At 27.2% G+C, this 144,179-nt stretch overlaps 10 protein-coding genes, 3 long non-coding RNA genes and 2 pseudogenes across 18 annotated transcripts; 9 read left to right on the forward strand and 6 right to left on the reverse strand.

Moving 5' to 3' along the window:
- Nucleotides 1-11,814: 11,814 nt before the first annotated feature.
- Nucleotides 11,815-12,889, forward strand: LOC149060263 (uncharacterized). The gene is made up of 3 exons (XM_089220403.1): nt 11,815-12,325; nt 12,393-12,641; nt 12,722-12,889. Exons 1-3 carry the CDS (start codon nt 12,125-12,127, stop codon nt 12,848-12,850), a joined length of 579 nt encoding a protein of 192 aa, XP_089076529.1. The 5' UTR covers nt 11,815-12,124; the 3' UTR covers nt 12,851-12,889.
- A 61-nt stretch (nt 12,890-12,950) lies between these two features.
- LOC149060264 (52 kDa repressor of the inhibitor of the protein kinase-like) lies at nt 12,951-14,940 on the forward strand. Its single transcript, XM_089220283.1, has 6 exons — nt 12,951-13,077; nt 13,142-13,684; nt 13,878-14,036; nt 14,174-14,363; nt 14,426-14,742; nt 14,803-14,940. Exons 1-6 carry the CDS (start codon nt 13,057-13,059, stop codon nt 14,914-14,916), a joined length of 1,344 nt encoding a protein of 447 aa, XP_089076409.1. The 5' UTR covers nt 12,951-13,056; the 3' UTR covers nt 14,917-14,940.
- A 2,940-nt stretch (nt 14,941-17,880) lies between these two features.
- Nucleotides 17,881-18,764, reverse strand: LOC149060265 (52 kDa repressor of the inhibitor of the protein kinase-like). Its single transcript, XM_089228564.1, has 2 exons — nt 17,968-18,764; nt 17,881-17,896 (listed from the first exon to the last, which is right to left on the reverse strand). The coding sequence occupies exons 1-2, from the start codon at nt 18,762-18,764 to the stop codon at nt 17,881-17,883; spliced, it is 813 nt and encodes a 270-aa protein (XP_089084690.1).
- Nucleotides 18,765-19,370: 606 nt separating this feature from the next.
- On the reverse strand, nt 19,371-20,423 carry LOC149060266 (uncharacterized; annotated as a pseudogene).
- Nucleotides 20,424-20,814: 391 nt separating this feature from the next.
- Nucleotides 20,815-21,927, forward strand: LOC149060267 (uncharacterized). The gene is made up of 4 exons (XM_089220421.1): nt 20,815-21,096; nt 21,165-21,242; nt 21,467-21,697; nt 21,797-21,927. The coding sequence occupies exons 1-3, from the start codon at nt 20,978-20,980 to the stop codon at nt 21,684-21,686; spliced, it is 417 nt and encodes a 138-aa protein (XP_089076547.1). The 5' UTR covers nt 20,815-20,977; the 3' UTR covers nt 21,687-21,697; nt 21,797-21,927.
- Nucleotides 21,928-27,971: 6,044 nt separating this feature from the next.
- On the reverse strand, nt 27,972-30,525 carry LOC149060268 (uncharacterized). Its single transcript, XM_089220235.1, has 2 exons — nt 30,292-30,525; nt 27,972-30,226 (listed from the first exon to the last, which is right to left on the reverse strand). The coding sequence occupies exons 1-2, from the start codon at nt 30,300-30,302 to the stop codon at nt 28,222-28,224; spliced, it is 2,016 nt and encodes a 671-aa protein (XP_089076361.1). The 5' UTR covers nt 30,303-30,525; the 3' UTR covers nt 27,972-28,221.
- Nucleotides 30,526-34,146: 3,621 nt separating this feature from the next.
- LOC149060269 (AT-rich interactive domain-containing protein 4B-like) lies at nt 34,147-37,212 on the forward strand. The gene is made up of 7 exons (XM_089220409.1): nt 34,147-34,306; nt 35,497-35,586; nt 36,118-36,231; nt 36,309-36,371; nt 36,463-36,556; nt 36,614-36,800; nt 36,909-37,212. Exons 2-7 carry the CDS (start codon nt 35,584-35,586, stop codon nt 37,006-37,008), a joined length of 561 nt encoding a protein of 186 aa, XP_089076535.1. The 5' UTR covers nt 34,147-34,306; nt 35,497-35,583; the 3' UTR covers nt 37,009-37,212.
- Nucleotides 37,213-37,271: 59 nt separating this feature from the next.
- On the forward strand, nt 37,272-44,170 carry LOC149060270 (uncharacterized). Of its 4 annotated transcripts, XR_016190431.1 has the most exons (10): nt 37,272-37,439; nt 37,599-37,736; nt 38,042-38,160; nt 40,232-40,391; nt 40,557-41,418; nt 41,638-42,011; nt 42,068-42,171; nt 42,250-42,346; nt 43,005-43,100; nt 43,724-44,170. It is a non-coding gene; the product is annotated as an uncharacterized LOC149060270 (long non-coding RNA). The 4 variants fall into 4 exon arrangements; XR_016190433.1 differs by lacking the exons at nt 37,272-37,439; nt 37,599-37,736; nt 38,042-38,160 and adding an exon at nt 39,860-40,158 and having other exon boundaries at nt 40,557-41,158; nt 41,232-41,418; XR_016190430.1 differs by lacking the exons at nt 37,272-37,439; nt 37,599-37,736; nt 38,042-38,160 and adding an exon at nt 39,860-40,158.
- A 3,548-nt stretch (nt 44,171-47,718) lies between these two features.
- Nucleotides 47,719-52,048, reverse strand: LOC149060271 (uncharacterized). The gene is made up of 2 exons (XR_016190420.1): nt 51,803-52,048; nt 47,719-48,343 (listed from the first exon to the last, which is right to left on the reverse strand). It is a non-coding gene; the product is annotated as an uncharacterized LOC149060271 (long non-coding RNA).
- A 4,585-nt stretch (nt 52,049-56,633) lies between these two features.
- LOC149060272 (uncharacterized) lies at nt 56,634-61,734 on the forward strand. 2 transcript variants are annotated; one of them, XM_089220352.1, is made up of 7 exons: nt 56,634-57,693; nt 58,305-58,464; nt 58,630-59,491; nt 60,068-60,190; nt 60,269-60,365; nt 60,576-60,671; nt 61,294-61,734. In XM_089220352.1, the coding sequence occupies exons 1-3, from the start codon at nt 57,547-57,549 to the stop codon at nt 59,070-59,072; spliced, it is 750 nt and encodes a 249-aa protein (XP_089076478.1). In that variant the 5' UTR covers nt 56,634-57,546; the 3' UTR covers nt 59,073-59,491; nt 60,068-60,190; nt 60,269-60,365; nt 60,576-60,671; nt 61,294-61,734. The 2 variants fall into 2 exon arrangements, with proteins under 2 accessions (XP_089076478.1, XP_089076483.1); XM_089220357.1 differs by lacking the exon at nt 60,269-60,365.
- A 12,363-nt stretch (nt 61,735-74,097) lies between these two features.
- LOC149060273 (uncharacterized) lies at nt 74,098-79,198 on the forward strand. Of its 2 annotated transcripts, XM_089220363.1 has the most exons (7): nt 74,098-75,157; nt 75,769-75,928; nt 76,094-76,955; nt 77,532-77,654; nt 77,733-77,829; nt 78,040-78,135; nt 78,758-79,198. In XM_089220363.1, the coding sequence occupies exons 1-3, from the start codon at nt 75,011-75,013 to the stop codon at nt 76,534-76,536; spliced, it is 750 nt and encodes a 249-aa protein (XP_089076489.1). In that variant the 5' UTR covers nt 74,098-75,010; the 3' UTR covers nt 76,537-76,955; nt 77,532-77,654; nt 77,733-77,829; nt 78,040-78,135; nt 78,758-79,198. The 2 variants fall into 2 exon arrangements, with proteins under 2 accessions (XP_089076489.1, XP_089076491.1); XM_089220365.1 differs by lacking the exon at nt 77,733-77,829.
- A 3,548-nt stretch (nt 79,199-82,746) lies between these two features.
- On the reverse strand, nt 82,747-86,898 carry LOC149060274 (uncharacterized). The gene is made up of 2 exons (XR_016190423.1): nt 86,611-86,898; nt 82,747-83,371 (listed from the first exon to the last, which is right to left on the reverse strand). It is a non-coding gene; the product is annotated as an uncharacterized LOC149060274 (long non-coding RNA).
- A 4,308-nt stretch (nt 86,899-91,206) lies between these two features.
- Nucleotides 91,207-93,312, forward strand: LOC149060275 (uncharacterized). The gene is made up of 3 exons (XM_089228571.1): nt 91,207-91,210; nt 91,859-92,684; nt 93,231-93,312. The coding sequence occupies exons 1-3, from the start codon at nt 91,207-91,209 to the stop codon at nt 93,310-93,312; spliced, it is 912 nt and encodes a 303-aa protein (XP_089084697.1).
- Nucleotides 93,313-97,624: 4,312 nt separating this feature from the next.
- Nucleotides 97,625-98,404, forward strand: LOC149060276 (uncharacterized; annotated as a pseudogene).
- A 37,265-nt stretch (nt 98,405-135,669) lies between these two features.
- Nucleotides 135,670-136,397, reverse strand: LOC107170688 (uncharacterized). The gene is made up of 2 exons (XM_089220392.1): nt 135,921-136,397; nt 135,670-135,834 (listed from the first exon to the last, which is right to left on the reverse strand). Exons 1-2 carry the CDS (start codon nt 136,395-136,397, stop codon nt 135,670-135,672), a joined length of 642 nt encoding a protein of 213 aa, XP_089076518.1.
- Nucleotides 136,398-144,179: the final 7,782 nt, after the last annotated feature.

The following is a 144,179-nucleotide window of genomic DNA, read 5'->3' on the forward strand; positions in this document are numbered from 1 at the left end:
GTCAAGTCAAAAATGCTAATTGTTCAGGAGAAAAATAAAACGTTTCTATTCTTTAATTTGTTAGAATAGTTATTTCTGTCTCATAAACGTATTTATTTTCAGATTTTCATTCAACTTTAAATCTTAAATAATTTTAAGACTTTTGAAAGTGACTTATTGACATTATTGACACAAACAATATCTGCTTGACATTAATAATACCACTGATTTGGTTTTATAGAAGTCAGTGGTATCATACTATGTAAAATTTTAAGTTGTTATAGGAATAACCTTTTACAGAAAATTTTTTTTTTATTATTCTCAATTTGGTGTAAAAGTTCTATAAAATGTATGAAAGATTGATGAACACATACTTTTTTTTAAACTAGGTACCTACTTAGTTTATTTGGTAACAACTTTGAAAAGAATAGTTTTACAGAATATTACCTATGTAAGAAAACCAATGAAAAAATCTATAAGTATTAGTACACAGTATATTAATATACGTCAGTAGGTAGAAGGTACATGGTTTATTATAAATATAATATAGGTACTATATAGGTACTTACAGAAAAAATAAAACTTAATATCATAATACGCCACATAGATTTTACAATGCCATATCTATTCATGTCTTTATATCTTGATAAAATATTAAAAATCTTATTAGGTACTTGAAATAGCACGAGGAAATGGGAAATTCTAATATGGAAAAATTTTATGGCTAAATAAAGTGAAATAACAATCATCAAAATAAAAATTCACTTTTAGTTTAAATAATTGTGTAAAAACAAATAATAGTTAATAGGAACTTAATATTTTACTTAATATAAATGTTTCATAACTTGAATATAGTTTAAAAAAAAAAAAAAACAACATAAACAATATAACTTTTTAGTAGGTATAAACCTAACATTGTATAAAATAATGGGTACTCGACAAATATTAAAATTAAATGTATTTTAACAATGGGTTCTTAAAAAAAAAAAACTAATTAGAATTTCACCTTCCGAGAATAAAATCAATATTTCTTACCGTTAAAAATGTTGTTAACTTAAATTGTTGTCTTGATGTTGATGCAAAAGAGAGCAGAAATAAAAATCTATATTATAATTTAATGTCGAACACTAAACGAACTGGGGTTTGACCATCACATTCTGTTTTTCAGGATGGTTTTTTATCAAGCATCTTAACGATGACAAATGAGTTGATGATATTATGGTAATGATTTAGTAATAGCTATTTGTTCACAAAAATGTCACCGATATGATTAATTTACTTTTAAATTTAAAAATAATTTTGATAAGGATTAATGGATATCGATGTACTCTTACTTATTATAGCTATTAAAATAATTTTAATAAACTAAATATCTATTATTATCATTATAACATTTAGTTTTATCAAAATAATTGTATTGAACTACTATAATTGTTCAGGACAACATAGAAATGTCACGGAAAAACATTTATGAAAAAATAAAATAAAATCACAGCAACAAAGTTTTAGACGCAGCCTGTAGCGCTTTGATAGAATATCAATTCCAACAAACAATCTATGGGTAACTCCAACCAGTCTAGTTTGCTCGCCACCTGACCATGTGACTCTTTTTGCCATTCATTCTGAGATGTGCGTTATTAGATATCCTGTTAGTTGTAGGTAATGTAACGATGGTCGCTTTCTGAATTCAAGTAAAATTTTTGATCGCCGTCACCGGTTCCAACCGAGCAAAGGTAACACCGACAATCAATAAAATAAAACCCCAAAAAATACATTTTAAAATGACATAGCGTGTATATAAAGTATAACAATATACTCTAAAAGCTTCATATACCAACAAATAATATTTTTAAATTATAACAAAAAAATTAAATCGTCATTGTTGGTGATACAAGTTGTTATAATTAGTTCTTAAAAATGCAGCTTACACATATTTTTTATCAGTTTTATTATATCATGTTATTTTTATAATTTATATGTCATAATTAATACACCGGGTTGCATGAATAATCACTCAAAAATTAATGAATCAATAGTGAGTTAATGATTTAGTTTCCCATGATTGGTCAATTAAATTGTAGGTATTAAGCCATTAATACATTTTTCATATAACCTGACAAATAATATGAATATTAGAAAATGTTACCCTAATTTAATATATGGCCCATGATTTCACTACCTAGCAACGATAATAACATAAGGATAGGACTTATAATATAATATTAAAAACGATTAAAAAGGTGCTTTAAACATGATTAAAACAAAAACTTAATTATTTACATTTATAATTTAAAGTACCTACTGGGTTTTGTTCAAGATTTCCTTTACCAAAAAAAAAAAAAATAATAAATATATTTGTAGATTGCAAAATTTGTTACAAAAACAGATTCAAAATATTAACTAAACATAATAAATTATTTACAATGTATAGGTACACGTTCTAGAATAAAATAGATTAAAAAAAAAATCATATAATCTGCAGGATTATTGTATAAAAACTAGGTAGGTATATAATAATGAGTATGTTAGTATGCAATATGTATATTAGATATAACAAGGTATATAGATTTTAGGTACAAATAGTTCTATTAAATACGAATAAAATACATTTTTCTATAAACAATAATAATTAATAAAGTATACAAACGCCATATTTATTATAAACTTAGATTCATTCAACCAGGTGAGGTCATGTGGATGGTAGATCCAACTATAATACCAAATGGCAAATACTAATCCAAGATTCTAAGTTTTCAACGTCTTATGTAGTTATGGCGATAAATATGACTAATATGGACTTATGGTTAGTACTAAGTACACGAGGTAATCGGAAAAAAAATCACCAGACTACAATATTACTCATAACCTCATTCACAGATATTTATTAAACATTAATATATTATATCTATAATTACCACATTATTAATATTGAATTATAAATACGTATTTTATATTATATCATTCAATAAATTAATATAGTTGTTAGAAAAACAAAGTTTTTATTAAAAAATTATATTTTTTAAGTTTTTTACTTTTTTGAATAACAACATTGAGTTTTAATTTTATATTCCAAAGCAGAATATTTTATAAACTAATTTTATGTTTGTATAAGTCTGTAAAAATTAAATCCCCGAAATAAAATATTAAATTTTTTGTAACATTTTGACGATAATTTATACTATATAAGATTTTTAAATGTTATTTAATATGATTGTTGTGTGCAGTATAGTTTGTACCTACCGGTTACCTTTTGATAATATATATTATAAGGTAAAAGGTTACAATTACCTATCTTATCTGTAATGGGCTCACTAAAAAAATTAAATATCTATTATTATCATTATAACATTTAGTTTTATCAAAATAATTGTATTGAACTACTATAATTGTTCAGGACAACATAGAAATGTCATAATCAAACAAAGTTTTTATTAAAAAATTATATTTTTTAAGTTTTTTACTTTTTTGAATAACAACATTGAGTTTTAATTTTATATTCCAAAGCAGATTAAAATAAAATATTATTATCTAATACTATTATTATTACTCGTAAATCGTTTCCCAAATTTTATATAGGTAGATAGTTGTACTTTACACGTTATTCATTAGAAATAAAGAAATAATGCAAAACACTCACATTCATATCGTTAAGTATTTGGTTATTCCCACAATTATTATTTTTATATATATAATATACACACACACACACATATATATAAATATATATATATATATATCTAATATCAATAAGTTATAAAAATCAAAATATAATTTTAAATATATGAAATTTATATTAGGACAAATTAATAAAGTAACTCGTTAATGCCCAGCCTTTAATATGTGTATTGTGTACCCTTATTGTATAATATACGAATTGATGTCCAGACAGCTCAAAGCGATTGGATTTTTCATGTCCAATAAACTAATATTTTTTAAGATCGTTTTCGTTGTCAAAACTACAATATTATTTGTATGTAATTAAATTAAATTAATAATACATAATAAATAATAATAATTAAATTAAATTAAATTATCTTTGGGACTTGTATACAAATTGAACTTAACTTGTATGACATTGACATGGCGCGCACCCGTTGGACAACCATTACAATATCTTTAATCGTGTTTATAAGTCGTAGTAAATACAAAATTATTTTCAGATTGATATTGAGATTGAGATGACTTTGCATGCGTCATACGCGTACGTTTAGGTACTATATAAAGTTAGGGTTGCCAGATTTTAAAATCATCAAACCAGAACATCATATTATAAAATAATAAATATCTGTTATTTTATTTAAAAATAATAAACCAATACGATTTTTTTTACTTAAACTACATTTATTTCATTTACATTTATTAGTTATAAGTTAATTTTGAGATTTTTCTGTTGAATGGATTTTTTCAATACAGCTTTATTATTCTTTATTTTTTCATAAGAATTGATTACAAGTTAGACCAAAATTCATTTTACATACCATTAGACCTCTTACAATATTTTATTCATCCATCAAGTCAATACACTGATAATAATTGTATTTATAAAATTATATTATATAGACGATTTACCTAATGGTCAATCGTAAAGAAATAGATTGACAAATAAACCTGGAACTGTGTCGATGAAATTTAAATAACATAATACGATATAATCATGTAATAATATTATGTACAATATTATTCCATGTTTCGTTATTAAATAATACTATATTAAAGTTATTTTCGCTCGGCTTCCATTAACCGACAGTGGCGTATTTAGGATTTTTTCTAGGGGGTGGATGACAAGAACTGTAGTAAACAGACCCGTGGGGGCAACGCCCCCCACACCCCCCAACAACACTACAATGACATAATTACTTTAAATTGCATATAAATATTTATTTTTATAATATATAATTTTCATATTATAATACATCTTAATATAATCAGTAACAATCTCAGTAGTCTCATTTAATACTTATAAAAGAAGGTCAATTTTTCTTGGGTTTAATGCCAGCTCATCTATGACTTCATCAACTTTTATTTCAATGTCTCGATGTATAGACATCAATGATAAACCGTTTAATCTCGTCTAAATGTACATTTATAACGTAAGTTTATTTTATTATAAAGGATCAAATAATTCAATTACCTCTTTCATAGAATTTCTCAAATACGTTTTTATACGTTTCATGCTTGAAAAACTTCTCTCTGGTTCAGCTGTTGAGACAGGACGTGTGCAAAATATTTTTATCAAAAAATGTACATTGGGGAAAACATCTTTGTCACATATTTTTATTGCTTCTAAGGCATTTTTGAACACAGCATCCTGAATTTTATTTTTCCAAATCTGTAATTCACTGATACAAATATCAAAAGTTTCAACATGGGGTGAATAAAATTCAACAAGTGTTTTGAATTCTTCCCTCTCTTCTTTATTCAAGCTTGTTTTGAAAAGACAATCAAATCCTAAAATAAAAAAAATATATTATACATGCAACATTTACTAGATTAAAAAAAATACTACTCACCATTAAATATTGATTTATGATTTAAAAATCTGGTTGACAATTGACTGATAAAATTATCTAAGTATGGCACAAACACCGTCACTCTGTAATAATCTTCAACTGAATTAGTATTGGGTGGATTTTCTCTGTTTGTTTGTTTTCCTACAACTCTTTTCTTTGTCAATTCCAAATCAAATTCACTAGCTATTTTCTGTTAACATAAATAATATATTAATTGTGTTATATTATTTTAAGAGAGTTCACCTCAGAACAATTTTTTTAATTTTTTTTATAATTAATTTTATTAAATATTTATATTTTAACAAATAAAATCCAATGCTAAATTACCTCTACATTTTCATATAAAATATGAAATTCATTTTTGGCATCTTCTCTAATTTTTTTTAGCGTTATTAATAAAACTTCAATCATATTAACAGTACATTTTAAATCGATACGTTCTTTCTGCAATAATTTACATAGTGGAAGTCCAAAAGAAAAAAGTAACTAGACAAATTAAAATATTATTAAAGATACACATAGTTTACACCACACAATAAGGATCATACTTTACTAATAAAGTGTCAAATAGCATAAACTGGTGGAGTTTAATCCATAAAATTCCACTGGTAAGCGCTAACTGACACTTTAAAGAAAATTGTAAGAACGGCCCTAAATGTATTAAAAAAATAGTAGGTACCTTTGTGACACTTAAGGCAATTAGGAACTCAGAATCAAGTATACATTTTTTAAGGATACTTGCATCTGTTGTATCACTCCATTCTGAACAAATTGTATCAAGTGCTTTAACTACAACAGGAAATAGTTCATAGAAATCATTCAGAGAATCATATTTTTGTACCCATCTGGTAACACAAAGTCTTTTAAGGGTTTTGACACGAAACTCTGTATCACTTTTCTCTATTTCACTTATCAGTACATTTTGCCTTTTAGGGGTATTGAAAAATACATAAAGTTTTTCAACTACTCCTAAGCAATTTCTTATTGATTTGATGTTGCATGAAGTAGATACAGCAAGATTCAAACTATGCGCAGCACAATGTACATATAACGCCTTTGGATATTTTTGTCTTATGACTTCACAGTGAAGTATCAGAAGAATTAGAAATACTATGTGGAAAAATAAAAAATAGAAAAACACAAAACTTTTTAACTTCCAGTGTAAATTCGATGCTTTTAGAACTAGAAACAAAAAATAAATTATTAATCGAGAGCATTTATTTTTACCATTTAATGCTACAAATTACAATGCAACATTATTATTTATTATGTACAATTTTAACATTTACCTTTATGTGACTGGAAAGGTATCCGCGTAACTTTTTAGTTTTTAAATTTATTTTTCTCTTAAATTTTTAGTATGCATGTTTTGTAATTCCGTGACATTTTTCAATAGTATATACAGTTAACGAAATTATATTTTTTAACTGAAAAATGTTTAATTATTTAATTTAAAAAAAATTCTTACTTTTCATACGTTTTAAGGACGTAGTAGGTACCCGGGTACCTCTATATATTTTATACAAATTAAGATTTAATTTACAGAAATAAAAAGTTTCATCTTGTTTGATTATAATTTTTTATTTTATTTAACTTTTACTTTTTGCTTTACTAACAAACAGAATAAAAATATTTACATAACTATTAGATATTATTACATTAATTTTGCCTATTTATTACATTTTTCGCAAATTACTTTGTTTATTGAGTGTTCATTGCAGACTGGCTTTGAGCAAGTAGAACAAGCTTTTCGAGTTTTCCGTTGTTTATGATTCAATTCTCGGCATACCTGGCAGCTTCCAACTATTTGAATACGTCCAGAAGCATCACGAGTTGGCAAATCATTAGGAATAGAAATAACTTGATGTATTGGCCGCCCAAGAACCATTTCCATTGCACTACGGGTAAAATGATTTCCTACTACTTTTGGTATGGAAGTACGGATTTCTATTGCAGGCATACATAACTGATTTGCAAGCTCTTTCAAAAATCTTCGGCGTCGGTCAGTTGAGTTAAATCTTTGATTGTGTTCTGTGTATATAATATATGCAGATAAAGCAGCAATATCAATCATGTTATAAAAAAAAGCTAGTGGCCATCGATTAGTTCTACGCTTCACTGTATACTCTGATAACATTTTATCCATTGTATCTACACCTCCTTTTGTTTGATTATAATATTTTATAATTTCTGGCTTGGAGGTAGCAGTTTGCTCTACGTCATCTGTCATATGCATTGTAGATAAAAGGATAACCGATTTGTTTTTTTTTGGAACATATGAACAAAGAGTTGCATCTTTTCTAAATGCAAAGTTTGTAGAATTTATGGCTCTCTCTTTCAACGGTTGCATGTTGGGAGGCAAAAATCTTTTATTTTTTCTGACAGTACCTACTAAAGTCATATTCCAAGAATTTAATGTGGTAGCCAGATGCATACTTGTAAAAAAATTGTCTGTTGTCACATTTCGTCCAGAACCATTATACGTAGCAACTAAATCTAGAACTGTTCTTTCACCTACATTTACTTGACGTTCACCATCTTGCGGTTTACCAGTGTATATTTTACCTTGCAGAGGATATGCGTTTGCTGCATCGCAAGCCCAGAATATTTTTATTCCATATTTTGCAGGTTTCGATGGAATGTACTGTGTAAATTTTGTATGTCCTCTATAAGGAAATAGTTGTTCATCTACTGTTATATTTTCTGTAGGTTTATAGTTTTTTTGTAAGTTGTAAATGAGCATTGTCCAAATATCACGAATTGGCGCAGCTTTATCTGTAGTTATACGTATATTACGTGTGTTTACATTATCAAAACGAATAAACCTTAGCAACATTTTAAATCGATCTCGAGGCATAGCAGCACGAATAAGAGGTAACGAATCGAATTTCCACATTTCTGATAAGTGTTCTTTATTAGATCGATGTACACCAGATACAAGAAGGATTCCTAAGAATGCATCAAATTCTTCTTCAGTAAATGGTTTGAATGTTTTTGTTGGTGGTCGATTAGTTCCTGGAAATTCGTCCGTTAGTTTTTTGTTGTAATCTTCTGTAACTTGTTGTCCTTTTCTTTTGGTTTCTCTCAAGATTATGTCACACATTTCTTTTGTCATGATAGATTTGAATATCTCTTTTGCTTTATATAATGCAGTGGAACTTGATGGTCCAGGTTTTTGGCGCAAAATATTACGAGAACTTGTTTGAGATTGAGGAAATGGTGTATAATACCATTGAGTACCATATTTACCAAATGTGGACATAATATCTAAAAATTCATCTTCGTTGCTTTCATCTGAATCAAATTCTTCATCGTGATTGATAACATGCTCTATATCTGCATCTGATTCTTCATTTTCAATAGCTGCTGGTTCGGGACAATATTCGTCTTCATCAGATGCGTGATAAATTTCAGCTTCAGAATCAGATTCCGACAATACTTCTCTTATTTCATCAGATGGTAATCTTAAAATAATATAAAACGTATATTGTGCATAATATTACATTATATAGCATTGTTATACTGTGTATATTATGATATTTTAGAATTATAATTATTCATATCAATATAATATATTATGTATTTATTTTATATTACCCAATGTATTTCTGTCAAACTAATTATAGGAATTTATTTACATTTCAAACAAAACAATAAAACAGAATTAGGTATAAAATAATATAAAATAATTATATCATATAATATTTTAAAGTTTCTAAAATGTATATTTGTACATTACATGTTTGAGAATGTTTCTAAATATTGTTATGACTTACCTAGATCTCCGTAGTCTTGCTGAACGACGTTGGTTATTATCCTGACAATCAGTCATATTATTTCGTAAAATTCACTAATAAATTATAAAAAAACACAAATACTTGTGTTGTAGACACGAGTTTGAGTAAAAATTAAATTAAAAGTTGTGATGTGTGCACGTCAATATACATCGATATACTAAAATGACGATCTTATAAAAACCATTATTATAAAGTGTTTGATAAAAATGGTATATCATAAAACAATTAAATTCAAACAATATATTGTACAATAATATAATATCGATAAGCTCACAACAACGAAATAATTTATCGTAAAAACACAGATAATAATATTATAAGTACCCGGGTACCTAGACCGTCATTAAAAGGTGTTTTTTGTCTCAGTCACATAAAGGTTTATTATTTAATTATGTTTAGTTATCTATAAAATTAAAAATGCATGCATCAAGCAAAATACATTTGAATTGCCTAACATAAATGACGTCCTATGAGTCAACTATAAAAGAAGGTTCTATAATGAGTAAAATGTCTTCAGTTCATCAATAACAAGTTGATAAAAATTGTCTTATCTTAAACTTATCATATTTAATTGATATTCTACTGTATTTAGCAAAACAAGGGCTGGCTTTTCGAGGTCACTCTGAAACTATTGAATCTCAAAATCAAGGTAATTAAAAGTTAATAGAAAAATATAATTTATAAAATGGCTAATTTATTTAAAGTTAAAGTACAATTTACTTATTAACTTTTTTCAGGTAATTTTAAAGAATTATGTGTTTTATTTTCAAAACACTCACAAGAATTTTCTGAAATATATAATCAAAATATTAATCTTACAAGTTGGAAAATTCAAGAAGAAATTATATCAATATGTGCTGAACAAGTAAAAAACCATATTATCAAAGAGATAGATAACATAGGATTTTTTGTTTTGATGTGTGACGAATCCCGGTATGTTTAAATTATACATTATATAATAATTAATAGGTATATATTGACTATTCATTTTAAAGGAAGTAATAGTAATAGTAAAGGAAGTAATAGTAATAATTTTTACAGGTGTTATAAAGAGGAGAAGAACAACTTTCAATTTGTGTTAGATACACTGTGAAATTACAAGCGTATGAAAGATTTTTAGGATTTGTGAATGTATCTTCAGGCCAGGATTTATGGTCTTAAAATGGTTTTAGAAACTCAAAAAGTTTCGTCGGCTAATATTACGTAAGGTAAATGATCATTCTCGTTATCTCTTGGTTGAGTTATAGATAATGTTTCATGTTCAAGTTGTTCAAAAAATTTTCCATTTTTGAAGACAGCCAAATCACTAAATTTTCCTATGCTCCAACATCAACAAATGTAAAACAATAATTTGCATCACAAATTTCCATCAACACTATAGAATAATAATGCTTTAGTTATAAAAAAGTGAACCGCTTTTGATAGGCTTAATAACGCGAATATGTTTCTCGTCTAATACTCTGATGTCTGATGCAGTTAGGGAAATTAGTATTGTTTTCAAAATCCAAAGGAATTTCTCTCCATTTTTCTTCCGTAGGTAGAGGTATGCATTCAGATTTTATTTTCCAAATTTTTTACATGCATCCTCAACGATACCACTTAATTAACCTTAATTAAAAAAAACATATATGTTTCAATTACCTATAAATTCAATATTATATTTTGAAATGTCTATTTAAAAAAAAATTTATTGGTCAAAAAGTTTTGAAAATTTAATACGTTTAAGTGTTCTCATATCGCCATTAAAAAAATCAAAAATCGTAGGTCACAATATTTTTTTATAAGCGGAGGAAATTCAAACTTTTACAAAATATGATAAAATCGCAAAAATTTGAAATTTTTTCTAGTTGAAAATTCATAAAGCTTTAACTATTTATACTTAAGGTTTGAAAATTTTGTGCAAGGTTTTCTATGAGTTTTTAATATATTTTATACACTATCTGTGTAATCGGGTGTTTGGATCTAATATGTGATCCGATTTAGACGAACGGGTCTTTTAACCGGTTCAATTTAATGAACCGATCCGTAAGAACCGAATCTTGAGAGTGATCCGAACATCCCACCTCTAGAACTAACTACTGTCTACTAACACAAACAATATAATAATTACATAGTATCATATTATCACATATATCTTATCATCAAACTATCATTACATTATTATTTATTACTACATTACGTATTTAACCATTATTATTATTATTATTACCATTGATTATAAATACTATAGATTGCTCACTGGCCGTATTTTCGGCGGCGAGGTAATAATCGGGTGCCGCTATAAGGCGCTGCGGACGCTTGGCTAGTTGGATCGGATAACGTTGTGATCGCTAGTAGTAGTCTAGGCGGCGCGCTGCAGACCGCAGGGTGGGCGCATTGCCATATATCACATATTCACATTATCATTTATCGCACAATATTATGTTATGTACTTATGTTCATAGTTCATTAGTCATTACTAATTAGTAATAATTACTACTAATTATTAGTAATTACTAATTACTAATTTCACGAGTTATTTCATGAAGTTGAAAGTCGCGGCTACGGTTATAGTTAAATGGTTAATCTCTCGGCTAGTCGAGAACGCAAGTCAATAGCAATTTGCAATTAGCAACTAGGTATGGTTCTACAATATAAAACCTAAAACGTATTGTTCGTTGGCTCCGTTCATATGTTCATCCGGTCGGTCGTTCGTCCGTCGGTCATACGGTCTGTTTACCGTTACACAAATACACAATACGATTTTTATTTAGTTTATACTGTTTATAGTTAATGTTCATTTCATACATTCTTACTTTATGTTTGTGACTATTATTTTTTTTCAATAATAATATCATCATGAAGGCAGTTAATCCAAAAATAACTTCCTTTTTTACAAGTAAGGGTAACCTTGGAGTTAAAAGGCCGTGTGAAGATGAAGATTCTGATTCAGAAAACTCAAAAAATAATCAGCCACAGGTACCTATTTGTAACGATGTAATTTCAACCGATATAAGTTTGTTTGTCAATCGACGTCTATCTGACGAAGAAAAACTATTGGTAAGAGTTAATTATTATATAGATTATAAGACTATAGGTAATTAAAATGGTATTTTGACTGTTCAAGGTTTTAAAAAATGTATGGAAGCCCCAAAAAAATTATGACTTTCCGTTATTGGAACTTAATAAAGGCAGGAGCTTAAAATTTCAGTATGCATGGCTTGATAAATATTCTTGGCTTGCTTATTCTAAAGCTTTAAATGGTGCTTTTTGCAAGTACTGCGTAGTATTTGCTGGTAATACAGGTGGTGTTGGAAACCAGCCTTTGGGAAATCTTGTAATATCTCCTTTCCAGCAGTTTAAAAATGCACATAGAGTAAAAAAAAAAAAAACATTGTACCAAAATATAATTGTTTTTTTGATCTTTTAAAACTTATCTTACACTTATCTGTACAGACTTTAGGTGTTCATCAAGCTAGAGAATATCATATTGCTTCAGTTACTGACTCTGAACATTTTATTAGAATAAAAGAAAATAATCAGCCGACAATAGTTGAAAAAATAGATTCTAACAGGTCAGCTTAACAAAACTCAATGCAATACTGTAAAATGAGTTGCATGAGTATATTATGTAGTAGAACTATAACACTTTATATGGTTAGTTATATTTTTATAACCAACACTCCACAGACGTGCTAAAATCATCGAAAATAGAAAAAGACTGATTCCGATCATAGAATGTGTTTTGTTGTGTGGACGTGAAGAAATTCCATTGAGAGGGCATAGTGACTATGGGAGAATTATTGTTGATGGTATGCCCCTTATTTTTTTTTTATTCTTATACTGTATTATTATTTTGTATTCATAATTGATTAGATGACCATGACGGATCTAGAGAAGGCAATTCTGCAATTGCAGAGCAATTCATCGAATTTACACTGGAAGTTAAAAAGTTTTGTGTTTTTCTATTTTTTATTTTTCCACATAGTATTTCTAATTCTTCTGATACTTCACTGTGAAGTCATAAGACAAAAATATCCAAAGGCGTTATATGTACATTGTGCTGCGCATAGTTTGAATCTTGCTGTATCTACTTCATGCAACATCAAATCAATAAGAAATTGCTTAGGAGTAGTTGAAAAACTTTATGTATTTTTCAATACCTCTAAAAGGCAAAATGTACTGATAAGTGAAATAGAGAAAAGTGATACAGAGTTTCGTGTCAAAACCCTTAAAAGACTTTGTGTTACCAGATGGGTACAAAAATATGATTCTCTGAATGATTTCTATGAACTATTTCCTGTTGTAGTTAAAGCACTTGATACAATTTGTTCAGAATGGAGTGATACAACAGATGCAAGTATCCTTAAAAAATGTATACTTGATTCTGAGTTCCTAATTGCCTTAAGTGTCACAAAGGTACCTACTATTTTTTTAATACATTTAGGGCCGTTCTTACAATTTTCTTTAAAGTGTCAGTTAGCGCTTACCAGTGGAATTTTATGGATTAAACTCCACCAGTTTATGCTATTTGACACTTTATTAGTAAAGTATGATCCTTATTGTGTGGTGTAAACTATGTGTATCTTTAATAATATTTTAATTTGTCTAGTTACTTTTTTCTTTTGGACTTCCACTATGTAAATTATTGCAGAAAGAACGTATCGATTTAAAATGTACTGTTAATATGATTGAAGTTTTATTAATAACGCTAAAAAAAATTAGAGAAGATGCCAAAAATGAATTTCATATTTTATATGAAAATGTAGAGGTAATTTAGCATTGGATTTTATTTGTTAAAATATAAATATTTAATAAAATTAATTATAAAAAAAATTAAAAAAATTGTTCTGAGGTGAACTCTCTTAAAATAATATAACACAATTAATATATTATTTATGTTAACAGAAAATAGCTAGTGAATTTGATTTGGAATTGACAAAGAAAAGAGTTGTAGGAAAACAAACAAACAGAGAAAATCCACCCAATACTAATTCAGTTGAAGATTATTACAGAGTGACGGTGTTTGTGCCATACTTAGATAATTTTATCAGTCAATTGTCAACCAGATTTTTAAATCATAAATCAATATTTAATGGTGAGTAGTATTTTTTTTAATCTAGTAAATGTTGCATGTATAATATATTTTTTTTATTTTAGGATTTGATTGTCTTTTCAAAACAAGCTTGAATAAAGAAGAGAGGGAAGAATTCAAAACACTTGTTGAATTTTATTCACCCCATGTTGAAACTTTTGATATTTGTATCAGTGAATTACAGATTTGGAAAAATAAAATTCAGGATGCTGTGTTCAAAAATGCCTTAGAAGCAATAAAAATATGTGACAAAGATGTTTTCCCCAATGTACATTTTTTGATAAAAATATTTTGCACACGTCCTGTCTCAACAGCTGAACCAGAGAGAAGTTTTTCAAGCATGAAACGTATAAAAACGTATTTGAGAAATTCTATGAAAGAGGTAATTGAATTATTTGATCCTTTATAATAAAATAAACTTACGTTATAAATGTACATTTAGACGAGATTAAACGGTTTATCATTGATGTCTATACATCGAGACATTGAAATAAAAGTTGATGAAGTCATAGATGAGCTGGCATTAAACCCAAGAAAAATTGACCTTCTTTTATAAGTATTAAATGAGACTACTGAGATTGTTACTGATTATATTAAGATGTATTATAATATGAAAATTATATATTATAAAAATAAATATTTATATGCAATTTAAAGTAATTATGTCATTGTAGTGTTGTTGGGGGGTGTGGGGGGCGTTGCCCCCACGGGTCTGTTTACTACAGTTCTTGTCATCCACCCCCTAGAAAAAATCCTAAATACGCCACTGGTTCTTATCACCATCTATCGAGAGTTTTAATGTACGCCACCGAAAAACCAGCCAGTGAGCAATCTATAGTATTTATAATCAATGTTATTACGTATATAATCATTATTTAGAAATCAGCGTTGACCTACTATCGTCTAACCTACTTGCACGATGCACCCCCCTGATAAAATTCCTGGCGGCGCCTATGGCCTTCACAATCAGTTGTTTCATCAATTGAAACCCAAATTTTCTTGTCGGTTACATAACTTTGAATTTTATTCATTGTTTTTTGATAGCACTCTGATAAATAGTTTTTACGCATTGTCGATTCATCAGGTATCTCTTTCCTGTATACTTTTCCAAAAAATAGCGTTGTTGACTTTATTTAATGGTATGTTTGCTGAAGTCAATGCTCTAAATAAATCTAAGTTGTATGACGATATTTTTGTGTTTGATATTAATTGTTGTTTATTTTAACTTTAGGCATAACTGAGTGATTTAATAATCAAATACGTTCACGACAAAATACGAAACGTGCAATATACGGTACTCTACATCGGTCGTAGACAAGACGGAAACTATAACTATAAATTATTAAACGTTCTGATAAAATTTGAATGGCTCGCAGTTTTAAGATAAGTTTTGACTGCGAAAATTTACGAGGCTTATCGAAAATTATATTTAAGTAGGTATCCCACTGTGCAATATTCAGTCCTAGAGACATCGAAAAGAGGTTATTTTGCGATCTGCGATGTTCATTATTAAATTTAATCCCAGGGATATCTTACAGAGATCAACTGGGTATGCTAATGCCCAGTTGAGTGATATTATAATTGAACATTACTAGTCTGTTACACAATCTCCATCTATAGTACAGCTACAGCATAACGTCTAAGCAACATTAAATTGTTAGTACCTCAAGATGAAGAATAATTAAACTACTATGTAATGTTCAAAATGTAACTACCATGAGAGGTTGATCAGTAGCACAAACCAAGAGGAAGGGGGTTTCCCGGATCTGGACCCCCCTCCTTTTAAAAACTATAGTACATACTACTTATGTATCAGATTTTTTTCCTTAGTTAAAATCTCTATATTTGAACAAGTATGAATCACTCACGCATTGAAAAAATTTAGCACACGTCACTGATTATGGTTCTTTTTTGATTTTTTAGTTAAAATATTTTTAATTAAATAATGGAAATTTGACCAATATAATATAAATCACTTTTATTGAAATGCATAAAAATTATATACATATTATGCGAATATATTTTATATTATAATAAATACATGAATAATATAAAATAATGCCTAAATAATATTTTTAGATATTCTATAGTATTATACTATAGTTTATAACATTAAAAACAAAATTATAATTAATGTCCTTAATTATAGTCAGAATATAATTAATTGATTTAATATTTAAATGAAATAATAAAAACCAACTTTTAAAAGAATAAATTAACAGTAAAAAAAAAAAATAATAATAAAGGAATATTACTATATAGGTTTACCTATAAACTCAACACTGATTATATTTTACATTTAAATGTGTTAGGTATACGAGTATATATATTTATTTGAAAAATGTATTTCATAATACTGAATAATTAAGTTATAAAATTAAGAATCGAATGTAACCTTATTTAAGGTATATGTGTTGGCACAGTAAAATAATGTAAAACTTATAATTTATAGAAAAAACATTTTATACAAAAAAAAATAAAATTAATGAAAAAAAAAATCAGTACTCCTACAATATATTGTCACATATTGATAATAATAATAATGCTAATAACTTGGGTGTAAGTTGGTGTTGACATATGTACAGTGGTTGACTTGGGGGGGACGCGGGGGGACTGAGTACCTCAACTAATTTTTAGGATACGCTAGCGTACCCCTACTTTTTTTAGTGACCCCCCTCTACCATGTTCATATGAGTAGGTACGCTAATTTTTTAAAAGTAACTAGAGTACCTCTACTACTTTTTTCCCAAGTCAACCACTGCATATGTATAAAAAAACTTATTTATAATACCGATACCATGATGATAAAATTATATAATTCAATGTAACCTTATGTAAAATAACACAGCTTATAAAAAATCAAATATATTAATAATAATAAAGAAAAATACAGTACTGTTGCAATAGGTATATGGTATCCCGTCAATTGATCGCATGACAATTGCTCGAAAACTATTGATCGAAAAACAATTGCTCGCATGGGCGCCGTGAGGGGGGTGCAAGGGGGTGCACTTGCACCCCTTTGCTTGACAAAAAAAAAATAATTAAAAAATTAAATTAAAAAAATTGAATGGTATTAAAACTATTTTATTTTGCATAATCATCTACATTATTTCTACTATTTATTACTATACATTTATACTTATTTTACATTATTGTCTATATATATTATTCATATTATGTATTATAATACTTATTTTTTAAATAATAATTGTAAACGCCTAGGTTTTTTCCAAATTCTTCAATTGAATTTTCAATGAATTTGGTATCCTCTTCTAGTCTCTTTCTATGTACACTCATCATACACAATTCGGACAATCGGTCATCACCCATAGTGGCTCTGTTCCATGTCTTGACTCGTCTTAAAGTGCTGAATGAACGTTCAATGCTGCAAGTTGTTGTTGGAAGAGTTGCTCCGATCTTGATTGCGTCGGCTACAGCTGGATAAAAATCTTTTGACATTTCGATCAAATCTAAGTATTCAATAGAATCCAATGGTTTTGTACCATTTTTCCACATTTCATACCATGTTGTGGCTTCAGTTACAAAATTTGATGACAAAATATTTCCATAGAGTTTTACAATATCATTTGATGTGCAAATAAACTGTTCTTTACTCATGTTTTTCATAGCATAGGGATGAAGATCCATTAGAGAAAATGATTGATTGTGAATTTTAGAAAAGCGATCTTTTAATGATGATATAACTGAATCTAGATAAGGAACGAAAATGGATATTCTGAAAAACTCTTCATGGTTTGTAGATGGATGATTTGATCTTTGACTTTGTCGTGCAGCTACTCGAGGTGGACGTATTTCAACATCAAGTTCTTCAGCAATTTCTTTAGATTTTGCAAATAATACGGTAAATTCAGTCGACGAATCATTTCTATACAACTGCAAAATATCAACTAGTTTGGTTATGTGATTGTTCACCGTTTTCAAATTTATATTAACTTGTTGAAGTAGATTGCATACTGGTTCAAATTTAGCGGAATAAACTGCTATTACTTGCAATGTAACAATAAAAACTGGTGTAGTAGCAGCAGTAAAGAGTTGATAAGATTTAATTTTGGTTTTTGCATTTGCTGTACTTTTTGATAGTTCTTCCAAAGCTTTGACAATAACAATAAAATTGTCAGCAAAAATTCTAATACTCTTATATTTTGCTGACCAACGAGTTTCACAAAGTAAAGGAATATTGGGAATAATTTTTCTACGCAACGTGCTCTCTCTAAAAAAATTTATTATTTCTTTTATGATCCCGGTTGTATTTCTTACTTCACTTACGTTATTTAAATCATTAAATACAAGATTCAATACGTGACTAGCACAATGGAAGAATAGTGCCATAGGATAAGCTTCATTAATTAATTTTTGAACGCCACTTATATGCCCAGCCATTGTAGCGCATCCATCATATCCTTGGCCCACAAGTTGATTCAAATCTAAATTACAATTTTCTAAAAATTCAATGATGGTTTTGGCAATGGATTTAGAATCTAGTTTTGTAAGAGGCGAGTAACCAAGAAATTCTTCACAAATTTTGTGCTTTTGAAACTTAACGTCGTAAAACAAATACCGAACACCTATTGACAATTGCTCGCAACGGCAATTGATCGAAAAGAAATAATTGCTCGCATAACTAAAAATTATATTATTATTATATTATTGATGTCATATTATTTTTTTTTAAAAAGGTCATAATATAAAATTGCTAAATAATTTTAAAAATTGTCGTATAAAATTGCTAAATAATTTTAAACAATGTTCTTATAAAATTGATAAATAATATTTAAAAAATGGTCATATAACATAAATAAATAACATTTAAAAAATGGTCATACAAAATAACTAAATAATTTCAAAAAAAGGTCATATAAAATAACTAAATAATATAAAAAAATGGTCATATAAAATTGATAGTTTATATATAAAAAAGGATAGATAATATGTAAAATTAAAACTAAATTTGCAGTTGAAAATTATAAGCTATTCCACGTAGATAATCTAGAATAAATATATCATTATAATCAGTACAAATTTTTTTAATTCTCTTAGCCCTGCCTTGGTATTTTTTTTTTTCTGTGGTTCTATGCCAGATATATGTATACTGCTCAATTTTTAGTCGATTTATGCTTTCTTCTTTCTTTAAAGCTTCAATAAAACGCCATACTGATGGATGTTTTCCACTTAAGATTGACGTAAAACAGTTATGCCAACCTTCAATGGAATTATTTGTTGTAGCTATATCTTGTTCTATTCTTAAAAAAACAGTTCCACATTTCAATTTCAATTTTTGGTTGTTTTCGTCTTCTTCTTCTGTCTAATTTACCTAACCAGGTATTTTCAAAATAGTCTAAAAATTGCTCTAATATTTCTTCATTTTCCGTATAATAATTACTTTCAATTAAAATATTATAAGAACTTATGACATCTTCCTTAGGTACAAATGCTAAAGCTGGTAACATTCTTAATTGCAATGCAAATTCAGGGTCTTCACGGTATTTTTTTTGCAAGCCAAATTCCTGAACATGACGCCACATACACTGGGACAAATGAAAAAAACACATTTACTTTAGTACTAGGAAATTCTGTTTGAATTGCATTAATAGTAGCTTTTTCATGATCAATCATTATAGTTTTTGGATTTAAATTTGGTTTTAATGACTTTAAAGCATTAAACATTCGACGATAGGTATCTTCTTTTTTATCAGGTAGTAATACAAAGACACTGGGAATTAAATTTGAATATCATATACCATGAATTGTGTATAATTGTGTAAAAATCGGTGGAGTTACCGAAAACGTTCCATCACAGAACCAATGTTCACAATTCTCCATAAAATCCAAATTTTTTTGTGTAGTGAAAATTAAAATACGCGGGTGGTTTGTGCCACTGTCATAATGCAAAAATAACTCACCGTCACTTGTATTTCGATACTGCTTAGGAATAATAAAATCAAAATTATTTGGGTTAGGTGGAGAAGCTTCTTCTCTTTGTCGAAGACGTCGAATTGTTCTTTTTAATGTTTGAACACTTGGCATATCTGCAGCAAGAGCACTTGGTAACTAATTATATAAAAAAATATTTTTATTTAATTTAAAAATTACTGTTATATATTTATATTAGCTATAGTAAAATATAATATTTTATAATACCTGCGATGACATTTCTCCAATAACAGCATGAGTAGGTACTAAGCGTAGTTTGGGAAGAATTTTCCTTTAAATGTGATACAGCCTTCTTAACTTCAATTTTTGCTGCATTTGGTACATGAATATTATGTTCGATGAACTTCACGATATTTTCGTTCACAACATGAACTCGACTTTTGCATTTTAGTTTTTTACTTTCGGAGCATTTCCAATACACTTTTTCATTATAAATTTTTACAAATTTTTATATTACATTATAATTATATATGCATATTACATATTTAATTTACTTGATATTTTATTTATATATTAGGTTTCCTAAAGGTTATATTGGCCGTTTATGGGTAAATGCTGTGCAACAATATCAACCAAATTTTCTGCCAAGTAAACGGTCAATTATATGTAGTTTACATTTTTTAAGTACAGACTACATACCTAGTATTGTTAGCGGAAAATTGATGCTAAACAAGTTGGCTGTACCTAATTTATCTATGACGACTAATATAGATTCTGAACAGTCTGAACTTCCTGTTGAAGAAATTGAAGTGACTATGGATGATGTATTATCTAAGGGTAGGTAAGTACAATATTTTTGTTTGATATTTTTTAATGATATAACTTTTCTAACAAAACATCGTAAATTAGGTCTCAAAAATGTTCATCTGTGCTGTCCGATGAATCAGATGAAGAAAACAAAATTTCATTACCAACAACTCTGACAAAGTAACTAAAATTTATATGTGTAAAACTGTTGTATAATACCTGTGTTTAAGTCTAAAATTTTAAATCTGAGTATGGAACATTATTCCACTAAAAAAATACCTTTTTTCAATTTATGGTTGAATTGTTAAATATTTAGTGATTTTTTTTCTTTAGACCTAGAATCAAGACTTCAACCATGTATTTATAAACACTTTTTATGATATTGATAGTGATGTTTATTACAGAAAAAGAAAAAGTTATTTAAAAGATTTTGAAGAAGATGACTTAAACAGTCCTAACAAACGAAAAATATATTGGTACAGAAGTCAACAGGTGTACAAACAACAATGTTTAAAAATAAAACAGTTACGTAGTACTAACCAAGGACTAAAGACGAAATTAAAAACTATGGAGAATTTAATTGAACATTTAAAAGATGAAAAAAAATGTCTGACAACAATTTGACAATGCTCAAGGTAAATATACTATACTTAATTTAACTGAATTTAATGAAAATATGCTACATCAAATAATTTAATTATTACACTGATAAATGTTTGATACATTTCATGAAGGAATTGGTTGGGAGGAAGCAACAATAATTTGTTGAGTGCATGTGTACTATTTTCAAGCCCAAATCCCTTAATTTATGCTTGTTAATTTATTTATTTATGTTTTTGAACAAATGTACTGTGTGGCATGCCGAAACGCTGTGATCAGTTGATCAAGTGTCGCTTCTATATTGTTTTCAGTATCAAAAATTCAAAACATAATATTTATGTTACATATTTTATTGTATATTTTTAGTAATAAATATTTATTTTCTAAAAAAATACAGTTTTTAATCATTTATATATTTCAAAATACCTAACTTTCCAAAATATATCATTTATGATAAATACATCATTTAGAATATTTCTCATTTGATGTCAAACATAAATAAAAGATAATAGAAATAAAAAAAATAAAAAAAATTACTTAACTTCAATTTTTAGGAATCACTACCATCAGCGCAACATGAAATGTTATTGAAACAATTAAACCTCCAAACAGGAAAAATGATCACACCAGAGTTACGACGTTTTGCTCTAACACTCAATTTTTATTCAGCATCTGCGTACAATTATGTCAGGAATATGTTTAATAAATCTCTACCACGCCTCAGTACACTTCGTAAATGGTATTCTTCGGTAAATGGAGAACCTGGAATAACATTTGAAGCATTAAATGCTGTTTCAATAAAAGTTGAAGAAATGAAAACAAAAAATAAAACTCTAGTTTGTGGTCTCATAATGGATGAAATGTATATTAAGGAAGACATGCATTATAATGGCACTAGACTTCAGGGTTATGTGAATTAGTGAACAGGTACTGAAGAAAGTGATGCTCTGCCTAAAGCTAAAGAAGCTTTAACTTTTATGTTGGTAGCTTTAAATTCAAATTGGAAGGTACCAATTGCATATTTTTTAATTAATGGTATAACAAGTGAAGACAAGGCAAATTTGGTAAATATATGTTTAACTAAAATTCACGATACAGGAGTAGTAGTGAAATCATTAACATTTGATGGCGCAGCATCTAATATTTCTATGAGCAAATATTTGGGAGCTCAACTATCAATTTCTGATTTAAAACCATATTTTAATCACCCGGTTACGAAAGAAAAAATTCATATTTTATTGGATGCAGCACATATATTAAAAACCCAAATGAGATCATCATTATCTCCTGAAGTTATTCACAACTCTCTATATGTAAAACTAAATATGTCTTGTCTGTCGAAATTCAACCCTCACCCAGCTATGTTATATTGGCTTAAAGATAAAAAAAGGCATGATAAGGTACACCCAAATGCAGTAAAACAAGAATGGTTTACAGGGGTTTTCTCTGAAGCCTCTAAAACTATTCCTTTTTCTGACCAAAATTGTACAAAAATTGGTTTTTAAATAAATTTACATAATTATTTAAGTAGAATATTTTGTTAATTATTGTTCGTATTAAAGTAGGTATTTGTGATTATTAAATTATTTAATAATATAATAAGTATATTAAATTATTAACCCATGCTATTTCATTTTTAATTTTAAAATGTTTAGTCATATAGCCATATAGGTATCAAGGACTTTTATAGATTTTCTTAGATTGCAACTTATTAAAACTAATAATAAACGGCAAAAACAATTATGCAACGAAGTGCAGTGGCATATATAAATATTTTCAATGGAGAGTGGGGGGTATATTAAAAATGATACGTGTATATATTTATCAAAATTTGTTGTTTAACGATTTTTAACCATTTTAATAATATAGTTATTTGTATATTTAAAAAGTTAAAGGAGGGACTGAACACCCCCCTCCCGTGTGTACGTACGCCACTGACGAAGTAATATTATGTAGTATATTCATTATCTTAAAATATTTTGATGTGGTATTAGGTGTGCAGTAGCAAAATATCTTAATTTTAGGCCCTGCGGTGATCAATTGATATCGTTTCACTATTATGTTTTGTAGATAACATATACAGATCACGTTTATCCTTCCATTTAAGAATTAAAATATTTGAAAAGCTTCGCATTGAAATAACTTCACCCCTTTTTAATTTTTTTTGTGTGACATCTTTTGGATTAGATTTCCTGTTTGCCCTCAAGGTTCCAACCAAATGTGTTTGCCTATCATTTAGTGACTCAGCTAGTTCAATACTAGTATACCAGTTATCAACATAAAGAGTTCTCTCACAATCTAAGTATGGTTCAGATAACTCAAGTACTATTTTTGAGCCAACATTTAGTTATGCATTGGCCTCTTTACCAGCATAAACTTTGATTGCTAGTGTATAACATGGAGAAGTACAAAGTTTGAATAGTTTAATACCGAATCTACTTTTTTTGTGCACAATAAAAGGCCTAAAAAACATTTAATTTCACTTTCATTAGTATCATACCACTTATTAAGACGTGAATGTGGAGAAATAACTTTGCTGGCTATTTGCTGTGCAGCATACTTATTGGTTTCAATGACAATATTATTTATAATATTTTGATCTACTATTAAGTGATAAAAATCAATAGGAGAACCATCATATAATGTGTCGTACAAGTCAGGGTTAACACCGTAAACTCCATTGTCAGGATTTAATATATATGAGTTAATTACTGAGTCGTCATCTCTCCACTGTCTAGGATTATCATCTTGTTGAGGTGTTCTTCTAGGACGTCCAGTATTTTCAATAGTTTGTGTAGGTTCTTCATCAGGATCATAGTCACTTATATGGGAAATATCTATGAATACAATAAATAATTATTATGATATATAATCTATATTATAACATAAAAATAATTCACCATGATTAATGTAATTATCCTCCACAATATCGCCAAATATTTGATCTTGAACTAATTTAAAAAAGTAATCAAATGAAATTGTTATACAAGTACCAATAAATTATAATACCTATACAATTCTACAACCAAATACTATAAAATTCTATAGTTAATATTACTGCTTTTATTTTTAATATAAAAATAATATGAAACTTAAAAAAAATTATATTTTCAATAGATACCAATGTGATATGCGAAAGGCTAGAACATTATGTGTATTTTGTTCATTTACAAGTACACTATTTAAATTATAAATATCCACAGCTGTTAAAATATTGGTAGGTAATACACAATAAATACAAAATAATACCTTTACTAATATTTTTGGAGAACAAATTCCTACACAAAGATTAATTGTCAACTTCACTTGAATCTATAAATAAAAAACATTTAAAATGTGTAAAGTATAATATTTATATTATAGTTACTTACAACAAGAGTTCACATCATCATTGTCCCAAGTTGGATCTTCATCGGTGTCGTCTTACATCATCAAACTCGTCGAAATCAGAATCCAACATCTGACTAATAATGTGTTCATCCATTGTTAAAATAAGTTCACTTCTTGAATAAATATTATACATACAATGAAAGTGAAATGAGTCAACAGCAAAAAATTAATAAATTGTTATTTTACAAATTGTATTATCATTTATCATGATAACAATAATGGAGGGAATTTTATCAATCACACTATGAGGTCTTGTACATTTGTACCGATGTTCACTATTCCTACCAATCACCTTTATGAAACTCGTTAACGTATTAAAAATAATAATTAAGTCAATTAAAAGCATATTAAAGGGTTTTTTAATAGGATAAACGAAAAAAAAATCATAAAAAATCAACAAAAGACGATAATTCCTTGCTAAAACTACCAAATAAAACTAAAAATACGGTAGAATCTAATCACGTTTAAATTACCGTGATATATGAGATCCAACTCGAGATCTCAATTACTAAAATGAAATATACGTGAGATCTCCAAATGGATATCAAAAAAATTTTTTTTTTGATTAAATGGGTTGGCAGTCAACCTGTTAATTTTGATGTCTTGTAACTCTGACAAAAAATCATGTTAAGCTTCCACTTGATGAGATATTTTTTTCGTTAACTCTTGTAACCCTTCACAAACAGTTTTTTGTGTTGAATTGTATAATCCTTAAGGGAAAGTTTCATTTTTGGTATTTTTTTTGGCTGATGAGGTACTATTATATTTGATCTGAGATAGTTGTGTTTGATGGTTTTGATTTTGGCAAAACATTTGCATTTGATGTTACTGTTTCACATTTGTCATTTGATGTAAAAATATCTAAAGGGAAATAATTTATAAATTAACATAGGTAGACATAGTTAATATTTATGTATATATTATATTTCGTGATTACCAGCATATTATTATGTTAAATCTTCTAAAAAAACAATTAAAGACATCCATTTGACTTTCTAAAGTAACAACTTCAACATCTCTTGAATAGTTTTGTGATTGTTTTTATGGTTTTCCATTATTTCTAGAATTAATTATTTAACAAAACTTATATTTTCAATTTTATCAATGTAAATTAAAATAATAGCCAATATTGAACCTGTGTAGCTAATATTATCGTCATATGGGTTCACTGGTTCACAAGAGGTTCTATTCGGTCACCTATAATTCCCAAAACCTGTTCACTGACACCTGACATAGTTGTTGAGCACTTTTCACCCCCAGTTTTATATCTTTCAACCTACACTGATTAAACACCATAATTATAATTTAAAATATTACAAATCAAATGTATTAATACTTTATCATTTCTATTTTCTTTTTTTGCTGTTTTACTTAAATTTTCAAAAATTTGCTTTATTTCATCAATTGTTTTTACGCCACTTTCCTGATGAAGATTGTATGTTTCTGTAATATTTGATCGTATTTCATCTTGTTGATATGGACGACTAGTTAACTAAGTGAACTTAGTGAACTTGAAACATTATAAACAATAAATACAATTATGTTTCTTTCTTAATACATTTGCTACTTTTATAATGTTTTTATGCATCAATACCAGAATGGCATTTCGGATGGGCAGGGTAATTTTTAAAGTGTCACATACTTTGAACTTTCACAGATCAAAAAATAAGTTTCAAAAACATTGAATATCGTTTTAATTTAAAATTCAAAGTATATGATGGATAATAGATATAACTTATTACGATAAACAATTTAATCTCCAATGTCTGTAGTTCTATACCTTACTGTTTTCCCATGAAACAACTCGTAAGAGTTTTTGAAAATTTTGATTTTCGATTACGTCTCTTGAGGACCCGTTGGCCAAACAAATATTTTATTACTAAGTCACTAAGATCAACTATCTCTGCAGTATTTTATGATAGAAACAGTTTTTATTTTTCCAATATATACAGTAATATACTATTAGTACCTATTACTAATGATTATAATTTATATGATTATAAAATAATTAAGCTTATCATTTCTGAACGATAAGATTGTACTTTTGATAATAAACACAAATAAATAGTTTGAGATAAATCGGCTGTCCAAAAACATAACACAGTAACTACGTTTGACAACATTTTACAGGAGAGCAATATCAGTAAATACCAAAAGGCCGCTATCTATCTCATAAAATTTAAACCTGAAACCTCACTTATCAATGAATTAGGACCATTTTCTACATTTTTTGATATCAATAATTTGTCATTTTCTGTTTGTCAAGGAGTTAAGACAGTTACTTTGTTTTGATTTTGATAATGGTAGAAAATAAAATAGTATGATAAAATTAAAAACACAGCAATGGCTTTTACTGTGTTTTAATTTTGGTTTTCAAAACATAAATAAATGATATTAAATCTGAATAAAACTCTAATATTAAATTATAAGTGATAATTTAATTGTTTAATATGAGTTTATATTATTAAAGTAAATAGCCATAACAAATATTATGTTAACATATTGTTATAATAAGCAGTCTTTATTTATAACTGAAACATTTTAAAAGTATCACAATGAATGAATCAATTGACAGTGTTACATTTTGGCAGTCTTTGCAAATTTAAACAACAACTTATTTTCAATAAAAATATCATGAACATATTATAAACTTATTTAAATATTAAAAAACACAGCTTTCAATATTTTAATTTATTAGAAACAATAAATAACTCATAATCATAAAAGTATCACAATTAATTAATAAATTGACAATGTTACATTTTGGCAGTCTTTGCAAATTTAAAAAACAACTTATTTTCAATAAAAATATCATGAACATATTATAAACTTATTTAAATATTAAAAAATACAGCTTTCAATATTTTAATTTAGTAGAAACAATAAATAACTCATAATCATAAAAGTATCACAATTAATTAATAAATTGACAATGTTACATTTTGGCAGTCTTTGCAAATTTAAACAACAACTTATTTTCAATAAAAATATCATGAACATATTATAAACTTATTTAAATATTAAAAAACACAGCTTTCAATATTTTAATTTAGTAGAAACAATAAATAACTCATAATTATAAAAATTTAAAATATCAAATATTTACATAATTATAATGTCTGTATATCAAACTAGTAACTACCTAAAACATTTTAAAAATTACTAATTATTAATTACATTCATTAATGAAAGTATCAGACAAATCAATATTTTCAACCAAGTCAGTTGAAGTCAACGAGACTGGAAGTTCAGTCCAAAATAGTTCTCTATTAGCTGGCATCAATGGGACTAATTTTTCAATTATATCTTTTTTTTTAGTTGGAGGTATTCCTCTGTTTTGTATAATTATGTTTGGCTCATAACTGGTAATGTTTTTTATGAATTTTTTTTGTAAAAAGTCCAGTTCCTGAAGAATTTCATTATCAAAGTCAGTTGAATAAAACATTGTAACAGAACCTCTTTTAAATTTAGCCATTACTATATCACCTAGTTTAAAATTTTTAAGTGGGTCAGATTTAATGTTTGTAGTTCTTTTTTTACTTGTCCATTGTCTGAATTTTTTTTGATCAATTATATCTAAATTCTGCCTGCTAGCTTTAATTGTATTTTTTAGGTCATCATAATCGTAAATATTTCTAACTTTCCTTATTTTTGTTTCTATATTTCCATGTACTCCATCTGCTGACATATGAGTGTGACCTTTTGTTAAATATTTTAAAGTTACACTTTCTACAGAATTATGATTGGAATTTAAAATACAAACTAATGCTGTAAATAGAATCCAATTCTTATTTTGACCTGTACAATTGTCACACCAAAATATAAAATCTATCGCATCCCTTTCATGTTCGATTAGGGCTAATATAGAGTCTGTAATATTTTCACCCTTTCTTCCTGCTATTGCTTCATGCCAGAGTACACAAATGCTATTCCCTTTTGGTTTTAAAGAAGCAAATGTTTCATTAAAGACAACAAGTCTACTAGTAAAAAAACATGTCTTTGATTCTGGTAGAATTGGAAGCAAAAGAACTTTTTGAAGATCCATAGAATATACTCTGGTTGTTATTATATTTATATTAGCATCCATTTTGTACAAGTAATTTGCTTTTGATGCTTTTGATTTATGTTTTTCCAGCTTAGTTTTTATCACTTCTATTTCATCTTCAACTTGTGAATTTTCAATTTCGTTCATGAAAGTAAAACAATCTTCACACTTATCTGAGTTAGGTTTTTTTAGTGAAATATTTAACATTTTTAGAACACTTCTATATGATTCTTGTGAGATACATTTTCCATTTTGTGTGCAAAAATCCAAGTACATTTTATTCACTGTTAATTCTCGAGGTAAATACAATATATTAGGGGCATTGTGCCTTCGGTAGTGACTACTACAAGGCTTGAAAGTTTTAATATGGTCAATTACTACTTGTCTGTCAAACATTTTTGAATTATTGTGTAGACCTCTATTTTCTTTTACTTTTGATGAACAAGGATTATTGTTAACATCTTTTAAGTATTTACAAAGTTCAGTCACAATTGAGTCATTTGAATAACCAAAAGTGTTCAAAAATGTTGATTTACAAACCCGAATTTGATCATGAAGGTGCCCTGTAGGTAGGTGATACAATCGAGATGTGTTTCTGTTGAAATTGTCCTTAGAACTAACTACAGTACGACGTTTTATAGGTTTAATAGTTATTGATTTAGCTAAAAATTTTCTTCTATCGGTATAACATTGAGACCAGAAATCTGTCCAAATGCTTTGTCTATGATTCAGAGACAGTTCTTCGCTATGACACTGCATTCTACAAGAATCTGTACAAGTTATATCCCTGAATGGATGTTTAATTTTGGCTTTTTCAATTTTTGCCAGTTCTCTTTTGGAATTCATTTCTAACAAATCTTTTTTACTTAGTTTTCGGGATTTTGACATGGTTTCATCAGGTACATTATGAATATTAGTAGAATTCATAACAGGATCCAAATCTATTGATACCATACTTACATTATCCAATGAATCAATAATATAACTAGGGTCCAGTGTCTCATCATCAATTTCAATTGATTTTTCAAAAATAGTTTCTTCATCGACATAATTTGATTCTGTAGTTTGAATACTATAATCATGATCTAATAAACATGATGCCGCTGCAGATGCTGGTGAAAAGTAATTCCTTAAATATATAATACGACTTTAATATTATTTGAACATATTAAATAAATAGGGTACCAAACTTACTTGTTGTTCATGTTAAAAAATTAAGGCGACGTGTTGAAGAAAATATGATTCACTATTACAGTATACACTATATTATGTCTTGACTGTGTATGGGTCTAAGACCGTGACAGAATACTAGTTAACAACTTAGTACTTACTGTCTAGTCATATTATTGTCAAGTCTATGCTAAAATTAGAACGACGAAAAAAAAGTAGGTAGTTACTGTGTTTTTAATTTGGAAAAATTCTTATCATAGAAAGTTGTTAGTAGTTACTGTCTTCTAAATTAAAAAATAATCATCAGAAATCAAGGAGAATAAGAAAATAATATTAAGCATTTTCACCTGAATTGGATTTTGTAAAAACATCAATTTTGATAAGAGTGTCAGATACTGTGTTATGTTTTTGGACAGCCGAAATATATGACTGGTTGCTAGCGGTGCATACACAATAGAGGTATTATCACCAAAAACTGATTCTTATGTTCGGTATGTACAAAATATGGCTTTATTTTTTTATTTAATAGGTTTATATAAAAATACAATTGTGTATTTTTCATTGTTTAAAGTAAGCCTAAGTATAACATTAAAAATTAAGTCTGTAACTAAAAGCTTGGCTTTAAATTCACAAAATAATTACTACAATTTGCACATATTATATATTATTTTTTAAATACATACAAAAATTGATGAAACTTGGAATTCAATGATTTTTTAGGCTTGCTTAATTATAATTATTTTCTATAAATACTGTTAAGAACCTTCTACCATCTTTTAATTGCAGTAAAACTTTAAATATTCCTCATGAGAAATCTATACTAAATTAGACTTTTTCCATTAATGCAGAGCCTGAATTTTTAAGTGAAGTATTGAATGTAGTCTTTATTGGCTCCTGAGGACAAAAACTGCAACATTATATTTGATGCCATAGCAATTAAAAAACAATTTTAGTTTAAAAATAATTTGGGATGTGAAGCTGAATAGGTTTGTGGATAATTGTGATAATTGAAATTCTTTGGACATTGAAGGAACAGAGATGGCCGCTACTGAAGTATTAGTGTTAATGGCAGTTGGTCTAAATGGAAAATGGAAACTTCCTATATGATATTTTTTACAAGATAAAGTAAATGTTGTTCCTCAGGCAGAACTACTTAAACCTGCATTAGTTTTGACACAATTCAGGTTTAAGAATTGGGGTGTTTATGTGATGGTGCTCCAACAAATTTTTCTACAATGAAAATTGTAGGTTGTGTATTTTGAGTTCCTTATTATGAAATAATATGTTCACTTAAGCATCCAGCAAATAATGCTTTATTAACTACATTTTGTACTAGATGCTTGCCACATGCAGAAATTATCAAGAAATACTTTGGGAAATTGTAAAACTTTAGAATCCACTTCTGATTTTATAAGGTGGGACCATATAGTTAAACTGATGTAGGTACTAAAAGAATTAACACTTAAATTGTATAATAAATTAAGAAAGGCGCATATTGATTGGATGAATAATATTACATTTTTATATATAATTTTTAAAGGAATACCTAGTTATAAATATATTTTGACTGAAAAATTTTCTTAGAACCATTTAGATTGTCTTTGCCCGTATAAGACAATGTTATGGAACAAATAACAGTCCAAATGTAGATAATACAATAGTAACTTGCAATACTTGATGATGTTTTTGGTTCTATTTTAGAGTTTAAATAGAATAAAAGTGAAAACATTAATGAAAACAATATTACAGACGTTAATGACAATATTTTAAATAGATCAATTTTGTTTAACAAATCAAATTCTTGCCACCAAGATGCCAAAAAAATATTATTTACTACGCATTATAGGTTATATTATTAGAAAAATAGGCCAATCTATAAAATGTGATAATTGTATACAATCTCTTATAAACAAATTTACAGAACATAATTATATTCAAACTTTTTATCATTCTCAATATTTAAATTTTAAAAATAAAGGTGGTCTTTTATTTCCATCAGAAAGTGTATTCAGAGTTATATTTGAAGTAGAAAAGATGCTTTTTACATTGACTGATAATTTTAAATACTCATCTGCATGTAAAGAATTCAAATAACAAAATTATACTTTATAACATTAATAAATCCATCTTTATTTAGTGGTTTGAATTGTGAAAATTATGAAATCTTAGGAAGTCCCATAAAATTTGTTTTATTTCTTTTTTAACAAAAAAATATTTGAGTGTCAGACTTAAATTATTTAGTAAAATGTACTCTTGTGATATTCTAAACTCAGTCAGTAAACTTCATAAATTGACAAAACAAATATCAAACATGAGCCCCTCTCTCCAAGCTAAAATATTAATAGATATTCGCCCATGATATCAAGGGTAGTACCTATTTAATACTTATGAAAATATTGAACACTGTTTACTATGTAGGTAGAAATGTGGTGGCGTTTAAACAATTAAAATGTGTAAGCATTAGTGCCAAGATACACGTAATTTAGTACCACAAAGTAACATAAGGTTATACTAATATAATAAGTAGGTACTTAGATTACCTTGTCGCACACAATTTCACATTTGGGGGGTAGTTCCTGGCTACAAATTACATAAATTATGCACGCTTTAAATTGTAAAACTAATATGAACATTTGTGTTCTTAATACTATTAAAAAATTCTAACAGCTTTACTCACTTTCATTAGGTACTATAGGTACTCGTACTTCCATATCAATTATAGTAAATCAGTTATTCACTATTAATGTAAATTAATTATTTACAACGTAATACTTATTCGTACGCTTTTGCTTATTTTGTCTTAGGTGTATTGTTATAACTTAATAAATTAAAAAGTTGGTTAAGAAGCAAAATGAGTGAACATGGGTTAACTATATAAATAACCTAGTACTTTACAATTAATTACACTGAAATTAAGCTATTAACACAGACAAAATTATTAATCGTTTCGCAGTTTCCAATAAAGAATGTTGGAATTTATTGTATAACTTATATAAATTATTATTATTATAATTATTTTAAATTTTACTTTAAGATTGTATGTACTAATATTTTACTGCATCTTTATCATCAGATAAAAACATATATACATAACAGTATTTATGAATTACATAAAATTTGCAATTTTCTGTTTTTTGTGTGAGGAATTTGCAAATTTCGATTGGTTCTGGTTAACGTAGTATAAATTCTAAATCTTATAAATAAATTTAACAAATATTCATAAGGGAATTTATTGTTCACAGGGATGTTCAAAATACACATTTATAAATATAATATAAATACGTTTATATAATATGTATGGAAGCATCATACAATAATATAGGTAGAATAGGTAGATAGTTATTATAACATTATTATTATATACCTAGTTATTTACCATACATATTATATATGGTTATTTATTCTAAGGTAGTATGCAGTGACCTTTTTTTTAAACTTTGGCGGGCTGGTCTCGGGTGGTCCGTTTCAGCGATAAAAGCGTTCCTAACATCATGCCTTACCGCCAAGCTTACAACATCAATCAGTCCGCCACAAAATAAAAACAATTAAAGTGAAGGGGTGAGTGTCGCTTCTATAATATTCTATGGTAACCCCTAGCACCCCCGTAGTTTCACCACTGTAACCGAATCAATACTATCCTAGTTCATGGTTCAAATACTTGTCCCTATATTATAAGCAATGGCATTTGGAAACCCCTGGAATATTCTTATCTAATTTGGATAATTACTGTAATTTTTGTGTTAGTGCGCATGACCAAAAAAATCATTACAAATTATTATATCAAAATATGAAGATCGGAGAACCTAACACATTTGAAAAAGTGGGGATACTCAAACAAGAGTCAAACACGTACTGACGCTGACAAAGGTACTTCTGTATTGTGTTATGGTTGTGTACGTAAGCAAAACCACAAGTTCACGAACGTAATAACGAAAAACGGCGTCGGTATCAGAATCGTACAACATACTATCTGTGGACGTCCTATTCAAATAGGCCAGTGATACTTATCTCGTTTATCGTCGACAGCGGATTGTGGAAGGTACATATTAGGATCTTTGTTGTTTATCGTCGTGAAATAAAGGATTTCCGTTTTGCGTCGTCGGTTTCACTACGTGAGAAGGATTCCGGTAACGATTCACATTGCTGTTCGTTTGTCCAATATTATTATTATTATTATAACTATAAATATTTTGAATATCCGTCGGACTGTGAACGGTTTATGTTCACCGTTTGGCCGATCTTGAACAGTTAGTCATTCCATTTTAATGGTATATAATAGGACTGTGCATTTTTCAATCGTTCGGTTCAGGACGCAGGTCTTCAATGATTTCACGCAGCACCTTAACAGTTAACAAAGAGAGATCGTTGCGTCTTCCAGCCCCCGTCCATTTTACGCGTTCGTGTTTACGATCGGCTGTGGTTTGTTTGTAGGTACAAAGATTAATAGTTATTTTTTCATTGATTGGAATGAGTGTGTATTAAAGCTGTGAATTTAAAATTAGAATTGTATTTTAACTCTCCCCCTGCCTAAAATCGTTATTATTCACACTACTATCAAAAGTACTGCCGGAGAAATTGTCCTCTCCAACTTAATATGTCAGTTATAATCATTATTAATCATAAATATTGATATATTTTTGATATGTTTTTATATGAAAAAATAAAATAAAATATAGATTTTTTCATTGTTTCTTAATTTAATTCTGTAATCATTTGGTAGTTATATGGTAGTATATTGCCACTTTAATATAATTCTTATAGGGTATTAAAGATTTCTATTTGAGTAGATATTATATTTAGTTATTAATATACACAAATAATTATTATGTATTGCAGGACACATATGATACATTTAATTCTGTAACTGTTATTCTTATTATAATTATTAATGCTACATGATTTCATAAGTCACATATTTTAAATTTAGGTACAAATTAATTTTAAAAAAAATAAATTATAGTAGAATTATTTATCTTTATTTTTTATACACCTAACCTAGACTTGAGAGTCTATAAATATCTCTAGTTTGATATATCTGTATTCAAATTTTCTGGGAGCCAATATCCCAACCAATTACACTATAACTATTTACATTGAGCTAAGCATATGACATGCAGGAAAAAATACACTGGATTTAAAACATTTAAAATATTATTCAAATTGTCCTGTATTTCATAAAATTGTAAAATAATATACCTATTAACATCATTTAATTATGTTTTTTTTCAGATTAAAAAGTATATTTTAAAATACTGGAATTCAGTGAAATAATCAACCGATTTTACAACTCTTTAAAGAAAAAAACCTGCATTTGCAATGGTTTGTATTATTCAATTCCTCTTACAAAATTTAAAATAATAAAGTCAAAAATGAAATTTAAATTTTCTCTAGCTGCGGTGCAATATGACAAATCTATGTATGGTAGAACTATCCTTGTTGTGTATGGTTCAGGGGAAAAAACAATTATTTTACTAAAATCCTCATAATAGTTATATCTTACATAGATATCAAACATTCTTTGAACTTTGTCTATAACTATTTTAAAGCTATTGATTATCAATATGTAAAAATTTAATAAACTGAATTATAAATATAATATAGTTTTAATAATATCTCGTAGTATTGAGGGTTAATCATTAAATTGTAATGTTTACACAGTTAAATTAGTATTGTATATCTCATAGAATTTATGGGTTATTTAATATTTTGAATCTATAATCATTATATGCATGCTGTTACTTATGAAACTCTTAACTTTTAACTAACTCGATTTTTTATTTAGAGAGCTTGTTTGTATTAATATGCTTCAAACAACATTAGTATTGTATCTATTTTATATGTCAAATGTAGGGAAATGTTGATGATCCGCCTTTTCTTGATGTTGGGACTGAAGTTAGTGCCAAGTACAAAGAGACATTTTGTGAGGCAAAAATTAGAAAAATATCAAAAAATGTAAAATTCAAAGTGCGTAAATTTGTCTATCATAAAACCTTTTTTCTTTTAAATTATTCATGTTATGAAATCTACATTACACTGTTAAGGTTCAGTATAATAATGGGATATCAGAATTTGTTATAGATGATGCAGTGAAAGGAAAATTAAAGGTTATAAATTATAATTTATATAAAATAAAAATATTATACCTGACCACTCAATGTATATATTAATATCATTTTTATATTTTATTTCATCAAGGTGGGAGCAACTGTTGATATAAAATGCAGTGGTAAAAAAGAATTAGTTCAAGCAACAATTAAAAAAATTCAAGATCTTAGTCAATACACTGTTGGTATGTATTTTCCCATAATTATATTTATTAATTAATTTAATTATGCATTTTTTGTAGTATTTGATGACGGAGATGTTGCATGTTTAAAGAGAACAGCATTATGTTTGAAAAGTGTAAAACACTTTACTGCTAGTACTACTCTTGATCAACTTCCTCTATCACACCCTGAACATATTGGTGTTATTTCTGTAAAATCTAATATAATACAAGGAGGTAGAAGTCGAAAATCTAAAACAAGTGTTGGGTAATTGCTTACATACATATAACAACTTTAATCTGTAGTTAATTATTATGATAGAAGTTACTTCAATATTTTCATTTTGAATAAAACTAATGGTTTTGCACAATAAAGGGAAATATTAAAAGAAGACGCTTCAGCAATGGATGAGAAATATATTGGAAAAGTAGTTTGTGTAGAAGCTAGTGATAAAAGGCAAGTAAAAGAAAATTGATTTCCTGGTTGATAGTGGCGCCCAGATAACAATCCTCAATCAAAATCAATTTGGCAGAAGATTACCTTGTTCGTTCATTTAAGGATGGAAAATAGTAAACATTTCTAAAATTTTCCGATATAATTATCTATTTAATATCATATTTTATGAACATAGCATAACAATACCTAAAAAAGAAACAACTGAATTTACTAGAGAAATTGATACTAGAGTGAAAAATCCTTCACTTAAAACTGGCAAATATAAGATTTTGTATTTATGGTTCTACCAAAATTCATTTACATTATTAATATCAATATTATTCTTTAGCCGTCGAATAAGCCTTATTATTTCTTGACAAAGATGAACTCCCACCACATTGGGATAGAGATTTGTTATTTAGTATTAACAAAATGTGTAATACTACAGATAATGAAGCATTTGACAGCAATGTAAGTACAAACATGTAAAAAATAACTGTTGGAAGTACCAAATACCATAAACTAATGTCCACTAGCTTGCAAATGTCGTACAAATTATTATCCATCTAAAAATTATATATTTCATTGTGTATAATATATGTTTTATTTAATACTTTATTTTTAATTTAGAATTCTGACGAGGAATCCATTGAAGAGAAGGAATTCTTTGTCGCTCAACTAATTAAATTTATGGATGAAAGATGAACTCCTTTAAATCAATCGCCAAAAATAAATGAGAAAGATGTTGATTTATACAAATTATTTAAGGTATATCCACAAAGTTATATTATTTTATTTTTACTTTTTGCATCACTGTTATGTGTTTAAATAGATTTTATACCAGTTGAAATATAACTATTTTATGTATCAACTATTTTTTGCTTATACTCAGTGTTCTGAAATAAAATAGTTGCAAATTTGTTAAACAATAGCTATTTAAAAAAAAACTTTTATTTTACACTTTTATAAAACAAATAAGTTAAATAAACTCTATTTATGTCTTATTCAAATTATCATTCATTTTTTGTAAATTATTAACACTTATCTGACTAATCATAATTGATTTTATTTAGGTTGTCAATAGTTGTGGCGGATATAATAAAGTAAATAAAGGTAAACTATGGAAATCGGTTGCAAATAAAACTGGACATGCAGAACGGTCACATTTTTCTGTTAAACATTGCTATGAGCAGTAAGAATATATATATATATATATTTATCATAAATAATATTTATTTAAGCTAAAATAAATAATAATAAATAAACTATAATTTGAAATCTGTAACAACATTGCGATTCATATAAAAATGCTAGATAAACTTTCTTTAATATTCCTGTATATTAATTGTATAATATTAAAAAATACTAAAATTATCAATTTCAGTTGTCAAATTATCAACTTACAATAGTGATTAGTTTTTTAGTAATTTTCATAAAAAAATTCCTATTAATAATATCACCATAAAAATGTATTTTAAGTAATTTATACAAGATTACTTAAAATACATTTTTATTATGTCTTTTATCATATCTCTTAATATTATATTTTATTGTATTTCTTTACAATTTTTATATTTTCACTTTTCTTAATACCATGGTGGTTACAAAGTAACCAAATAGAAATATTAAAATATAATTTGAGAGCAATTTTTACTCATTTCATTTTACACTCAAGACTTCAGTATTATCATTTTAATCCAATTTGTTATAATTATAAGTATGGTTAGGATGTTTATGACTTTTGCATATATTTTCTTTTAGTTGTGTTTATTGCAGATTCAGTAATAAATTTGATTTATATGATATAGAATCAGATACATTCAATTTTATTTTACATATTTTGTAAAAAATTTAACTCAAATATAATTTAAGCCTCAAAAACATATGTAGGCATTGTTGGTGGTTACATAATTAACATAAATAAGAAAATATGAAAATCTAGTTTATATTATTATCTATTATATTTACTATAACTTAATATTTCTACATTTATTAATTATTAATCATGTTTATGACCGATAATCGCGATAGAGCGGTTTTATCGATATTACATAATGGCATTTATTATAAAGTCTTTGGTGATACTAGATAGACTGTATTGTATGTATCTAACCTAACCTAACCTACTTGTATCTTATGAGTAAAAACAAAACTCTATTTTATTTTACAACATAAGTATATATACTTATATCAGTATTTTTTTTTTTTATTGATTCATTATAATATCATCAATCTCATAGTTTTGTATATTTGTATTTTAATTTAAATTTATAAAAAAAGTTGTTTATTAATTTAGAATACATTTTTAATATATATTTTAATGGGCAATACATTTTAATATTATTTTATAGCTTTTATCTTAATAATGATACAAATTAGTAAAACTGTATACTAAAAAAGACTCAAGAATAATTTAGAATCTGAGGTGTAAAGTGATGAGTGACTTTAAAATAGTGTGCGTCTTATTTCATTTGTACCCTTTTAGTAGCCGCAGTCTTGCTTTGATTTTTAACATCTTTTTCTGGTTTAAATGTGAAACAGGTGAACAGTTGGAGGTTTAGACAAGTCATCAATAAAAATTCCGGATTATTTTCCAACATCAATAAAAAAAAAAAAATTGAAATTTTGTTTTTGTTTTTTACAGTACTCAAAAACATACAATTGTAGATACTTGAAATTTTAATCAAATATTTCTATTATTAATTTTTATATATGATCATATTTTGATACTTTTTAAGCTTTTTAAATTCCTATGAGTTAAATTTACAAGAAAAAAGTTTACCTTAAGGTCAAATTATTTTTTTATCTGTGTATAAAATTCATATTTTTTACATTGGACGTTCTTCATGAAAATAATATGGGCATTTAATATTATTTAATCATTTAATTTTTTTAACCCAAGTTTACACCCACCTTATTAAATAAATGATATGTCAAACATTGTAAATGTATTAAAAATCAGTGGGGCATACAGAATCTTTTTTGGGGGGAGGTTGTTTTACTAATAATTCACTAAAGAGGTATTGTATAGCCCTATGATAAAATGTTGTATCAAAATATATGAACTATTTTTGTACATCTAATATATTTTATTGTCTATATACTAATTATAACTTTTTAATTTATTATTAACAATTTAAAGGTCAATGAATACAAAATGAAAATAGTCAATTTGTTATAATTGAACAATGTATGCTATCTAGTTTTAAATAATATTTATATATTTATACACTATATTTTATTCAACTTATGATTTTTTTTAGCAAAAAAATGAGAATCTCAAGAAGAGAATATCAATAACTAGTAGAACAAGAAGGTCAGTTACTCCACACACATCAAATTCAAACATTAAAAAATCACCTTTTAGCAATGCTCGACCAACCAGAATATGTACTTTGACTGATCGTCCATTATTCAATATAGGTATGTAAAAATCACAGGATTTTAAAAACGATTTTCATAACTCTAAATTTAGAATATTTTTCATAGGCTTTTATAGACCTATGATAATCTTTAGTATAAGATTTTAAAATAATTTTATCAATATAAAATATGATGTTAATATTCTGTTATTTTATAATATTGTAGATAATTTTGATTCAGAAGAAGAAAGCACTGTGATTGTAAGATCACCTAAACTGCATACTAAGACAAAAGTAAAAAAATTTGAACCGGGTGTTGTTACTAAAACTGAACCGTTAGTAACCGATAATCAGAGAAAGACATTATATTCAAAGACTTATCCTAGTAAAAAAGTACTTATGCAGCAAAATGCACCTAGAAAATCAAAGTCCTGTGTGTTTAAAATTCAGCACAATAAATCTGAAGATGTTTTGGATTGTGAACAAGTTAATCTTAAACCACTGTTTGATTTTAATGTTGCGATGCCACCACTAAGTAACAGTTTAAAACCAAATGCAGATAATGAAACTGTAGAAGCTCTGAAAAAAAGTGAAATATTTTATGGTACACAGATCAAATCAAAAATTGATCCATATTATTATTTATCACTTAAAGAAAAATATGAATGAAATGATCTGAAACATATTTCTGAATTTTCAAAATGTGAGGGGAATGAAGAAGAAACAATTAAATCAGAGCCATTTACAATTCCAACAATGTCATCAATTACTAGTATCATGCATTATTCATCTTCCTCTGAAGATGAAGAAAAAAATAAATTAAATAATGTAACTGATATAATCGCTTCTTCACTTGATGACAAATCAAATGAACTTATAAATTTGAATCTGATGTAAATAGTGTTCTATTTTGTGAAGAAACAATACCAGGTAGTCCAACTGCTACAACAGAAGAACAAGAAGATATAAATAAAGCTCATCAAACACTACAAAGAAGTAGAAACTTCTTCAGCTATGTATTCCATGAATCAATCTTTCTGTAAATCAATAACACTGATGGGTGCTACAGGAGAAAAAATGAAGAATAAGTAATTTTATTGTATTTGTATAATATAACATAGGGTTAAGAGTAACGGTCATATTGTTAGATAGATAACGTGAAAATTTATTTCGAGCAGCTTACAATTGTATGTTGGTAGCTTTAATATGAGAGTGAAGTTAGGAAAATTATCTAAATTTTTTAGTCGATTTCTTCGATACTCATTTAATGTTAAATACGCATGGTTTGGCGTTTTGATTGCTTCCAGATTTGACTGTCCCAACGCTCACACCACACCACTTGAAAACCGCTGGTTGCATTTTTTAACAGTTAAAACTTCTGAAAAACATTATAATCATAAAATTACCAATTTAAAGAACAGAGATAATATCACCCTTTAAGTTAGAGAATAGATCGACTCACTCTAATGCTCAAGCCAGAATATCAAATATAAAATGGAACTGTCTGAGGTAAAATTAAAATATTTGTATGTATTTTATGTACCTATTAATGTGACAATGGCAAACAGTGGCATGGTGAATGGTAATTTCAGAGATAATTGACTCTGAAAATTTTTTTTAAATTAAAAGTGGCTGGTAGCCAGTATCTCCTCCAGTAAATATAATATTATATACCCAAATGGTAATCAATAATGATCTGAAATATAAGTAGATGCACTAATATAATATTATTCATAGATACTTGATATTTGTAACATGCTTCTGGAAAATGTTTGGTGAACCAATAAATGAACCATTAGTTACAAAATTAGTTGAAAGAGAACCTAAGACAACAGTTGAAAGTGAGTAGTATAGAAATTAAGATATTTCTAAAAATTAATGGTATTATTATTGATTATGTAATCACAAAAATAATAAAGCCACATGAAAAGCTTCAATCTAAGCGCAGAAACTCAAAGTCCTGAAAAAAATGAAAGCGCAGTAAAACATCTACTGCAACTGATCCTACACCTTCAGGTATTTAGTGTTAAAAATTAGTCTTTAATTTACCATCGATGGTGCACATATATGAGCCAATAATTTACTCGTCTTTTTTTAATATGCTAGAAATTATTATTGTGATTTTTATAATACCAAATCACAAACATATTAAAATAATATTTATTTTTTTGTTATCGCATATCTACTAAATTTAAATACATGTTTCCATCAAAATTAATATAGTTTTTATCAACACTTGTTAATTTATATGAGTGTGTTTAAAACATTATTAATATATGAACAGAAATGATCATGAGCATCATTAAAGGTAATATTTTAACTGCTCTTGACAAAATTGTAAACTTAATTTTATTCGAGTATACCTTTAGTATTGTATTGATATAACATATACAGGAAGTTAAACGGAAATACATCATAAATTAAATAACTCTTGTTTAATTAACCACTTTAATTAGATAAATGCTATTAAAAATAAAAATTTGTTAAGAATTAGATTTACGATTTTCAATAAATAATAAAAATAATTTAAGAAAAATGTTATATAATGCATGAACGCGAATGAAACTATAAATTATTTATAAAAAAAAATTATATTGTTAAGAGTAAAAGTATTTTACTTGTTAAGTCTTCTTGTTACGTCATGTATACATATAAAATAATTATAATATTTTAGCTGATATTGAACAAATCCTTAATAAAGACGCACCGGTTACACCTACAAAAAATAAAGAACCATCAAGCTTCATAAGATACATTACCAATCAGATCAGTAAGTAGAGTTATATTTTTACATTTAGTATAGTTAATGGTAATCGGTTTGAATGATATTATTATCATTGATTAAATATAGAAGATTACATTCAAAAATATAAAGTTATATTGTTTTATGATTATATACATGCTTATTTTACGTCCACTTTATTTAATTATCGTTATTATACTGATGATTTTCAATTTCTAAGATAAATTAATTACTTTAAAAAATCCATCTCTTGATATCTAAATGATATTAGCAAAATTTAAAATTTAAATTGTTACAACTAATATTAATTACTTAAAAATATTTATGTTAAATCTTAAGGTACTATGTATTAATAGCATTCAAATTTCATGATAAGGTATCCACAATTTAATATTATAACTACATATAGTTAAATATATGAACAAAAAAAAAAATTATTAAACATAGATAATCTTCTATAAAAATTTGTTTGCAATTTATAAATTTAAATATTTGGATTGGTTTTGAGTAGATAGTTATAAGTACCTACTAAGCTACTAAAAATTTAATTATTTCAAGATTATTTCTTACAACATAATTTACTTTGTTATAATGTTAAAATAATTCTTAATTTTTTCATTATATTAACAACAAATTTTTTTATATTTTAGCTCCAGGCATGTATTCGGCCAGAAAGCAGGCAATCTATATAGAAAGAATAAATGAATTGAGAAGACAATATGCAGAGCAAAAAGTTGGATTGGCAAAAGTTTTAAAAAAAAAAAGAAAAAATTGAGAAAAAAAGAGAAAGCCATAGCTTTTGCCGCTGCGACTGCGACTGCGGCTGCTGATACAGCTGATAATCCTGCTGATGATAATGATCATACAGCTCATGAATGCTAGCACGTCCCAATTAATTTAGTTTAATTTTGCTTTTTATTTTTATTATGACCAATTTAATGATACTTATTTAGTGCAAATTAATAAAAAAAAATTTTGAATAATATAATAAAATAAATATTTGAAACATTAACATAATTAATTATAAAAGATTATTATTCTATATTCTTTTTGGTTTGTTTATTAGGTGTAAATAAATTATGATTTGTTATAGAAAATTCAAGCATAGTATTGCTTATTTATATATCAGAATTAAGTTTAACAAATGGTTAATTGAACTTTTTTCAATTGTTTAAAGAGAATACATAGATATTAGGCGTAACTAGGTGTTTAGGCTTAAAAAGTGAATTGAGTTAAACAGTCTCACTAAAATATTGATACTGATAAAAAGTGTGTTTATTATTTTTATATCCTCTTACATATAATATAAACTAATGTCTAAAATGTTAAGTAATTAGTCAGGGTTTATAATATTATTCTACATTACACCTAGTATATAAAAATACTTTTATAAAAATATGTATTATAAATAGATGTTTTCAGTCAATACAAAAAAATTATACAATGAACTTCAATATTAATAATATTTGGACAATATAAATTTATACCAAATCATACACATAGATACACGTAAATAATAAATAATTATTATTGGTACCTACATAAAAATATAAAAATATAATTACAATTTATGTTTTTCATTTAATGTTTTTTATGTTTTACTATAATGAAAACTTGTTATACGAGTAATCCATCTCTCAAATTCATACTTTATAATATATTCGTTACTAATAATAAATAAAATATTTTATATTTCTCCATACGTCGAGTCGGGATAGGTACTATTATCAGCTTGTAGCTTGTCATATTTTCCCGTAATTTCGTATACGTTGTGTTTTAAATAAGGTATATTTGAATGTATATTAGTTAGCTATATTTAATTGTGTTTATACATATGTAACATTTTCCGCCGTGTAGTAACTTACATATGTCCATATGAAAATGAGGAACCTAAAATATAAGTAGCGTAATTGGTGTAGGTACTGACCTAAAATTTAAGTGGCGCTATTGGTATACTGGCCTAAAATACAAATACTGTTTTAGGCGCAACTGGTCCATGCCCGAGCAGCTCTATTAGTTTATAATTTAGAGTGAATTGACCTGTACTACAATTTAAAGGTAAGATTATAATCATATGATCTAGACAACCTCGTAGGCGTTTTATCATATTTTAATTTTAAAATGAATTATGAATATTTTTAAATTGTAAATAGTTTTTACATCTTAAAATACTCATGACTTGATTAGAATTGATCAAGATTAGAACATTATAAAAAGCCTACGAGGTTGTCTAGATGATAATCTTATCTTTAAATTTTATTACCACCTGTCGGTCAATTCACTCTAAAATTTAAACTAACAGAGCTACATAATGTGTTCTGCTGAGAGTAAAGTTGGTGACGATATTATAAGACGTTATTTTACTGAAAAAAAAAAAAAACTTTTGGTATGCGAGTGGTGAATATTTAAATGAGTTTCTTGGATATATGGCTAATATTGTTATCAGAGATATTGTGGATAATGTGTTAATTGCTAATATTTTTAGTATAATTGTTGATGAAACACAATAGGATGTTATAAAGTTGAGAGTACTGATGGTTTAACGCTATCTTTGTTAATAAAAAATGTTCTTATTTCTAATGGATTACAACTTGAGTGTTTAAGAGTACAATGTTACGATGGAGCAGCATCCATGTGAGGTGCTTACAAAGGAGGCCAGTCAAGAATTAAGGAAGAAAATCTTTTGGCTTACATGTTCACTGTAATGCACACATAATTAACTTATGTCTTGCAGTTGATCTTTCCAAACAAATATCTCATGTAAAAAATGTATTTGGTACTTTAAGTGGTTTACATAATTTCATTAATTCTTCATCTAAAAGACAAGCTGTACTTGACAATATGCATTCAAAATTAAATATAAAAATGGGTGATGGGCCATCTACTTTGAAAAGTCTTAGCAATACTCGTTGGAGTTGTCGAATAGATGCTTTAGAGTCTCTTATATTTAGTTACCAAGTTGTGATTGACTCGTTGGAAAATGATTCTATACATGGGTCAGATTCAAATTCATTGTTAAATTCAAAGAAAACATTTGAATTTTTATTTTGTGTTAATTTTTCAAAGATATTATGTCCACTGCCAATATATTGTCAAAATATCTACAGAGTTCCAATATTGACTATTCTAGTGTACAGCATAATATGACCAAAGCCACTATTCAAGAACTCTCTTATATGTGATGTAAAAATAAAATTGATATGATATGGAGTAAGCTAATGTTATGAGGATCGATAATGAAATATGTTCTCCAATACTAAGTAGAAAATCAAAAGTTCCTAAAAAAATTGGTGGAGGTTTAAAAAAAAATGGAAAAATGTAATGTTATAAAGATCATTATAAAAGAAACATATACTTCCAAGTTTTTGATCCTATAATGAGTAATATGAAAGAAAGATTTAAAGAAAATGACATACATATTTTAAACTGTATTCAAGATATAATAGTAAATAAACCAATAAAGTTCACTAAATTTCAAGATGTTAGTACAATGTATGGTTTAAATGAAAGGCTAAAACAATGATATTCAATTGGATGTACAAAAGCTTGAATACTGAAAATACTATCCAATCTAAAATAAAATGTACAAGGTCAGGCGATAATGCTATTGGGTTTCCAACATTGGCAAAATTATATAAATTTATTTTTAACTATGCCATCGAATTCTGCAGCAAGTGAAGGAAGCTTTTCTGGTCTCCGAAGATCAAAAAACTATTTTAAAAGTACTATGGGACAATCTAGATTAAATCATTTAGGAATTTTACAAATAGAACGTGAATGATCGTTAAATATTAATAACAATGAATTCATAAAGCAATTTGACTCATCTACAATACCACGTCGTTTAGAGTTTAATAATTTTTAAAACCAAATTGTTATTCTTAAAATTGTATTGTTTGGTATTATATTGTTTTATAATATAAGTTATGAATTAATTAATACTTATGAGTAATGTTATGATATAAGTTATGAATGTATTAGTTATTAAGTATAAAAAGTAAGAAAAAAAAAGGAGTAACCAAGTGGTGTATTAATAATTACTATAAATAAGTACATTAAAATAAAGAACAACTAACAATGATACTGCTGTAGCTTTAAAATTATAAACAGTTGTAATTATTATTATATTATAATTGTAAATGATAATGTGATTTAAAGTTTAAATAAAAGTAATGTTTGTGGCTATATTATATTGATTTAAATTAAATTTATAGCTTTTAATAACTTGTATTTATGTATAAAAAGAACAATATAGATTTATAATGTATTTTATGTTAATAAAATATAATAATATGGTTATATTAAAACATTTTTTGTAACGTTGATGGTGTGGGGGCAAAGCCCACACCGGGGCTTTGTTTACCCTGAGTAACTTTTGCAACCCTGGATATTTTTCCCAAATGACGCCACTGGATCAGATATATAGGTACTGTATGTAATTATTTTAAGACGTAATTTCTTAGTCTTCTCAAACACTAGATACGTCTGAAGTAGACAATACCTTGTACTTTTAATAAATTATAAATACTAAACAACATTGAATATGGATAGTAATACCTATTTTGAAAATGCGTTGAAAACAGGAAGGTACTATTTTGTTTTAGTCATATAATATCAAATATGCATGCACAAATAAAATCATAAATAAATATTGAAGTCCATATTTTTATTTTTATATTCTTAAACAATAAAAAACATTTTTAAGGACTGTTGATACGACAATAACTCATTTAAGCCTAAATAATTTCATAATGTAGAGTAAATATAATAATATAAGAAGATAGGGGCTGAAATAATTTTTACAAAATTAAAAAAAAAATTTGACCTTAAACATAAAACTTTTCATTGGTAAATTTTTAAATAGTTAGAAAGTGTCTAAATACTATTTATTATTTAGTATTAAGTTATAAGTGATAAAACAAACATTTTTGACATTGAACTTACTTGAAATAGGTCATAATAAAAATAAAAAGTAAAAGTAAACTAAATTAATTGGGGCAATTGCTGGCATTCATGAGCTGTACGATCATTATCAGCAAGATTATCATCAGCAGGATTATCAGCTGTATCAGCAGTCACAGTCGCAGCGGCAGCATCTATGGTTTCCTTTTCTTGTTTTAACTCTCTTAATTTTTTTTTCTTTTCTATTGATCTATTTATCTTTTTTAACAGGTTTTGTAATCTAATTTGTGTCTGTCTATAGCGAATTAGCCGTATCTTCAAAGCGTTTAAAATCCTTGCCTTTCTTTGAATCAAATCCATGGGTGAAGCTAAAATATATAAAATTTCATATTAATGTAATGAAAAATTAGAATTATTATAACATGTTAAAAAGATCCAATAATATCATACATACATACATGGGAAATTTTGTATGTGGCGGTAAGTAAAAATCAATAGATTAATAGATATATCAATAGATAAGTCCCTGAATGTTTCATTAAAGTCCCATTGAGTTCAAACAGATATTTCTGTGTCGTTTACAATGTTCTAAAACTTGTTGAATAGGATACGTATTATGTAGATATATGATAATACAATAATATGTATAATTAAATAATAACCACATGGATTTTATAAGCTGTATTATATTTTAAATAGAAAAGTAAAGTTCTATTTAATAAACATTTCTTAAATTAGATAATTTTTTTGTAGTTTTATCATTAAATATTCTTAAAAAAATATGGAAGCTCCTAAAAATTATAATAGATCTAAAAAAATGTGTTTTGTGCAATAACTAGAACTTTCAGTGTTTAAAAAATTTTCAATGCAGTACATATTTAACGTTAAATATATACATAAGTGAAGAATAATAAAAAGAAAAATTATTTAATAGACTAAAATAGTGGTTTAATTTTTTTTTTAAATGTAAAAAAATAAACTAGAACGTGTTTTTAAAGATGGCTGCAATGAAAAAATCAATGCTTTATACTTATATATTATATGCTGTAGCACTATGTTTGATAACTATAAAGCTTATTATATAGGCCATTATTTAAAAAAATTAAAATAACTAACACATTTAATTTCCATTAGTTTGGTACTGTCGCAGAAAATGAACATTGTTCCAATTCATTCAAGTGGTTTTTAATATATTACACATTAATAACAGCCTTAAGCTCACAAAATTCATAATTTGAAAATCCTATCAATCAATACAAAAACAATTATACAGTATAATCATGAGTGGAACACTCAATAATTATGCGCAGGTTTTATATATTTTAAATATGATTTTTTCGCTAACAAATAAACATTATTATATCAATTTTCATATAATTATACTCATTTTGTGACAGTTAATTTTGAGTATGAATAACTTTTTATTAATGTCATGATCTATTTTTCACCTTTAGATTATTTTTTTGTATTTTTAATGAAATTTAGTAGTTGCGAGTTCCACTTATCATGATTACATTGTATATTAGTATTTATAAGAACATCCAAAGCAACCTGTCAAAATCAATGGATTTGACATGATTTATAAGGAAGCTTAGAAGATATCAGACAGAGATTTGTACCATTGTTATTGATAGCTGACCATTTTCACACCACTCATAACATCATAAACTAGTATACTTGTTTGCTAAAACTAATGTAAATAAAATGTTAAAAATTATTTATCAACCATCATTTAAATCCACTAACATCTGAATTGCTGACAGCTTTCATACAACAATAATTACGTATTTTATTATTGATTATTTATAATTGTTGAACAAATTTTTTAATAACAATTATTGTGATATATAAATATACTTTTTAGTAGCTTAATAGATACTTACAACAAAAAACCAATCTAAATAATAATATATTACAAATCACAAACAAATTTTAGTAAAGAATTATGTTTAATCATTAAAATTTCATGTTTGATCTGTTACAGTATTATATGGAATGACTAATTATTTATTTTTATTTACTTCAAACCTTTGATATTCAACAATGTTTTCCGATGGCACTCGGCACAAAACATGTATATATAGTTTATGCTACTATTTCAATAGATACTATAATCAGAAGTTTAGAAAATATTAATTCAGATACAGAAACAATAGAAGGTTTCATTGATAGTGCAGAGTATCTTATTCAACTTCTCTAGGAGTAAGTCAAGATATAAATTTTAAATCACACAACTGTAATAAAAGGCTGCCTACTTGGTTAGACAAAAACTCATGTAGAATTCAACATGTAAAATACATTTTACAAAAAAGAGTGCATAGTATTTAAGAAGCTGAAACAAAGTTTCAAAGCTGAATAAGAAATTTAAAAAAAAATGTGATTGAGTCTGATTTAACAACTGTTACCCATAATATCTTTGAGAAATGCGAAGAAATTAAATATATACTTATTTAATTTATATTGTTAATTATTAGGAGTCATTGAAAACCAAAAACATACAACTATATAAATATTGATTAAAAATAATAATGTCATTGGCATAAAAGAAATACACTACAAATGTTTTAAAAAATTATAAATAATGACTGATGATTGGTTACAATAAGATTCTTAATATTTACATTTAATTTAAGATTCAGCTTAAATTTCCAAGTTAATTTTTGACTGAATTCATATTAAACTTTGTAAGAGGAATATTGGATAGTACAAATCATTGTAAATGCAGATTTTTTTTTTAAATCTTTTAAAATCAATTATTCCACTTAATTCCAGTATTTTAAAATATAATTTTTAATCTGAAAAAAACATACCTACCTAATTGAATGACATAAGTAGATACATTGTTTTACATTTTTATGAAATACAGGAAAATTTGAATAACATTTTAAATGTTTTAAATCCAGGATATTTTTTCTTTTCCACGCGTCATATGCTTAGTGCAATTTAAATAATTGACTCACAGAAAATTTGAATACAGATTTATGAAACTGGAGATATTTATTGACTCTCAAGTCTAGATTAGGTATATAAAATATATAAATAAATAATTGTACTATAATTTCTTTTTTAAAAATTAATTTATATCTAAATTTAAAATATGTGACTTATAAAATCATGTAGCATTAATAATTATAATAATAGTTACTGAATGAAATGTATCATATGCTGAGGTGTCCTGCAATATATAATTATTATTTATGTATGAATTTATGATAATAATTGAGAATGATATCTTCTGAACTAGGAACCTTTAATAACCTATAAACATTATACTAAAGTGACAATATAGAACCACATATTAAAAGAGATTAATCTTTATAAAATTATGTAATTTGGTAAGTAAAATTAATTTAAGAAACAACGACTAAAACTTTTAAAACATTTTCCGTTCAAAAGTATAACACAAATGTACCAATATGATCAAATTATCCCTAGAAGGGTAGGTAATTTACCAGGTTACCACTTAACAAGAATAGTCTAAATAATAACGAATTTAGGGAAGATGGGTAGAAATATAATTTAAAAAAACACAGCTATGATATACACTGATTCGTGTTATAGAAAAAATGCCTATGAACTTTTGCGAAAACGGATCACAGCCGATCGAAAACACAAACGCGCAAAATCACAGAAGACCTGCATCCTGCACCGATCGATTGAACATTGCACTGTCAAACACACCACCCAAATTGAATGGCTAACTGTTTGAGATCGACAAAACGGAGAACATAAATCTTTCACAGTCCGACAGATATTCGAAATATTTATAGTTATAACAATAATAAAATAATAATAATGAACAAATGAACAGAAATGTGAATCGTTACCGGAATTTTTCTCACGTAGTGAAACCGACGACGCAAAACGGAAATCCTTTGTACCACGACGATAAACAGCAAAGATCCTAGTATGTGCCGTTCTCAATCCGCTGTCGACGATAAACGACACAAGTATCAAGTCGGGCCTCCTTGACCTTGAGTAGGGCGCCCACAAATAGTACGTTGTAGTCGTTGTACGATTTCGTTTCCGACGTCGTTTTTCGTTATGACGTTCGTGGACTCGTGGTTTTGCTTACAATACGTACACTGCCATGACAAAGTACAAAGGTGTGCCAATATGTCAGCGTCAGTACGTATTTGAGTCTTGTTTGCGCATCCCCACTTTCCTTATGTGTTAAGTTCTCCGATCTTCGTACCTTGATATTGTGGTAATAGTGGCAACACTGACGACGCAACCATCACACACACACACACACACACACACACACACACATAATATGCGATTATCAGTTTATCTCTTTATCACCACAGTCGGAAGACTCGCCTTATTAATTAGTTTTTAATGCTTTTATAGGTATTTTTCATTGATAGGTATCGTCATAACTCATAATAAAATATAATTTATAAACAATAATGGCAAGTTCAATAAATCAAATTCGATCGGTGAGTGACGATGACGAAGAAATTATTGAATTTTTTATGCGTAGAAATCGACCTGTTTTTCGAAACCGAATAGATCACATCTACAAATGGAATGATACTGAATTTTTCCGAAGGTTTCGGATGAAAAAAACAACTTTTTTGTACATTTTGGGAAAGATAGAAAATACATTGTCAACTGCTAAGAGGTAAGATTACACTTGTTATACTGTCTCTAGTATTTACTGTGAGCACTGCTAATTTTAATTTTCTATTATAATCTATTCTAATACATATATTATAAATTATAAATAATGTGAAAATGTCTATTTGTAGGGTGACTTCAATTACACCAATGCAAAAATTGTTGGTGGCACTAAGATTTTATGCAACTGGGAATTTTTTAATAACTGCTGGAGAGCTCGTTGGAATTTGTGAGTCATCTGCTTGTCGAATAGTACAGCAAGTGTCATATGCTTTAGCAGAACTTCCTCCAGATTATGTAAAAATGCCCAAAAATGTGGAAGAGATACATCAAGTATCGTACAACCTTTACAAGATTGCAAAAATGCCACAAATTATTGGAGCTATTGACTGCACTCATTGACACCCACATTGGGCTAAACTCCCCTGGTATGAAATATTTCTAGTATACAGGAAAGAGTGTTGTACTTTGCGACCTTTTTTTTAATCCTTTCTTGCTCTAAATTCTAAACTACAATATGCAATATACATATAGGTTTACATTTATATATTTTAGTTTTTACCTAATATAGTTTACTAACCAAAAATAGTTTATTTAATTTATTAAATTTATAGGTTGTGAAAATGCTGAGTATTTCCGGAATCGGAAGGGCTATTTTTCATTGAACGTCTAAACTGTTGCTGATGCCAATCTTCAAATATTGGATATAGTAGTTCGTTGGCCGGGATCAGTGCATAACCAAACAATATTTTTAAATTCAAAACTCAAGACAGATCTAGAAAATGGTCGGTTTGGAAATAATTAATTAGTGGTTACGCCAATTCTCAACATGTAATCTCACCACTTCTACAAACAAATAATAGAGTTGAGGAATTATACAATGAATCTTTGATAAGGACAAGAAATATAGTTGAAAGACAATATGGTGTATGGAAGCGTTGATTTCCTATATTATCTTTTTGATTTCGAATAAAATTGGAAACTACAATGGCTGCAATTGTTGCTTGTGCTGTGTTGTTTAATATTACTCGTTCACTTGATGGAGAACAGCCATCAGAAAATTATGAATCGAGAAACTTTATAGTTGTACAAGAAGAACCCTCACAAACACCTGCACATGCAAATATTCATCAACAATTCACTGCTAGGAACAGACTATTAAATGATTATTTCCCTTCATTACTTGATTGTAATGGACAATAGTATTTGATTTATCAATTTGTAATTTTGTAACTTCCTTTGTTTATAAATTTTTACTAGTGTATTTAAAAATAAAATATGTCTTCTAATAAAATTATTGTGATATGAAAGCTTACAAATTTTGTGTTTTATATAATATGTTAATGTTTTCTCTGGTTTACCATTATTTTAATTATGTAGGGAGGTACTTCGCATGTTCAGTTAATTTTAAAATCTTATAAGTATTAAAAAAAACAATCTCTTTCATAGTCAATATATTTCATATTAATATGTGACTTCAGTATACACATAATAATATAATAATAATAAACAATATAATAAAAATTAACTTAATATTAAACAAAAAATAAAAACATTAATTATAATTATGATAAACGTTCTTCGGTATGTACATACCGAATGATAATAAAAATATAAATGTTCATTTATATATATTTATAATTAAATATGAAAACAAAAACAAATATGACTGTTTAAATGTACAAAATAAATTAATTTATCAATTAAGACTGAGTAGATTTTTTTATTAACAATATCTCTAATTCTAATTTCTCGATTTCCAACTTAAGTTTTTTAGTTCGTAGTTGATGTTCAATATTATCTTCCTGTTCTTTTTTCCCAACATCTTCAATTCTTTTCCTACAAGTTCTGCCTTTGAAGCACACAAATCATTATAATTAGTCGCCACACTTGAAACAGTTGATTTTTTTTTTCTAGAGAAATTAAACCGTGTCTGCTCTAGAGAGTTTGATTCTATAACATAATAATTAAACATAAGTAATAAATAAAAAAAATTTCATTAAAGAATTGTTTACTTTCAAATAATGATGCGCTGGTAGTTGGTACTTGATCTAAAACAATATCTGTGCTTATTTTATGCTTTAGTTCTTTTGGCTTGGCAGTCTGTAGCATTGTAGCACTATAATCACTAAAATTTATTCGAATGGTGTCTGTAAGATCTATCAAATAATATTGAATCACTAATAATATTTTTAAGCATCAAACTTAAACCAAATTTAAAAAATAGTTTTTCTTACCACTAGGTGAATTATTTTCCTCTAATATTGACGGATCATCTATTTCTTCCATCATGATGCCAAAATCTAATTCATCAACATCAGTACTTTTTAAATCTAGAAAATATCTTTGTTATTCAACTTCAATAACATTTATAATATAACTTATTACTTAAATGAGTGCTATCTGAATCAAATTGGCAAATTAACCCATCAGAGCTTAGTTTTATGTTTTGATGAAGCTGTTCCAAAGCCGGGCTTAATTTTGCCTCACTTATGAATGTACCTCCACCTGTACCAGTAACATTCTTCTTTTATTTTGCAACTGATTTCCTCACTTCTTTTTTCATTGAATCATATTTTAATCTGAGGTTTTGACAGATCTGGACTAAAAAAATGAATAATAATAATTAGTCATGCTTTCAGTGTCACAAAGTTCCTAGTTTTTCCATTGTTTATTGTTTAGTGTGGTGACACTGAAAGACCGTTCATTTTGAGTTTTTACGTAGGTTCCGTCCGTAGTTACATGTAAAATTCAAGTACTTACTTACTTTTTGTCCGCTGTGCAGTCAGCTTGCGTTTTACCATTTTTTCATGTTCTGGCTGCAGTCGTCCCAAAACACGTTGTTGTGAATTTGTGAATTCATCGCCTGGTAATTATCGTCCTCAGCAATTTTTATTGCTACCATTAACTTGTTTGTCCCCAGTTTTGGGGTGGCCAAAATTAAAAGCGATTTGTATAGTGATTCAACGTGTTTTGGTGCACCTCGTTGCTCGTGGGGACAGTAGTGTGGACTTGAGATCCTGTCCCGGCTGCATCCAGTGTTTTACCGTTGTGAAGTCGTCGTAAACAGTTGTAGGCACACATTCGCAAGTACGCAGGGTCAATTTGTTTTTATTGTAAACTATTTGATATACCTACAGGCCCTGGTGCGGTAGCGTAGGTGTAAAACCAGGTGTGTGTCCCAACTGTTATGTGTGTATTGGTCGACCAAAAGTTTTGTGTTTGTATGACCGACGGGTCTTGGATTATTGTATAGTTATTATTACATTTTTTATAAAGGTAGTCTGAGGAACTACATATCAGTGCTATTATTATTACTATTATTGTTACATATGTATAACACATATCTCTTTATACTATTTTGGTAGCCACATTGGGCATACCGTTGTACTTTATATTATTCTAGTAGCCACATTGGGCATACTGTTGTACTTTATATTATTTTGGTAGCCACATTGGGCATACTGTTGTACTTTATACTATTTTGGTAGGTAGCCATATTAGGCGTATTATTTGTATTTCATTTTTGTTGTTATTTGCCAAACAGGCACTGTATCAGTTTATTGCATTGCTTCATATTGTTTTGTAATAAAATACCATCCACCAACTATTATACTATACTGTATTATTATTATTTGAATGCACTGAGGTAGTGCTACATGTTATGTTGCCTACCTCACAGTCGTAAAGGCACAACTTAATATGTCGTTATGGTTATATTATTAAGCGCTGAATGCGGCAACACTACATATTAAATACACACATTTATATTATAATATTAAATATAATAATATTATATTATATATTATAATATTTATATTATATTATTATTTTATAATTATTACCTATATAATGTTATAACTGTAGTGTAAGTATATTATTTTATTATTATTATTATTATTATTATTATTATTATTATTATTAAATACTTGTTCGTGCCAATATGGCCCTTTTTTTGTGTGTGTGTACTGTGTTATCAATGTATTCGTATCGGTCTTATCATGTGTGCTGCCGCGCGGTCGACGATAGCAACAGCCTGCTGTCGTGGGTTTACCGCCCAGTGCGCGCGAAGGATCGTTACTTTCCGTGATAACTGTTTGCGATAAATGTTTTCTTAAAAGTTTAATTATGTAATTGTGAATATTCAGTGTCACAATGGTTTCCTTAAGTTCGTTTATATTTTATTGTGGTGACATTGAAAAGTTATTCGTGTGACCGGCGACTGGAGCCTTCGTGGTGACGGTCGTCGGCTACTAAATACTAATCTCGCTTCGTTTTTGTCTGCTGTCGTGAAGACACGTGTGTTTTTTGTTCCTGTCGCAGCTGTCAAAACACATTCTTCCTTGTGTTTGTGATTTCTTCTGTCTGTTAAATATCGTTCGCGCATTTATTGCCCATCATTTATTAGTTTTTCCCCTAGTATAGGGCGGTTATTGATTATCAGCCGAAGATTGTGAGTTTCGTGGTTTATCGAGTTGTGTGTCCGTCTGAATTTTTTTTAAAAACGATAAAAGTGATAATACGTTTAACTCCTTAAAGTTATAACTAGTTGATTCAACATAATTTATTTTATGATGATATACGCACACTATCTGTCGTTGAAGCAATAAAGGTTTGAGAGCATTATTCGAAAGCCCTCCCCAGATAAATAGACCATACTGAAATATTACTTGATAAAAGGCTAAATATACAGTTCACATAACATGAACAGATACAACTTTACGTAACATACGGAAACTGTAATTAAGACTTCGGAGACGCATGACTATGTTATTCACATGAAGGTTCCATCTGAGATGTTTGTGAAACGTTAAAATATTTGTATCAAATATTTCATGGATCTCACGCTCTCGCCGCTATATGTTAAACTTAGTATTATTTAAAATATTCAAATTAAATAAATTCTATACATTTTTAGGTTATTAATGTGTGTGATATTGAAGGAGTGATGAAATACTATGTGCATTATAAAGCATGGAATTCGTGGTATGATGAATGGATAGATGGTTTGCGTATTGCTTTTAAAAAAAAGAATCCAGAACCAGGATCTGATGAAGATAATGATGCCGATTTTTCAAAAAATAGCCCTCCAGAAGTATGTTTAGTAGTTGGAAAATTATTCCTTAGAAAATGGTTGAAGTAAAATAATTAAATTTAATTAAAATTTAAAATTTAGTAATTTATATTAAATTTCTGTTAATAGATATTATTTTTCATTTAATATTTGTTGTTGAGATTTAGGTATTGAATAGATTAATTATATCTATTGTTGCATAGTCATTATACATAATGATAATAATATGGGCATTTAATATTATTTAATCATTTAATTTTTTTAACCCAAGTTTACACCCACCTTATTAAATAAATGATATGTCAAACATTGTAAATGTATTAAAAATCAGTGGGGCATACAGAATCTTTTTTGGGGGGAGGTTGTTTTACTAATAATTCACTAAAGAGGTATTGTATAGCCCTATGATAAAATGTTGTATCAAAATATATGAACTATTTTTGTACATCTAATATATTTTATTGTCTATATACTAATTATAACTTTTTAATTTATTATTAACAATTTAAAGGTCAATGAATACAAAATGAAAATAGTCAATTTGTTATAATTGAACAATGTATGCTATCTAGTTTTAAATAATATTTATATATTTATACACTATATTTTATTCAACTTATGATTTTTTTTAGCAAAAAAATGAGAATCTCAAGAAGAGAATATCAATAACTAGTAGAACAAGAAGGTCAGTTACTCCACACACATCAAATTCAAACATTAAAAAATCACCTTTTAGCAATGCTCGACCAACCAGAATATGTACTTTGACTGATCGTCCATTATTCAATATAGGTATGTAAAAATCACAGGATTTTAAAAACGATTTTCATAACTCTAAATTTAGAATATTTTTCATAGGCTTTTATAGACCTATGATAATCTTTAGTATAAGATTTTAAAATAATTTTATCAATATAAAATATGATGTTAATATTCTGTTATTTTATAATATTGTAGATAATTTTGATTCAGAAGAAGAAAGCACTGTGATTGTAAGATCACCTAAACTGCATACTAAGACAAAAGTAAAAAAATTTGAACCGTGTGTTGTTACTAAAACTGAACCGTTAGTAACCGATAATCAGAGAAAGACATTATATTCAAAGACTTATCCTAGTAAAAAAGTACTTATGCAGCAAAATGCACCTAGAAAATCAAAGTCCTGTGTGTTTAAAATTCAGCACAATAAATCTGAAGATGTTTTGGATTGTGAACAAGTTAATCTTAAACCACTGTTTGATTTTAATGTTGCGATGCCACCACTAAGTAACAGTTTAAAACCAAATGCAGATAATGAAACTGTAGAAGCTCTGAAAAAAAGTGAAATATTTTATGGTACACAGATCAAATCAAAAATTGATCCATATTATTATTTATCACTTAAAGAAAAATATGAATGAAATGATCTGAAACATATTTCTGAATTTTCAAAATGTGAGGAGAATGAAGAAGAAACAATTAAATCAGAGCCATTTACAATTCCAACAATGTCATCAATTACTAGTATCATGCATTATTCATCTTCCTCTGAAGATGAAGAAAAAAATAAATTAAATAATGTAACTGATATAATCGCTTCTTCACTTGATGACAAATCAATTGAACTTATAAATTTGAATCTGATGTAAATAGTGTTCTATTTTGTGAAGAAACAATACCAGGTAGTCCAACTGCTACAACAGAAGAACAAGAAGATATAAATAAAGCTCATCAAACACTACAAAGAAGTAGAAACTTCTTCAGCTATGTATTCCATGAATCAATCTTTCTGTAAATCAATAACACTGATGGGTGCTACAGGAGAAAAAATGAAGAATAAGTAATTTTATTGTATTTGTATAATATAACATAGGGTTAAGAGTAACGGTCATATTGTTAGATAGATAACGTGAAAATTTATTTCGAGCAGCTTACAATTGTATGTTGGTAGCTTTAATATGAGAGTGAAGTTAAGAGTGAGTTTTTTTAAATTAAAAGTGGGTGGTAGCCAGTGTCTCCTCCAGTAAATATAATATTATATACCCAAATGGTAATCAATAATGATCTGAAATATAAGTAGATGCACTAATATAATATTATTCATAGATACTTGATATTTGTAACATGCTTCTGTAAAATGTTTGGTTCGCCACACCACGGATGACAAGTAATGTGTGTGTAGTTGGGGGAAGGGGATTTAAATAAATTAGTTTAGTACCAAAAGTATTTTGAAATTGTTTCATGTATTTGATTAGTTATGAAATAGTAATTATGCAAACTGAATGCCGATAATCGATGATACATTATAAAAATTTAATTGTATAATTTAGTATTTCATTGTTGAGATTGTTTGGTGGGTCATGTTTGTTTTCTTATAGTAATAATTGTGATTTTATTTTTATTTACAATTATAAAGATGGAGCAATACTTGATCAAAAACAGCTGTTTGCTGAGGTTTCCGATAGAAATCTGGGTAAAAATATAAATGAACCATTAGTTACAAAATCAGTTGAAAGAGAACCTAAGACAACAGTTGAAAGTGAGTAGTATAGAAATTAAGATATATCAAAAAATTAATGGTATTATTATTGATTATGTAATCACAAAAATAATAAAGCCACATGAAAAACTTCAATCTAAGCGCAGAAACTCAAAGTCCTGAAAAAAATGAAAGCGCAGTAAAACATCTACTGCAACTGATCCTACACCTTCAGGTATTTAGTGTTAAAAATTAGTCTTTAATTTACCATCAATGGTGCACATATATGAGCCGATAATTTACTCGTCTTTTTTTAATATGCTAGAAATTATTATTGTGATTTTTATAATACCAAAAAAATTATATTGTTAAGAGCAAAAGTATTTTACTTGTTAAGTCTTCTTGTTACATCATGTATACATATAAAATAATTATAATATTTTAGCTGATATTGAACAAATCCTTAATAAAGGCGCACCGGTTACACCTACAAAAAATAAAGAACCACCAAGCTTCATAAGATACATTACCAATCAGATCAGTAAGTAGAGTTACATTTTTACATTTAGTATAGTTAATGGTAATCGGTTTGAATGATATTATTATCATTGATTAAATATAGAAGATTACATTCAAAAACATAAAGTTATATTGTTTTATGATTATATACATGCCTATTTTACGTCCAATTTATTTAATTATCGTTATTATACTGATGATTTTCAATTTCTAAGATAAATTAATTACTTTAAAAAATCCATCTCTTGATATCTAAATGATATTAGCAAAATTTAAAATTTAAATTGTTACAACTAATATTAATTACTTAAAAATATTTATTTTAAATCTTAAGGTACTATGTATTAATAGCATTCAAATTTCATGATAAGGTATCCACAATTTAATATTATAACTACATATAGTTAAATATATGAACAAAAAAAAAAATTATTAAACATAGATAATCTTCTATAAAAATTTGTTTGCAATTTATAAATTTAAATATTTTGATTGGTTTTGAGTAGATAGTTATAAGTACCTATTAAGCTACTAAAAATTTAATTATTTCAAGATTATTTCTTACAACATAATTTACTTTGTTATAATGTTAAAATAATTCTTAATTTTTTCATTATATTAACAACAAATTTTTTATATTTTAGCTCCAGGCATGTATTCGGCTAGAAAGCAGGCAATCTATATAGAAAGAATAAATGAATTGAGAAGACAATATGCAGAGCAAAAAGTTGGATTGGCAAAAGTTTTAAAAAAAAAAAGAAAAAATTGAGAAAAAAAGAGAAAGCCATAGCTTTTGCCGCTGCGACTGCGGCTGCTGATACAACTGATAATCCTGCTGATGATAATGATCATACAGCTCATGAATGCTAGCACGTCCCAATTAATTTAGTTTAATTTTGCTTTTTATTTTTATTATGACCAATTTAATGATACTTATTTAGTGCAAATTAATAAAAAAAAATTTTGAATAATATAATAAAATAAATATTTGAAACATTAACATAATTAATTATAAAAGATTATTATTCTATATTCTTTTTGGTTTGTTTATTAGGTGTAAATAAATTATGATTTGTTATAGAAAATTCAAGCATAGTATTGCTTATTTATATATCATAATTAAGTTTAACAAATGGTTAATTGAACTTTTTTCAATTGTTTAAAGAGAATACATAGATATTAGGCGTAACTAGGTGTTTAGGCTTAGAAAGTGAATTGAGTTAAACAGTCTCACTAAAATATTGATACTGATAAAAAGTGTGTTTATTATTTTTATATCCTCTTACATATAATATAAACTAATGTCTAAAATGTTAAGTAATTAGTCAGGGTTTATAATATTATTCTACATTACACCTAGTATATAAAAATACTTTTATAAAAATATGTATTATAAATAGATGTTTTCAGTCAATACAAAAAAATTATACAATGAACTTCAATATTAATAATATTTGGACAATATAAATTTATACCAAATCATACACATAGATACACGTAAATAATAAATAATTATTATTGGTACCTACATAAAAATATAAAAATATAATTACAATTTATGTTTTTCATTTAATGTTTTTTATGTTTTACTATAATGAAAACTTGTTATACGAGTAATCCATCTCTCAAATTCATACTTTATAATATATTCGTTACTAATAATAAATAAAATATTTTATATTTCTCCATACGTCGAGTCGGGATAGGTACTATTATCAGCTTGTAGCTTGTCATATTTTCCCGTAATTTCGTATACGTTGTGTTTTAAATAAGGTATATTTGAATGTATATTAGTTAGCTATATTTAATTGTGTTTATACATATGTAACATTTTCCGCCGTGTAGTAACTTACATATGTCCATATGAAAATGAGGAACCTAAAATATAAGTAGCGTAATTGGTGTAGGTACTGACCTAAAATTTAAGTGGCGCTATTGGTATACTGGCCTAAAATACAAATACTGTTTTAGGCGCAACTGGTCCATGCCCGAGCAGCTCTATTAGTTTATAATTTAGAGTGAATTGACCTGTACTACAATTTAAAGGTAAGATTATAATCATATGATCTAGACAACCTCGTAGGCGTTTTATCATATTTTAATTTTAAAATGAATTATGAATATTTTTAAATTGTAAATAGTTTTTACATCTTAAAATACTCATGACTTGATTAGAATTGATCAAGATTAGAACATTATAAAAAGCCTACGAGGTTGTCTAGATGATAATCTTATCTTTAAATTTTATTACCACCTGTCGGTCAATTCACTCTAAAATTTAAACTAACAGAGCTACATAATGTGTTCTGCTGAGAGTAAAGTTGGTGACGATATTATAAGACGTTATTTTACTGAAAAAAAAAAAAAACTTTTGGTATGCGAGTGGTGAATATTTAAATGAGTTTCTTGGATATATGGCTAATATTGTTATCAGAGATATTGTGGATAATGTGTTAATTGCTAATATTTTTAGTATAATTGTTGATGAAACACAATAGGATGTTATAAAGTTGAGAGTACTGATGGTTTAACGCTATCTTTGTTAATAAAAAATGTTCTTATTTCTAATGGATTACAACTTGAGTGTTTAAGAGTACAATGTTACGATGGAGCAGCATCCATGTGAGGTGCTTACAAAGGAGGCCAGTCAAGAATTAAGGAAGAAAATCTTTTGGCTTACATGTTCACTGTAATGCACACATAATTAACTTATGTCTTGCAGTTGATCTTTCCAAACAAATATCTCATGTAAAAAATGTATTTGGTACTTTAAGTGGTTTACATAATTTCATTAATTCTTCATCTAAAAGACAAGCTGTACTTGACAATATGCATTCAAAATTAAATATAAAAATGGGTGATGGGCCATCTACTTTGAAAAGTCTTAGCAATACTCGTTGGAGTTGTCGAATAGATGCTTTAGAGTCTCTTATATTTAGTTACCAAGTTGTGATTGACTCGTTGGAAAATGATTCTATACATGGGTCAGATTCAAATTCATTGTTAAATTCAAAGAAAACATTTGAATTTTTATTTTGTGTTAATTTTTCAAAGATATTATGTCCACTGCCAATATATTGTCAAAATATCTACAGAGTTCCAATATTGACTATTCTAGTGTACAGCATAATATGACCAAAGCCACTATTCAAGAACTCTCTTATATGTGATGTAAAAATAAAATTGATATGATATGGAGTAAGCTAATGTTATGAGGATCGATAATGAAATATGTTCTCCAATACTAAGTAGAAAATCAAAAGTTCCTAAAAAAATTGGTGGAGGTTTAAAAAAAAATGGAAAAATGTAATGTTATAAAGATCATTATAAAAGAAACATATACTTCCAAGTTTTTGATCCTATAATGAGTAATATGAAAGAAAGATTTAAAGAAAATGACATACATATTTTAAACTGTATTCAAGATATAATAGTAAATAAACCAATAAAGTTCACTAAATTTCAAGATGTTAGTACAATGTATGGTTTAAATGAAAGGCTAAAACAATGATATTCAATTGGATGTACAAAAGCTTGAATACTGAAAATACTATCCAATCTAAAATAAAATGTACAAGGTCAGGCGATAATGCTATTGGGTTTCCAACATTGGCAAAATTATATAAATTTATTTTTAACTATGCCATCGAATTCTGCAGCAAGTGAAGGAAGCTTTTCTGGTCTCCGAAGATCAAAAAACTATTTTAAAAGTACTATGGGACAATCTAGATTAAATCATTTAGGAATTTTACAAATAGAACGTGAATGATCGTTAAATATTAATAACAATGAATTCATAAAGCAATTTGACTCATCTACAATACCACGTCGTTTAGAGTTTAATAATTTTTAAAACCAAATTGTTATTCTTAAAATTGTATTGTTTGGTATTATATTGTTTTATAATATAAGTTATGAATTAATTAATACTTATGAGTAATGTTATGATATAAGTTATGAATGTATTAGTTATTAAGTATAAAAAGTAAGAAAAAAAAAGGAGTAACCAAGTGGTGTATTAATAATTACTATAAATAAGTACATTAAAATAAAGAACAACTAACAATGATACTGCTGTAGCTTTAAAATTATAAACCGTTGTAATTATTATTATATTATAATTGTAAATGATAATGTGATTTAAAGTTTAAATAAAAGTAATGTTTGTGGCTATATTATATTGATTTAAATTAAATTTATAGCTTTTAATAACTTGTATTTATGTATAAAAAGAACAATATAGATTTATAATGTATTTTATGTTAATAAAATATAATAATATGGTTATATTAAAACATTTTTTGTAACGTTGATGGTGTGGGGGCAAAGCCCACACCGGGGCTTTGTTTACCCTGAGTAACTTTTGCAACCCTGGATATTTTTCCCAAATGACGCCACTGGATCAGATATATAGGTACTGTATGTAATTATTTTAAGACGTAATTTCTTAGTCTTCTCAAACACTAGATACGTCTGAAGTAGACAGTACCTTGTACTTTTAATAAATTATAAATACTAAACAACATTGAATATGGATAGTAATACCTATTTTGAAAATGCGTTGAAAACAGGAAGGTACTATTTTGTTTTAGTCATATAATATCAAATATGCATGCACAAATAAAATCATAAATAAATATTGAAGTCCATATTTTTATTTTTATATTCTTAAACAATAAAAAACATTTTTAAGGACCGTTGATACGACAATAACTCATTTAAGCCTAAATAATTTCATAATGTAGAGTAAATATAATAATATAAGAAGATAGGGGCTGAAATAATTTTTACAAAATTAAAAAAAAAATTTGACCTTAAACATAAAACTTTTCATTGGTAAATTTTTAAATAGTTAGAAAGTGTCTAAATACTATTTATTATTTAGTATTAAGTTATAAGTGATAAAACAAACATTTTTGACATTGAACTTACTTGAAATAGGTCATAATAAAAATAAAAAGTAAAAGTAAACTAAATTAATTGGGGCAATTGCTGGCATTCATGAGCTGTACGATCATTATCAGCAAGATTATCATCAGCAGGATTATCAGCTGTATCAGCAGTCACAGTCGCAGCGGCAGCATCTATGGTTTCCTTTTCTTGTTTTAACTCTCTTAATTTTTTTTTCTTTTCTATTGATCTATTTATCTTTTTTAACAGGTTTTGTAATCTAATTTGTGTCTGTCTATAGCGAATTAGCCGTATCTTCAAAGCGTTTAAAATCCTTGCCTTTCTTTGAATCAAATCCATGGGTGAAGCTAAAATATATAAAATTTCATATTAATGTAATGAAAAATTAGAATTATTATAACATGTTAAAAAGATCCAATAATATCATACATACATACATGGGAAATTTTGTATGTGGCGGTAAGTAAAAATCAATAGATTAATAGATATATCAATAGATAAGTCCCTGAATGTTTCATTAAAGTCCCATTGAGTTCAAACAGATATTTCTGTGTCGTTTACAATGTTCTAAAACTTGTTGAATAGGATACGTATTATGTAGATATATGATAATACAATAATATGTATAATTAAATAATAACCACATGGATTTTATAAGCTGTATTATATTTTAAATAGAAAAGTAAAGTTCTATTTAATAAACATTTCTTAAATTAGATAATTTTTTTGTAGTTTTATCATTAAATATTCTTAAAAAAATATGGAAGCTCCTAAAAATTATAATAGATCTAAAAAAATGTGTTTTGTGCAATAACTAGAACTTTCAGTGTTTAAAAAATTTTCAATGCAGTACATATTTAACGTTAAATATATACATAAGTGAAGAATAATAAAAAGAAAAATTATTTAATAGACTAAAATAGTGGTTTAATTTTTTTTTTAAATGTAAAAAAATAAACTAGAACGTGTTTTTAAAGATGGCTGCAATGAAAAAATCAATGCTTTATACTTATATATTATATGCTGTAGCACTATGTTTGATAACTATAAAGCTTATTATATAGGCCATTATTTAAAAAAATTAAAATAACTAACACATTTAATTTCCATTAGTTTGGTACTGTCGCAGAAAATGAACATTGTTCCAATTCATTCAAGTGGTTTTTAATATATTACACATTAATAACAGCCTTAAGCTCACAAAATTCATAATTTGAAAATCCTATCAATCAATACAAAAACAATTATACAGTATAATCATGAGTGGAACACTCAATAATTATGCGCAGGTTTTATATATTTTAAATATGATTTTTTCGCTAACAAATAAACATTATTATATCAATTTTCATATAATTATACTCATTTTGTGACAGTTAATTTTGAGTATGAATAACTTTTTATTAATGTCATGATCTATTTTTCACCTTTAGATTATTTTTTTGTATTTTTAATGAAATTTAGTAGTTGCGAGTTCCACTTATCATGATTACATTGTATATTAGTATTTATAAGAACATCCGAAGCAACCTGTCAAAATCAATGGATTTGACATGATTTATAAGGAAGCTTAGAAGATATCAGACAGAGATTTGTACCATTGTTATTGATAGCTGACCATTTTCACACCACTCATAACATCATAAACTAGTATACTTGTTTGCCAAAACTAATGTAAATAAAATGTTAAAAATTATTTATCAACCATCATTTAAATCCACTAACATCTGAATTGCTGACAGCTTTCATACAACAATAATTACGTATTTTATTATTGATTATTTATAATTGTTGAACAAATTTTTTAATAAGAATAGTAAAGAATTATGTTTAATCATTAAAATTTCATGTTTGATCTGTTACAGTATTATATGGAATGACTAATTATTTATTTTTATTTACTTCAAACCTTTGATATTCAACAATGTTTTCCGATGGCACTCGGCACAAAACATGTATATATAGTTTATGCTACTATTTCAATAGATACTATAATCAGAAGTTTAGAAAATATTAATTCAGATACAGAAACAATAGAAGGTTTCATTGATAGTGCAGAGTATCTTATTCAACTTCTCTAGGAGTAAGTCAAGATATAAATTTTAAATCACACAACTGTAATAAAAGGCTGCCTACTTGGTTAGACAAAAACTCATGTAGAATTCAACATGTAAAATACATTTTACAAAAAAGAGTGCATAGTATTTAAGAAGCTGAAACAAAGTTTCAAAGCTGAATAAGAAATTTAAAAAAAAATGTGATTGAGTCTGATTTAACAACTGTTACCCATAATATCTTTGAGAAATGCGAAGAAATTAAATATATACTTATTTAATTTATATTGTTAATTATTAGGAGTCATTGAAAACCAAAAACATACAACTATATAAATATTGATTAAAAATAATAATGTCATTGGCATAAAAGAAATACACTACAAATGTTTTAAAAAATTATAAATAATGACTGATGATTGGTTACAATAAGATTCTTAATATTTACATTTAATTTAAGATTCAGCTTAAATTTCCAAGTTAATTTTTGACTGAATTCATATTAAACTTTGTAAGAGGAATATTGGATAGTACAAATCATTGTAAATGCAGATTTTTTTTTTAAATCTTTTAAAATCAATTATTCCACTTAATTCCAGTATTTTAAAATATAATTTTTAATCTGAAAAAAACATACCTACCTAATTGAATGACATAAGTAGATACATTGTTTTACATTTTTATGAAATACAGGAAAATTTGAATAACATTTTAAATGTTTTAAATCCAGGATATTTTTTCTTTTCCACGCGTCATATGCTTAGTGCAATTTAAATAATTGACTCACAGAAAATTTGAATACAGATTTATGAAACTGGAGATATTTATTGACTCTCAAGTCTAGATTAGGTATATAAAATATATAAATAAATAATTGTACTATAATTTCTTTTTTAAAAATTAATTTATATCTAAATTTAAAATATGTGACTTATAAAATCATGTAGCATTAATAATTATAATAATAGTTACTGAATGAAATGTATCATATGCTGAGGTGTCCTGCAATATATAATTATTATTTATGTATGAATTTATGATAATAATTGAGAATGATATCTTCTGAACTAGGAACCTTTAATAACCTATAAACATTATACTAAAGTGACAATATAGAACCACATATTAAAAGAGATTAATCTTTATAAAATTATGTAATTTGGTAAGTAAAATTAATTTAAGAAACAACGACTAAAACTTTTAAAACATTTTCCGTTCAAAAGTATAACACAAATGTACCAATATGATCAAATTATCCCTAGAAGGGTAGGTAATTTACCAGGTTACCACTTAACAAGAATAGTCTAAATAATAACGAATTTAGGGAAGATGGGTAGAAATATAATTTAAAAAAACACAGCTATGATATACACTGATTCGTGTTATAGAAAAAATGCCTATGAACTTTTGCGAAAACGGATCACAGCCGATCGAAAACACAAACGCGCAAAATCACAGAAGACCTGCATCCTGCACCGATCGATTGAACATTGCACTGTCAAACACACCACCCAAATTGAATGGCTAACTGTTTGAGATCGACAAAACGGAGAACATAAATCTTTCACAGTCCGACAGATATTCGAAATATTTATAGTTATAACAATAATAAAATAATAATAATGAACAAATGAACAGAAATGTGAATCGTTACCGGAATTTTTCTCACGTAGTGAAACCGACGACGCAAAACGGAAATCCTTTGTACCACGACGATAAACAGCAAAGATCCTAGTATGTGCCGTTCTCAATCCGCTGTCGACGATAAACGACACAAGTATCAAGTCGGGCCTCCTTGACCTTGAGTAGGGCGCCCACAAATAGTACGTTGTAGTCGTTGTACGATTTCGTTTCCGACGTCGTTTTTCGTTATGACGTTCGTGGACTCGTGGTTTTGCTTACAATACGTACACTGCCATGACAAAGTACAAAGGTGTGCCAATATGTCAGCGTCAGTACGTATTTGAGTCTTGTTTGCGCATCCCCACTTTCCTTATGTGTTAAGTTCTCCGATCTTCGTACCTTGATATTGTGGTAATAGTGGCAACACTGACGACGCAACCATCACACACACACACACACACACACACACACACATAATATGCGATTATCAGTTTATCTCTTTATCACCACAGTCGGAAGACTCGCCTTATTAATTAGTTTTTAATGCTTTTATAGGTATTTTTCATTGATAGGTATCGTCATAACTCATAATAAAATATAATTTATAAACAATAATGGCAAGTTCAATAAATCAAATTCGATCGGTGAGTGACGATGACGAAGAAATTATTGAATTTTTTATGCGTAGAAATCGACCTGTTTTTCGAAACCGAATAGATCACATCTACAAATGGAATGATACTGAATTTTTCCGAAGGTTTCGGATGAAAAAAACAACTTTTTTGTACATTTTGGGAAAGATAGAAAATACATTGTCAACTGCTAAGAGGTAAGATTACACTTGTTATACTGTCTCTAGTATTTACTGTGAGCACTGCTAATTTTAATTTTCTATTATAATCTATTCTAATACATATATTATAAATTATAAATAATGTGAAAATGTCTATTTGTAGGGTGACTTCAATTACACCAATGCAAAAATTGTTGGTGGCACTAAGATTTTATGCAACTGGGAATTTTTTAATAACTGCTGGAGAGCTCGTTGGAATTTGTGAGTCATCTGCTTGTCGAATAGTACAGCAAGTGTCATATGCTTTAGCAGAACTTCCTCCAGATTATGTAAAAATGCCCAAAAATGTGGAAGAGATACATCAAGTATCGTACAACCTTTACAAGATTGCAAAAATGCCACAAATTATTGGAGCTATTGACTGCACTCATTGACACCCACATTGGGCTAAACTCCCCTGGTATGAAATATTTCTAGTATACAGGAAAGAGTGTTGTACTTTGCGACCTTTTTTTTAATCCTTTCTTGCTCTAAATTCTAAACTACAATATGCAATATACATATAGGTTTACATTTATATATTTTAGTTTTTACCTAATATAGTTTACTAACCAAAAATAGTTTATTTAATTTATTAAATTTATAGGTTGTGAAAATGCTGAGTATTTCCGGAATCGGAAGGGCTATTTTTCATTGAACGTCTAAACTGTTGCTGATGCCAATCTTCAAATATTGGATATAGTAGTTCGTTGGCCGGGATCAGTGCATAACCAAACAATATTTTTAAATTCAAAACTCAAGACAGATCTAGAAAATGGTCGGTTTGGAAATAATTAATTAGTGGTTACGCCAATTCTCAACATGTAATCTCACCACTTCTACAAACAAATAATAGAGTTGAGGAATTATACAATGAATCTTTGATAAGGACAAGAAATATAGTTGAAAGACAATATGGTGTATGGAAGCGTTGATTTCCTATATTATCTTTTTGATTTCGAATAAAATTGGAAACTACAATGGCTGCAATTGTTGCTTGTGCTGTGTTGTTTAATATTACTCGTTCACTTGATGGAGAACAGCCATCAGAAAATTATGAATCGAGAAACTTTATAGTTGTACAAGAAGAACCCTCACAAACACCTGCACATGCAAATATTCATCAACAATTCACTGCTAGGAACAGACTATTAAATGATTATTTCCCTTCATTACTTGATTGTAATGGACAATAGTATTTGATTTATCAATTTGTAATTTTGTAACTTCCTTTGTTTATAAATTTTTACTAGTGTATTTAAAAATAAAATATGTCTTCTAATAAAATTATTGTGATATGAAAGCTTACAAATTTTGTGTTTTATATAATATGTTAATGTTTTCTCTGGTTTACCATTATTTTAATTATGTAGGGAGGTACTTCGCATGTTCAGTTAATTTTAAAATCTTATAAGTATTAAAAAAAACAATCTCTTTCATAGTCAATATATTTCATATTAATATGTGACTTCAGTATACACATAATAATATAATAATAATAAACAATATAATAAAAATTAACTTAATATTAAACAAAAAATAAAAACATTAATTATAATTATGATAAACGTTCTTCGGTATGTACATACCGAATGATAATAAAAATATAAATGTTCATTTATATATATTTATAATTAAATATGAAAACAAAAACAAATATGACTGTTTAAATGTACAAAATAAATTAATTTATCAATTAAGACTGAGTAGATTTTTTTATTAACAATATCTCTAATTCTAATTTCTCGATTTCCAACTTAAGTTTTTTAGTTCGTAGTTGATGTTCAATATTATCTTCCTGTTCTTTTTTCCCAACATCTTCAATTCTTTTCCTACAAGTTCTGCCTTTGAAGCACACAAATCATTATAATTAGTCGCCACACTTGAAACAGTTGATTTTTTTTTTCTAGAGAAATTAAACCGTGTCTGCTCTAGAGAGTTTGATTCTATAACATAATAATTAAACATAAGTAATAAATAAAAAAAATTTCATTAAAGAATTGTTTACTTTCAAATAATGATGCGCTGGTAGTTGGTACTTGATCTAAAACAATATCTGTGCTTATTTTATGCTTTAGTTCTTTTGGCTTGGCAGTCTGTAGCATTGTAGCACTATAATCACTAAAATTTATTCGAATGGTGTCTGTAAGATCTATCAAATAATATTGAATCACTAATAATATTTTTAAGCATCAAACTTAAACCAAATTTAAAAAATAGTTTTTCTTACCACTAGGTGAATTATTTTCCTCTAATATTGACGGATCATCTATTTCTTCCATCATGATGCCAAAATCTAATTCATCAACATCAGTACTTTTTAAATCTAGAAAATATCTTTGTTATTCAACTTCAATAACATTTATAATATAACTTATTACTTAAATGAGTGCTATCTGAATCAAATTGGCAAATTAACCCATCAGAGCTTAGTTTTATGTTTTGATGAAGCTGTTCCAAAGCCGGGCTTAATTTTGCCTCACTTATGAATGTACCTCCACCTGTACCAGTAACATTCTTCTTTTATTTTGCAACTGATTTCCTCACTTCTTTTTTCATTGAATCATATTTTAATCTGAGGTTTTGACAGATCTGGACTAAAAAAATGAATAATAATAATTAGTCATGCTTTCAGTGTCACAAAGTTCCTAGTTTTTCCATTGTTTATTGTTTAGTGTGGTGACACTGAAAGACCGTTCATTTTGAGTTTTTACGTAGGTTCCGTCCGTAGTTACATGTAAAATTCAAGTACTTACTTACTTTTTGTCCGCTGTGCAGTCAGCTTGCGTTTTACCATTTTTTCATGTTCTGGCTGCAGTCGTCCCAAAACACGTTGTTGTGAATTTGTGAATTCATCGCCTGGTAATTATCGTCCTCAGCAATTTTTATTGCTACCATTAACTTGTTTGTCCCCAGTTTTGGGGTGGCCAAAATTAAAAGCGATTTGTATAGTGATTCAACGTGTTTTGGTGCACCTCGTTGCTCGTGGGGACAGTAGTGTGGACTTGAGATCCTGTCCCGGCTGCATCCAGTGTTTTACCGTTGTGAAGTCGTCGTAAACAGTTGTAGGCACACATTCGCAAGTACGCAGGGTCAATTTGTTTTTATTGTAAACTATTTGATATACCTACAGGCCCTGGTGCGGTAGCGTAGGTGTAAAACCAGGTGTGTGTCCCAACTGTTATGTGTGTATTGGTCGACCAAAAGTTTTGTGTTTGTATGACCGACGGGTCTTGGATTATTGTATAGTTATTATTACATTTTTTATAAAGGTAGTCTGAGGAACTACATATCAGTGCTATTATTATTACTATTATTGTTACATATGTATAACACATATCTCTTTATACTATTTTGGTAGCCACATTGGGCATACCGTTGTACTTTATATTATTCTAGTAGCCACATTGGGCATACTGTTGTACTTTATATTATTTTGGTAGCCACATTGGGCATACTGTTGTACTTTATACTATTTTGGTAGGTAGCCATATTAGGCGTATTATTTGTATTTCATTTTTGTTGTTATTTGCCAAACAGGCACTGTATCAGTTTATTGCATTGCTTCATATTGTTTTGTAATAAAATACCATCCACCAACTATTATACTATACTGTATTATTATTATTTGAATGCACTGAGGTAGTGCTACATGTTATGTTGCCTACCTCACAGTCGTAAAGGCACAACTTAATATGTCGTTATGGTTATATTATTAAGCGCTGAATGCGGCAACACTACATATTAAATACACACATTTATATTATAATATTAAATATAATAATATTATATTATATATTATAATATTTATATTATATTATTATTTTATAATTATTACCTATATAATGTTATAACTGTAGTGTAAGTATATTATTTTATTATTATTATTATTATTATTATTATTATTATTATTATTAAATACTTGTTCGTGCCAATATGGCCCTTTTTTTGTGTGTGTGTACTGTGTTATCAATGTATTCGTATCGGTCTTATCATGTGTGCTGCCGCGCGGTCGACGATAGCAACAGCCTGCTGTCGTGGGTTTACCGCCCAGTGCGCGCGAAGGATCGTTACTTTCCGTGATAACTGTTTGCGATAAATGTTTTCTTAAAAGTTTAATTATGTAATTGTGAATATTCAGTGTCACAATGGTTTCCTTAAGTTCGTTTATATTTTATTGTGGTGACATTGAAAAGTTATTCGTGTGACCGGCGACTGGAGCCTTCGTGGTGACGGTCGTCGGCTACTAAATACTAATCTCGCTTCGTTTTTGTCTGCTGTCGTGAAGACACGTGTGTTTTTTGTTCCTGTCGCAGCTGTCAAAACACATTCTTCCTTGTGTTTGTGATTTCTTCTGTCTGTTAAATATCGTTCGCGCATTTATTGCCCATCATTTATTAGTTTTTCCCCTAGTATAGGGCGGTTATTGATTATCAGCCGAAGATTGTGAGTTTCGTGGTTTATCGAGTTGTGTGTCCGTCTGAATTTTTTTTAAAAACGATAAAAGTGATAATACGTTTAACTCCTTAAAGTTATAACTAGTTGATTCAACATAATTTATTTTATGATGATATACGCACACTATCTGTCGTTGAAGCAATAAAGGTTTGAGAGCATTATTCGAAAGCCCTCCCCAGATAAATAGACCATACTGAAATATTACTTGATAAAAGGCTAAATATACAGTTCACATAACATGAACAGATACAACTTTACGTAACATACGGAAACTGTAATTAAGACTTCGGAGACGCATGACTATGTTATTCACATGAAGGTTCCATCTGAGATGTTTGTGAAACGTTAAAATATTTGTATCAAATATTTCATGGATCTCACGCTCTCGCCGCTATATGTTAAACTTAGTATTATTTAAAATATTCAAATTAAATAAATTCTATACATTTTTAGGTTATTAATGTGTGTGATATTGAAGGAGTGATGAAATACTATGTGCATTATAAAGCATGGAATTCGTGGTATGATGAATGGATAGATGGTTTGCGTATTGCTTTTAAAAAAAAGAATCCAGAACCAGGATCTGATGAAGATAATGATGCCGATTTTTCAAAAAATAGCCCTCCAGAAGTATGTTTAGTAGTTGGAAAATTATTCCTTAGAAAATGGTTGAAGTAAAATAATTAAATTTAATTAAAATTTAAAATTTAGTAATTTATATTAAATTTCTGTTAATAGATATTATTTTTCATTTAATATTTGTTGTTGAGATTTAAGTATTGAATAGATTAATTATATCTATTGTTGCATAGTCATTATACATAATGATAATAATATGGGCATTTAATATTATTTAATCATTTAATTTTTTTAACCCAAGTTTACACCCACCTTATTAAATAAATGATATGTCAAACATTGTAAATGTATTAAAAATCAGTGGGGCATACAGAATCTTTTTTGGGGGGAGGTTGTTTTACTAATAATTCACTAAAGAGGTATTGTATAGCCCTATGATAAAATGTTGTATCAAAATATATGAACTATTTTTGTACATCTAATATATTTTATTGTCTATATACTAATTTTAACTTTTTAATTTATTATTAACAATTTAAAGGTCAATGAATACAAAATAAAAATAGTCAATTTGTTATAATTGAACAATGTATGCTATCTAATTTTAAATAATATTTATATATTTATACACTATATTTTATTCAACTTATGATTTTTTTTAGCAAAAAAATGAGAATCTCAAGAAGAGAATATCAATAACTAGTAGAACAAGAAGGTCAGTTATTCCACACACATCAAATTCAAACATTAAAAAATCACCTTTTAGCAATGCTCGACCAACCAGAATATGTACTTTGACTGATCGTCCATTATTCAATATAGGTATGTAAAAATCACAGGATTTTAAAAACGATTTTCATAACTCTAAATTTAGAATATTTTTCATAGGCTTTTATAGACCTATGATAATCTTTAGTATAAGATTTTAAAATAATTTTATCAATATAAAATATGATGTTAATATTCTGTTATTTTATAATATTGTAGATAATTTTGATTCAGAAGAAGAAAGCACTGTGATTGTAAGATCACCTAAACTGCATACTAAGACAAAAGTAAAAAAATTTGAACCGGGTGTTGTTACTAAAACTGAACCGTTAGTAACCGATAATCAGAGAAAGACATTATATTCAAAGACTTATCCTAGTAAAAAAGTACTTATGCAGCAAAATGCACCTAGAAAATCAAAGTCCTGTGTGTTTAAAATTCAGCACAATAAATCTGAAGATGTTTTGGATTGTGAACAAGTTAATCTTAAACCACTGTTTGATTTTAATGTTGCGATGCCACCACTAAGTAACAGTTTAAAACCAAATGCAGATAATGAAACTGTAGAAGCTCTGAAAAAAAGTGAAATATTTTATGGTACACAGATCAAATCAAAAATTGATCCATATTATTATTTATCACTTAAAGAAAAATATGAATGAAATGATCTGAAACATATTTCTGAATTTTCAAAATGTGAGGGGAATGAAGAAGAAACAATTAAATCAGAGCCATTTACAATTCCAACAATGTCATCAATTACTAGTATCATGCATTATTCATCTTCCTCTGAAGATGAAGAAAAAAATAAATTAAATAATGTAACTGATATAATCGCTTCTTCACTTGATGACAAATCAATTGAACTTATAAATTTGAATCTGATGTAAATAGTGTTCTATTTTGTGAAGAAACAATACCAGGTAGTCCAACTGCTACAACAGAAGAACAAGAAGATATAAATAAAGCTCATCAAACACTACAAAGAAGTAGAAACTTCTTCAGCTATGTATTCCATGAATCAATCTTTCTGTAAATCAATAACACTGATGGGTGCTACAGGAGAAAAAATGAAGAATAAGTAATTTTATTGTATTTGTATAATATAACATAGGGTTAAGAGTAACGGTCATATTGTTAGATAGATAACGTGAAAATTTATTTCGAGCAGCTTACAATTGTATGTTGGTAGCTTTAATATGAGAGTGAAGTTAAGAGTGAGTTTTTTTAAATTAAAAGTGGGTGGTAGCCAGTGTCTCCTCCAGTAAATATAATATTATATACCCAAATGGTAATCAATAATGATCTGAAATATAAGTAGATGCACTAATATAATATTATTCATAGATACTTGATATTTGTAACATGCTTCTGTAAAATGTTTGGTTCGCCACACCACGGATGACAAGTAATGTGTGTGTAGTTGGGGGAAGGGGATTTAAATAAATTAGTTTAGTACCAAAAGTATTTTGAAATTGTTTCATGTATTTGATTAGTTATGAAATAGTAATTATGCAAACTGAATGCCGATAATCGATGATACATTATAAAAATTTAATTGTATAATTTAGTATTTCATTGTTGAGATTGTTTGGTGGGTCATGTTTGTTTTCTTATAGTAATAATTGTGATTTTATTTTTATTTACAATTATAAAGATGGAGCAATACTTGATCAAAAACAGCTGTTTGCTGAGGTTTCCGATAGAAATCTGGGTAAAAATATAAATGAACCATTAGTTACAAAATCAGTTGAAAGAGAACCTAAGACAACAGTTGAAAGTGAGTAGTATAGAAATTAAGATATATCAAAAAATTAATGGTATTATTATTGATTATGTAATCACAAAAATAATAAAGCCACATGAAAAACTTCAATCTAAGCGCAGAAACTCAAAGTCCTGAAAAAAATGAAAGCGCAGTAAAACATCTACTGCAACTGATCCTACACCTTCAGGTATTTAGTGTTAAAAATTAGTCTTTAATTTACCATCAATGGTGCACATATATGAGCCGATAATTTACTCGTCTTTTTTTAATATGCTAGAAATTATTATTGTGATTTTTATAATACCAAAAAAATTATATTGTTAAGAGCAAAAGTATTTTACTTGTTAAGTCTTCTTGTTACATCATGTATACATATAAAATAATTATAATATTTTAGCTGATATTGAACAAATCCTTAATAAAGGCGCACCGGTTACACCTACAAAAAATAAAGAACCACCAAGCTTCATAAGATACATTACCAATCAGATCAGTAAGTAGAGTTACATTTTTACATTTAGTATAGTTAATGGTAATCGGTTTGAATGATATTATTATCATTGATTAAATATAGAAGATTACATTCAAAAACATAAAGTTATATTGTTTTATGATTATATACATGCCTATTTTACGTCCAATTTATTTAATTATCGTTATTATACTGATGATTTTCAATTTCTAAGATAAATTAATTACTTTAAAAAATCCATCTCTTGATATCTAAATGATATTAGCAAAATTTAAAATTTAAATTGTTACAACTAATATTAATTACTTAAAAATATTTATTTTAAATCTTAAGGTACTATGTATTAATAGCATTCAAATTTCATGATAAGGTATCCACAATTTAATATTATAACTACATATAGTTAAATATATGAACAAAAAAAAAAATTATTAAACATAGATAATCTTCTATAAAAATTTGTTTGCAATTTATAAATTTAAATATTTGGATTGGTTTTGAGTAGATAGTTATAAGTACCTATTAAGCTACTAAAAATTTAATTATTTCAAGATTATTTCTTACAACATAATTTACTTTGTTATAATGTTAAAATAATTCTTAATTTTTTCATTATATTAACAACAAATTTTTTATATTTTAGCTCCAGGCATGTATTCGGCTAGAAAGCAGGCAATCTATATAGAAAGAATAAATGAATTGAGAAGACAATATGCAGAGCAAAAAGTTGGATTGGCAAAAGTTTTAAAAAAAAAAAGAAAAAATTGAGAAAAAAAGAGAAAGCCATAGCTTTTGCCGCTGCGACTGCGGCTGCTGATACAACTGATAATCCTGCTGATGATAATGATCATACAGCTCATGAATGCTAGCACGTCCCAATTAATTTAGTTTAATTTTGCTTTTTATTTTTATTATGACCAATTTAATGATACTTATTTAGTGCAAATTAATAAAAAAAAATTTTGAATAATATAATAAAATAAATATTTGAAACATTAACATAATTAATTATAAAAGATTATTATTCTATATTCTTTTTGGTTTGTTTATTAGGTGTAAATAAATTATGATTTGTTATAGAAAATTCAAGCATAGTATTGCTTATTTATATATCATAATTAAGTTTAACAAATGGTTAATTGAACTTTTTTCAATTGTTTAAAGAGAATACATAGATATTAGGCGTAACTAGGTGTTTAGGCTTAGAAAGTGAATTGAGTTAAACAGTCTCACTAAAATATTGATACTGATAAAAAGTGTGTTTATTATTTTTATATCCTCTTACATATAATATAAACTAATGTCTAAAATGTTAAGTAATTAGTCAGGGTTTATAATATTATTCTACATTACACCTAGTATATAAAAATACTTTTATAAAAATATGTATTATAAATAGATGTTTTCAGTCAATACAAAAAAATTATACAATGAACTTCAATATTAATAATATTTGGACAATATAAATTTATACCAAATCATACACATAGATACACGTAAATAATAAATAATTATTATTGGTACCTACATAAAAATATAAAAATATAATTACAATTTATGTTTTTCATTTAATGTTTTTTATGTTTTACTATAATGAAAACTTGTTATACGAGTAATCCATCTCTCAAATTCATACTTTATAATATATTCGTTACTAATAATAAATAAAATATTTTATATTTCTCCATACGTCGAGTCGGGATAGGTACTATTATCAGCTTGTAGCTTGTCATATTTTCCCGTAATTTCGTATACGTTGTGTTTTAAATAAGGTATATTTGAATGTATATTAGTTAGCTATATTTAATTGTGTTTATACATATGTAACATTTTCCGCCGTGTAGTAACTTACATATGTCCATATGAAAATGAGGAACCTAAAATATAAGTAGCGTAATTGGTGTAGGTACTGACCTAAAATTTAAGTGGCGCTATTGGTATACTGGCCTAAAATACAAATACTGTTTTAGGCGCAACTGGTCCATGCCCGAGCAGCTCTATTAGTTTATAATTTAGAGTGAATTGACCTGTACTACAATTTAAAGGTAAGATTATAATCATATGATCTAGACAACCTCGTAGGCGTTTTATCATATTTTAATTTTAAAATGAATTATGAATATTTTTAAATTGTAAATAGTTTTTACATCTTAAAATACTCATGACTTGATTAGAATTGATCAAGATTAGAACATTATAAAAAGCCTACGAGGTTGTCTAGATGATAATCTTATCTTTAAATTTTATTACCACCTGTCGGTCAATTCACTCTAAAATTTAAACTAACAGAGCTACATAATGTGTTCTGCTGAGAGTAAAGTTGGTGACGATATTATAAGACGTTATTTTACTGAAAAAAAAAAAAAACTTTTGGTATGCGAGTGGTGAATATTTAAATGAGTTTCTTGGATATATGGCTAATATTGTTATCAGAGATATTGTGGATAATGTGTTAATTGCTAATATTTTTAGTATAATTGTTGATGAAACACAATAGGATGTTATAAAGTTGAGAGTACTGATGGTTTAACGCTATCTTTGTTAATAAAAAATGTTCTTATTTCTAATGGATTACAACTTGAGTGTTTAAGAGTACAATGTTACGATGGAGCAGCATCCATGTGAGGTGCTTACAAAGGAGGCCAGTCAAGAATTAAGGAAGAAAATCTTTTGGCTTACATGTTCACTGTAATGCACACATAATTAACTTATGTCTTGCAGTTGATCTTTCCAAACAAATATCTCATGTAAAAAATGTATTTGGTACTTTAAGTGGTTTACATAATTTCATTAATTCTTCATCTAAAAGACAAGCTGTACTTGACAATATGCATTCAAAATTAAATATAAAAATGGGTGATGGGCCATCTACTTTGAAAAGTCTTAGCAATACTCGTTGGAGTTGTCGAATAGATGCTTTAGAGTCTCTTATATTTAGTTACCAAGTTGTGATTGACTCGTTGGAAAATGATTCTATACATGGGTCAGATTCAAATTCATTGTTAAATTCAAAGAAAACATTTGAATTTTTATTTTGTGTTAATTTTTCAAAGATATTATGTCCACTGCCAATATATTGTCAAAATATCTACAGAGTTCCAATATTGACTATTCTAGTGTACAGCATAATATGACCAAAGCCACTATTCAAGAACTCTCTTATATGTGATGTAAAAATAAAATTGATATGATATGGAGTAAGCTAATGTTATGAGGATCGATAATGAAATATGTTCTCCAATACTAAGTAGAAAATCAAAAGTTCCTAAAAAAATTGGTGGAGGTTTAAAAAAAAATGGAAAAATGTAATGTTATAAAGATCATTATAAAAGAAACATATACTTCCAAGTTTTTGATCCTATAATGAGTAATATGAAAGAAAGATTTAAAGAAAATGACATACATATTTTAAACTGTATTCAAGATATAATAGTAAATAAACCAATAAAGTTCACTAAATTTCAAGATGTTAGTACAATGTATGGTTTAAATGAAAGGCTAAAACAATGATATTCAATTGGATGTACAAAAGCTTGAATACTGAAAATACTATCCAATCTAAAATAAAATGTACAAGGTCAGGCATTAATGCTATTGGGTTTCCAACATTGGCAAAATTATATAAATTTATTTTTAACTATGCCATCGAATTCTGCAGCAAGTGAAGGAAGCTTTTCTGGTCTCCGAAGATCAAAAAACTATTTTAAGAGTACTATGGGACAATCTAGATTAAATCATTTAGGAATTTTACAAATAGAACGTGAATGATCGTTAAATATTAATAACAATGAATTCATAAAGCAATTTGACTCATCTACAATACCACGTCGTTTAGAGTTTAATAATTTTTAAAACCAAATTGTTATTCTTAAAATTGTATTGTTTGGTATTATATTGTTTTATAATATAAGTTATGAATTAATTAATACTTATGAGTAATGTTATGATATAAGTTATGAATGTATTAGTTATTAAGTATAAAAAGTAAGAAAAAAAAAGGAGTAACCAAGTGGTGTATTAATAATTACTATAAATAAGTACATTAAAATAAAGAACAACTAACAATGATACTGCTGTAGCTTTAAAATTATAAACAGTTGTAATTATTATTATATTATAATTGTAAATGATAATGTGATTTAAAGTTTAAATAAAAGTAATGTTTGTGGCTATATTATATTGATTTAAATTAAATTTATAGCTTTTAATAACTTGTATTTATGTATAAAAAGAACAATATAGATTTATAATGTATTTTATGTTAATAAAATATAATAATATGGTTATATTAAAACATTTTTTGTAACGTTGATGGTGTGGGGGCAAAGCCCACACCGGGGCTTTGTTTACCCTGAGTAACTTTTGCAACCCTGGATATTTTTCCCAAATGACGCCACTGGATCAGATATATAGGTACTGTATGTAATTATTTTAAGACGTAATTTCTTAGTCTTCTCAAACACTAGATACGTCTGAAGTAGACAGTACCTTGTACTTTTAATAAATTATAAATACTAAACAACATTGAATATGGATAGTAATACCTATTTTGAAAATGCGTTGAAAACAGGAAGGTACTATTTTGTTTTAGTCATATAATATCAAATATGCATGCACAAATAAAATCATAAATAAATATTGAAGTCCATATTTTTATTTTTATATTCTTAAACAATAAAAAACATTTTTAAGGACCGTTGATACGACAATAACTCATTTAAGCCTAAATAATTTCATAATGTAGAGTAAATATAATAATATAAGAAGATAGGGGCTGAAATAATTTTTACAAAATTAAAAAAAAAATTTGACCTTAAACATAAAACTTTTCATTGGTAAATTTTTAAATAGTTAGAAAGTGTCTAAATACTATTTATTATTTAGTATTAAGTTATAAGTGATAAAACAAACATTTTTGACATTGAACTTACTTGAAATAGGTCATAATAAAAATAAAAAGTAAAAGTAAACTAAATTAATTGGGGCAATTGCTGGCATTCATGAGCTGTACGATCATTATCAGCAAGATTATCATCAGCAGGATTATCAGCTGTATCAGCAGTCACAGTCGCAGCGGCAGCATCTATGGTTTCCTTTTCTTGTTTTAACTCTCTTAATTTTTTTTTCTTTTCTATTGATCTATTTATCTTTTTTAACAGGTTTTGTAATCTAATTTGTGTCTGTCTATAGCGAATTAGCCGTCTCTTCAAAGCGTTTAAAATCCTTGCCTTTCTTTGAATCAAATCCATGGGTGAAGCTAAAATATATAAAATTTCATATTAATGTAATGAAAAATTAGAATTATTATAACATGTTAAAAAGATCCAATAATATCATACATACATACATGGGAAATTTTGTATGTGGCGGTAAGTAAAAATCAATAGATTAATAAATTAATATTATATAAATTATTATATTATATATTATTATATATAAAATTTAAACTAGGTAGTTAAAGTCGTTGAATTTTGAATTTTTGAGTTTTAAGTCCCTGAATGTTTCATTAAAGCCCCATTGAGTTCAAACAGATATTTCTGTGTCGTTTACAATGTTCTAAAACTTGTTGAATAGGATACGTATTATGTAGATATATGATAATACAATAATATGTATAATTAATAATAACCACATGGATTTTATAAGCTGTATTATATTTTAAATAGAAAAGTAAAGTTCTATTTAATAAACATTTCTTAAATTAGATAATTTTTTTGTAGTTTTATCATTAAATATTCTTAAAAAAATATGGAAGCTCCTAAAAATTATAATAGATTTAAAAAAATGTGTTTTGTGCAATAACTAGAACTCTCAGTGTTTAAAAAATTTTCAATGAAGTACATATTAAATATTAAATATATACATAAGTGAAGAATAATAAAAAGAAAAATTATTTAATAGACTAAAATAGTGGTTTAATTTTTTTTTAAATGTAAAAAAATAAACTAGAAGTGTGGAACACTCAATAATTATGCGCAGGTTTTATATATTTTAAATATGATTTTTTCGCTAACAAATAAACATTATTATATCAGATTTCATATAATTATACTCATTTTGTGACAGTTAATTTTGAGTATGAATAACTTTTTATTAATGTCATGATCTATTTTTCACCTTTAGATTATTTTTTTGTATTTTTAATGAAATTTAGTAGTTGCGAGTTCCACTTATCATGATTACATTGTATATTAGTATTTATAAGAACATCCGAAGCAACCTGTCAAAATCAATGGATTTGACATGATTTATAAGGAAGCTTAGAAGATATCAGACAGAGATTTGTACCATTGTTATTGATAGCTGACCATTTTCACACCACTCATAACATCATAAACTAGTATACTTGTTTGCTAAAACTAATGTAAATAAAATGTTAAAAATTATTTATCAACCATCATTTAAATCCACTAACATCTGAATTGCTGACAGCTTTCATACAACAATAATTACGTATTTTATTATTGATTATTTATAATTGTTGAACAAATTTTTTAATAACAATTATTGTGATATATAAATATACTTTTTAGTAGCTTAATAGATACTTACAACAAAAAACCAATCTAAATAATAATATATTACAAATCACAAACAAATTTTAGTAAAGAATTATGTTTAATCATTAAAATTTCATGTTTGATCTGTTACAGTATTATATGGAATGACTAATTATTTATTTTTATTTACTTCAAACCTTTGATATTCAACAATGTTTTCCGATGGCACTCGGCACAAAACATGTATATATAGTTTATGCTACTATTTCAATAGATACTATAATCAGAAGTTTAGAAAATATTAATTCAGATACAGAAACAATAGAAGGTTTCATTGATAGTGCAGAGTATCTTATTCAACTTCTCTAGGAATAAGTCAAGATATAAATTTTAAATCACACAACTGTAATAAAAGGCTGCCTACTTGGTTAGACAAAAACTCATGTAGAATTCAACATGTAAAATACATTTTACAAAAAAGAGTGCATAGTATTTAAGAAGCTGAAACAAAGTTTCAAAGCTGAATAAGAAATTTAAAAAAAAATGTGATTGAGTCTGATTTAACAACTGTTACCCATAATATCTTTGAGAAATGCGAAGAAATTAAATATATACTTATTTAATTTATATTGTTAATTATTAGGAGTCATTGAAAACCAAAAACATACAACTATATAAATATTGATTAAAAATAATAATGTCATTGGCATAAAAGAAATACACTACAAATGTTTTAAAAAATTATAAATAATGACTGATGATTGGTTACAATAAGATTCTTAATATTTACATTTAATTTAAGATTCAGCTTAAATTTCCAAGTTAATTTTTGACTGAATTCATATTAAACTTTGTAAGAGGAATATTGAATAGTACAAATCATTGTAAATGCAGATTTTTTTTTTAAATCTTGTAAAATCAATTATTCCACTTAATTCCAGTATTTTAAAATATAATTTTTAATCTCAAAAAAACATACCTACCTAATTGAATGACATAAGTAGATACATTGTTTTACATTTTTATGAAATACAGGAAAATTTGAATAACATTTTAAATGTTTTAAATCCAGGATATTTTTTCTTTTCCACGCGTCATATGCTTAGTGCAATTTAAATAATTGACTCACAGAAAATTTGAATACAGATTTATGAAACTGGAGATATTTATTGACTCTCAAGTCTAGATTAGGTATATAAAATATATAAATAAATAATTGTACTATAATTTCTTTTTTAAAAATTAATTTATATCTAAATTTAAAATATGTGACTTATAAAATCATGTAGCATTAATAATTATAATAATAGTTACTGAATGAAATGTATCATATGCTGAGGTGTCCTGCAATATATAATTATTATTTATGTATGAATTTATGATAATAATTGAGAATGATATCTTCTGAACTAGGAACCTTTAATAACCTATAAACATTATACTAAAGTGACAATATAGAACCACATATTAAAAGAGATTAATCTTTATAAAATTATGTAATTTGGTAAGTAAAATTAATTTAAGAAACAACGACTAAAACTTTTAAAACATTTTCCGTTCAAAAGTATAACACAAATGTACCAATATGATCAAATTATCCCTAGAAGGGTAGGTAATTTACCAGGTTACCACTTAACAAGAATAGTCTAAATAATAACGAATTTAGGGAAGATGGGTAGAAATATAATTTAAAAAAACACAGCTATGATATACACTGATTCGTGTTATAGAAAAAATGCCTATGAACTTTTGCGAAAACGGATCACAGCCGATCGAAAACACAAACGCGCAAAATCACAGAAGACCTGCATCCTGCACCGATCGATTGAACATTGCACTGTCAAACACACCACCCAAATTGAATGGCTAACTGTTTGAGATCGACAAAACGGAGAACATAAATCTTTCACAGTCCGACAGATATTCGAAATATTTATAGTTATAACAATAATAAAATAATAATAATGAACAAATGAACAGAAATGTGAATCGTTACCGGAATTTTTCTCACGTAGTGAAACCGACGACGCAAAACGGAAATCCTTTGTACCACGACGATAAACAGCAAAGATCCTAGTATGTGCCGTTCTCAATCCGCTGTCGACGATAAACGACACAAGTATCAAGTCGGGCCTCCTTGACCTTGAGTAGGGCGCCCACAAATAGTACGTTGTAGTCGTTGTACGATTTCGTTTCCGACGTCGTTTTTCGTTATGACGTTCGTGGACTCGTGGTTTTGCTTACAATACGTACACTGCCATGACAAAGTACAAAGGTGTGCCAATATGTCAGCGTCAGTACGTATTTGAGTCTTGTTTGCGCATCCCCACTTTCCTTATGTGTTAAGTTCTCCGATCTTCGTACCTTGATATTGTGGTAATAGTGGCAACACTGACGACGCAACCATCACACACACACACACACACACACACACACACACACACACACACGTACACACGCGGGCGCTCGCACACACACACACACGCACACGTACACACGCGGGCGCGCGCACACACACACACACACAAACACACACAATATGCGATGACTTATACTTCGCATAGTGCATAGATTATGTTGAAATGTTCGTCTGGGAACACTACCTCACTTGAGATAAGCATAGCCGGGGCCTATTCATTTCTTTCTTATATATGATATTCCGCCTTTGCGATTTAGTAAGGTGGATAGAAATAATTGATAATTTCTTATGGGAATCTGGTTGTTTATGAAATTATCTAGTGCCCTAGTAGTGACGTTCAGTTGTTTGACCACTCCAATCGAAAAGTCCTGCCCTCATCATAAAAAAAGGAAAATAATATGTTAGCTATCGCATCCAGTTTTATACTATCTTAATTCAGTTAGTTCATATTCTTAAATCTAAAACTTTCTATCAACATGCATACTATTTAACTATACTATTTAACTAACGGTTATAACTATGCCTGTTGTTCAATCTATAAATCCTAGGTTTCGTCTACTGTTGGTAAAATCTAGGATGCACATCATCGTTTGGTCAAACGCCGAATGATTTTTGTAGTTCGGACTTTTAAAAACGATATTTGGTAAATCTTAGAATAATCAATCAATGTTAGTAAAAGTCCAAACATTTTTAACAAAGTTATTAATTATTATTATTATTCAAGTATATTAGGTAATTACTACATATTAAATACACACATTTATATTATTGTTATATATTATGACGACAAATTTATATAATTATTACCTATATAATGTTATTACTGTAGTGTACCTAAGTATATTATTTTATTATTATTATTAAGTAATTGTTCGTGCCAATCATAGATTTATAAAATAATGGACCGCGCATATCACATCCTAATAATGAACATGGAACATATTATGTTCTAATGAATTTGGCTGAATCAAAGATATGTGTGAGAGAGACAGACTTATGTTAGAATTTCCAGACATTCTAATCAAAGTATTCTATCATCCTTGGATATTTATATATATTTTTAATGATAACGACAACCAACGAATAATAAGATTTCAAAATCATCCCCCACGTTATAGCCATAGATAATATATAATGGATAGGCCATCAGCTGCCTTCTCCGTGCGTTCCCGAATGATAAGCTACAGGGTAATACATTTTTTATCCCATGAACAAATCTTTTTTTCTTTTTTATTTAAATTTAAAACAAAATAATTATTTTAGTTTATTTTAGCCAGTAGGTGCTTTTATAATTGATAAATGGAAATTAATAACGATAAGTCCATACTCCATAACACAGTTTAATATGATAAATATGAAATATAAGAAAATATAAATATATACAAAATTACTTATAATAATTAATTATATTTGTATTTAGGTAATAAGTGATTTGGTCGTAATCTACCGTGGTAACAATAGTCAATAAAATATATAAAATAAATTAATACCCGCTAATGAAGATTACTTTAAACTTAAAACTGTATTTCTGTTGAATTTTAAATTATTCAAAATTGTGTTTTAAAGTCAAACAGTAAACGACAAATTTAATGTTCAACATTATTATTTGGTTTTGATAACAATTATTAGTAGATAGTGATAAAATTAAAATGGTTACCTGTTGATTACTACTGGTAACAATGGTATAGATGGGGCACATACCGAAACTTTGGGAACGCTGCCCCATGGGTATTTAGTATAGGGATGTCATATCCATTATATATTATCTATGGTTATAGCATTTTGTTTATTATTTGATTAATAACTTGTGTTTTGATTTATAAAATTTAATGTCTGTGAAGATAGGTCCGTCCTACTTAGCTCCTTTACCACTGATAAGAGAATGGTTGATACCAGTTATTATTAAGTTGCATTTACTAAATTTATCAGGGGCAATTATAAATTTAATTTCTGTAGTTAATAACACGAAATTGCAACTAGATGTATGAAAAATTAAATACAAATTAACTGAAGATGCAAGTATCACAAAAAACAAGCAATAGGCAATGCACATTATTAAAATTATTATTTGGAAAAAATATTGAAAATGATTTTGATAAATATTGTTTTTTGAAAACACCATGGAGTTAGCTCAATAAAAAAGGTTTTATACAAGACTCAGTTTTGTTGACCCCTATTTTAAGAGCAGAAATAATAAAATATGTTTCAGCAATTACACCTAATTGCTAATAGTACATTCTTTGATTGTGAAATAACTAGTACTGTATTAAAAAATACTATTAACAGTATTATTTATCCTATTCAATATATTTTCAATCAAATAATCTTGACTGGTGTTAACGATACTAACGTATCTATAACTAAATAAGATTAAATTAAGAAATCAGCCAATAATTTTTAGGTAGATGATAATTTTAAATGTGACGTATATAGATTACATTTGTTTAAAAATAATAAATACAATATAATAACTACCATTTCACTACTGGTCTGTGAATAAGCATCACACATTTTGGGCTCTGGACCTGGTTCACAAATTTCTTCAGCCTATTAAAAAAATAAATCATTTAAATATACACAAAATAACAACAATGCTTATAAAATAATTTATGAGGGAAAATTAAGTTTCAACAAAATTTTAATTTAAACTTAAGAAATCAACCAATAAATTTTATGTACCTAGTTGATAATTGTATATCTTTAAACTTAGATATAAGAATAAAAAAATCAAACAAAAAAACTTACCAATTGCTTATTTTGTTTTTGGTTTTGATGCTGTAAACTGGTTGCTAGGAGCACCAAAGTGTTGTATTTTCACTTTTTTCCCCTGATGCACATCACGTTCGTGTTTCAATTTATAGTCATGATTAAAAACACTGCCACAATCGAGACATTCAAACTTAAAACGTTTACGTTTAGATTCCACGTTTCAATAACAATAGTCGCACAAACAATTTAAATCAAAATGAAATAGAAGTGAATTTCGAACAGTGATAACTGCAAGAGTCCACGATCATGAATAAAGAAAATAATTATAATAATAATAACATTAACAGGTTGACTGCCATGTAGGGTGAATTGACCCAACACTAACTTTGACGATATTGCTATTATCATTTTTCATGAATTCCTGTGTTTTGATTTATGATTTAAATGAAAAATATCAATTTTACAAAAAAATGTCTTAGGACAATATTTCATTTTACTACTTTGTTGAGTAGTATTAGACCGTAAAAAGTGTGTGTGGCTTATATACCCTACATGGCCTATGTGTAATACGTAGAGTGATTAAACCCTACGAGACGAAAACATATTATGTAGGTACCCATATTTTGATACTTAGTGATTTTATTGAATACTTAATAATATTAATAAAACAATATACAATAACTTTTTTTCTATATACTTTGTATGTACCATATACATTATTTTATTTTATTTTTATAATTTTTATTTTTATTATGTTGATAAACAAAAATATAAACGTATGTACAATCTTAAAATTTTATAAATTATTTTTGTGATATGTAATAAAACATGTCTCTACATATATATATATTACATTCATCACAACGTGTCAAAACTTTTCTCGTCTTATTTTGCGCCGACTGTCTTCCTAATGTTGTTGATATAGTTGCATAAAACTTCTGACACATTCTTTTTTTTCCGTTTTCGCTGGTTACAAGATTATGATTGGCCTTAAGTGGAATGGTTTTTGGAATTTCTGGTTTGTGTAACAGTGATTTAATAATTTCTTCCTTAAAAAACGTAATTTTTACATTATTTTTTGTGACAGATTTAAATAGAGATAAAGCGTTAACTACTGATGTTGATAATAAAATATCAAATGCAATTTTCCTAATACCATTTCAGTGACCTTTTCAGTGGAGATGAATTCGATGCCATTTGGTCAGAACGATCAATATATGATTTGCCCATGTTATAATCTTCTACTGCTTTCGGTTTTTTAATTATACTACCATATCTGTTACGTATTTCTACAGTCTCGTCCGTGTGTTTTGTTGTGATAATATGTATGTCACGTTTGTCACGCCATTTTAAAACTACTATATTAGAATTACTTTGTTGAGCAATTAGTTCCCCTTTTTTTAATTTTTTGCCGATAACATCACGTGGGTTTCCTCGTCAATTTGCTCTTAACGTTCCTACCATATGGGTACCTAACAAATCCAGAAATAGTAGAAATTCCTAGACGATATTCATGGTGTAATTCCGTAAAAGAACATCCACTGGCAAGGTATCTGCATAAACATTAGAACCAAACAAATTTAAGTATCGTATTGAGGTATTCGGGGGAAAAAAAGTCATAATATAAAACTTTTTATTATGTGTAAATTTCATAGTTTTAAATTTTTGAACAATTTACCTCCCTGTATAATATATACATATTGTAATATAATTAATAATGGTGTAACACTTTTTTTGACATAGGTATCTATAACCCCATATATATATATAACCTAACTTATCCATTTAATAATTTAATAAAATACTACACTAAATATTTTAAACTATGTATGTTAAATAAAAAATTAAAGTATATATATATATATAGCAATAAAAGTAATTGACATTTGACTTTATCTTAAAAATAATGTAGATTCCTAGTTGGTACATTTGAGAGGTCTTTCTTAACTTATTTTTAACTAAAAATTGAAATTTTTTAAATATTATTGAAAATGGATAAAATTAATAGTATATATGCATATACATTTTTTAATAATTAAAAAATGCATGATATAGTTTTAAATTTAAAGCACGCATAAATATATAAATATATTTTTATGTACGATTATTTTTTTAGGAATAAATTTACAACGCAAATGGAAAAGTTTACGTGATTGTTTTTCAAGAGAATTGAGCAGAATTAAAAAACTTAAATCTGGGTCTGAAACTTCCAGAAAAAATCCATATGTTTACTACAATCAGTTATTATTTTTAAAACCAATTATTCAAAATAAACCTACAGAAACAAATATATTACCAGATGCCGATGAAAGTGGAGATGATTTAGGATGTTCTTTTAATACCAATGTATTGAATAACGAACCTAGTTCTAAGAAAAAAAAGGTTAATCAAAGAAATTCCGTTGAAAATGAAATAATTAACGCATTACACCAAAGCGTAGAACTTCGTATAGAACAAACGAAAAACTATGAAAAAGACGCCGATAGATTGTTTTTATTATCTTTATTAAAGCATTTGAAAGAAATACCTGAGCATTTACGTGTTTTAGATAAAATGGATTTAATGAAAGTAATAAACAATGCTCAAATTAATATGCAATCAGCTTCTTTAAGTATGTATCATCAGCCTCAACAATATAATCTTAGCAGCCAAAATGTAATGTCTCCATATACAAGTTATCATCCTATATATCAAACAACCCAACTACATTCAGATACAAATTATCAAAGAGTTTTACAAAATCAATTCAATAGTCAAATAAGGTCTACATCTGTAACACAACATCAGTCAAGTACTTCAACTCCACTGCCCTCGCCAAGCTATGCTTCAACAGAAAATTCTACAGACTCATTTATACAGACAGATAATTTATATTCAACTAAAATAAATTATAATACTAAAAGTACACCATCTAATTTTAAAATAGATAGTGATTATGTATTGTATTTTTTCATTTTAATATTTCTATGTTTTTAATTTTTAATAGGTATTTTTATAATAAGGGTGTTATAATATAGGTTTTGTATTTGACATTCATCTTTAAAATAAAAATGTTTTAATAAGATCAATATTATAGTTTATTAAGAGCTTGTACGTACACGTAACACGTAAGTATTTATTAAACAAAATTATACTTTACCTTAAAGTTACGACTAATTTTTCAAGAGGTGAAATACATTCTCTCATATTTGTTTGTTGACCCGTTAAATCGCCTTGAAGTTGTTCCATTAATTCATCAAATGAACTAACAGACATTCTTAAATAATTAAAAAATTTGTCTTCATATTTTCTTAAATCATTATAAAATAAATTGAATAGACCTTTCGTAGAACAATCAGAAAGTAGTGGGTGTACCCAATATTTTCTATTTTTTTTTCGTTTACGTACAACACGACTGTACAGATATGCTACACATGCAACCTCTTCGACTTCCATTTTGGAACTAAACTAAAATTATATTAAATTCTACCGAAAATTAAAAATCACAGAGGCGCTTCTGGAAGCATGAACTGTGGCGATGCTTTTCTGGTGGCGCGACCATGGTGGCGCAGCCATGGTGGCTTCGTGTGAAAGAGCTCTTACTCGATATACGATAACTATCCGATAATGGTAGTAGTTACAAATTTAAAATCATCCTAACAATATTAATTATTATTATAATATCTTACAATAACTTCACAATCTGTTATTTTCTCAAAAGTACAAAAATGAATAAACTTCACGTTTCTATATAATGTTCTAGAAACTTAAGTAGGTACTAAACTACTATGTAAAGTAGTAGAAAAAAAATTATAAATATAAAAATTAAAGCAATAATGCGGAGGGCACGTTAAATTATCTAATGAAACATAAATAATTTTAAAAATCATATAATAATACTACCATAAACAGAAATCGGGAAAAAATTGTACTCTACTCTACAAGTAAAGTGTGTAATGTATACAATTCTTGTACATAAATATTTCAATATTTGTATTTAACATATCGTTACAATAGTAGTTGAAAAATAAAATAAATTCATGGTCACAATTTTTTTTTATAAGCATTCAAAGTTTGAATTTTGACAAAATACGTAAAAATTACAAAAATTCACAAAATATTTTAAGCTAGAAATTCATAAAAAATTTTCTATTTAAATCTAAGGTTTGAAAATTTAATACAAGATTCCTTAAAAGTTTTTCAATCTTTATCACAAATAAAAAAATCCACCGGAGATTCAAATTAAATTTTTATGAGCATTTGAAATTTAAATTTTTACAACATTGGATTTTCACTTTTAGCGATTTCTTTATTTTAGTAACTCTAAAACAAATGACCGCAGATACTTGAAATTTTCACTGAATGTTTATATAGGCATTTTCTATATTTGATAAAATTTGTTATAGATTTGTTTTGAGCTGTTTACTGGCATTTTAATTTTTCAACTTTTTTAGTTTTTTTTTTCTATAAATATCGATAAAAATGTATTTGTTCGGTTGAAAAGCTTGAAAATTTAATTCAGGCTTCTAACACATTGTAGCAATAGCAGTTAAAAAATATTAAAAATAATAGGCACGATTTTTTTTTATAAGCATTTAAAGTTCAAATTTTGACTAAATACGTAAAAATTACGGCAATGTTCAAATTATTATCTTAGATAGAAATTCATAAAAGTTTTTCTTTTAATTCTAAGATTTGAAAATTTAATACAAGGCTCCTAACATATTTTTATAATAGCAGGTGAAAAATATATTAGCACAATTTTTTTTTTTACAAGCATTCAAAGTTTGAATTTTGACAACATGTGTAAAAATCACGAAAATCACGAAAATTCGCAAATTTTTTTAAACTAGAAATTCATAAAAAATTTTCTTTTTAAATCTAAGATTTGAAAATTTTTAATAATCTATAATATATTCTAGACAGATAAACCGTCTTCGCTCAGAATCGTTTTTCGTATACAATGATATAATATCATTGGATTCAAATTTAATTCCATCCATTACACTATTACAGTAACCCAATTGTAACCTACTGTACAGCAGAGCGACATCCACGACTTACCCGCCTTTTTAAAAATTCATTAGCCTTTTCATAGTTTGGGACATTTGGGTAGAACACGATTGAGAACAATCCTTATCGGCCGTACCTTTTTTAATAACATGATTTTCACCTGCTACCTGTTATGCAACGTTGCACATTTATTAAAAATACAAAATAGAAATAAAATATACAATATATATAATAGATATCAATTACTATATTTCTTTGAGTTTTTGGTTAGGTACAGAATAAACATAAGTGGAATTAAATTTGATAAATAAAAATAAACACACACATCATTGTAAAATCAATACATTTATCACTTATTTGTCAGCTTAAGGCATACCTATTTTTAAGATTAAAATTAAAAAAAATAATATTTATCTACAACATATTTTTATTTTTATATGTTAGTTTAAGATTAAAAATTAAAAAAATCAATTCAAACCAAATTCAAAAATCAGAAGTAAACCTGCCGAAAGTCTTTTGTTAATCGCAAGAATTTTCGTTCATTTTATAAACAAATATTTTTATTTTATTAGAAATAAACAATCTATGCAAGTATATGTACAATAAGCTTGGTATTCTGAAAAAAGGCCCGTACCAACTAAATACTTAACACATTTTTTATTATAGTGTACATTTTATAATTTGAAATTTTTAAATATGAAAATTATATTTTATATTTTATATTATATGAACGAAAAACCATATTTGTAATAATAAAATGTTGTAGATATTATCTACAACATATTTTTATTTTTATATGTTAGTTTAAGATTAAAAATTAAAAAAATCAATTCAAACCAAATTCAAAAATCAGAAGTAAACCTGCCGAAAGTCTTTTGTTAATCGCAAGAATTTTCGTTCATTTTATAAACAAATATTTTTATTTTATTAGAAATAAACAATCTATGCAAGTATATGTACAATAAGCTTGGTATTCTGAAAAAAGCCCCGTACCAACTAAATACTTAACACATTTTTTATTATAGTGTACATTTTATAATTTGAAATTTTTAAATATGAAAATTATATTTTATATTTTATATTATATGAACGAAAAACCATATTTGTAATAATAAAATGTTGTAGATATTGAGATATCAAGACCAGTTTTCAGATAGGTAGAATCGACAATAAAATACAATACCTTCACAATTTTTAAGATAAAGTAAAATGTCAATTACTTTTATTACTTAAATACCTTAATTTCTTATATTTCAAATGTATATTTATATCTATAGTTTAATAAATACTTAGTATAATAAATTAGATGATACATAATAATATAATAATTAATGAAAAACAATTGTTAATATTAATGTTTTAACAGTTTATTAAATATTATTATGGCCTTAAAGTTAAAGAAGTGTTCCATAGTCACATATACCTACCTACTTATATTATACATCATAAATAAATATAAATATTTATTTTTTATTTTTCTTCGCAAGATGCTTACCTATTATAATTATTATAACATCTTGGTAATTTAATTAACGATTTAAAAATAATTCAATCATATAATAATAAATTTAATAATTATAGCAATCAAAATTTTAAATTATACATAAAAAATAAAAGTAAATTAACAACTAAAATGAAAATTAATTGAATGTATATAAAAATACTAATTATAATACTAGATTAAAGAATACGATTTTGAAACGGTACAGAACCTTCATGTACAAAATATTCGGTGTACCCATCTCGTATTTCAATTCCATTAGACCTAGAGCCTGCAGTTCCTCTTACTTCGATGTCATCTAAGTCGCATTCACTTTCCATATCTTCATAATTGTATCCATCCCTTTTTCGGACAAAGTTATGTAAAACACAACATGTTTTTACTATATCGTCGACAAATTCTGGATTGACTAAAATCGTAGTATGTAACACTCGCCATTTGTTGGCAAGTACACCAAAAGCACATTCTACAGTGCGTCTAGCTCTGGACAAACGGTAATTAAAAACTCTACGTTTGTCGTTAAGTCCTCGTTGTGGGTACGGCCTTAATAGATTTACGTGAAGGGCAAATGCCTCATCACCAACAAAAACATAAGGTTGTGGTGAACCTTGAGCATTAGGTAAACGTATAGGATCAGGAATATTAAGACAATTCGAATACAACTTTTTCCCAAAAGAACATTCCTTAAAAATATTAGAATCTGATTCTTTACCGTAAGATCCTACATCAATGTAAATAAAACTCAAATTGGCATCAACTACTGCCATTAAAATTACTGAAAATATTTTTTATAGTTAAAAAACAATGAGCCTGAGTTTTTTGGATTTTGTATACGAATATGTTTCCCGTCTACAGCACCGAGACAGTTGGGAAAATTAGTTTTCGAATAAAATGTATCTGATATTTCCCTCCACTTTTCAATAGTGGGTTCAGGCATTTCTTCGTCACGCAACATGTTCCATATTGCATTACAAGTTTCTCGTACTACTTCACCAACAGTACTTTTGCCTATTTTAAATTCAAAATGTAACGCTGTAAATTTCATTCCAGTTGATAGATACCTATAATAAAATAAAAAATAAATAAATTACATAATTGTTATTATTACAATATTATACCCATATATATATATATAATATATTGATAGGACCATTTATACCAATTAATATTCAAAGTTTTGGACGAGAAAATTTTTTTTTAATATTTTGTAAATAAAAACACAAAAAATAGTATATTATACTTTTATTATTCGTTTTCCATTTATTTATTTAATTTCAGTTAAGGAACTTCGAGATAAAAAGTGGAAAAATATTAAAGATAACTATAAAAAAAGTATTAGTGAAGATAAAAACGTGAAAAGTGGATCTGCGGCACAAAAAAAAAAACCTTATGCTTTTCTTGCGGCACTGTCGTTTTTATAGAAGTGTTCAAATAAAAGAAAGTACGTATCCATACATTATTAATCAATATTTTACTTGTTAAATTTAAAATAATGTCAACCTGTTTCCCTGAAATACTATTGATTTATATTACATTATGTATATTAAATATTAATTATTAAAAAAATACATTGTTGATAGGTATAATTTTATTTTATTTATAGGACAACTTGTAGTATAGTGCAGGAAGACGAGATTGATGTGTGCAACGATTCTTTTGCCAATAACAGTTGTGTTGATGATAGTAATGTAATAGATTGTGAGCTATCTACTTCATCAACTCAAAAACAGCCATCGAGCCAAATCAAAAAAAAAAATTGGATGAAAATAATGAATCTTTTCAAAAAGAACTGATTCAGTTCTTACATAGAACAGAGAATGTAGATCCGGACAAAGTAATGCTAAATTCTTTTTTGCCTTACGTAAAAAATTTAAACAATGCACAGAAATTAGATTTTCAATTATACGTCTTAAAATATTTTAAAAATCTCGAGGCGAACAGTATCCAGACTTCTCCAAATCAAACTAATCCTATAATAACAAATACATATAGTGCTCTTGGTCATTATTATAATTCTCCTGCTGTCGCCTGTCACACAACCCCCTTTATACCCTTCCCAAAGTACTCCTAATAACTCAGAGTTAACTTTTCCACAGCAAAATTACGATTTTTTAAATTATCCTCACAGTCAATGTTACTCTTCAAACAGTTCAAATAATCAAAAATAAATATCTGCGTATGTTTTTATTATAGTTTTAACTTTTACGTATAAAGAAGATCAAGATGTTTTTTTTTATTTTAGTTTAATAGTACTATTATATCATATTTGATTTTTATATTTTTGATTCTATTAAAAAATAATTACTTATAATATAAGTATATAATAATTACATGACTTACGAGTTATATATAGAATGTATAAAACAGGTTAAAATATTGTACTACTAGCTAATAGGTACGTAATTTTTTATTTTTATTCATTTAATTAATATTTGTAATAAATAAATATAATACGTATTTAATTTATAAGAGTTATTTACCTGAGTGTTATGGTTAACCTTTCCTCTGCACTTAATGGATTCCGCCATGGTGTACTTCTCTTTGATATATAATCGTGGATTTTTTGAAGTAACTCATCAAAAGATTTAATTGACATACGGTAGTAAATGAAAAACTTATCCGGGTATAGTCTTATATCATTATAAAATTTTAAAAAACGTCCACTTGTTTCCCTATCATTATTCATTGGATGAACCCAGTGTTTTCTACGTGGCCTTTGCACAGGACTTTGTAGCACACCAAGGGCTTCTGCTACACACAAAACCTGAACTAGACGATCGTGATTTAAATCCATTTTGTACGGATGTCGGATAGTTAATATTTTAAAACGTTAAACATCCTTTCGTGTTGAAGACACTCAGACGACTAAGTTTTAAAATATTTTAATAACTTTTCATTTACCAAATAATATTTTTGCCTTTTGGTATAACCGCGCGCGGTTCGGCCGCACGTGTGTACGGTATCCGGGCGGTTGAACCATTCGCGGTCCAACCGCTGCGGCTCGACCGCTATGTGTGGCCCGGCACTTATAGTGTAGTTAACAATATATTTTTTTCAATTATTTTCTCACTATTTATAAAAGTGGAATATTTATATATATTATATACTACTTACTAAAGACTATATGTATATAAACGTATAATAAATAGGTATTTGTATAAACATTACAAACTATACAGTATGTATTATTTACCAGACTTTACATTTACATTTGAATTTGCTACATGCTAAAATCCATTTATTTTTAAAAGTCCATATGGACTGTATACTATAATGTATATACCATGTTATATTTTTTATAATTTTCATAATTGTTGTCATAATTTATAATTTCCGTAAAAAAAGCTATTTGATAATCATCTTGTGTAGGTACCTATATGGGTAGAACACGATTGAGAACGGTCCTTATCGGCCGTACCTTTTTTAATAGCACGATTGAGAACGTTCTTACCTGCTCACTTTTATGCAACGTTGCCACATTAATTAAAAATAAAAATACAATATACAATATATATAAGATATCCATTTTTTAAGATTAAAAGTAAAAAAAATTATATTTATATACAACATATTTGTCAGCTTAAGATAAAAATTTAAAAAATTTAAATTTATTTACAATATATTTATATATTTTATTTGTCAGCTTAGGATTAATAATTTAAAAAATCAATATTTTTTTCCTAAGTACTTATTTCCGGTTAATTGTAAATACCTTATAATGTCCTTATTTTGTTCAAACTCTTTATATAAATTAATTGTTGAAACAATACGATTATAATCTTTGCTGGCCATGGTTTTTGTAATATTATTTTCAATGGAGTTGATTATTGCCACGGTTTGTGTTTGGGTCTCCTTTAAAACAGAAATTACTGCATGTGTAGGAGGATGTGTGCTGTAAAATTATCGACGATAACTTGTACCTATGTATATATGTATGGTATATAGGTATATATAACGGCAATAGTTTGAGCGGAAAAGCCTAGCCATGATAAAATTGTTAATGGCTCTAAAATGGCTCTTGTTAATCGCAAGAATTGTCGTACATTTTATACTTACAAAACAACGTTTCATAACACCAAAAAAAGATGCATTTGCATCAAAATCCAATAAATGGCAACGTCGCTAGAAAAATCGTTCTCAATCGTTTGATTTTAAGGTACAAAATATTGTTTCTTTGATCTGCCGACATCGTTCTCAATCGTGTTGCTAAAAAGGTAAAACGTTCTCAATCGTACAACACCGACCTATATAATATATTACCCACAATTCATTAAAAAATCTCAACATTTGTATGTAATTATATAAATTATTGATATTATTGATATTATACCTATTTAGTTAATGAATTAAGGAACAAGGGATAGATGCATGTTCGTTATGCATTCATTAAACATTTATCAAATGAAAAAACATAAGAAATGAATCTGCGGCAAAAAAGCCTTATGCATATGCTGAAAGTTTATCTTTTAAAAATATAAAGTAAGTATTATATAAAACAAAAAATGTTTACATGTATTTCAATAAATTTTGATAACAGAAAAACTTATAAAAAACTATATATTAAATGTTCAAACTTTTTGATCGGAAAAAAATATTAACATATTTATAACAAAATATGTGATAAAATAGAAAATTTCAGTCCATAAGTTGCTTAAAATATTTTGAAAGTACACCACACAACCAGCAACAATCAAACAAAAACAATACTAAACAATATAAGGTGAGTTACCCTGGCACCTCAAGGTCAAAATTTCGATTTGAAAACTGTGTGTGTAACATTACTTTATTAGATGTACAAGACAACAGTTCAAAATATTGATAGGTTAAAATGCTTGACAATTTATACAAGCTCCTCTATAAGTTGTTATTGTTAAAATTTAAAAATATGAAAATACATAGGCTGCAATGCTGCATAGGTACAACTTTTTCACAATAATATTTGTGTGGTGATACTTGAAACACTTAATGTAAATACATATATTTTTATATATTATAATTGTATTATATTTTGCATTTTAAAATGCAAGTTTTTAGGGAAAAATGATTGCAATCTACCTTTCTACCTGTAATACTATTATACTCGTAAATTACTTTAATTACAATATTATCTTAAAATACTTTGTAAATATATTATATAGGCATACAGATCGGGTGTTGACTAGTTTCCCTCAACGGCTGTTTTTTGCATTTTGAAATATATCAGTTACCCTCAACCAAATGTACCATTTGGCATTTGCTCACAAACTAATATCTTTATAATTTATATTTATTTAATTGCAAATATAATTTTATACTATATTACCTTTTTTGACAACTTACATTTTATGCCATTTATAAATTATAGGTACCTAATTATGTAATTATTGTATTTATACCTTTATTATAAATATTATTATCACTTACATATTTTACCTCTGCTATTTTATGGATTGGTATTATAATCATTGTAATCACACCTACTGTATAGCAGAGCTTTACTCACTTTTTCACCTTTTTTTTTTACTTCATTGTCATTTACTTGTTATAGTGCATGTACAGTGCTCGAATTTTTTTTTAGTGTGAGAGGGGTGCGGGGCGATGGAGCTCTCCTACTATTTATTTTTTTTTAGCGTACCCATACTATTTTTTTTATTCAAACGGGGATGGTACAAAGTAATATCCGAAATAATTTTTATTAAAATATGGATTTTTAATTGATGTCAATTATATAACTATTTTACTATTTATCACATCAAAATTATTTTTGATATGTATTTTCATATCTCATTGTCTATATTTTAAAATATTTATAAATAGCTAACGAAGTAGGGATTATAATACAATTATAAAAATAAACAACACAACAGTAATAATTTAATTTAAGTATAAAAATAGATATTTTGGTAAACGTGGTGACTTTGAATTCAACCTCTTAACTTCTTAACAAACTTCTTAATTTTGAATACTAAATAGGTATAAATGGTATACTAGCTATTTGTACGACAATGATTTTAAATAAAATAAAAAATGAGTAGTTAATTATTTATGGATGTCCATTGATATTCTACAATATAAGACTGTTTGATCTTATAATATACGACCATGCGATAAATAGGACTCGGGACTTCTAATTAGCATGTTTTTAAATTATCGTTAAACACATAGCAAAGTAATTTAGAAATTTGTTTATTTATAATACGAGTTTATATTTACAATTTATAGTTGCATATTTTGCATATTTGACAATTATTTATATGAATTCAGAATTAGTAAGTTTTTAATTTCCAACTTAAGAAAATATCTAATAGTTCAATGTAATGTTCAAGGTAATTAGTACTATATTAAAAATATATAAATATATTCAATTAAAGTTGATTTTTAAAAAAATGTGATCATTTTTATTTTAGACTAAAACTCAATGTACGATGAAAACAAACCTGAAAAAAGAAAATAATTAATACAATTAATCTATACATACGTATAATCAAATATATCTATTTCTGTATCATGTCTACAAATATTCTTATTTATTACAAATATGCTTTTTTTAAATACATATTTTGTAATCCTTTAGGACATAAATATATGCATATTGTAATTCATAAGTTTTGTAGTGTATACTGTATACTTATCATTTTTAAACGATAAAATTTCTTATCATATTCATAAACGTGCACACGCTGTGCATCGAAACAGTGCATGGAGCTTTAACAGTGCTTCGTTAAAATTTATTTTTAATTCATAAGTTCCTAAGTCAGTTGATATTTGTTTATAAGACTTACATTACATTTTTATGTTTATTTGACGTTTAAAAAAAATAATAAAAAATATAAACGATAAAGCCATGATAGATTTGTAAACTTAAATATTTTAATTAATTAAATCAAAATTTTTCAGGGTACCATAGTGACGTTACAAATTTTTTTGAACTTGTAACGCCGTTTTTCGGGGCACCGATGTGGTTACAAAATTTTTTTGCGGTTACAAAATGTTACACAATAAATAACATAATACCAAACAGTTTTCAAGTCGAAATTTTAATTATTTAATGTTTGGGGTGCTGGGGTAACGTTACCCAGAAAAATTAAATTTCCAAATGCAAACTCTCAAACGCTTCAAAAATATTAGGTATTACTCAACCACAAAATACACCCAGTCATCCAATTTATGGTTCATTAAACCCTGTGACTCAAAAAGTCAAAACATGCCTTTCAATATGCAATATCCTTTTAATTTTTCTGTATTTACTCATCTATATTTATATTGATGCATTTCATTCGTAATTGTTACCACTTATTGAAATACCTATTATACTAAATACCTATACTCAAAATACAGAACATACCATTCAAACCCATCAATACATTCACCGATCTCGCAGCTCTCACCATTTGATAATTTATGTACATTTATTTTAGGCTATTTTTTTAACTATAAATATATATCATTTATCAATCAGGTTGGTTATGTTATCTTATATTAATTACAATTATTAAGAGGACGCTACACCCGCATGTGTTGTCTTTGTCTCACACGCGTACTACATACCAAATTTTCGTTCACTAGATTCGATAGTGTGCTGTTAGTTTTGATATTAGAGTGAATTGATCCAATATCAAACTTTTAGGTAAGAACATTATCTGTGTTCTCATGTTGGTTTTTTACGATATTTTAATTTTTAAATGAGTTATGTGCATTTTCAAATATTCACACTTAACATGCTCTTAACTCATTTAAAAATTAAAATATCGTAAAAAACCAACATGAGGACACAGATAATGTTCTTACCTAAGAGTTTGATAATGGGTCAATTGACTCTAATATCAAAACTAACAGCACACTATTGAATCTAGTGAACGAAAATTTTCTATGTAGTACGCGTGTAAGACAGAGACAACACATGCGGGTGTATCGTCCTCTTAATGTTTAAATTATAAAAGTTACGTAGGTATTACATAAACGGTTTAATATAAAAATCATAAAGCAATGCATTTCAATTAAAATATTGTATTCTTTTTTTTAATACCAAACTGTAATTATTATGTTTTAATTTATTTATTTTTTAGTTGTCTTATAACGATGCACATAATTATTATTGTTTTAAAAAGACTAAAAATGTATTTCATCAACAAAAAATAATCATTATTTCTGTCTTTTATTTTATTTATAATCGTTATATTGTTATTTTATTACTCCCGTATATAAATAGTCATAAATAAATAAATATAAATAGGAGTTTTAAATAAATATTCTTATATAAATCCTTTAAAATAATAAAATTATTCTATGCGGATTGTACCAGCCCTGGAGACATAGTGTGACATCGGCTTACAGTGCAATAAAATTGTCCAATTTGCCTCTGGCTACCTCTGATAAGCTGTCACTGAATGCACTATTATTGTTGTATAGTATAGACCTGCAAGGTCCAGCCTGTACTAACGAAGGCGTAGGTAAATTGAGTCCCAAACTAAATTACTGTTTTTCAAAAGCGGTGAATTGAGTCCCTTGTAAAAAAATTAAAGTGGTGAATTGAGTCTATCGTATATTATTAGACTAGTTTTCAAAATTACCTATACGTACAATCGTGCATCATTATTTAGTTATTGCGAGCATATAAGCACACCAATGTCACGTATTAATAAGATACTTATCTTATCGTATTTAGCCACGATTACTGTAGATTATAGTTTACAATATTACCTATACCTACAGTCGTAATAACCTATTATTATTACTGACAAAATTAATTATTATATTATGTATTATTTATTGAAAAGTTGACACTATTTTCATATTATTATTGACAAAATTAATTATTATAAATTATTATATTATGTATTATTCTTTCAAGGTTGACATTGATTAACTATTATTATTAATTTAGACAATAGGTACTAATTACTATAAGAATTATTAATTTACCAGGGTAAATATTTACAATAACTATTTATATTTATAATAAGGGACTCAGTTTACCTCTTTCATTTTTTTACAAGGGACTCAGTTTACCTCTTACATTTTTTTACGAGGGACTCAATTTACCTATTACTTTTTTTGTGCGGGACTCAGTTTACCTAAAATAATAATATGGGACTCAATTTACCAAATCCGCTAACTGAGACTGGACTGAGTCGGGCCTTAAAATAAATTATATGTCCAGATCGGGCTTTTTTGGTAAAACTTTTTAGGCTAGGCTGGACTTCTAATTTTTTTACGACAAATAATATATTATAGTTTAAAATAAAAATTATACAGTCACAAATCGATTTTTTGTTACCTACGTAGATACCGCGTAATGCCGTAATTGGTATTGGGTCAGTGGCGTATTTAGGTTTTAGTCATGGGGGGATATTACTTTTTATGATAATTACTAACTTGAGGGGGCTACGCTCCCCTCTCACCCCAAGTTTACAGGAATTATAAAAGCCTATTAATATTAAATATACTTTCTACGTTTGCCAAAATTACAATACACAACACATTACTTAAGATTAAATGTTTTATTAAACCAAAATCATGTTAATCATGTTATTACAATATAAGATACAAAATATGAACTTCAAATGCTCATAAAAATTTAATTTGACTTTCTGGTAGAGATTTTTTTTTTTATAAAATTAGGCATACTTATGAAGAATCTTATATTAAATTTTCAAATCTTAGATTCAAAAAGAAAAATTTTTATGAATTTCTAACTCAAAAATAATTTGCTAATTTTCGTGTCTTTTCAGTATTTTCTCAAGATTTGAACTTTAAATGGTTATAAAAAAAAAAAACTATGACTAAGGATTTTTAATATTTTTCAACCACTATTGTAACAATATATAAGAAGCATCGTATTAAATTTTCAAGCTTTTTTACCCAACAAATATAGTTTTATTGACATTAAAAAAAAAAAACCCTAAAAAAGTTGGAAACTAAATATATCCGTAAACAGCTCAAAACAAGTCAAAATATTTTTAAAATTGTATAAAATATAGAAAGTGTTAATATAAACAACCAGTGAAAATTTCATGTGTCTATGGACATTTTTTTTAGAATTACACCAAAAACCGAAATCGATTTTGCCCAAAATCGAGTTTGCGTAAAAATTCACGTTTTTTCCTTAATTTTTCATTTGTTTTTCACGGCGCTTTTGAAAACTACTGGGAAATTTTTGCTTTTGTCCCCCCAAAGTACCATAAAGGTTCACTTTCCTATCAGAAAAGATACTGTTGAAGAAAATCTAATCATTTTTACTATCCTAAAACATGATTACTGACACAAAAAAATAAAAAAACACACATCATTGTAAAATCAATACATTCATCACTCCGCTCAGGATCTACAAAAAGTATTTGAATACATATTCATATTATTACATTTATTCGAATACTTAACAATTTTACAAGACTGAACTGCAGTCTGCAAGCATAAAACGTTATTTTCTATTGGGAATAATAAAAATCTAGCCCGTCTGACTAGCAACGCTTGGAGGTTTTATTCTTGCAAATTGAATCAATTATTGATAAAAAAAAAAAAAATTATCATATTATTTTAAATAATAATCATCAAATTATAACGAGTGACGACTATAATTAAATGTGTATATACAGTCTATGGGGAGAATTGATTCCCTTGATCCCCCCTCCCCACCCCAAATACGCCGCTATATTGGGTAGTAGGGTTTAATAAAATTATTTACATATAATTAATAAATATGCTATATGTTGATATGTAATATCATTAATTTCACTACTAAAATACATATGTAATTAAAATCAACTAAAAAAATTTAAGCTTATTAGTAAAGTCTGAACCTCTTAAAAACATGGAAAGATTCCCGTCCACCGACATGATGTTAGTTTTTTATTTACCCGAATTACCAAAAAGTTTACTTCCCGTTTCCAAAGTAGGGCTTTTTATACAAAACATTTTGGACTGGATCGAGCTTGAGTTATAAAAAATATTCTTTTACCGAAACGGACTTTTTAAGAACTTAGGATGATTTTTGAGGCGTGAACCTCAAAGTAATTTGCATCAAAAGTACCTTTTTATATCAATTCCCTCAAATCTAGCTATAGTAAAATACACTAGTGGCTTCACATATATTATATATACAATTATCATCCTGTAAAATAGGGGAGGTAAATATGTAAATAAATAATAAAAAGCTAATAAAAATAAAATGTATAGTAAAAGAATAAACACAATGATAATGATTATAAGTGCATGTCATGTAATTTGTCAGAAAAGTAGCATAAAATAATATTTATTTTATGTAAGAAATGATATTATACAAACATAGATAATAGATGGAGCTATTATATTTTCTGATATAAAAAAATTCCCGTAATAAAAAAAAATAGTAAACAATTTATATGTATTATTAATATTTTTTACTGTATTAAATATTATATTTTGTCATAATATAACCGATTTTACAAAATTTTCAATTTAATATTTTAATTGAACTAGGTACCTAAAGTACGTTTTCGGTGCCACTGGAGGTTGATAAGCATGTCTTTGTCTATAGTATAGACTCTATACAATAATTGGCGCACCTGCTTGCATGTGAACGTTTTACTCACTGATGCAATGAATATTCTCTCTCCTATTGAGTATCTTTTATATCATTATTCATTATTATTATTCTTTCGTCTCGTCTCGTCTCGGTCGGTTTTTGTACAAGGGTAATAAACTAATAAATAATAATAATAATAATAATGATATATTATCCTTGAGTGTTATATCCCCACGACCAAATGAGGACATGAGGTAACAGGGTCCCATGAAGCGTCGTCGTTTCGTCGTTGTGGTTGACGCGGGCTGGCAAGCACGTCCCACGTCCGTGTCTGTAAACTAAAGCCGGGTCCACAATAGAGCAACAAATATTTCCTGAATGTTTCTAATTGTTTTTGTTTCCTTGGAACAAACTAGAACATTTATAAACACACTGTCCACATCATAGCTACAAAGTTCCTATAAAAACTTAATAGAAACAATTCAAAATCTGTTGCTCTGTGTTTCTTGCGACAATGTGTCCACACACATGGAACATTTTAGTATAGTCAGTACTAGAATTATTAAATAATTTTTAAGGTTAAATACATGATAAAGTAATTTTGAGGTTTTGTCATTGTAGAAAATTTCAATAACTTATTTATGTTACAACCATTTAAGCTATTTAAATTTATATTAATTATTATCTTTAATCATCAATCATAAAGTTAATCATAATTTTGTACCTGTGTTAATTATGTGGGACGATAATGACATTTTAGCAGTTGCTGCTGCATATGTGATAATTAGTGGAAAAGTAAAAATTAAAAAACGCAAATGCTGGGTTCGACCAACCTTACAAAGCAGAAATGAATATGGAGGATCACAACTTATGGCAAGTTTAATTAAGGATGATCAATTTACTACTGGTTGTCATTTTTTCAACTTCATTAGAATATCAGTCGAAAATTTTGAAGAGCTACATTCTAGAATTGAACCAATGATAAAAAAGAGAGACGCCAGCTTCAGATATGCTATACCTTTAAGAGAACGTTTATTAGTAACATTAAGATTTTTGGCTACAGGTGATTCTTATCAATCTCTTATGTTACTTTTCAAAATTTCCAAGCAAGCCATTTCCTTGATAATACCTGAAGTGTGTAATGCAATCAATGAAACACTCGAAAACCTTGTAAAAGTAAGTATATTAGAACACAAAATAAATCATAATGCTTTAACTTTAATATACTTTACTATGATATACTATACTATAGGTACTATAACATTAATATTAGGTACTTAAGAACCATAACAATAACAATATTAATTCTTTAACTTCATTATATATTAATAGTATTAGAAATTTTCAACTCAAAAATTGTTACTGAACTTATATGAGTTTCTATTTTATGAGTTCTGAAGAGCTTTCAAAATAATATTGTTTTCATTTTCTGTCGTCCAGTTGTCTTGATCAATTAACTGATAAGTAGTGGAGTATGATGGTGAACTTTAATAAGATGATATTGACATAAATGTTGCCGATGTTGGAGAAGGTGTAGGTTCTGACATATATGATGAAGTCATTTGGTATTGTGACCCTGGTCCAGCTGATTGAGGTGGTAGATCATATTTTCCCAGACTAGCTTCCCATAAAATATTTGATATCAAGTGTTCCACTGTAGTTTTAGCATAATCAGTCTTAAGATTTTCAATTTTACATGCAACAAATTCACCAAAAATATCACTATTTTTTCTGATTTTTTTATTGTTGTATATATCTTTCATAATTGAATAAGCTTCTTCTTGCCTTTGTTCGGTGTCATTTTTTTTGGTTTTTATTTTTGTTACCTACAAATACAGAAACTATCATTATAAATACTATTTTTAAACAATATTATTTATTTACAAAACCAATGAGAATTAATTTTGAATAAAAATGATTCTGTAGCAAGGGTGGTTATTAAAGCTTTAGTTAAGCTAACAATAGTCAAGTTAATTTAAATTTTTAACCACTACGTTATTTTTTTGTTATTATTAACTTGATTGTTTACTTAAAAAAATATTATTCAAGAATTAATATTTAATTAACTAATTAAATTAGCATTTAAAGAAATTAAGTTAATTTAAAATTAGTATATTTTCTTCATGATATGAAAAATACAAATACAAATCTTTAAACAATTATATACTAACTACCAACTTAACTAAGTTAATAAGTTATTATTCTTTTTTTTTTTTGAAAATTCAATTTTATCTTAACTGTGTTTACTGAAAATTTAACCGAGGAATTAACTTTGTAACTTATTCATTTTTTTCAATTAACAACTTAGTTAAAACATTTAATTAACTTTACCAGCCTTGTTATTATACTATATACACTATTATTACTACTATAAACATTAAAATTTCATTGCAAATATTTAAGTATTACTTTTTTTGGACTTTTAAACGTTTTCTTTTGAATCATAATATTTTGTGTAGGGACATCATTTGTATTAGACGAGGTATTAGAGTTTTCTGGTGAAATTTTTTCAGACAAATCATGAGAAACTGCTTCTGATGCCAACGACACCGTATTCTGAGTGTTTTGTTCTTGCGTATCCTCTGCCACTTCATTTTCTATACATGTATTATTTTCTTCTGCACTCTCTTCATTTTCTTCTGTTGAAGAATCTAAAGATTCTAAAATATTCTAAAACAAAAATATTATACATTCAAATGAAAAAAAAAAATGATCAATATTTAATAAGTACTACCTAGACTTTTAGTTTACAATTTTAATAATTTTTGAACTCAACTTAGTATAAGTACAAAACAATATTATATAATGCAGTGCTTTTAAAGCGTACAGACTAATTAAATGTTATAATTTATAATGATAAAATATTGTAAGAAATGTACAAATAAAAATATTTATTCTTACTATAGATGCCTCAACATGAAGAAGAATGGTTGTCAGTAGCAAATGAGTTTAATATAAGATGGAATTTTCCTCATTGTGTTGGTGTCATGGACGGAAAACATATAATTATGCAGGAAAACCAAAAAACAGTGGAAGTGATTTCTTCAACTATAAAGGTTTTTTCAGTGTAGTTCTTTTTGGAATTGCTAATGCAGATTACCAATTGCAATATTTCAATATTGGCTCACAGGGTCGAATATCAGATGGTGGAGTGTTTAATAGTACAACTTTCAAAAAAATGATGATTCAATCAAAACTAAATTTACCAGAAGAGGCTCCTTTACCTGGCCGGTCCAAAGCTGTACCTTTCGTGTTTTTTAGGAGATGATGCATTTCCATTATGTAATAATATATTAAAACATTTTCCTGGACAGCAAGAAAAAGGATCGGAAAAGAGGATATTCAATTATCGACTTTCTAGGGCACGGAGAGTTTCTGAAAATGTGTTTGGTATATTGGCTGCAAGGTTTAGAGTTCTAAGAAAACCTCTGCTTTTAGAGCCAGAAAAAGTTGAGATAGTAATTAGTTCATGCATATATTTGCATAATTATCTACGAGGTTGTTCCAAGTCTAGAAGTGCATATACTCCTACAGGAACTTTCGACTCAGAAGATAAGGATACTGGGGAAATCATTCCTGGTTCTTGGGGGGATGAAGTGAACAGAGAGAGTATATTTACACGTTTAAATAAAACAGGCCGAAAATCATCAATTGAAGTTCAAAATATAAGAAACGAATATGCTTCATATTTCACTACACCATTAGGCAGTGTTCCATGGCAACAGTATTATTAAAAAATCAATTAAAATAATACCTAATTTTAAATGGTATATGTGATTATAAATTCAACAATTAATTAATTATTATATTTTATTGTTTGTAAAGTTATTTTTCATTTGAAAATTTAAAATTGTACACTGCAATATTAAATAGCATAGTATTATAGGAAATATGGTTAACTATACATTAATGAAAGTGTAATTTTTATTTTTAATTTATTATTAGTAACATTAAGAAAATAATATTTATTATTTACATAGTAAACACTAGGTAGTAAAAGTAAACCTTCATTTCACCATAGGTATAACAGTATAATATAACCTAATCTAAACTAATATAGTATAATAGAATAGTTATGGCAATCAATACTAAACAAATAAACAACTAAACAAAAGCGGGTAAGTCGTGTATGTCGCTCTGCTGTATAGTAGCAAGGTTACAAGTGAGTTACTGTAATGGATGGAATTAAATTTGAATCCAATGATATTATTATATCATTGTATACGAAAAACGATTCTGAACGAAGACAGTTTATCTGTCTAGGATATATTATAGATTATTAAAAATTTTCAAATCTTAGATTTAAAAAGAACATTTTTTATGAATTTCTAGTTTAAAATAATTTGTGAATTTTCGTGATTTTTACTTATGTTGTCAAAATTCAAACTTTGAACGCTTGTAAAAAAAAATTGTGCCAATATATTTCTTTTATTTTTCACCTGCTATTGTAAAAATATGTTAGGAGCATTATATTAAATTTTCAAATCTTAGATATAAAAGGAAATTTTTTTATGAATTTCTAGCATAAAATAATTTACGAATTTTCATGATTTTTACGTATGTTGTCAAAATTCAAAATGTGAAAGCTCGTAAATAAAAATTGTGACTATATTTTTATTTTATTTTTCACCTGCTATTGTAAAAATGTGTTAGAAGCCTTAAAATGAGTTTTATATAAAAAAATTTTTTTGTAAATACATATTATTATTTTGATACGTACTATGTATAATTTAGATTTGACTGATTTGGAACTATGTGTGTAGTACGAAAATTTGAATACTTTAGGGACTGGTGGCATATACGCATATATAGTCCTATAAGTTAATACTTATTTTTATTTATTACTGCTATAACCAAAAGAACCGGTAAGAATCATGTAAAGAAAATGCCAATCTTAATAACTGGTAAAATTTTCAAGTATCTAGGACTCATACTTTTTGAATAATAACAAATATTTAAAATCGTTTCAGCATAAATCGTTATCGTTACGCTATTTCGTAAAAATTTAAAATTCAAACGCAATTAAAATTTTTCCTATAATGACGCTTCGAGTTTTCTCTATAGCTACTTGAAGTAAAACTTATGGAAAACTTAGTGATGTATTCTTAATCTTTAGTTATAAACACAAACAATTTTATGATTTTTCAGCTACAAAATTACTTGCAAATTTTCACATTTTCGAAAGATTTCGTAAAAATTTGAACTATAAACGCTTATAAAAAAAAATTGTGCCTATGTATTCTTATAATTTTTTAATCACTTTAAGAATAACTTATGAGGAACTGTTTATTAAATTTTCAAGTATTTTGATAGGGCCAAAAAAATTTTATCGACACTCCAAAAAAAAATTTTCAGACAAATTGAAAATTTCAGTTGTCTATAAATATCTCAAAAAAAGTCAAAATATTTTGAAAATTAAATCATGTAAAGAAAATGCCAATCTTAATAACTGGTAAAATTTTCAAGTATCTAGGACTCATACTTTTTGAATAATAACAAATATTTAAAATCGTTTCAGGATAAATCATTATCGTTACGCTATTTCGTAAAAATTTAAAATTCAAACACAATTAAAATTTTTCCTATAATGACGCTCCGAGTTTTCTCTATAGCTACTTGAAGTAAAACTTATGGAAAACTTAGTGATGTATTCTTAATCTTTAGTTATAAACACAAACAATTTTATGATTTTTCAGCTTCAAAATTACTTGCAAATTTTCACATTTTCGACAAATTTCGTAAAAATTTGAACTATAAACGCTTATAAAAAAAAATTGTGCCTATGTATTCTTATAATTTTTTAATCACTTTAAGAATAACTTATGAGGAACTTTGTATTAAATTTTCAAGTATTTTGATAGGGCCAAAAAAATTTTATCGACACTTCAAAAAAAAATTTTCAGACAAATTGAAAATTTCAGTCGTCTATAAATATCTCAAAAAAAGTCAAAATATTTTGAAAATTTAATCATGTAAATAAAATACCAATCCTAATAACTGGTAAAATTTTCAAGTATCTAGGACTTATACTTTTTGTATAATAACAAATATTTAAAATCGTTTCAGGATAAATTGTTATCGTTACGCTATTTCGTATAAATTTAAAATTCAAACGCACTTAAAATTTTTTCTATAATGATACTTCCAGTTTTCTCTATAGCTACTTGAAGGAAAACTTATGGAGAACTTAGTGTTGTATTTTTAATCCTTAGTTATAAACGTAAAAAATTTTATGATTTTTCAACTTCTAAATTACTTGCAAATTTTCGCGTTTTCGACAGATTTCGTAAAATTTTGAACTATAAAAGCTTATTAAAAAAAATTGTGACTTACGATTTTTAATTTTTTTAGCTACAATAAGAAAAACTCATAAGGAACCTTGTATTAAATTTTCAAGTATTTTTGGTCGTCCAACATTTTTTTACCGACACTTCAAAAAAAAAATTCTCAAAAAAAGTGTAAATTTCAGTGGTCTATAAATAACTCAAAAAAAGTCAAAAATTTTTGAAAATTAAACTGTATATAGAGAACACTAACATAAACATTTGGTGAAAATTTCAAGTATTTAAAGTGATTATTTTTTGAATTACAACCATATAAAAAAATCGATTTGGTCGAAAACTGATTTTGCGTAAAAATTTCCGTTTTTCTGTCATTTTTTTTTTGTTTTTCTCGATTTTTTTGAAAACTGTTGGAAAATGTTTACTTTTGACCTCTATAATGCACCAAGGATCTTCAATTTTACATCGGAAACCACCCCCAAAGTTTGAAATCGAAGCATTATTTCGACTAGTTATGCTGTACACAGACACAAAAAAAAAACACATATCATTGTAAAATCAATACATTCATCACTTCGTTCAGAATCTAAAACATTAATTAAGAATTAATGATCGAAGGTATTGTAAAAATATTGTAGAAAATATTTTCAAAAAATGTATAAAATACTAAACAAATATAATTTTAGCCACTTATACCAACAAACCAAAAATGTTATTCAATTCAAAAGATAGGTAGTAGAATAATTACTTTTTGTAGATAGTTATAGCTAATATAATTATTTTATTTCAACATATTTATTCTATATGTGTGAATGTATTACCTGCTTATAGATTCCTTCTTCGGTACAGTGACGAACTTGATTTTTATCTTTCAAAAATAGTAAGTACTTATAAGCAAACCATTTTGTCATTCTTTTTGCTCCAGCTCCGGATTTTTTTGCAATAGATTGATTTTTACGTTCTCTGTTAAACTGTGCGACCAAATTTTTTACTTTTCTTTTTAATTCGTCGACAGTAGTATCAGTTTTCATCGCAATTTCGGTCCAAGCATCATGCACTGTATTTCAGCACTTATGACTTTCACTTCGTGGATTCCACAGACACTTTTTCACGGTAGAGTTCAATCAATAATATAATTCTGTCATTTGTCCAAGTCATTATGACAAAAACCAAATTAATTAACTTTTTACTTTACTTAATAAATTGATAAAAAAAATATGACCAAAAGCACTGAATATAAAAACTATACGTTATAGAAACACGTGGCAAGCGGAAACACGCCGCTGGAACTTCTCGTCCATCCGAAGATGGACGAGAACTGACTAAAGGATGAACCCACATTTTCCTGTTGATCTTTTTTTTCTTTTTTATTAACAAATGGTAACCTAAAAACAAAATAATGTTTTCATCTGCCACGTATGCCATGTCTGACATGTTATCACACACTGAAGAATTTTTGTTCAAAACGCCAAGTTGAGAAATATTGTGCGGTAAAATAACGATAGTGTGTTCCTAGCATAAATGTCGAAAATTACCAAAAACTGTGGGTTGTTTTTTTTTTTTACCACCCGATTATTGAGTGCACACGCTTAACTCGATAACTTTGATTAATCAAAAACCAAATTATTTGAAGACTATAGTTAATCGATTACTCGAAACCCGATTTTTCAAGTATGGACTAATAATGTATGTCTTTGAACAATTATTTTTATTCTAAAGAGTAATATCTATATAATATTCTATATATGATTTATGTTATAAATATTATTATTTTGTATTATATCAAATATTTAATCTCATTAAAATTTTCGTGGGTATTCAATTTTAAATTAACTGTACAGTGTTCACATTTCTTATAATAGATTGTAATTAATAAAGAACATAGATTTACCCCGCTGAAATCGACTAGAATTCATCTACAGATTCTCAGTCTACCAATTATTGTAATTGCTATAAAACCATAAATCATTTCGATTCGGGTACACACTTTATGGTATACTATTATCGTCACTAAAATAGTTAGTGCGATAACTGTAATAAATAATAATATGACACCTAGTAAATTACGTAAATAAATGTTCAATAACGAAGAATCAAACAATTAAAGGTGATTAAAATTTAAAGATTTAGAATAATTATTTTAATTAACATCGACAAATTTTGTATTTTTTTAATTGGATAAGTTTAAAAAAATTAGATGAAAATACCTAAAATTGATAATAAAACGTAGATGAAAGAACTCTTTACTCAATTCACATATTAGATTGTGAATAAGTACCTTACCGTAAGAGAACTACGAATAATAAATATATATTATTCTATAATATAATTAAATAATACGTATTTTTTTAATATAGTTAGAAGATACATACCTACCTACGTATTATAAGAGCGGATCCAGCGAAATCGTTGAGGAGGAGGCTCCCCTCCTGTAGTCATAATTTTCGATATTATAATATGGTGAATTTGTTGTAATATATTTATTTTTTTAATATACAATATACAACAAAAACATTTTAGAAATACGGACTTGGGAGGGGGCCGCCCATGACGTATAAAAATGGTGTTTTACATACGAATTATTCATTGATTTGTTAAAAATTAAATTAATTTAATTTATATAAGCTTCATTTTACTAATTAAAAAATTAAAACAGTAAATAATTATTTTAATTAAGCTTTGTGAATCATAAAATAAAATTAGAAACTAACTGAAAATAAGAAATATTTTTATTAATATGAAATGAAAAACTATAAATATGGTACTAAAATAGCATGATGAATATAAAAATATGACCAAAATTATTGTTTGATCTTTTTAACGTTATTTTTTAAATTTTTTCATACTTGTATATTTTTCGTATGTTGGACTATACAAAAATTGTTTGTTTTTTTTTCTTAATGTTCTTTATTGTTAGCTATGAACATAACTTGTGTACATAATCATTTTACAGAGTATAGTCCAGATTAATATAGAAAACCCATTGTAGGAATTCAATTTTACTATTTATCTTTTAATTTAACTCTTAATAGATCAACGAACTTTAGACTTATCGAAGTGCATTTTTATAATCATATTTAGTTGATTAAATATTTACGTTCAAAATGTAAAATTGTTCAAAAATGCATTAAATATAATATGTTAAACAGTCGGCTGTCTTGTCCGTCTATCATATAGGTATTCGCTTTAAAAAAACACATTTTATATAGTTTATTTTTTTACTTTTTATAGCTCCAACTTCCAAATTTTACTTACATAGTGTCTTGATGTTATGATTTTGATTTAGTGAAGATAATATATATAATATATATAAATCTTCGTTGCGAGGAAACTAAAACATATTCCAAAGATTATTTTTGCTATATTATTTAAATGTAATTCAGCCTGGCATCAAGGTATATACCTACATTATTTTCATGCGTATTACATATATTTTGTGGTCAACCAAATCATTCACATGATGGTCGGACATTTTCATTATGTTAAACTTCGGGTTTCGGTGATATTTATGGTTTTCCTAGTCTGCTGTCATTGCAGGATACTCTACAGGACGAATGCCGCGGGTGAATTTGAATTGAATACTAACCAACACGGTAGAAATTATATACAAGTAAGTACAAGTAAGTACGTCATATATATTTTGCAAATATATTATCAATATATTATCTCAATAATCTGTAGTAAACTCTTATAAAACGACTAGATAGTAGATATAAATATAAGTTGATAGTAGGTACCTAGAATATTTTTTTTTACTTTAGATAATACCTAGTTGGTTGTTATGAAATAAAATTTATTCTTTTTGATCCTCTTTAAATTTAGTTACCGGGCCGCTAAACCAGTTATTTTCGTCTCGACCAATGATCACTTAAAAAAATATATATATACAATAATTATCAACCCACCATCATCACCATCGGGTGATATATTTTATACACCATAACGATAATTGCTTTCAAATAAAAGTAGGTAATTAGTAATAATAATAATAATGTTATATTGATTATTTTCGATAATAGTGCATAGTTAGGTTACAATTAATACTTCGTAATAAGTAATTACACGTAGGCGATAGGTCAAACGTAAAAAAATATTTTTGAAATAAATAATAATGATTATTAAATAATTACTTATATATATATATATTATATATGTTACATCCACATAGTGAAACCACTCATTTCATGAACTGGATATCCAGATACTGAACTTTGTCCAGTTCATGAATTTTGACGAAAATTACACTTTGTGTAATTATTATTTTATTATAACTATATATAGGTAATTTTCTATATTGTCGTAAAAATATAGCAATTATTATAGTCAATAAATTATATTATATTACATCATATTTTTATTTTTCAAAAACCATTCTTCTGTTAATTTTTTCAATAGATCTCTAGATCAGATGGCAAATTGTATGTACTGGTCCAATTTTTGAGTCGAATAAAGTCTTATTAGGACTAAGTTCAATTATTCGATAAAATTAACTATTAATTAACCAGGAAAAGATCTAAGTGACCCAAATAGTTACCGACCAATATCATTGCTATGCCACACCTATAAATTATATGAGAGAATGGTCATGAACTGCATTAAAACCCAAATAGACAAAATGCTGATACCGGAACAAGCTGGCTTTAGACCAGGCAAGGCCTAACCTGTACAGGTCAAGTACTCAACATATGTCAACACATAGAGGACGGTTTCGAAAACAAAAAGATAACGGGAGCGGTTTTCGTTGACCTACAGCGTACGATACGGTTAACCATAATAAATTGCTACAAAAAGTGTATCACTATACCAGGGACTGGAAATTTGTTCAAATAATTGCTTCACTACTACAAAACCGTCGATTTACGGTAAAGCTGAACGATAAGTGGAGTAGATGGAGAATCCAAAAAAACGGTTTACCACAAGGCAGTGTGCTAGCACCAATGCTTTTTAATCTATACACAAACGACCAACCTACCCCGAGAGACACGAAACACTTTTTATATGCAGACGATCTAGCAATCAAAGCTCAAGATACAACCTTCGACGACGTAGAAAAGAAATTAACAAACGCGCTTAAAGTGATGACCAACTACTATGACAATAACCATAATTAAAACCAAATCCAAACAAAACACAGGTATGTTGCTGCCACCTACGAAACCCTGATGCCAAGAAACACCTTAATATAGAATGGCTGGGAAAAACGCTGCACAACACAGACTACCCCGTGTATCTTGGCGTCACCCTAGACAGGACATTGACATTTAAGGAGCACTGTTTGAAAACTAAAATGAAAGTGCAAGCAAGGAACAACCTACTTAGAAAACTTGCTGGAAGCCAATGGGGGGCACGACCTCACACCATGCGAACAACAGGAATAGCCCTATGCTTCTCAACTGGAGAATATGCGTGTCCAGTGTGGAGCCAATCCAAACACGCCAAAAATGTATCTGTAGCTCTGAACGATACCTGTAGAATCATAACGGGATGTCTTAGACCAACGCCTAACAAGCTGTATAGCTGTATACCTTCTAGCAGGCATAGCTCCACCTGAAATTAGAAGACGAGTAACCACCGATATAGAAAAAACCAAACAGATAAAGGACGAAAGACATCCCATGTTCGGACATAAAATCGTGAACACAAGACTTAAATCCCGAAAAAGTTTTATGCAAACGGAAAAAGAACTGCACGAACCCCCCCAAAAAAGCTAGATTGCAAAGGTGGCAAGATGAGCTACAACCGGAAGAACTGACTCAGATTACACAACAACTCCCAATGGGTGGACACCTTCCATGGCCATTATGGAAAACTCTTAATAGATTGAAAGCCGGGGTGGCGAGGACGAAAGCTAACATGGTAAAATGGAAATTTAATGGAGAAGATGACACATGCGACTGTGGAGAACGACAGACCGATGAACACCATTTGTCATGTACCATGATTCCAGCACAATGCGCCAGGGAAGATCTGATTCCGACAAATACAAATGCAATAGAGGTGGCCGCCTACTGGTCGCAACACAACATATAGAAAGTTACCAAAAATGTGATTTACTAGACGTACCAAATTAATTTATTATTTAATTTTATTATTATTTGTATTTTATTTGTTGTAATTATTTTATATAATTGTTATTGGCATTTTTTTATTATCGGACACGACAAGAAGAAGAACTATTTTTTTGGAATTGAACAAAATTTATTCTAACGCTCCACCTCTTAGATTTATTATCAGCCATCCATGCTCGTCACGTCAGTTACCACGGATATAGATACTATGGTTGCTCATCGGCCTATATTGGATCACAGCGTTGAGCGGCACCGAATGTTCTTATCAAATCTGACGAAAAGTCGCGTTTAACTAGCACCCTCTACAGTAATTATTATTCAACTCTTGTACCAAGTTACCATACCTAATCACAATAATAAATTAGCAATAAACAAATAAATAAAAATATTGTTCGTTATTTATTTTCTTTAATTTATTCAAAATTATAAAAGCGGGTAAGTGGATGTCGCTCTGCTGTACATTAGGTGGTGGGGTGGACCTCTGACTAGGGTAGGTTAGATTTGAATACAATGATAGGTATCATTGTATACGAAAAACGATTCTGAACGGAGATGATTTGTCAGTCTAGGATATATTATAGATAATTAAAAATTTTCAAATCTTTGATTTAAAAAGAAAATTTTGTATAAATTTCTAGCTTAAAATAATTTGCGAGTTTTCGTAATTTTTACGTATTTAGTCAATATTTGAACTACAAATGCTAATAAAAAAAAATTGTGCCTACGTACTTTTATAATTTTTTAAATACTATAAGAATAACTTATGAGGAACTTTGTATTCAATTTTCAAGTATTTTGATAGGGCCGAAAAAATTTTATCAACCCTTCAAAGAAATTTTTCAGAAAAATTGAAAATTTCAGTTGTCTATTAATATCTCAAAATCTCAAAATATTTTTAAAATTAAATCATGTAAAGAAAATGCCAATCTAAATAACTGAAAAAATTTTCGCGTATCTACGACATACTTTTTGAATAATAACAAATATTTAAAATCGTTTGAGGATATATCGTTATCGTTACGCTATTTCGAAATAATTTAAAATTCAAACGCACCTCAAATTTCTCCTATAATGATGCTTCGAGATTTCTCTATAGCTACTTGAAGGAAAACTTATGGAAAACTTAGTGTTGTATTCTTAATCCTTAGTTATAAACACAAAAAATTTTATGATTTTTCAGCTTCAAAATTACTTGCAAATTTTCGCATTTTCGCATTTTCGACAGATTTCGTAAAAATTTGAATTATGAACGCATATAAAAAGAAATTGTGCCTATGTATTCTTATAATTTTTTAATCACTATAATCAACTTATGATTAACTTTGTATTAAATTTTCAAACAAATTCTTCTCTAATATCCATGAAAACATTTCGTAATCACAATATAATCATCTCGTCTAATATATATGTGTTATAATCTGTGGTACAATTATTGAACAAATTTTCAATTTTTCAATTTCCGATCTAAATATCTGGTGAAATTTTCAAGTATCTACGACTTATAATTTTTGAAGTATAACAAAGAATATTTAAATTCGTTTGACTCGTTTGAGGATAAATTGTTATCATTACGCGATTTCATAAAAATTTAAAACTCAAACGCTCAAAACATTTTTCCAATAATGACGCTTCAAATTTTCTCTATAGCTATTTGAAGCAAAACTTATGGAAAACTTGGTGTTAAATTTTATAACCTTAGATATAAATACAAACAATATTATGAATTTTGAACTACAAAATAATTTGCAAATATTCATGATTTTGACGAATTTTTGTCAATATTTGAAATTCAAAAGCTAATAAAAATTTAATTTGAATTTCCGGTGGACATTTTTTTTGTGATAAAGATTGACAAATTTGTAAGGAATCTTGTATTAAATTTTAAAATCTTAGATTTAAAAAGAAAATTTTTTATGAATTTCTAGCTTATAATAATTTGCGAATTTTCGTGATTTTTACGCACTGAAAAATATATTCAGTTAGGACAACTGAAATACAGTAGTTACAACCATGCTTACCGGTTGGCTCAGGGACAACAATATCTTAAGTTAGAGTAACAAACTCATTTTTGTTAACTAATTACTGTCATGGATATAAAGTAGTTTGTTTCAAATACAATACGTAATTTAGGTTTGCTCACAAATTTCAAAACTAAAAAGTTGTAATTACAAATTAATTTGTAGGTATGCAGGATAATATGTCATAGGTGTCACAAAACAGTTAGTTAAAATTGTTTGGTATTAGTTACAATAACAATGAATGTTCTTGGTGGCTTACAAGTCATTTTGTTACCACTACAGAACTCATTTGTTGTAAGTACATACTCTATAATTAATACAACAATGCAATTTAGTTAATATTGTTGTTTAGATCTGTTATCTCTACAAAACAGACAGTGGTAATATTAATTTTATTTCTGTTACAATAAATTACTAAATATTTAGACGGTACAGTGCTCAAATTGTGAGGGCTCTTCTTTTTTTATTTTTTTTTATCATCACCCCTCTAATTGTTTTTCCCATTTTTCTTTATAAACTATAACCTAAAGTGAAATTGGAACAATAATTACTTTCTACTTAATTGCATCACCATATTATTTTTTTAATTTGAGCACTGATACTGTAAGTATAATGGTTATAATTAGGTGAAGAAATGGTGAAATAAAATAAAGACTGCCAAATTGATTTTCTTATATTGTTTATTATACATAATATATTTTCAAACAAATTTTATGTTTTAGGTATTTTAAAATTTTAAGTAGGTACATAAAATATATTTTTCACATAAATAAAACAACAACATAATTTAAAAACGACTTCTTACAATAATATATTTTGTTCCATTTGATACAACATTTAATGTATTTGGTACATGAGAAAGGAGAAGATTCTGAAATACATAACGAATAATATCCGTTTCTGGTAATGTTATTTCATAACAGTAAACATGCTCATCAAAGCCGATTGTCGTTAAAATGTTGCACTCAAAAATTACCCTGTTTTCCGCATAAAGAAAAACATTTTTTACAATTGCGAATTGAGGATTATTATCGTCTAAAATGCCTAACGTCAATATAGTTTTAGGTTTGTAACGAAACCACCCCCAAAGTTTGAAATCGAAGCATTATTTCGACTAGTTATGCTGTACACAGACACACAAAAAAAACACACATCATTGTAAAATCAATACATTCATCACTTCGTTCAGAATCTAAAAACACACATCATTGTAAATTCAATACATTCATCACTTCGTTCAGAATATAAAATTTTATTGTTACATGGAAATATGGAATCTGCAAGTGACTTATAAACATATAAATAAACATATAAACATATTGATGTATATAATTTATACATATCAATTTCGTACCTAATGATGCTTCTCATAATATTTTTTTAAATTCATCTTTAGGTACACTATAATATGGCGTTAAAATATTATGGGGTTCACGCACACAACAATTTTTTGGTATTTTATTAAATATATAAAATAACTAAAAAGTATATATTTTAAATGCAGAATATAAGACGTATTCAATACACAGAATATCAGTACCTATTCAACACAGTAGACAGTAATCATGTGATGAATATAATTATTAAATTAATAATATTCATATTCATATTCAAAATATAACCTAGGTCCTAGATTTACAAACAATTTTATAATTTATATAATCGCGAGAATATTATGATATACAAGGTTATAGAGGGCGCTAGTACCACACGACTTTTTTTAAATTCTTGATAAGAACATTTAGAGCCGTCATATCCGTGCTCGTTGTGCAACCATAGTACCTATCTATATCCGTGTCGGTTACTCACTAAGGGCCGTTCTTACAATGTCCGGTTAAGTGTCGGTTAAGACTAACCGGTAGAATTCTATCGGTTAACTCATGATAAATTCTTCCGGTTAGTGTTATCAGGCACTAACCGAGCATTGTAAGAATGGCCCTAAATGTTATTTTTTGAACAACTTAGGAGTTACATAGCCACATGGCACATAGGTATCCGTCAACAGTCATCTGATAAGTAACCATTCATTTGATATCGGATGTGGAATTACCGAAATTAAATTTAATATCTCTCTCACATAATATAGATCATGGATAAAATATTATTACCTATCTTTATTTATATTGAAAAGTATGTTATGCAAGTAAAGTAATGTTAGTCGTTTATAAAATAAATATGCGTATGATTTATGAAAAATAAAATAAAAATATAAACTAATATGATATAGTTTATTGACTATAATTGCTATATTCTTGTTAATAGCACAATATAGAAAATTACCTATATTATAGTAATAGTTATAGTACTATGATATAATAACATGAAAATCTTGTTTTATAATAATTACACAAAGTACACGATATTGGTATTATCCAGTTTATGAAATGAGTGGTTTCACTATGTGGATGTGACATATACACAAATTTTTGGGATTAATACCTAGTTAATCAATATTTCAATATTAATAAATTTAATCAATATAGCCGACTATTGTTTGTGGCTGAAGGCATCGATGCACGACTACAGACAACAGATGGTACTTATCAGGGCGACCTTTTTAATAACACTATTGCGAATGATTATAATTTAATTATGGGCCCCCGAAAATTACAAGATTGCGGACACATGTTATCAAATTTATAAATACTACTTCGATAATGTGGCAATGTGGGAATTCTTATCGTCTTAAAATTATATTAATTAAATTAACCATTCAGAGATTTAATGATTATAAAAATCACCAAAACGTATTCAATATTTAAAAATAATTAGTTGTCATTACAGAGGAAAAAATATATAAATGTTGCTATTTTTAATTTTTAAACTCTAACTTTTATACGTACCTACCTAACATTTTAATTTTTGATTTTTAACTTTTTTTTATAATCATAATATTATTATAAACTTTATAGAATTACGATGCCAGTGTCATACATTAATTATCAATTATAATAATTTGAATTTTTATTTGTATTATTATCAATATTATTACTTACTTAACGTAATTATGTAGATACAAGATATCTTATATCATGTTGTTGTCGATTCTCACTAGACATTCTAACAATAATCCAATCATTAAATTTGAAAATCGTTTGACTAGATAGCATCACAAAACTTGGAAACGTTTGATTAAATTTCGTCAGGAGTTGTGTCATTTTTTGGGTGCAAAATAATATCTTTTGTCATAATATAGTGATCATCTGCAATTGTCTTGCAAAAAAGGTAAAGCGTCCGCAACAGTATTTCACCCGCTGAAGGTACCAACCACTATCATTTAGTTTAGATATAGGAAGTAAGAATAAAATACAATTGACTTAAATCTTATAATTCGATTTTTTTATTTTAAGTATGACACGATGACCGCTACAACATTAAGACCAGTCACACATCCGTGTTTCGAATGCCCTACGCAGACGGAAAAAAGACAAAACTTATGTTCTGATCAAGTTGTAACATTTAAATTTGCGTGTACCGATAGCCACTGCTTTAAGACGAATCCGTGTATAACTCCTAAACCTGGCTGCGAGAAAAATAAATTCAAAACAAGCAAACCGTGTTGTATTGCACACATGACAGACACCTACAGTAAAAGTAATTACCCAGCAATATTCCTGCTACAATACCTATTATTTTAAATTTATTTATTTTATTTTATTTACATAATTAGATGAATTTCCTACTGAAGATCCCACTGAAAATACTTGAGTGGGCGCTCGTGTGGGAGGCAGGGTATAACTAAGAGGGGTATAAGGGGGATAGATCCGCACCAAAAACTTTTATTTCACTGCTAACATTTTATATTTGGTGGGGTAGGTTACTGTGTAAGGCTTAAATTTGCTGAAAATGTATAAACCCTCCCAAACCAAATTCCTAATTACAACACTGGTGGGAGAGGAGGTACATGAGTTTCAAATTACATTGAATAATACATCTATATTTTATATATGACCAAAATATTAGAATTATATTACGTTATAAAAATAGAATTTTAGAGATGTATTGCCAATAGGTAGTTATGAAAAAAGGATCTTAGACTATGGTAAATGGTTACAATTCGCTTAATATATGATTATTGACTACCTACTCGGGCTACTCATTACTGAAATATTGGTTGATCAGATGATTCTAATAGCCATTTAAAAAAATTCATTTTTTAAACAAATTAATTGGAAGATTTTATTATATTAAAATCATATAGAATTTTATTAGATATTTTGATGCCTGTTATTTCGGAATTTCTATCATACATAGATGTGGTTTAGTTAGACATTTTTATACAAAAATTGTTGGTATTTTAAATTTGCATAGATATTTTGTTTTTGTTTTTTATTCCATAATATGCAATATTGGTCGTAATTTAGTTAATTTTCAAATAAATAGATGTAGTCTTGTAGATGCTTTTTCATATATTTTTTAATAGGTAACACAAAAATTGTTTTTATATTAAGTAGTTATTGAATTAAAATATAATATAATACTTATACCTACCTATATATTATATTAAATATATTATACTATACAATTTTGAAGATATTTAGTGACGTGCAATTTTTCAGTCAAATAATAATTCATTTATGTTAGAACCTAGCATTTCAGATATTATTCTTAGAATTTAGCATTTTTTACATTAAAATAGTTTGGAAGTTTGAACCACGTTCGAAAATTTACCTAGTTTATTAGTCCATAAAGGGAACACCGATGCAAACTTGCAAGTAGACTGAAATAAATAAATTAAAATCGAGATTCATCAATATAGCAATATATTTTATGTGGTAATTTATGTCACATCTAGATTTTTTAAATATTACAGTAGGTATGAAAAATAATCTTTTGTGAGAATAATCGATAAAACCTCAAAAAATAACGATAGGTTAACTGCTCAATATTGCATACCTAATAATCTAAACATTTTACACATTTTTTAAATATATCAATTATAATCATAAACTTACAACTCATAAGTATTAGTTATAACCTATTAAGTTCTAAATTTTGCATAAATAATTGTTATTTCTTATACGAAAACAATAATTACCTATAACTTTAATTAATAATATTTCTCACAATTATTATTTGTATTAGGCACACGTTTTTATTAAAGGGCCTACACGTGACCCCTTCTTGATCAAAAACATATCGTATGGAAAAACTCTCACGCCTCTATTTGACAATTTAAATTGTTTGTAAAGAGAAATTTTTTGACTGGGCATTGAACTTTAATTTTAACGTTTATATTACTAAACCATATACGATTTTTAATATGGCAGTTATATTCTCGTGTAAAGCGTGTTTCGATTAAAAAATCACTATCGTTTAAATTTTCATTTTAAGTCAAAGGTGTAGTTATTAGGTAAAGGTTATTACATAATCTGCGTAATCTTGTATGCACAAAAATTATAATTTTCATAATTTTAAAATTATAATATTTAATGATAATTTTTTTAAATAATGAATGAGTTAGTTTTTTTCAGAAAAAATACTATTATAAGTTTGATATATAGATTTGGATTATCGATGAAATTCTAAAAACGACTTGATTACAATATTAACAATTTATAGATTTTAAGACTAGACATTTATATAAATAAAAACACACTACCTGTAAAATATATATGCAATTTGCAAAGGAGAGATTAAAGCCCTTAAAGGTATCCCCCATTGGATCTGCACCTAGCAATAAGCCAAATATTTTTTGAAATGTTTAAAACCACAAACTATGTTTTCACAGGCCATCTCAGAATGTTGAGGAAAAACAAGAAAAATAAAATCAAGAACAAATTAGGCTTAGTTGTATAATATTTTTATCGTTTATATCATAATATTAACTCTATTGATATATCTGTATATATACATATATATGTATTTATATACTTTATACCTGTTTTTGATTAATAAAATATTGAATTAAAAAAAAACTGTAATAATTATATTTTATTTTTATGTAATAAGTTATTTATAAAAAATACTATCAAGTAACATTATAGGGATCCAACCGTGTGCATAATTTATATAAATTATCTAATTATATCAAAAAAATAATATTATGTTCGATGTACTTTTGCTTTAATTTAATATAAATATATTTAAGTACGCCAGCATGGAAATTATCTGTGTCATGTTCAGTGGTGGTTGTGAAGGAGGAGGGTTAAGGTCTCGCAAAACTATTTAATTTAAATAAATTATTATCAGGTGCAGGACTGGGATTTTATAGCATTTGCATATTTCATATAAAATGTTTAAATATAGCAGAGTAAGATAAAAACTTGATTCATAATTCAGGGAACTGAAATTAATCATTTTATTTTGTATATTTTAATATTTTTAGATTCTAGTAATATATTTTTTCGGTTATCTTTACATTCTGGACCATTTTTAATCAAATTATAACGAATGTGCCTATACCTAAGTGTTTTTGATTGTCGTTCAATTTTAAAAGTAAATATAGAGTTTAAGTAATATAAATCGACTATACACAGACGCACTAACGCATCATTTCGTAATAAATATTTAATTTTGATTTAAAAAGTTGTTTTTTACTAATTTTGACGGGCCCTTGTTTTGTCATTTACTGTTGTGATTATCATTAATCGAGTACTGAAAGCATTAAAATAATATGATCTAGCCAATATTTTCATTTTGTGGTATGCGCAAATTAATTTAGAGCATATGAAAAATAATAAAAACATTAGAATAAGTATCATATGACCTGTGTCGGCCTGGTACTTAAAGGGCCCCGGATGCATTTCTTCAGAATGGCCCCCAAACATGTTATTAAATAAAAATGATAAAAAATGCTTAAAGGTAGTGAAATATTAAATTTTTAGTAATATCGGGCACCCTCGACGCAAATACGGCCGGGGGCCCCGGATACGTTCGCGGCCTAGCGGCCATGTCCAGTCCGACACTGATATGACCAATGAAGCATTTGAGTTGAGGCAGCACATTATAAAATTATATTTAAGAGGATTCGATACGGCTATGATTAACCAATTTAATAAATTATATTCAGAGCCAAAGTATTGAAATGGGTTAGATATGACAGTTATAATTTGATTAAATTTTGAAAGGGATAACGGTTCTTTTACTTCAGTTTTTACAATCGCTTTTAATGTGTTGATCATTAGTTTGAGTAAGTTTTGTATTATACCAGATTGAATTTTAGTTGCATCTTTTTTAGTAAAATTATTGTTATCATGTAAACTAACAAAATAAATTCTACAGCAGATTTATAGTTCGTGTTGTGTGTTCATGCGTTATAGACGTCGTTTTGGTATTTGTAAAAGTGCTCTCTTATCTTAATAATGTCTGGGACCTCATGCAATACATGTTATAATGCTTTATCTCCTACAAAAATTGTTTCGTGTCGCTCTTGTTTAAAAGGTTTTCACCCATCATGTACGGAGTTGAAAAATATAACTAACTTTATGAACTTCTTGTATATTTGAAAACTATCTGCCATATATTTGACATAATAGTTCTGGCTGAAACTTGGCTACATGATGACTTAAATATATGTATTGATGGTTATAAATATTATCATTTTTTAGGCACTCTTAATAAAGCAGATGGTGTCTCAATTTTTGTAAAAGACAATATAATTATTAATGATATTAATTTAAATTTAATACCTGGCTGTAATTCTTTAGAACTAACTTTTAACTATAATCTAAAAGCATATAAAGTAATTGGTTTATATAGATCTCCCTCCCTATCTATAAATGAATTCTTGGGTGGTTTAGATCATTATTTATCTAATATTTCGGGTAATAAGAAAATTATTTTGTGTGGAGATATGAATATTAATATATTGGATAATACTTGCGATGTTTCTGAGTACCTAAATATCTTAGCCTCATCTAATTTTATATCGTGTATTAATAACTTTACAAGAGTAACTAATATCTCAAAATCGTGTATAGACCATATTTTTATTAATGATATTTCGAATTTGTCCTCGTATATTATTAAAACTGATATAACTGATCATTATAGCTTAGCTATTACCATCGATAATGATAACTTCATTGATAATAATCATCATTATTGATAATAATACAACTAAAGATACTATCGTACGTTTAAATTTTTCTAACCTAAATAATTTATTATTATCTTCTAATTGGTATAACTTTCTATTTGAAAGTGATGTTGATATCTTAATTGATAAATTCAATACTAAAATTAATGCATTTATGATCAGTGTCTCTAAAAAATACATTATATCAAAAAATAAATTAAAAAAATCACAGAAGTTTAAAGCTTGGATTACAAATGGACTACTAGTCTCAATAAACAACAGACACAAATTATACTTAAAAAAACATAAAGCGCCTTTTGATCTTACATTAAAAAATCACTACATTAAATATAGAAATTTACTAAATACATTAATTAGAAAATCTCGTAGTATATATTACAAAAATCAATTCTATTTATCTAAAAACAATATAAAAAATACATGGAAATTAATTAATGAAGCAACATATTCAACTAAAATAGAGGAAACTCCTATAAATTGCATTGAAAGTAGTTCCACTAAATCTTTCTTAACTGATAAAATTGACATTTTAAATGAACTAAATAATTATTATGCTAATGTTGGTAAAAAAATTTCTGACAATATTCATTTTAATAATTTTGTAAAACTTGATTGGAATGATATGAACAAAAACTGTCATATTAATAATTCAATCTTCCTTGATCACATTGACCCTTCCGAAATTTCTAGGCTCTTAAAGAAAATACCAGATAAATCCTCATTTTATAATAATAATTTATCCAACTTTATTTTGAAAAAAATGTCTGACTCTATCTCAATTCCACTGTCAATTATTTTTAATAGATCAATTATTTCAGGAAAATATCCTCCCAGCTACAAAAAAACTATAATTATACCAATGTTTAAATCCGGTGATCGAAAACAATGTGGAAACTATAGACCTATTGCTTTAACTTTAACGGTCTCAAAGATATTTGAAAAATGCATAAAATCAAGATTAATGTCGTTTTTAGATAAACATAAATTTTTTTCACCTAATCAATTTGGTTTTCGCTCAAATATGTCCACTATCGATCCATTAACTATAACTTCTAATTTTATACACAGTAACCTTGATAAAAAAAATGAAAGTTCTTGGAATTTTTCTCGATTTCAAAAAAGCCTTTGACTCAATAAACCATGATATGTTAATTAAAAATTAGAATATAGTGGTATAAGAGGCAATGCTCTAAATTTAATTAAATCATTCATTTCTGACAGACCTCAACAAGTAAGAATAAATGGATTACTTAGTGATGTGCAGAAAAATGGTTTCTCAGTACCTCAAGGTACTGTTCTTGGTCCTGTCTTATTTGTTATTTACATAAATGGACTTTTAAATCTAAAGCTTAATGCTGAAATTTTTTGTTATGCTGATAATACTGTAATTTTGATTAAAAGTCATAACTATGAACATTTAAATACAATAGCTAATAACTGTCTTTCTGCAGTAAATGACTGGTGCGATAACAATAACTTACAACTAAATCTATCTAAATCTAAATATATTGTTTTTAATATCACGAATAGTTCAAGTTTTATTAACACTGATTTCTTCCTATGTGTGCACTCGTACAATTGTAAATATTTAAATAATCATTGTAAGTGTTTACCTTTGGATAGAGTTTATTGTATTAAATATCTGGGAATAAATTTTGACCATAGATTAAAATTTAATGATCATATTTTTTATGTAAATAATCTTCTTAGAAAATTACTTTACAAATTCCGTTTGCTCAAAAATATGTTAGATATTAAAACTCTTAGAGTAATCTATTTGGCTCTTGCGCAATCAGTTTTCTCGTATGGTATTTCAATATGGGGGTGTACTTACTCCACACATATTAATGTAATATTTTCTACTGTAAATTTATTGATTAAAATTATACTTGGAAAACCAAAATTGTATCCTACTAGTTTGATTTACTCTGAGTTAAAAGTTGGAACTATTATTCAAGTTTATGAACGAGCGTCTTTATTATATATGTATAAAGTAAACATAAGTCAATTTCAACCTTTACATTGTTACAACACTAGAATAAAAAATAACTATAATTTAATTGTACCACGTAATAATACTATCTTTGGAACACAGAGTCCAATAATCAAAGGAATTAATTTACTGCGTATATATAATATTAATTTAGCTATTTTTGATAATTTTAAGAAGTATAAGAAACATATTAACTGTATTTTAACCTAGACGTAATTCCACTACTTTGTCAATGATAATTCTCTAAATACTATAAATGTATACATTTTTTTCTTTTTATATACATATAATTTACTCATAACACGAATCCAGCTCATTCGTCTTCAAACATATTTATTATTTATGCTTATATAGGATGAGCTTGCAAACATGTTATTATTATCTTGTCTTAAACTATTACTTTTGTTGTTTGTTTGCTAAATAAATATATTATTATTATTATTATATAAATCATTAATAGCTAGATCCATATTAAATTGAACTTTATCAAAAGGGATAGAATCGTCATTATCAGATTGCATTACTAAATTACCAATGTAGTCGTTATTTTGAGGAGACTGGGGAGATTTACAATTTAGTTGTTCATCATAGTTTAAGAGATCAGGTTTAGGGGCATGCTTGCTTATCATATGTCTTTTACAACTTCTCTTACAACTTCCCTCGCAACATTTGTAGGCACTATTATCAGATTTAAGTAAATTAAATATTCTAAAATAGGTCATCAAGGTTTTCCAGTTAGAAACATTCATAAATAACAAAAAAGCGGGTAAGTGGATGTCGCTCTGCTGTACATTAGGGGATGGGGAGGACGTCTGACTAGGTTAGGTTAAATTTGAATGCAATGATAGGTGTCATTGTATACGAAAAACGATTCTGAATGGAGATGATTTGTCAGTCTAGGATAATATATTATATTTAAATATTGTCATATATTCTATTTTGAAACAAATATTTTATTTTTCAATTAGGACGCATTTTGCATAAGGAATGGTTAATCAATTTTTCCAAAAACATTGCACGTAGTTATCAGAATTCATAATAGGTACCTTATATTATACATATATACCTGGTTTGAGGATAAATCGTTATCATTACGCGATTTCATAAAAATTTAAAACTCAAACGCTAAAAACATATTTCCTATAATGATGCTTCGAGTTTTCTCTATAGCTACTTGAAGTAAAACTTAAGGAAAACTTAGTGTTGTATTTTTAATCCTTAGTTATAAACACAAAATTTTTTATGATTTTTCAACTTCAGAATAATTTGCAAATATTCATGGTTTTGACGAATTTTTATCAATATTTGAACTTCAAATGGTAATAAAAAAAAATTGTGCCCATGTATTCTTATAATTTTTTTAATCACTATAAGAATAACTTATGAAAAACTTTGTATTACATTTTCAAGTATTTCGATAGGGGTCAAAAAAATTTTATCAACACTTTAAAAAAAATTGTCAGAAAAATTGAAAATTTCAGTTGTCATTAAATATCTCAAAAAAAGTCAAAATATTTTGAAAATTAAATCATGTAAAGAAAATGCCAATCTAAATAACTGGTGAAATTTTCAAGTATCTACAACTTATACCTTTTGAATAATAACAAATATTTAAAATCGTTTCAGGATAAAGTTAAAAAAAATTAGAGTTTTCTGTCATTTTTTTTTTTTTGTTTTTCTCGATTTTTTTGAAAACTATTGGAAAATTTTTACTTTTGACCTCTATAATGCACGAAGGATATTCACTTTTACATCGGAAACCTACCCCAAAGTTTGAAATTGAAGCATTATTTCGACTAGTTATGCTGTACACAGACACTCACAAAAAAACAAACACATCATTGTAAAATCAATACATTCATCACTTCGTTCAGAATATAAAACGTGTTTTCACGAAGACATCAATGACAACTGGTTTTCACAAAAACTTAAATTTACAATAGCATATTAATATTATTTATATCTATTAATTGATTAATTATTGACTTGAGATTAATCTTATTTTCAAAATATTTGGATTTATTTTAAACTGTTTATGGACATTTTCAGTTTCCATTAAAAAAAAATTGTTTTTCTCTTAATATAAGTAAAATTTTATTTGTTCGGTTAAAACCCATGAAAATTTAATACAAGACTCTTGATATAATATATTGTTACAATAGCAGTTGAAAAAAATTAAAAATACTGGGGCACATTTTTTTTTTTATATAAGCTTCTTAAAGTATGAATTTTGACAAAATTTATCAAATTGAAAATTGAAAAATTATTTTGTAGTTAAAACTTAAAAAAATTATAAAATGTTAATTTTATAATTTATATAATCAAGGAGTGAAAACATTAAGCAACTACAATAATCTTCATAAGTTGTTCATACTGCTGTAACCAAAAAATATAGTAATGATATAAATAATGTTATTTTTTACAGACATTTTAAGTTCTAATTTGGACAATTTTATACATTAACACAAAATTAACATAATTTTAGTCATTTTTCTATAATTCAAAAATATTGTTCATGGGTTGCAGGTGCCTACTAGACACGTCTAAAATAATAAAATATACTTTAATATTCTTATTATGACTTGCACTGTAGGTACTTTATACCTAGATATAAAATAAACTTTAATATAAAAAATAGCCACTAAAAATAAAATAATGCCGTGTGCAGCATCACCGTGTACACCGGTTCCAAGACAGTCCAATATTTTCAGCATTACTGATAATTTTAGGATAATATTTATTCAACTTACCGGCTACCTACAGTATTAATATTTAATAATAATAATATAAGTATGATATAAAATATCCTAGACTGACAATGTGACAAACCGTCTTCACGTAGAGTCGTTTTTCGTATACAATGATACTATATAATTGAATTAAAAATATGTATTATCATATAATTAAATGTATATATTACACCCACTGGCAACTACCCACTTGTAACCTACAGTGTAGCAGAGTGACATCCACTATTACCCACTTTTTACTATTATATTTATAAAATTAAACGTATCTTTAACTGGTCAGGTATGGTATAGGTACCTACAGTGGCGGACTGAACTTAAATTTTAAATGACGCAATTTCATATTTTAGTATATACAACCACCACCACCTCCTAATCAGGGACGTAACTAGATCGAATTTTTGGTGTGGGGGGGGGGGTTTAACCTCCCCACCGATTCTGACTTGAATATAATGTCAAGGCTCACAAATCTGGGGGGCAGTTCTCCTCCCCTCAGTTTTCAAATTTACTCGTATTATGATACAAATAATATTACACTTTCTTAAATTCTATGTATTAGGTTTAAAGTAAATATTTGGCAAGTTTTTAAGTGGTCAATAAGCATATGAGTTTGAAATTAAAACTATTGTGTAAGTACATTACATATATACATACAAATATACAATACTATTCTCTATAAAAAAAAAAAAAAAATATCACAATAAAAACTATACAAAAAAATAAACAAATTAATTAAGAACTTTATTAACAAGTCACAACAATGACAATAACAGACATTTTTAATGACAAACTTCAAATGTAGTATTATTTAAAAGTTAATGCATTTTTTAAGAGATCTGAAGACTGTGAAAATTTATCAATAACAATATTTATATCTATTGGAATATCTCTTTCGCAACTCAGAAGTAAGAGACTCTCTAATCTACCTTGCCCCATTGTTGATCTTAGTCTTGTTTTAATCAATTTCACCTAGAATTTCATGTTTAGAATTTATTAAATATTTTTTTTTTTATCATGTATTACTAATTTATAAAGACAATATACTTAATTACTACCTTTGAAAAAGATCTTTCGGCTGATGCAGATGATGCTGGAATTGTTGCCAGAGCTCTATACGCAACGTGCAAATTAGGAAAGGCTGAGTCAAGTCCATACTTTGTCAATAATTGAATTATAGTTGTAATAGTTACATTTTTATTCAAATCAATATTTTCATCCATGATATTCAAATTTCCGTCATCACTTGAACAATCATCATTCTCATCAATCTTAGTATTTTGTACTTTGCTAGTGTCGTCATGAATCTCAGTAGGTAATTCTAATCCATTTATAAGTTCATAAATATTATTTTTAAATTGAATATATTCTGTCCTAAGTTGGTCAGTATTGATGTTTTCAAGCCACAGTGAAATGTGTTGAAAACAATCAATTGGCAGATTTTGTGAAACTTTCGCCATTAAACGATCAGGATTTAATATTGCCAAATCTTTTAGTATTTCTTGTGATTGACTAAATCTTTCATGTAATGACATTGTTATTTTATCAAGAGCAGCATAATATGTCTTAATTTTAAAATTGAACCATAGAAGAAACATTTGAATTATCATCTGGAGTTTCTCCTGCAAGTAACTTTCTCGTCCTTTTTCTCATTTCTTTAAAGTCTTTTTCTGGTACGTTATTAAAATTTGCAAATTCCTTAACTTCGTTAATAAATACTTCATACTTGCATTCTGATCGCATTTCATTTAACTTTTTTTTTGCCACATTAACTAATTGTATTGCTTCAAAGAAATCAATAGTTTTACACTGTAGGTAGTTAGAAAGTGGTGTAGTCACAATGAAAATATTTTAAAAAAATATTAAACATAATACAAACTTAAAAGTTGAAATTGTCTTTAAAAATGTCCTTGAACTAGATGCTGTAATTCTATCACTAGAATTTTGTAAGACTTCTAAAGCATCAATCAATGCCTTATATTTACAAAATATGACATTTAAAACTTTACCATGTGAGGTCCATCGAGTATCTGAAAAACTTTTTAATCGCAAAACTCTCTCATCTTTATAAATTTTTCTCATCTGCAATACTGTGGCCTAATGAATTTGAATTACCAGATACTTGAAAAACAAAATTACATTTTACAATTATTATATTAATAAATTAAAAATGTTGAATACCCTACCAAAAACTTTTTTTAAAACAGTAAGTTTGTATCTAGGATATATCAGGGAAATGTGATTAGATTAAAAACTAAGAATTATTAGTGCTTACCGTTATTGGCTTGGAGTTTTATCATTTTATTAAAAAATTATGAATTGAGTTTGACTGCATTTGTACTTCGTTTAATTTTTTTTTCCTTTTGTTAGTAATGTTTTTTAATGCACAAGCATTAGTGTGTCTCTTCCAATTGGTTGAATTCATATTACGATCTCGAATACGTCCACACGTAACACAATTATTTGCCATTTTTTTAATTTAAGTTATTATTATAAGATAATAAAGTAAAATATGCACAAACTTTTCACAATATCACATCGGTATGATTATAATACGGAGATATTGTAGGTAATGAACAATAAAATGAGAAATAATAGTACAATATAATGAACATGGGAAAAAAATGTAATATATTATACTATAATATAGCTATTAGTAAATAATTTAATTTACTCTGTTGTGAATTTTGGTGGTGGTGGTGGTGGTGTTCGTTATACGGATACGTTATCGGATACGCATTACGCGATGTTATCTATTATGATCAGATTTTCCAAAAATTGTTGGTATTTAATTTATTAATAGATTCAGACGGACGATCGTTCGGTTGGAGATATGGGCAATCATATTTCTATTATTATTATATTTGATATATTCTGTGAAATTATAAACAACGCACAAGACGTACCTAACTCTCATCAGATAACGTCGTACCCGTATTAGTTCTATTTTCATTAATTTTTGAATGTAGCTGCTTTTACTGCGTTTTACGTCGCATTTTGACTTTTGTTCACTCATTCCCTGCGAAGGCCGTGAATTCTACAGGACACATTTCACAGCTCACCGCGGCGGTATGCGCCACGTATAGTACTTATAAGTACTTCAAATTTAAAATCCTTACCTCCGGCGGTTTGTTTTTAATAAATTGTATTATTCTCATAGCCTTACACAAGTACGGGCAGTACGGCAGTTCGACCCACCCTTTTATGTTGAGGTACAGGCCTCAGAAAATTATCTTTAATATGCACTAAAGTCTAACACGGGCCCCTTACATAAGGCGGCTGAAAATTGAAATAGCTATTCACGTCATCGCCAACTACTAAAGTGTTTGAAAATAATTGCATGACTAAGATAACATTGCTACAATGCTACAAATAGTAGCGTACCTACTACCTACAACGAGGCACAGACACGGAGTGTGTGTGTTGTGTCGCACACCACGTTTGCGTGTCTCGTCTTCTCTAACGCCAGACACAGTGACAGTGTATTGAATAATGTATTTACTACATTATTTCTATTTATGTATTGCATAGGTGATAGCCGATAGGTAAAATGTGGTCAAAAGAACCAAGAAGTCGAGCCACAGGCCGGGGTGGCACCACCCCTCTGAAACATTGACGCAGCTGCGTCAAAGTTGAGCCCTTCAGCCCGCCACTGGGTACCTAACATATCATGTTTGAGTTGTATAATAGTATAATTTTATCATCGATTTGTATATTCAAATTTACAATTATGAACACTCAGGATGTAATATTCTGACATCTACCCATGAATTTGACGGTGCTACCACAAACATATTTCAATAAGAGGAAAATTAGTACATTTTTTTATATAAAAAAAATTGATAAATCTACCTAAATTTGACAAAGGCAAAAAAAATAGCTGGAAATCTTCTATTAAAATTTCCAACGATAAGTAGCTATTAAAATAAAACTTTTATGATAATTTCTAATTTAAAAATAATTTGCGAATTTTCGGGTCAAAATTTGAACTTTAAATGCACTTAAAAATAATCGTACGTATGCGTATATCTTTTATAGTTTTGAACTGCTATTAAAGTATCTATTGATGACCCTTGAATTAAATTTTCAAGCTCTGTTACTAGATGAAAAAATTGTTATCGATGATAATTTAAAACAAGTTTGAAAAATTTCTCAAGGCTTATAAATAGCTTACAAAGAGTTTTGATTACGAAAATGTTACCATGTGTCATGTGTGTGGATTTTGGTTTTATTTGAAATATGCAACTATGGACTATGGACTATCTTCATTCATGTATAAGGTATACCAATTTATTTATTACCAAATTTAATGGGTAATAATTATTAATAAACCAAAGTAAAATTATCTAAAATATTAACAACATATTGCTTTTATAGGTCCTTTATGTGGGATTACATGAAAAAATTATAAATTTAATTAATAAATCATAAGCCAATAATTCATGTTTAAGGGACCATTAGCTCACTATATTGATTCGTTAAATATTCAGTGAATGTTCATGCGAACAGGCATTAATATATAGACGTATAGTTCTTACTATAGATTTGTATTATACCTCCCTATCATTTTATATTTTAATATTAATAGTGTTATCCTCATGTAATTATTCTGTGAGCTATTTTTAGTAAACCCAACAGTATAGTATATAGGTAATCATATAAGTTATGTATAAATTATACATACAATATAATCTATGATTTAGTATAATTAGAGAATGTAGTTATTATTCATAAATAACTTAAATATAACAAGAAGCCTAGATCAAAGGTGAAAACAACAAGTTGTTTTTACCTATTCACTATAAAGAATGCAAATTCGACAATAAAAGGAAGTAATATTAGAATATAGGCATATCACGCGATCGTACTACGTCATTGATAGAACCCATATAAATAGGTAGGTACGGGTAGACTGGGTACCTACACTTCACAGTTTTAGAGAGATGTTGCATCAGTCGAAATCTTGTGAGCTTACGACTGTGCATCTAGTATTGTAACTTTATTAATACTTATAGTTATAAATATTTAACTGTATTAAACATAATATATCGAAGTGTTAATTTATTCTATTAAGAATTTAATATAATTTTTTTACATAACATTTTATTTTATTGTAGGTATTGATCTAACTCGGCTAGTTATAAAAGCCATTTTATTGGTAGAAGATGCTGGATTAAAAATGTTAGGTCTAACAAGCGATGGCGCGGCTACAAACAAAACTATGTTTAAGCATGAAGGGGTCTGTGGAAGCAAGGCTGATTTAAAAAGTTATTTTGCAAACCCATTTGACAGCAGACGAAAAGTTTTTGTATTTTGTGACACCCCTCATACTATTAAGAATGTTAGAAACCGTTTAGAACAAAAAAAAATATTAAAAGTAAGCAACGCTCAATTAATATATTTACTACAATATAAAATAAAACATTTAAATTAATTTTTTTAGGTACATCCTTTAAAGGGCTCTGTGAAATGGCAACATTATTGTAAAGTATTCGAACTAGACTCATTGCATCCATTAAAAATTTGTCCAAAAATAACTAAAAACCATATAGAATTAAACAGCTTAGCCAAAATGAAAGTGAAATACGCCACACAGTTGATATGTGACTACTGAATTTTGATTAATTTTATCATAGACTTAAAACTTAATAAGAATATGTTTGTTAACATAAGTTTTTTAAATTTTATTTTATTGACATAATATGTTGTACATTTAGCTGTTTAGTAAATCAATGGCTTTGGATTGAAATTTTATCGTGATCAACAATGTACAGATTAAAAAAATTCTTTGAGACTGAAATGTTTACACTACTAATGAATGATATTTTCGATGCTATGAATCGAAAATTCCCAGCTGAAGGCATTTGGAAAGAGGGTCAAGATATAAAGGTTTTTTATATGTTGTATGTTTGTGGCCAAGTGTTTGTGTTCTGTATTAACTATAATTAATAGTCTATAGTTAATAATCCTATGTTGGTAGCAAGCCGTTATGTTTGTGGAATTTAAAGCTAAGTATTATTTATATTGCTTGTACATTAAATGTTGTGTATTCATGTTTTACATATTTATATTTCAATCATAATATTTGGCTTAGGAATGATCCAATGTATATTATTAATTATAGGTATTAAATCAATGTTTAGTACGGTTAGATGAATGGGAGAGTCAATTATCTGAAGGACATATTAAAGATGAAGAGTTCTTAACCAAAAACACAGCTGAATCATTGAGAATTACTTTGAAATCCACAATAGACTTATCATTATTTTTATTAGATGAATGTGGTTTTCATTATGTTCTTTCTTCTAAATTCAATCAAGATTTGTTAGAAGTTAGTTCTTTCCTAAAACGTTATTTTTGTATAATTTTTTTATATTATAACTTGTATAACATATATTTTAGAAGTTTTTTGGAATCATAAGACAATCCGCTGGTCCCAATTATCACCTTTCATGTCCGACATTCTTACAACTTTATAGATTACTTTCAGTGTACTCTTTGATTAAGCCTCCAAAAACTGGAAATTGTACACTATCCGAAGGTATACTAAAAATAATAATTTTAATAATATATATTTTTAAAGGATTACATCAATTAATATAATCAAAAATAATTTTCCTTATTTAGATCCAGATTATGAACCCTTAATAAGTATGTCTGATTTAAAAGACACAATGGCAGAAAATACAACAGAAATAAGAAAAAAAAAATTTCAAAATTAAAAACTTATTTAGACACTATCATAGAAGATGGTCGATGGGATATTGATGACATTTTTCAAAAACATAATTTTGATGACAATGCTACTTTTGAGTGTGTAGTGTACTACTTATATGGGTAATTTGTATTGTGTTGAAATATTTTTTATGCTGATAAATAATGTAGATTATTTTAAGCTAACTGAATAATATAATTTTAATTTGATAGATATTTGGCAAGGAAAGTTAGTAAAAAAACAAATTGTCAAACTTGTTTATTGGGCATCAAAAATCCAGAAAACAGGTGTTATTCTGAAACTACACAATTAGTCAATTTAAAGTCTAAAGGATTTTTGACTCACCCTGATAACATTTTTTTTATACTTATTAGACAAATTGAAACGTCATTTTCCAAACATGATAATAGTAAAATGTATTCGAAGACAACATTGATGACTTTTCAAATGTAATTATTTGATTCCATTTCCGTGTATTGAACATAAAAACTATATGGTTGAGTATATATTCACTACTTATATTATAATGAGGATGAGACAGCATACCTATTTTTCAAATCATGGCATCAGCTGAAAAGCAAAACCAAAGTTAAAAAAAAACTATCCAAATTAGTTACCTACTAATTAATTTACTAGTTACTAGTTCCATGTTACAATTTTATTGACCTTAGTAAAATTTAAAAGATTTAATTTGTATTATTATAAATTCATGATTAATAAATAATGGGCTATATAAAAAAAAAATGTAATCAAATTAGTCAAATAATGAATACTTGTACCTACTTAATGAATTTATTATTTTAACAAACATTTTTCAGTTTCCTTATTAATTTTTAAGCCTTTTGGTTCTTGCAAAAAATACAAGAAATATAGGAATAATACAGAATATTTAGATGTGCAGAACACTTGGTCTTATATTAATTTTGATGTATTTTACAAAACTAAACATTAAAGGTAAGAGTATGTAATTCTGGGTAATGGTAAAGTAAATTATAATACATTTAATCATAAATATATCAATGGATCACGAAATATTGGCTCTCAATAAAATTAATATTATGGAGTTAGACGTAAATAGTAACAAAATTAAAATATGTAAGATAGTAGATAAATGTCACAGACATTTAGTGAGTTGTGAGTTTGTGACAGAGTAGCTTAGACTACTAGAATTTTAATTTTGAATAACGCAACTGCCAACACTACCTACGCAAGTGGAAAATGGATATCACGTTATTAGTACAAAACTCGCCACTACCACCTTCAAGCGCTACCTGTCAGTTCAAGAGCGAAGAACGTTCTTATTTTCTTAATACCTTAATTTCTTATAACAACTGACAAGTGCTCGTTGTGTATCCTGTATATCTTAATTCGTGGTTAACATATTAATGATTGCTTATGATTTTGTTACTTTTATTATTTTAATAACTTAAGTCTTAAATACGTGGTATCAGATTAATCTATTGGTAATATATACTCAAAAGTACCAATTAGATCCACTTTTCTATCAGAAATGCTAATGTGGAAAATTGCAGCATTTTTACTGCCACAAATGTTGATGACAAATAGATAAAAAACACAAGTCATTATAAATACAAGAATACAACAATAAAAAACTTACTCTCAAAATCTATAACATCATCACATTTTTAACCATAGCTATTTTGATACGATCCTATAAGGACCTATGTAAAATGTGAGAAGGATTTTGTGTTGTTAAAAATATTAGTCGTTTGGAAATTTACCTTTTTGTAAAATGATAGCCAAAAAGGCTAATCAGTGTTTCTCAATCTGTGGCATGTGTACTACTAGTGGTACGTGGAAAGCTCATGTGAAAAGCAAAGAAATTCTCTCTTCATGAAATAAAACTGGAATGGACCATTATACGCAATTAAATATTAATTGTGCATTAAACGCTTAAATAATTGTATATAATAATTGTGTAGTCTCTAGAGAAATAAAATATTCCAAACATGTAAAATAACGGTTACATTTTTGATGAGCAGAAAAAAACTTTATTTGGTTCAGTGGTACACACACATTTTCAAACTGTGTAGGCGGTATGCATACATAAAAGGGTTGAGAACCTATTTCTTAACTTGATAAATATAATTTATTTATGAAAAAATAGGTAATTTTACGTTAAGGTTACTCAAAAATCATTAAAAGTAAAGTTGATACATGCTCTTAACAATGTTGCATATGAGCCTGAGAGAGAAAACAAATATTGATCTGACATCTTCTTAATATTTCAACACTTCATTATTCTTGAATGAAGAGAATTTGAAATCCAATGTTTTTACTGCAATCAGCGACATTGCATATAAGATGTAACGATACAAATTGTTCACAGATTCTGTATAGCATACTGTTTAAATATGATATAAACTATAAAGTAGTTCTCATTTTTCTATAAAACCCGTTTCCCAATTAAGCACAATGAAACCGGATATAGCAAATCTAGCGGATGACACTGAATAGTAACCTAACCTCCAAGAACAACAATGTAATGGCTTACTTGTATATTAATGTAAAAACAATGAGAAATGGTTTTAATTATTTTTTTTAAGCCGTCCACTAGTTTTTGAGATTATAAATATCAGAT

This window comes from Diuraphis noxia, unplaced genomic scaffold (genome assembly GCF_037042655.1).
Source record: "Diuraphis noxia isolate RWA-SAM2 unplaced genomic scaffold, SU_Dnox_SAM2 contig0001, whole genome shotgun sequence".
In the NCBI taxonomy this organism is placed as follows: domain Eukaryota; kingdom Metazoa; phylum Arthropoda; class Insecta; order Hemiptera; family Aphididae; genus Diuraphis; species Diuraphis noxia.

What these genes read in the sequence shown, in the direction of transcription:
- LOC149060263 (XM_089220403.1), top strand. Translation starts at nt 12,125, where the DNA reads ATGAAGGCAGTTAATCCAAAAATAACTTCCTTTTTTACAAGTAAGGGT. An exon ending in CTGACGAAGAAAAACTATTG is followed by an intron (nt 12,326 to 12,392) that starts GTAAGAGTTAAT and finishes TGACTGTTCAAG; the next exon opens with GTTTTAAAAAATGTATGGAA. An exon ending in AGTTTAAAAATGCACATAGA is followed by an intron (nt 12,642 to 12,721) that starts GTAAAAAAAAAA and finishes TTATCTGTACAG; the next exon opens with ACTTTAGGTGTTCATCAAGC.
- LOC149060264 (XM_089220283.1), top strand. Translation starts at nt 13,057, where the DNA reads ATGGGAGAATTATTGTTGATG. An exon ending in TGGGAGAATTATTGTTGATG is followed by an intron (nt 13,078 to 13,141) that starts GTATGCCCCTTA and finishes ATAATTGATTAG; the next exon opens with ATGACCATGACGGATCTAGA. An exon ending in TGAGAAATTCTATGAAAGAG is followed by an intron (nt 14,743 to 14,802) that starts GTAATTGAATTA and finishes ATGTACATTTAG; the next exon opens with ACGAGATTAAACGGTTTATC.
- LOC149060265 (XM_089228564.1), bottom strand. Translation starts at nt 18,764, where the DNA reads ATGGCTGGGCATATAAGTGGCGTTCAAAAATTAATTAATGAAGCTTAT.
- LOC149060267 (XM_089220421.1), top strand. Translation starts at nt 20,978, where the DNA reads ATGCTAAACAAGTTGGCTGTACCTAATTTATCTATGACGACTAATATA. An exon ending in GATGTATTATCTAAGGGTAG is followed by an intron (nt 21,097 to 21,164) that starts GTAAGTACAATA and finishes ATCGTAAATTAG; the next exon opens with GTCTCAAAAATGTTCATCTG. An exon ending in TTACCAACAACTCTGACAAA is followed by an intron (nt 21,243 to 21,466) that starts GTAACTAAAATT and finishes TGTTTATTACAG; the next exon opens with AAAAAGAAAAAGTTATTTAA.
- LOC149060269 (XM_089220409.1), top strand. An exon ending in CAAAAAATGTAAAATTCAAA is followed by an intron (nt 36,232 to 36,308) that starts GTGCGTAAATTT and finishes TACACTGTTAAG; the next exon opens with GTTCAGTATAATAATGGGAT. An exon ending in TCTTAGTCAATACACTGTTG is followed by an intron (nt 36,557 to 36,613) that starts GTATGTATTTTC and finishes CATTTTTTGTAG; the next exon opens with TATTTGATGACGGAGATGTT.
- LOC149060272 (XM_089220352.1), top strand. Translation starts at nt 57,547, where the DNA reads ATGAAATACTATGTGCATTATAAAGCATGGAATTCGTGGTATGATGAA. An exon ending in CAAAAAATAGCCCTCCAGAA is followed by an intron (nt 57,694 to 58,304) that starts GTATGTTTAGTA and finishes GATTTTTTTTAG; the next exon opens with CAAAAAAATGAGAATCTCAA. An exon ending in TCGTCCATTATTCAATATAG is followed by an intron (nt 58,465 to 58,629) that starts GTATGTAAAAAT and finishes ATAATATTGTAG; the next exon opens with ATAATTTTGATTCAGAAGAA.
- LOC149060273 (XM_089220363.1), top strand. Translation starts at nt 75,011, where the DNA reads ATGAAATACTATGTGCATTATAAAGCATGGAATTCGTGGTATGATGAA. An exon ending in CAAAAAATAGCCCTCCAGAA is followed by an intron (nt 75,158 to 75,768) that starts GTATGTTTAGTA and finishes GATTTTTTTTAG; the next exon opens with CAAAAAAATGAGAATCTCAA. An exon ending in TCGTCCATTATTCAATATAG is followed by an intron (nt 75,929 to 76,093) that starts GTATGTAAAAAT and finishes ATAATATTGTAG; the next exon opens with ATAATTTTGATTCAGAAGAA.
- LOC149060275 (XM_089228571.1), top strand. An exon ending in ATAGATAGTGATTATGTATT is followed by an intron (nt 92,685 to 93,230) that starts GTATTTTTTCAT and finishes TAAAAATCACAG; the next exon opens with AGGCGCTTCTGGAAGCATGA.
- LOC107170688 (XM_089220392.1), bottom strand. Translation starts at nt 136,397, where the DNA reads ATGTCATTACATGAAAGATTTAGTCAATCACAAGAAATACTAAAAGAT. An exon ending in CCGAAAGATCTTTTTCAAAG is followed by an intron (nt 135,835 to 135,920) that starts GTAGTAATTAAG and finishes ATGAAATTCTAG; the next exon opens with GTGAAATTGATTAAAACAAG.